This window comes from Liolophura sinensis, chromosome 5 (genome assembly GCF_032854445.1).
Source record: "Liolophura sinensis isolate JHLJ2023 chromosome 5, CUHK_Ljap_v2, whole genome shotgun sequence".
NCBI classification, from domain to species: Eukaryota; Metazoa; Mollusca; class Polyplacophora; order Chitonida; family Chitonidae; genus Liolophura; species Liolophura sinensis.
In genome coordinates this window covers 1,782,025-1,911,521 of record NC_088299.1, presented here as the reverse complement: position 1 = coordinate 1,911,521, position 129,497 = coordinate 1,782,025, and the positions used below count along the sequence as shown (strand labels likewise).

Here is a 129,497-nt window from a genome sequence, read left to right as displayed (position 1 = left end):
AGGGGAAATCTGCCACTGGCCTTAGGTACCCACCCGACAGACAGCATAATTACAACACAATGCCATGTCTGACATTTGATGTTCGCTGAACATCTCCCGTCGTCTGGACAACAAAGGATGATGTAACTGAGCAACAACGAAAATTTTACAGTTATGACAGGGTTATGCCTCTTTTTTGATATATTTTCCGACAATTTTCGCCTATTTGCGAGGTGATTATTCAAGCATATTCACATGCATTAATCTTTGTTGACTGATAAAAATTCACTTTTTCTGAAGCCCTGACACTGGCCAATCCAACCAATGTAGCTTTGTCCCGAAGATCAAAGTAAAAATGTACATAAAATGCAGTTAACATTTCTCTTTCATATGCAAAATGGTTGAGGAATTAGGGTATGTAGATTTTACATGTGCAGAAATCCTGAGGTAGTGCAGAAACGCCCTCAGAAATGTTTTACATTAATAATAAGTTAAGGTGCTTCAATATGCCTGAATCTACCATTGACCCAGAAGCCTTCTGAAATCTTTAGATGATCAGACTTTTAAAACAATGCATTGGCTTATTTGCCTGGAAGGAGTGATGCTTTTTGGGCGAGATGTTGAAGGTTGAAGAAATATAAATGGGCATTGGAGGCTGATGATATTTTTTGGCTACTGTGGTGGAAGTCTTTACTAGAAAATCAGGCAAGTACTTTTTAAGCCATTTCTGTCTTCCACGAATTCCGTTTTACACTATTTAGGCAAGTAAAGACTTTGCCAGACATGTAACTTGTAAGCATCTTTATATTTTTTCTTTTTCATTCTAGCCTATGAAAATTATATTCATCAGTGAATTTCCGTCCAGTCTTCAATTTGTACAGAAGAAAAATTGGATTTATCAGCATCTTATTAATGTTATTTTATATACATGTTTCTTTGAGATGTTTTCAAAACAAGGATGCAAAATAAAAACAGAAAGCTCAGTTTTTGTCTTGTCACATTACATCACTGTCACAGGTTATGTGGTCTGGATAGTTGCATTAAGAAAGATGCACACTTGCCACTCACGCCAGTGGAGGCCAGCACGGCGTAATGACCCACGAGCCTCACACCATTGTGGTCGCTGTGAGTCCAGCTCATACTGGCTTCCTCTCTGACCATACATGGAAAGGTCTGGCAACAACCTGCTAATGGCCGTGGGTTTCCTCCCACCATAATGCTGGCCGTCGTTGTGCAAGTGAAATATTCTTTAATACGGCATAAAACACCAATCAAATCGTTTCACCAGTGAAAATGCTGATTTGTATACAATAAAAAATGGTTTGGTCAAATTAACAACTAGTAGTAGGTACATGCAAGTATATAGGAGAGGAGGGTATAAAGTGGGTTATATAGTGTAGGGGTTAAAGGTGATAGCTTATCAGTCACTCTGACACTCAAAGCGCGTGTTCAAGCCCAGTTTTGGACAGCTAATCAGTCGTTTTCCCGGCTCTCATCTGCCTGTGGGGCTTTGGTGACAGCAATCACCAATGCTTATGTGGCTGTTTTCAGTCTAATGTTCACTTAAGACCACTTAGCCACATGTGGCCGGATAGTTGACCGACATGATTCAACTTAAAAATTCATGAGTATTGCACGTATGTAGGACTACCATTATCTTTTTTGAGCAGAATGCTACACTGGAAAAGTTAGCAAGCTACCTGACAGAGAATTAAATGATGTAAAATGGGAGCATTCCTGAAAGTTGGTGGCAACCTGCTTGATTTTCTACAGAGGTATTCCCATCTTCAGAAATGATGTCATCGATGAACATACTTGGATCGTGGGACCAGGTATGCACTGGCATTCATGCTTTCCCCCCAAGAGTTATGTTTTGACAGCTATGATTGTCAACGTGAACACAGCAGACTGATGTTGTGACCGTAATAGTACTGTAGTTTAAAGGCATTTTTACACTCTACGAAGGAGAAGTTGTTTTTTTTTGTACATGCATATGTTAAGACACATCCTAAACTCTGTATTAAGAAATAAGATCCAAGTGTTTCATGCATCCGTTGAGTTAAAGCTGATAATAGATAAAATATCTCGAACACAGACTCTATGTAGCGCTCAGGATTACTCAACTCAACTGGCTTATATCTGATACAGGCATGAGATTTGTCCTCTTTTGGAGGAATTCCTCTTGATTTATACCAAAAATGCACCAGAAAAATGTTCAGAATTTAATTCAGAAATGCTAAAAAAGATAAAATTATGGTTGTGCTGTATAGTCTCCTCTTTTTCATCCTAGTGTTTGTCTCATCCCCACTGACAGTGTGAACAAATAAATCCCCAAACAGGCTTTATCACATGGTCACATGAACACACACACTGTTCACAACAATACAAGAATTATTGACACTACTGATAAATATTTACCAATATCAATTTATCATTTATTTATCGATATCAATAATTTTTTCCATTTGTAGGCATGTTAACTGTGGGCGGTCCTAAATCTAAACAGTCAAACTATTAAAGTTTTGGGGCCCTTTTCACATAACTGTACCCCATAGTTGCCTTATAGTCTTATGACCGTATGTCATATACAAAAGGGTCATGCAAATCTGAATTGAAAAATTGGCCCAAAAAAGCAGTATCTATCATGGAATGCGATTAGGTTTAACGTGAAAGCAAAAGGCAACAATGGTTGAGCTACGAGTTATTTGGGAGTAAGGCAAGGTTGTTCCTGCGCTGTTTAATAGGACACCATCGACGTCTTGCCTTGTTTGTACTGTCACATCCTCGACTTTGTCTTTAACTGGAGACCAGACAGCTCCCATGGCACTGTAAGCAAGACACTTTGGCTACTGTTGTGGCTAACTTGATTTCTTTTCAGCTGTGTGACGGTAATCAGGTTTATGGGTGGAGGAAATGGAAATTGAAGTATTGGAAATGGAAATTGAAGTATTGGAATTAAACAATCTTCCTTCATCGGGTACGTTGGGGATGCTGGCTGAGGGTAAATACTCATTACTAGCCACAATTTATAGCTAACATGTTTTAGGTTTAGAGATTAACTGTTCCTTGGTAGGTAATCAGTGATGCCAGGTATTGCTGACAGTTTTTATTTCACCGGAAATGATAGAGTCAGTAGTCAATAACCTACCTCTGTGTAAGTTACGTGAACATTAATTAAGACACACATTCACTTTGACAAATAAAATTTGTACTTGCTTGCCAAGGTAGTTTTTAAATACAAACTATTCAATGACTAACACAGATTCCTGGTATATGCAGGAATACAACACAAAAAACTTTATTAAAAAATGGGTCCATGTGACAAGTGAAATTTCTCCAAACAGTTCAACAACAAAGAAGTTATTTTTGCCACAACATTCTCTGACATTCTTTCAGCAGTTCTACTCACAGAGTCTCCATTGCCAATCTTGTTTATAACATGTATGAGTAGAAATCATTTATTCAGAAATTGTCTGAAGGGTAAAAATGAGTCCACCAAATTACCCTCCAGAACCAGCATGGTAAGATGATCACAAAGTGGCCACATGAAAGATCCACTGAAATAGTTACAAACTGACTATCTGAAGTGACTGATATCAGAACAGTGCGTCCAAATATTTACGGTCTTCTCTGACCACGAGACACACGCAGCCAATTTATATACAGGGGAGATAATCTCTATTTGTTGAGACAACTTTCAATAGTTTAATGTTGAAGAATGCCTGTTGTTCTGTACAACATCACAGCATAAGAAAAGAGAAGATGATCAGTTCAATCTGTTGTGCTACTCCGATCTCCTTTAGCTTTTCTGCCAGGTAAAGGAAAACCAGATTTACCTGAAATAAAGACAATACATAAGTGATAACGCAATATTTTGCATTCACTGTTTTATCCTGTATAAAGTTATTTGTCCTAATAACTGTTTGAAAGCCAAAAGCTTTATGACAAAATCTTTTAGTTCTCAGGCAATAAATGGAGATAGGTTTTTGGCACAACAAACTTACAGCAAATGTGACTGAAAACAACCATCAGTGTCCTAGTTGAGTAAAATAGCCAGTCTGATTCAACACACAGGTTCAACACACTACTTACTTGGTGGCTGTGTGATTCTTGATGTCAGCCAAACAAAGGGCTCTACCAGAGACTGACGATTAGACACAGAAGCTTCCCAAAGTCGTACTGAGAATCAAAATTATAATAGCCATCTTGAAATCAAACAATAACTAATTGTACAAGGTATGAACTGTATGTATTTAACCATAGCCTCTTTCACAATGAGCATTAATTTGAGATGGCACACATCTAGGCATTTCAACGATCTGTGGCAGCAACAAACACGATGAGATGAAAGATAACATTTGATATATTTATTTATTTACTTAATTGGTGTTTTATGCCGTACTCAAGAATATTTCACTTATACGATGGCGACCAGCGTTATGGTGGGAGGAAACCGGGCAGAGCCCGAGGAAACCTACAACCATCCGCAGGTTGCTGGAAGACTCCCACAAACTGCTGGAGAGGAAACCAGCATGAGCTGAACTTGGACTCACAGCAACCGCATTGGTGAGAGACTCCTGGGTCGTTACGCTGCGCTAGCGCGCTAACCAACTGAGCCACAGAGGCCCCCAATAACATTTGAAGAAACTGGTATATGGAAATGAACAACAAAGAAAGATATTCTAAGAATGGGTAATTATTCTGGTAAAAACGACAAATTATAGTATGCTGGACAACAAAATAATCTGAATGTATGTAGACTGTGAACGTCAACAGTGCAGTTTTTTAGTCACAGTGAAGCAGTGGAGTTTTATACACGTATGTAGACTGAGAACGTCAACAGTGCAGTTTTTTAGTCACAGTGAAGCAGTGGAGTTTTATACACGTATGTAGACTGTCAACGTCAACAATGCAGTTTTTTAGTCACAGTGAAGCAGTGGATTTTTATGCATGTATTAACCTCAGTGTTAAAAACACACTATTTCCACCTCTATGTTAATGTTTGTGAGTGTAAAGCATGTAAATGTCAGTAAAACTGCAAATGCCTGGATATCTGTGGTCTTCAGTTGTCGACCATACACATTACCTGTATTACATCATCTGTCATCAAAAACAGAATTTAAAGGTTGACAGCAACAGCAACAAATACCGGTAAGACCGAAGCCTTTTATTTTTGAGAAAGGCTAGATACAGTAAGGTTTCATCTGCAACCCATATAAAATGTAACCCATTTCACTGACTGCATCAACCTGGATGTCAAATTTTGACATCACTGTATTTCACTTGAACTTTGGCCTGTAAAAAGCACACAAGTACATAGGGCCTTAAATGTTATTGCCAACCCTAAAGTTTCTCTGATAAGAAATTAATCAAACTTCACAAAAAATCTCTTCAAAAGGTGGATGAATCAATCAGAATCCAGCAAAATGTGTCACTGGAAAGCAGCTAACTTTAAGTGTAATACAGTCATAATTTATAACATGAAAGTTAACATGTATGCATATGGAAAAGTGATCAATATGATTATGGGGTCTCCGTGGCTCAGTTGGTTAGCGCGCTAGCGCAGCTTGATGACCCAGGAGTCTCTCACCAAGGTGGTCGCTGTGAGTTCGAGTCCAGCTCATGCTGGCTTCCTCTCCGGCCGTAAGTGGGAAGGTCTGGCAGCAAGATGCGGATGGTCATGGGTTTCCCCCAGACTCTGTCCGGTTTCCACCCACCATTATGCTGGCCGTCGTCGCTTAAGTGAAATATTCTTGAGTACGGCATAAAACTCCAATCAAATAAATAAATAAATCAATATGATTAAAAGGCAAAACAGGGTAATAGGAATAACTCGCCCCCAACTGGGGACTCGAGAACAAGCTACACAGACGGTCCAAATGACAGCAGAACGCATTGTTTTCTTCTGTGACGTTACTGTGCTCTTCATATAAGTTGTATGAGCACACGTACACCAATAATTGTGACGTAATAAAGGAAAGAAAAACGGAATTCATAGCTCTGGTCCATCTTGATACAAGTGGGCAGGAGTTTTATGAGTTGCACATTGGATAAAACTCACAAAATGGCAGTGCTTTCAACTGAATCAATGTGCTTGATTTTGCTTACTTTGAACTGTGATATCTCAATTGTGCAACATCACAAAAATGAACGGTTTCACTTTTTTAAACTTCCTGTGGGACACTTTATCAATGTATATGTACATTTGATCTGGTGTTGGCTTTTCCTTGAAAATGTTCAGACACAGTAAAGGTTTACCTTTTTCTCTAGATGCCCACATCTGTGCCATGCTAAAATCCACCTGTCTTGTCTCCTGGAGTTCACTCTTGTTCCCTATGACTATCACATGGACCTGGTCAACAGACAAGTAACACACACAGCGACAGTTATACAATTGCTATTCTGAAATGAAGATGTGTCGTTGTACATATGCAGACCAAGAGTGCTCGGATTTGTTCATACTTCATTAAGAATGGCGGTACAATCCAATGTCAAGCAACCTATTCAGAAATACAAATCTTCCTCTGGAGCAAGGCAGTTTGGAGATGACTGTGAGATACACCAGGAAACTCCAACCCAAAATGATGAAGTCCGAACAACGCTGAAGTCCCAATACTTCCAACCCAAGGTAATATCACATAGTCAAGCAGAATCCTAGATTGCCATATATATATGTAGTCTATTTAAAGGAAAAGACCTTTAAAAATCAAAGTAGGCATCACTAAATAGACCACTTAAAACTATACATAAATATAGTTTCATATAGTTTTTTTTTAGATTTTTCTCAAATTAGTTAAAGGCTCTCAAACATTTGAATTCTAAGGTGGGCTTTATGGACCATACCATCAGAGGTTAGGAACTCTGATGTCACAAGAAGCTTTTTCAACTCTAATCACTACAATGAAAGTTCTCTATTTACCCATGAGTGAAAGATTACTGAAATAATGTTCCCAAAAATTCCTTCCTTCTGGTGAACATCAGGAAAAAAAAAGCTAACGTGACATCAGGGTTCCTAGATACTGTCAGTATGGCTCAATAAACCACCACAGTTTTCAAATATCTGAATGCCTTTCAACACACATATAAAAAACCTGAAAAAATAAATGAAAGTATTTTTACGTATAGTTTTCAGTTGTTTGTATAATGAACCTTACTTCATATATTAGTTTTCAATTCCTTTAATGGGGCTGCAATGTTTCAGTGTTTCTCAATATTCCAGTCAAAGTACATGTATCAACTATTCAAAACAGCGAAAACAAGTGATCTTCAACCAAACAGTAGACTGTGCAAACAGGCACAATTTCTCCCTTACCTCTCGTTTGTCTCTACTCTTATCAATATCCCGCTTGACTTTATCCAACTTTTTGAAGGATTCCCAGTTGGTAACATCATAGATAAGAACAAAGCCCTGAAAAAACAATAACAGTGTCGTACAAAACATATACATGTATCATCAGTAGGTATAAACTATACCTGGAGCACACTAAATTTCTTAAGTTTATTATCATATTATCATTCTATACCAGAAGTCATCATATGACTGAAAAATTGTTAAGTACGATGTTAAACCCCATGCACTCGCTCACTCGCTCACTCTATACTAGAACAAGGAAATTAGTTACATTTGTGATGGGTTAATTACATATTCATAAATATATATCGTCACTTAAAGGTATAATTCTTTAAAATTAGCCCCGTGAGAGGCTTCTAACCACTACTTACATCTGGAAAGGTCAGATAATTCCTCTGTAGGTCTGGTCTGTTATTGTCCTAAACAAAAACGGCGTGCACTATAAATACCGATTTGCCGTAGTCTGTGGTTTAAAGGGTAATAAAGACAACACACGAAATGACCTTGAAGAAATAGGTCACTCTTCTACATGACGTAGTAAATGCACATGTGGCAATGGTTTTATGAGATACCGTTCCACAGATATCATGTTTACATTTATTCATTTATATTATTGGTGTTTTACCTCAGACTCAAGAAAGGTTCACTTGTATAACCACAGCCAGCGTTATAGTGTGGAGGAAATTGGGCAGAGCCCTTGTTGAACTCACGACCATCTGCTGGTTGCTGACAGACCCTCCCACAGAGAGGAAGCCAGTATTGGTGAGAAGATCCTGAGTCACTGTACTGACAACACTGAATTTGAGCTTGCAACAAAGTGACTTTGCGGGGAAATGACTATCTTAAGCATGAAAGTTCAACCAACAACTCCCCTCAATCATTCAAGCTTACGAAATATTCAGACATTGTTAACCTGAGATAGCTCTGATTTTAGGTTTTGCTAAATTTGTTTAACCATAGATGGCTCCAAATCAACGCCAGAGCAAACTGCATTTAAAAGTCTAATGTACTTGTCATAGCAGTTTTCCAAGGCATTTGAGAAAAACACTGTCTTTTACATCTCCAAGGAAATCATTTTGCTGTCAAACCTGTTCCTTACATTTTCATTTGTTTACATCATCTAGCACAGCGTCAATCAGTTATTCCCAAAGACAATGCTCAAAGAGACTCACTGTACTGATAGCCTCAACATATTTTACAAGGGCAGGTAACTGCGTCTGTTTTTTAAGTGAGTTTGTTTTGACATTGATTTGGGACCATCCTTGGCTAAATAAAATTTTGCTAAGCCTACAAGAAACATCAGTGCAATGTCCACAAAACCATTACATATATGTAGTCTATCAGGTGCCTCTTTGATACCTGTTCAACAGATTGTTCAAGCTTAAGCCAAGATCATATGTACAATATAAACAACATGATTTCATTTCATGACATTGTTGCATGCATGACCATGTTTAATAAACCAACATCTCCTCTAAACTTCTAATGACATACTTTCTAACTTTTGTCACCAAGATGGGTTACAAACAGAACAAAAGCTGCCCTCACCAGGGTTACAAACATAGCAAAATCTGCACTCACCAGTCCTGCTGTGTCAAATATCCACACTTTCTCCTTCACTCCTCTGTCAGACTCAATCATGGCGGTATAGATATCCTCTATGGTGGATGGCATGGGCTGTAACAATCATACAACTTGGACACTGTCACATGACTATTAACAGGTATGAATTTAACTGAAGTACAGAGAATTTAATTACAAGAACTAAACAATATGACATAAATGTATGCCCAGTGAAAGAAAAATTAACCATCCCTTTTGATATATAGGTTAACTAATGCATCAACACAATCGACATGTACTTCTAATTTACTTTTTAAAAATACATATAATAAAATTACTCTAAATCTTCAACCGCTAAAGTGCTTTTTTCAGTGGAGTTTATGCAAACAAACAGTAGGAAAATGACTTTTAAAATGATTTGTTTGCGTCATTAAAGATGTAAGCGTCATAAAACTGTGCAAATTATTTCTCTACACTTCACAGTTCTCTCAAAATGTTTTAAAATATTAGCTGCAGATGGGGTTGAAAGGTTGAAGAATGTATAGGGTAACATGCAATCATGCTACAAAATGAAGCACAATCCTCACTGAAACAACTTGTTTTATACTGTATGGGGATTGTCTGCCCTTGCTTACCGTCCCACTTATATGGTTTCCATATATCAGCTGTTCAATCGTGGCTGTTTTGCCCACCCCTGTCTGGCCACACACTAGAATCTTGCTAATCTTTCCCATAATAAACCTGCCCTCGGCACTGGGTCTATTGCCAATGATGAAAGTCACAGGAAACCAACATCAACTCACATGACGCTCACTGCAAGAGTTTCCTTCTCCTGAACAGAAATCACATCCTGTAACACAACAAAAACTACAAAAATATGTAGTACCATACTAACATTAATCCTTTGCTTAAGGAAAATTTATTTATTTGATTTACTTAATTATTTTATTGGTGTTTTACGCCATACTCAAGAATATTTCACTTATAAGACGGCGGCCAGCATTATAGTGGGAGGAAACCGGGCAGAGCCCAGGGGAAACCCATGACCATCCGCAGGTTGCTGCAAGACATTCCCACATTTGGCTGGAGAGGAAGCCAGCATGAGCTGGACTTGAACTCACAGCGACCGCATTGGTGAGAGACTCTTGGGTCATTACGCTGTGCTAGCGTGCTAACCAACTGAGCCATGGAGACCCCTATTTATTTGATTGTTGCTTAAAGTCATACTGATGCACGTACAATGGCGGTCAGTTTTATGAGTGGACGAAAGCCGAATACCCAGCATAAACCACCAAGCCTTGGAAAGTTCTGAGTTCTAACTTTTCGCCTGTTTATTCAAGCATATTTTTGATGGCATTATTCTGTGCATTCTAATAAAATTAGACTTTTTATCAAGCCCTAAATCTGTGTTTGTTTCCAACATCACATTAAAAAGGTGCATAAATCACAATGAAAGTTGCTCTTTCCTGTGCAAAAAGGTTCAGGAATCAGGGTTCACACTGTATTTTTGGTGCAAGACAAGTGGGGAGCATTATGCTGTTAAAGGCCCAAAAAGAAATATGAAGATATTAATAGGGGGAATCCACAAATGCCCTGTCCAAGGCCATATTTGAACTCGTGTTTACAATAGGGGAGTGCCTAGTTTGAGTTCTTTTATCGCTGAAGTTTAAAAAAAATCCTATTTTATCATATGACCTATCAAAAATGTAGGCAAGTACTGCTGACTCGGCTATCACTCGCTGACTGATTTGTTTTGTAGATATGCACCTGCATGCAGTATTACATATCCGATATCATCTCCAGGACAAACCAAATATACGTAAAATTGCCTGACCATCGGCATATAGCCTAGACGAAGTTATAGCCCCGGATGATGTAAAGTCACATTCGCATTTCAGCCAGCCTCTAGCTCATCCAATGGATAGTCGGGGCTACCAGCGGTATGCTTTTGATTGGGCCCCAGTCACTGTCTGGGCCTCTCAGCGAGCGTTGTCGTCTAGCAAAACAACGAAGCGTTATTCTCAGCCGCAAGTTCACTTTCGTGAAAATGGCATCGTCCAAAGATGGCTACAAAATGATTACTACATGTATTATATGGTGAGCTTGACGAATTTAAAACCATAATTAGACACAAGAGATCATATTATTTCTTGTTGCAATTGCTAATACATGTGCATTGCACCATGAGAAACCCCATTCTTGCATGATCACCCAAGCAACCCCGTGCCGCATTCATTATGAAAGTACTTTACTGAAGGAATGGGGGTGGGGGGGTGGAACTCATCGAGTTATGAGGGGAAACAGCTCCTAATGTGTTGGATTGTCGGGAAGGAACATTTACTATTGTTCACTCAAGCTATTAAATCTTCCGTAACATAAATCATTGTCAACCGCATGTTCCTACAAATGAACTAAACTGTTCCCTCAGAGCAAAAGTATCAGTAAAGCTTTTGAACAAAGTGGAATCAAGTACAGCCAACAAGCATGGATCAGCCACATATACTGTTAACCATAATTTTTTAGATGTTTTTCAACTATGCACTGAATTTTTTTCTGAAGGCACATTCACGTTATTTTGATCTTTTCATCGCTCTCTGAGCATTTACAAGGCACTCTTTAAATACTTATTCTCCAGCATGAATACTTTATTTATCTATTTTTTTGATTGGTGTTTGACGCCATACTCAAGAATATTTGACTTATATGACAAATATAAGGCCAGCAGTTTGGTGGGAGGAAACCCACAACCATCTGCAGGTTGCCTCTAGACCTTCCCACATACCACCGGAGAAAGCCAGCACGAGTTGGACAAACTCACAGCCACAAAGGGCACAGTGCTGGCGTACTAACCCCCAGAGGCCCCCTCCAAGGTGAATACTACTTGAAAGCCGCAAAAATGCATGCACTTCTAGTTTGATAACTGTCCTTGTGTATCGTGGATACTGTTCAGTAGTCCTGCAAAATTTCACCATATACTGATGTATGTACTTTAAAATTCAAGGTCCTAACTACCCATGTTTGGAAATGACAACAAATATTTGAAAATATCCAGAAGTTTGTATACTGATAACTTGTATGATTCGTCCTTAAACATTTGCTAGCGTATATAGTGCAGATTCAAACCCAGCTTCAGAGAGAGAATTTGTCCATTCCCTCGCTCTCACTGCTTGTGAGGTTTTGATGAGTATAAGCAGTCAATGATGTCTTTAAGACGGTTTTTCTTTTAACAGTCTAACTTTCGTTGAAGACAGTCTATTTTCCACCAATACTGTGTGCATACTTGTGCGCCATATGTGGAAAAGTATCTTCCCAAAGGTTGGTGGTTTTACATTGGTCAACTGGTATCCTCCACCCATAAAAATTGATGTATTCGAAGTATTCCAAGATCAAAACTGCAAATTACCACCCTTGAAATAACTTACCAAGGTCAGGGAAAATGAATAGGGTTCTATCCGGAGATAAGTGCTCATCTGATATAAGTTTGGTAAACCAGATAGCAAGCACACAAGAGATATAATGCTATAACAAAAAGTGCACGACAGCTAGATGAATACATGTCCACTGCTTTGAGTGAGGGTAACATGGATGTGACGAAAGGCTCACCAGATGTTACATGGCCCTGTACTGGGTGGTACAATATTTATCAGGCTCTCCGGACAGAAAATCAGTTGCAGAGACTCTATACCATACATTCAGTCTGGCTCACCTGATAACGCCTAGCACAGAGCCATGTAACATGTCCACAGGCCTATCAGGCCTAACAGTATTGCATGTTTTTAACAAAAACGTTCATATGCCCCAAATTCTAAAAGCAAACTTGCCTTCTGGGCTGTTGCCTGGCATGAAAACTGCCTAGTGTGCCCACACAAGGTGAGGGGGAATATAAGGGTAACCACTGAAAATACAAGCATGAACACCAACTAATGTTTTTGTTACCCCGGTTTTAAGGGAACATTGTTGACTGGAATGACTTCAGAGCCACCCAATGGTCCTAAACACAACATTGTATCTTTGACTGACACATATATGTAATATATCTTATGATCTCAGAACCTTTTTTTGTCTAAACTGGTCATACAAAGAAAGTGAATAACAGACAAATATATATATATAAATATATGTTTTCATGGACAAAATGCATTTATTTGGACAATTACACTTCTTAATATTTACATGACCGAAGGTGAATAATGTAGCAGCTCATTACACCATCTGTTCCAAGACACCCCATTCCATATGTACAGGTTCATCAGCATTTTACACATTACACAAAGACAAATGCTTAAGACGAAAAAAAAAAGAGATAATGATTTACACAAAGCTGTTACATATCTGTTTGGCGCTTGTTAAACTTAAAGGTCTTCATGCTAGAGGCCACTGAGTGACACAGCAGGGTTCATACAGGTTAATTTTAAATTTACAGGCTTTTCACGGGTTGCCAGACCCAGAATTCACATTTTCCAGGCTACTTAAAATAAATATTCTACAGCCATACAAGTTTCAAGCAATGGAAACAATTCTTATTACGGTACTTGAACATTCTCATGAATGAGAAAAACAAGATGCTGGAAAACAAATTTCAGTATATTACATGTATATACATGTTAAAGGATACATGAAAAGGTGCTATAAAACACAGTGTATGGTTCTGAGGAAAACGAAGAAAGGTATGCCCAAAAAAAACAAAAATGAGACCAAATTTTTTATTTTTGAAGCATAATTTTTGTTTCTTAATAATCCCTGTATTTTCTGTCAGTGGAAATGACGTCTTTGATTAGCATACTAGGAACACAGGACCATCTTAGAACCCCAAATTTGAGCTCTTCCCACAAGAAAGCTGTTTTGACAACTACCACCGTCAAGGTCACCACAGCAGACTACTAAATCTTTTCTGGGCTGATCGCTGGGGCCTTCGGAAAAATGACGGCTTAGAGCCCTTTTTTTTTACTACAGGAGGAAAACTGAAACTTTTATATGTTAAGGCACCTCATACACTTTGTATTATGAAATAAAAACCAAGCGTCTCATGTATCCCTTAAGCTCAGGTTGGCTTTGTAGTCTGGTTCCGGTTTCCAGATCTTGAAAAGCTTCTATTTCCAAGGATTTCAAGGTCCCTTGATATGAAGCCTGCACACAGAGTGTTTTCACGACCGTTTCAAGTAGTTTGTTAGAAGGGCATGGAGTCTCTGAATCTTCTCACTTGTGTCCCCCTCACCGTCAGGAATACTCAGCTGATCGAGACTCAGGTCATCAGGGATGTCAGGCAGGACCAGTGTCTGGAAATACACCACAAAGTACCCATGAACAAAAACTTCACAATATACATCTGTATTACACCAACACTACCTAGCAAAAATTGTATCATGCATTTTTACTAGTCTGGCATGAAACAAAATTCTCCCATTTTCATTGGACAGCATCAGTCACGTGAGGGAAAAGTATATTCTCCTGTCCTACAGCTGACACCATAAGTGCCTGCTGACTGGTTTACCCCCACCCTTGGTTCAGGTGTGAAAACAGTGACGTAACTGAGGTCATTCCCTCATATATCACCTTTCCGTGCTGAATTTGATGGGTTTCTTGCAGGATAAATTTGCTACACTGTTACTCATTGACAAGATAGGGATATATATGGTGTCAGTAAGGCCTAGGATATGAAATGTACATATCCTATCAGGCATCCCAACATGAAAAATCTGACATGTGTAGAACTGAACTATCCTGACAGGTAATGATCAATGAACTTGAAAAGGAATTTCAAACAGCAAGTTTCAACGCTTTGCTTTATCCTAAAAACATATACGAAACTGTGTACTTTACATACCCTTTTGCCAACAGCCAAAGTGATAACACTAGACTGGTCTTTGTCAAAGCAAACAGGGGAGCCATCCATTGACACAAGGCGTTCACCAGGGCGTGGTTTTCTCTCTCCCTCAGGAGTAGTGGGCAACCTAGACAAAACAGGAAGTCACACACTTAATTTATATTAACATTTACCTCCACTTTTTCTTCCTCTCAGCTTATTTACATTTCTGTCATCCAGCCAAGACAAGATAAAAAAGGCAGAATACTTCTGTTCTCAGAGATCACTTAACAGCAAGCAGATACACTTAGCTGACACAGTGAACGGACAAAAAACCCATATGGCCATAATTTCAATAAATTTTGTAATTGTGAAAATTGTTAATTCACATTAACGCAAAACCTTCAATTTACTAAACTAAAAGTTTTTTTTTCAAATGATCACGACAGCTGCTAGACCAACAGATGGAAAGGCTGGAGACATATGTTTCAGCCTGTTTCACCATTACAGGAGTGCACAAGTGAAAGAGGCATGCATTTTCCTGTGCTGGTCTTAAAGTGAAAGAAAATTAAAATAAAGTAAGCATCAATGAAAATTTTATAACAAAACTACTGTTATTCATTCTTTCTTTGTGTTTTGAAGTAAAGTTGAGACAAAGTTGAGACATGTAATTCAGCATCAATATCGTCCATAAAACCCATCACAGAACACAATTATTTAACCGCATTTTATTTATTCAAATGAAACAGAATTATCAAAAAAGAAAATAAGTTTCCAGGATTCTCCACTGACATCTACCTTTTTTACATTCTTTTTCCTTTCCTTTAATTAAATTATTTGACCAATTAAAGGCTGATTAAAAAGATTTTGCCTTGCTCCCGAATGAATAATCCATTGCAGTGAGTAATGGAAACTTCAACAGAGGGCAATTTAATGGTGTGGTGCAGGCCTTGCGTTCTACCAACGTAATAATCACAATGTCACAGGAAGTTTGGAAAAGCATTCTGCCTAGTCGCAAAAATAATGCATATTTTCCTCAGCAATACCTGTACTTAAATCTAAGTTCACTTGGACTATCACCAGTGCTGCCATTCCTAAATGACTGCTGACTGCCTCCACATGTGCTTTACTTTTACAAGTTCTCTGACTGTCCTAATTATCACTGATACATACTTGGGGTCAAACTTGGGTGTGATCAAGGGTGTGTCCCACACTGTAGATGTTGGCCCCCGGGCAGGTGTACGGAATCTACAACAGGAGATATTAACACAGGTAACACAATCAAGCACCTTCGTTTTGCTGATCTAGCAAAGGGTTTTAGGAATACAAGCTGGGAGCCTCTTGTTCTTATTTAGAAAATCGTTACTGATCAGGTGATGAAAAAAAAAGAAAGTGTTCTCTGCACCCACTTTTGACTGATTTCCCCTAAAAACTGCTGGTGGGCATTCAAAAACAAAAGCACTGTGCAAACCATAAACGAATGACATTAACTGCTATAAATTATACGGATTCCAACTGTAAACAAATGATATCCCAGCGTGACCAACATTTTCTGCCATACTGTCAGCTGATGAAAACATTTAATAACCTTCTTCCGCTGGAACCACTGCACGCATTAAGCTTTTTATGTGTTGTTACAGCATTCACAGAGCATCAAAGTTTGTCAAACTGTAAAAACATATCAAGGGTTATGTGACACCATGTAATGGGTTATTTCTTAATTTCAAGGCTACAAGTATGCAGTTTTATGCAATCTGACCTGCTAAACTCGAATCTGATTTTATCTTTTTTTTACAATCCAGTGTTTTAATGAAAATAGCACAAACAGTGTGACTTTTCTTATTTTGAAAGTCACATGACCACAATTGGTCAGCAGGTAGATTAACCACTGCTCTTACTCAGTCACAAATTTGCTATGCTGGATAGTTTTGGAATATGTGTTTAAAAACTTGTATTAAGTGAAGCATTTTGTTTGATGATGTTCCAATCAGAGTTCTACAGGATGATGTTATAATACACCGGGGGAGTCCCACAACTATCCCCAGGCTGCTGCCAGACCTTACACATACGACTTGAGAAGAAGCCAGGTCTGCCAGCAACATGCAGATGATAGTGGGTTTCCCGTGGGCTCCGCAGATTTTCCCCCCACCATAATACTGTCCGCCGTCATATAAGTGAAATGTTCTTGAGTGCAGCCTAAAACACCAATTAAACAAATGAAAAAAAAATAATTACAAGCAACAAAGGTGAGGAATATGAAGGGGAAAAGGTCTAGGAGTTTCCAAACAGCACATTTTCCAACCTCTACCACAGCAGAATAAGTACTTACTTGCCTAACTCCCTGTTGGATCTGTGCTCTGATTGTTTCCAGCTAAACCTGTCAAAATATGAAAAGTATAAAAAAAAAAAACCCACCTGGAAGTTCTTACAGACGACGTTGAGGGTGGGAGCATGCTTGTGCTCCCTTCTCCAGCACGCCCTTTCCCTCGTTTGGCTCGACCAGGCTTCTTCACAGTGCTCTGAAAACAAAGAACAGGGACATGTCAAATTTAACAGAGGTTAAACTAGACCTCCAAGAAGTCAGGGCTTTTCCCGCACTCTAGGATTATCACTTCAAAACAGCATTCTTAGACTTGTCAGCTGGAAAAGCTTAAAACATGTCATGAAAAATCACATAGTCTCTTTTCAAACAAGATCTCACCAGAGTTTTATAATCTGACATAATTTCCAACATGTATATGCATAAATGATGTATATACATACACAGTTTACACAGTGAAATATATAGGAAAGCATACAATGGTATGGAAATCGTTTCTCAGTCAGTTCTCCAGTCTTACCGATTTGCTACTGGCTATTGAGAGGTTGGAGACGGCAGGTGTGTCTTCTAAGATGCTGTCTAGTCTCTGACCAGCACGACCCGAAAGTTTGACACTGTCCACAAAAATAAAACAGAATTTACGATTTAAGGTGAAATGAACACACTTCATTACGTGTATAATACTACTTCAAAACATTCTGAAAGCTGTTTTACTTAAAGGATATACATGTGTACATATGAAAGACTACAGCTCAGACAGCAGAACCAGCGCAGCGACTGCATTGTGATACTTGGCAAATTGACCTGTTCTGGAATTTTAAAACTTCATGTATGCAGACACGAATCTGGTACTACTCTTTTTCCTCTTCAATGTAGTTTTCCTGTAAACTGCAACAGGAAGGCAGCACATTTTAAATCCTGTGAGGTGGCCCTAGTGTGAAGCAGGACCTCGATGTAATCACTGTTACATCAAATAGGGATTATTGCGCCTACAATATTGCAATGTATCACTTTCTACTGAAACGTCCTACTCCCTTTAATGTGATAACATTATGATGAGATGATGATGACGAATGATAAGCTGGGAAATTTGACATCACTGATACAACATCAAAGTCCTTCTGCAGGGTGCCTGGCTGGTCCCCATAAACACTCGAAAAAGTGGGTGCATGTGGTTTGCGTTTTCTTTTTTTTTTTTTGGTGGGGGGGGGGGAGGTATTTGTTTGTTTCTGAAGCTCACAAGTGAAATGGAAACTTAGTAGCTCAATCACCCACACTGCTCATGACATGTGACAGGCAGACATGCACACTACATGTACATTGATGGAATGCCATCAACCACTTGCTGAACCCAATAAACAAATTGTGCATGCCCTATCTACTGAGCAGTAAAACTTTTCAAATGTCTTTCATGTTTTGCTTACATTATCCATGCTAATGGTTGCTAACAAAACCTTTGCCCATTGTTGCCCACCAAGTTGTTGTTGCTGGGAGCAATTCTGGTAGGAAAGAAGTCCCTAATGATGGCTGTGTCCGCTCTGTACTTCGTGCACCTCACCATTTGACCTTGATATCTTTTTTGCAGCAACCCATAATTCTTGCCCACACATTTGACAAACTTCTTAGTCACACAAACCAACCAGGTTTTGTACCTACCTAAATCCGACGTGTTTCATGAGTATAACATCTGTGTTTGTAAACTGTGTGACCGATTTACGCCTCAATAGCTCAACTAAGCAACTGCTGCACATGTATGAAAGAATCCAGAAACTGAGCAGGGTTTTTCTCTTTTTGGAAACAATATCATTTGGAAGATTACATTTTCAACGGTTTGTCAATTGACAAGTGTAAATAATGTGCAGAATTATTTCAGACACACCAGTTTGTAAATTCAAAACTTAAATCCCATGCAATTTTAAACATGACTGCATAATTCTGAAATTTCATGACTTTCCATGATCTAGGTCTAACAATACTAAAATTCTGTGAATTAAATTTCCATGACTGCTTTTTTCCCCCTGACATCCCTAAAAAATCTGTAATGAGTGCGAACTCTGTTGGTAATAGTATAAACAATGGTTAACAATTGAAATGAAATGAAATGTAATACACAAATGTTGTTTTTTCCCTGTGTAAAATACATGACAAACCTGTAACCTGAAGAGGAGGAAGTGATGCCAGAGTTGTCTCCCCCTTGTCGCAACCAGCGAAGTGCTGCTTCCACTGTGCCACCACAGCCTGAAAGGTACATACACCAGCAAACATAGGATCAGAACATATCACTTGTAAATGGCCTAAAACTTTGCCCAGTAAAGTGCATTTTTAGAGACAAATAAATGTAAATGTAAAATATTACTTCTAGTGCTTAAACTTAAACCTTTGACATCAGACCTTCCAAACAAACCTCATAACAGGTTTTTTAAGATCGGTAAAACTCTCTGAATAAGAGCAAAATGAGCAATGAGAAATTTTTGGTCCATGTACTGTACATGTCCCAGCAACTACAATAAACATGTATCATGTATCACAACTTCTCAAGAAAAAACTTAATATTTGGCCAAAACTTAAGCTGGAGGGCAGGAGTGGAAGAAAAACAGGTCTCTTACTTATGAAGTCTTCCATACTCATTTTTCTCACAGCCTGGAATGAAAACGAAGAAAGGCAAACATGTATTCATTTAGAGCGTTTAGTTTATTGTTGTTAAAGTGAACACAAAGTCTGCCAGTAGATATACATGTACATAGAAAAAATGATATAAGACACAGTCATCACAGCAAATATGAAAAAATTCTAGAAAGTTTTGAAAGCCGAGAAGATGAAGTTCAGCATTGGAGATGTGGCACTGACGGACAATTCACTCTGAGTAGCCATGTTGTAGAAGCCCTTATGAATTTGGCCAATCACTAGCGCTGAAAGCTTTACGCGATAATTGGCTGTCACGTCAAAAAACCTATTAGCTCTCGACTGTCAGTATGGTTTCATATATTGGATAGACAGATATCGATGCAATAAACTGGAATTTACGGTTAGTTTAAGTGTTGCATTTTGAACCACACACTTATGAGTAAGGAACTGAGAGCGGCTGCCCACGTCACAATGTGCACATGTTGGGCAGAAGGCAGCAGTAATTTGTCAGGGTGAGCTGGCAAGAAAACTGCCTCAGGAGAGTCATTGCTTGAAGAAAAATATTGTGACTCTACAATATTCTTCCTAAACAAAGTTAAATTTATTACAAAAACATCTTCCCAAAATCTGAATGAAAGAGTCTGTTATCAATCAGAAGATCCTGCTATGTTCAGTAAATTCCCTGAAGTCTGTACAGCCAGCTAGGCCAAATGCTTACACTTATGCAGGACGAGGATGAGCAAAACCGCTTACACATGACCCCTTGTGTCTACAAACATCACCCTGCCCTTTGAACAAGGTTGAGTATCAGGCGTTTTTGTTTGTATTTTCTCATACCGATGATACGGGAGAGCTCCTAGGTTTTGTGACATCAATCTAGATATCTATAACATGGCAAAATGACGTCACCAAATGAGTGGCTAGGTATTGATGATTGTTTGCAACTCGCCATATTGAAGATTAGTGTATTCCACCTAGTGGTTGTCCCATGAAAAAGCGCTTTCAGAAGCACGCAAAGATTTTAAAATGATATTTTTTATGCCAACACTGCCAGAGGAAATTAATAAAACTTCACAACAGATGTCTTACATGCTTCTATTATTTGGATAAATCAATCAAAATATTACAGCAAATTATATCACTTGAAAAAAGACAAATTTGTGGGGTATACAGTGTTTTCTACATTTTCAATACAACAGTAACGATTATAGATTATAGACTGAGCAATAAACAATACATTGGGTACAGCATGAATATCTCATTAAGTACAGTATCTGATAAAATTCTATACAGTCAAACCAGCTTTCAAATGAAAGTTTAATTTTACATTCTTTCCTCACTGAAAGCATCACGACAGACATGTGTGCTTAAACAAGGTTAACATCCCTAGTCACTGAAGCATTCTGAACTCCATAGATGAGGTCAAGAGAGTATAACATGTAAATATACAGCACCAAGTAGTTTAAAGTGTGTAAATTAGCGGTTACAGTTTGAGTGAGTGAGTGCTTGGGGTTTAACATCGTGCTTAACAATTTTCAGTCATGCGATGATGAGTTACAGTTCGAGAAAAAGTTACTATGCCCACATTGACAGCCTAATGAACAGTTCACATTTTTCTCTTATCGGTGCTGGTAGCATAAGTATGAATGTTAATTGCTATTTGATGAGCTCAGTGCACAGAACTGCGAGTTCCATAACTTTCTGTTGGTATATATATGCTTTTGGTTTTAACATGTACTTCATATGATGATGAGGTGTCACTACTGATTAGGTGTGTGCACACACACTGTACATTCTTGTGGCAGGGCAAGTTCATGCTGTCAAGGTGCTGCCACCATTAAAGTATCATGCCGAGGACACTAAACATGACACCCCAGCCAGTCACATTATACTGACACTGGGCCATTCCGTCTTGTTTCCTTGCTATAAGGGTAACCTATCATTGCTGAGGGCTAAGCAAGTTCCATTATTAAAGTATTTAGTATGACCTAACCCAGGTTTAATCCCAGGCCTCCCGACCTTGAGGCTGACATTCTAACCATTAGGCCACCTATAGGTAACAAGATAGCGAGATACAATAGATGTTAGTCCATACAATTCTCATATTCTCATTCTGACATATCATGGCCTATGTGAACTTAAATTTGGTTCACTACACAGGTGGATGTGTCAAACCTTGACCAGGTATGACTAGATAAATACCGTCACACTAGCTGCTGCAGGTAGTAAATTTTGTACAAATACAATGTATTCTCTAAAACTGAATGCTCAATACCATTAAATGACGAAGATTCAATGCACTTACCGATGGAATCTGGGAGATCAAAGCATGACACTGAACATCTATATCTACAAGCAGCTGGCGCTTCTCCTCCTCCAAAAGGCGGATTTTCTCAATCACTGACAATGAAGGAAATCATATACAGTTAGGCCATATCCAAAGGGCGGATTTTCTCAATCATTGACAATGAAGGAAATCATATGCAGATAGGCCATAGCCAAAAGGCGGATTTTCTCAATCACTGACAATGAAGGAAATCATATGCAGATAGGCCATAGCCAAAGGGCGGATTTTCTCAATCACTGACAATGAAGGAAATCATATGCATTTAGGCCATAGCCAAAAGGCGAATTTTCTCAATCAATGATAATGAAGGAGATCATATGCATTTAGGCCATAGCCAAAAGGCGAATTTTCTCAATCAATGACAATGAAGGAGATCATATGCATTTAGGCCATAGCCAAAAGGCGAATTTTCTCAATCAATGACAATGAAGGAAATCATATGCATTTAGGCCATAGCCAAAAGGCGGATTTTCTCAATCACTGACAATGAAGGAGATCATATGCATTTAGGCCATAGCCAAAAGGCGGATTTTCTCAATCACTGACAATGAAGGAGATCATATGCATTTAGGCCATAGCCAAAAGGCAGATTTTCTCAATCACTGACAATGAAGGAAATCATATGCAGACAGGCCATAGCCAAAGGGCGGATTTTCTCAATCACTGACAATGAAGGAGATCATATGCATTTAGGCCATAGCCAAAAGGCGAATTTTCTCAATCAATGACAATGAAGGAAATCATATGCATTTAGGCCATAGCCAAAAGGCGGATTTTCTCAATCACTGACAATGAAGGAAATCATATGCAGATAGGCCATAGCCAAAGGGCGGATTTTCTCAATCACTGATAATGAAGGAGATCATATGCATTTAGGCCATAGCCAAAAGGCGGATTTTCTCAATCACTGATAATGAAGGAGATCATATGCATTTAGGCCATAGCCAAAAGGCGAATTTTCTCAATCAATGACAATGAAGGAGATCATATGCATTTAGGCCATAGCCAAAAGGCGAATTTTCTCAATCAATGACAATGAAGGAGATCACATGCATTTAGGCCATAGCCAAAAGGCGGATTTTCTCAATCACTGACAATGATGGAAATCATATGCAGATAGGCCATAGCCAAAAGGCGAATTTTCTCAATCAATGACAATGAAGGAAATCATATGCAGTTAGGCCATAGCCAAAAGGCGGATTTTCTCAATCACTGACAATGAAGGAGATCATGTGCATTTAGGCCATAGCCAAAGGGCGGATTTTCTCAATCATTGATAATGAAGGAGATCATATGCATTTAGGCCATAGCCAAAAGGCGAATTTTCTCAATCAATGACAATGAAGGAAATCATATGCAGTTAGGCCATAGCCAAAAGACGAATTTTCTCAATCAATGATAATGAAGGAAATCATATGCATTTAGGCCATAGCCAAAAGGCGGATTTTCTCAATCACTGACAATGAAGGAGATCATATGCATTTAGGCCATAGCCAAAAGGCGAATTTTCTCAATCAATGACAATGAAGGAAATCATATGCATTTAGGCCATAGCCAAAAGGCGGATTTTCTCAATCACTGACAATGATGGAAATCATATGCATAAAGTTATAAATTACTTTGTTGGGACTATTCCAACCATATATTTAGTCGGGGGAGGTCTAAGTGTCCTTTCGACACCGTATTCCGAAAAAATTAACATGGGAGAGATTTGGCAAGCAGGAGAAACTTGGAAATGAATCGGCCTGATTTCAAATTTTGGCTAAATCTATGAACCCAGTGGTAACCATAACAGAAGCAACCATTCCAAACGTACTGTTTTTGCAACACATGTCCTTTACCAGGGTGAGCCGTCAGAATGATGAATGTGACAAAACTACAGCAGTGACATAGTTTTACACGTAACACATACAGATGCATCATCTGAGATTTTTAGATTAAATCTTCAGATATTTTTAAGCTGGCCAAACATAGTCAATTTAAGGTTATTGTAAAAGTTTCAATTCAAAACAACAAACTTTTCTGAAAAAAGGGCTGGAAAACTGCTGAACTCTAACCAAATTTCGCTTGGTTCCAAAAAAGTAGAGTGAGTGAGTGAGTGAGTGCTTGGGGTTTAACGTCATACATAACAATTTTTCAGTCATATGACGACGAAGGAATCCTTACAATGCACGTAATGTGCCTCTTTGTCGCAGGAAGGATTTCCACCACTCTTTTATCTAAACTAGTGCTCAAAAGAAAGTATACACCAAAACAAATACATAAAAATCGCGCAAAGTAAAAAATTGAGAAATTATCCATGATGAGCCCTATTACCCATGTAAACGCCGATCCATCCAGGGAACAAACTGGCCCAACAAAGCAAGATTTGCCTAAACTTAGCATAAAATCGAAAAATGGCCCTGCCACGTGTAACACAACATGAACGTGCATTTTGGCGGTATAAATGAGTCGACGGGAAACGTTAGGAACACAGTCGTCAGAAAAACACCAGAGGTATGCCACTTTTGAGCCAAGTTGAGCGAGAGAGAGCTGTCGGCATGGCCCAGCAAGGAGCGACCAACGCCGCCATTGCCAGAACCTTTGGTTGCACAAGAGCAATTATCGTCAGACTTATGCAGCGACTCCGGCAGACAGGCGTTACATCCGACAGGCCTAGGAGCGGTCGACCACGCGTCACCACCCCCGCTGAAGATCAACACATCCAGACCATTCACCTTCGCAATCGGAACGTAACGGCAACGTCAACGGCGGCGACGGCACTAGGGCACCCGATTAGTCGACACACAGTCTACCGTCGACTACGTCAACACGGTATTAGGGCACGTTGACCGTATTGTGGAGTTTATCTGACGCCTCCAAATCAACGTCGTCGGCTGATATGGGCCAGGCGCGTTCTACGCTGGCAGAGGCGTGAATGGATACGGGTAATGTTCTCCGACGAGAGCAGGTTTTGCGTGTACAAAAATGACAGTCGGGCTAGGGTATACAGGCGTGTAGGAGAACGTTTGGTGCCAAATTGCGTTCAGCAAGTTTGAGCGTTTGGAGGTGGTAGTGTGATGGTGTGGGGAGGCATCTGCGGCGATCTGAAGACGAGGCTGGTGGTGATTCATGGGAGCCTCAATGCTCGCAGATACACGGATGAAGTTTTACGACCGGTTGTAGTGCCATTCATCCACCAACAGCAAAGAGGAATTTTGTACCAGCATGATAATGCAAGACCTCATACTGCAAGATTGACGAACAACTTTCTACAGAACGCCAACATCGATCTCTTACCATGGCCGGCATGTTCACCCAACCTCAATCCAATTGAGCACTTGTGGGACCACCAGGGCAGACAAATCAGAAGACTGCCAGTGCCACCTGTGACCGTTCAACAGCTGGAAGAGTGTCTCCAACAAGAATGGCAACGAATCACACCTAACGTCATTCGACGCCTGACGTCATCAATGCGGCGACGTGTTGTGGCCTGCATCAGTGCCAATGGAGGCCACACTCGCTACTGAGCATGATTTGAATGACATTTCCAGAGGGAAAAATGCTTCATTTGAATTTTGCAAATGTGTAAATGTTCTGTTGACACCACATCTCTTTGACTTACCATCAAACCAAACCTTCACCATTTAATGAACTGTATGTATGGACGTTTCAGGTGAAATTGAATATTCTTATGGAATTTAAAATAATTTCAAATATATTTCTTTCCGTTTTTATTTGATGTCTGATCAAACAGCTGTATACTTTCTTTTGAGCACTAGTCTAGTACTGCTTCACTGAGATGCCTTACTCTGGTTGTCTTTTAATCATACTATACGTGGGGTTACGCGTGACACAATATCGTGTTTCCAGAGGCTTTAACATGGTGCATCCCATGGCCTCTTAAGAATTCCAGATTAAAAAATGGCTGTGTAATGTTTCCACTTCTTTTCCAAAACGGGGCCTCTGTGGCTCAGTCGGTTAGCGCGCTAGCGCAGCGTAATGACCCAGGAGCCTCTCACCAATGCGGTCGCTGTGAGTTCAAGTCCAGCTCATGCTGGCTTCCTCTCCGGCCGTAAGTGGGAAGGTCTGCCAGCAACCTGCGGATGGTCGTGGGTTTCCCCCGGGCTGTGCCCGGTTTCCACCCACCATAATGCTGGCCGCCGTCGTGTAAGTGAAATATTCTTGAGTATGGCGTAAAACACCAATCAAATAAATAAATAAATAAATAAATCTTTTCCAAAATAGCTTTCGGTATATTATTAGTTGTCTTTCTTTGAATGAAGACAAATAAAGCTAATACACTCACATTCCAAGTCAAAATCCGCCAAGAAAACTCGAAGCTTTTCCTTCCTTTCTTTCTCTGATAGATCCTTTCCTTCATCTCCCTCAGGTAATTTAGGTTGAGCTCGTCTCAAAATTTTTGTGGCTCTGCGGCGTGGCATGACTGTTCTTCTCAAGCAGCACCTAAAATCAGAACATACAATATTTTAAATTTCTAGTGTTCCTAGTGAGCGTGCAAACTATCAGAAAAAGGAGATAACATAAAAATGCGAGCTTGTCGGTGGGATTTCTCATGGCAGTAAGAGATCAAATACATTGAACAACCATGGTTGTGGATGCGGTTATTGTTCCTATGTGAAGAAATCCCACGCAAAATGTGGTTCTTGGCAAATGAAACTCATTAGAGATCGTCTCAGATTGTAACTCTTGTGGCTGCACCAATTAAATCAGAGTCAAATGTTTGCAAACCAGCCGTTTTTGAGAGGTAGAAAGTTTTAGTTCACATACAAAAGACATGGATAAAGGTTAGATCAGTCATATTGTATAGAACTACCTAGTGGGGTGAATGTGAACAAGCCATAACTATGCAAGCACCAGTCCAAACATAAAAAAGCTAACATACACGCATAGCCACCCAAAGCTACCTCACCCACACTCCAACAGAAGCCATATGGCCTCATTTTGCATTCTGGCCGCTTTTGTGCAACCTGCCCCATTTTGTTAGGGATGCGTCCCATAAGTCGATCTCACCACCACTTGTGGAAGATTCAGTGGCCACTCGAAAACTCAGTGTAATGTCCCAATGTTCCAGAAGCCGCATTAAGTCATGTGAACTGATAGGTAGGACTGTTGAAAGATGGGTTACTAATGCCGGCTTTGACATGTTTACGGTTTGTTCACGTCAGGGAATGTCAGGGTGAATAGCAAAAATAAGGTAGAGCCGTTTTTTTCAGTGTGAAGATATATAATACTCACTGATACGCGTAGAACACTGGCCATCCTTACCTACACCTTACCCAATATTAAATTTATAAGTTCACAGGCTAACCTATGGCTAAATCAGTACATGTAGGCCTAAATGGCGAATCTGCCGTATCGTGTTGTTTTTTTTAAAAGGACTATAAAACATATTTATAAAATTACTGTCACCCTGTACACGACCAAGTTCCAATGACAACCGCACTTCGTACAACAACTTGGATTTTTACATTTCAAATTTAAACCACAGCACTGCTCAGAAATCTGTCAAAATACCGTATCATTCACTCACGAATTTATCGAACCTCCCGCTTCGAGTTTTAAAACATATTCTTACAGCGCATGCGCGATGATTTAATGACTTCCTAAGTTAACTCCCTTTGAGGAAAGCTACCCTCTCAGGCCTCTTGGCATATGTTATTGCATATTTTGCTTCATGTAAATTTACTAAAGTTTGCGTGTGGGAATATTCGCCAGTATCTTCTCATCAGAATAGTGCTTGAAGGGTTTTTTTGGCCAAAACCTGATAGTGGCAGAATCCGGAAGTTTGGCCCTCTAGCGGGTTTCTTGACAGTGAACATCACATTGATGAGTATTTTTGGCAGTGAGAAACGTCTACTGTAAATTTTTGTTAGACAAGTATCCAGCATGTTGATCAAAGTGAAGGTTTGGTTTTGTTTATACTTGCTATTTGGGTATTTGTCGTTTGAAAATTGATCTAATTCAGGTTTTTATCTGAAAGATTGTCTTCATTTTTCTTTTCAGACATTGACCGGGAAAGAGGTGAGCACATTGTTTAACCGAACGACGGAAACAACAACAACAACGTTGTTCTAAACGTGAAGACCTGTCTACAGAGCAACCATCTATCCGCAATAAGAACAGATCAGCACCTTCTGTGAACTGACAATTACCTTCGCTTCCATCTTTGATTATTTAGGCTATAGTGATCCTAGTCCGATAGTTCCATTAAATTCAAAGTTGAGGTCTGTTTTCAACAATTTCTCATATTTACCTGCCTGAACTTTTAGTTGTTGAATTATAGAACCTGGTAGGTCCATTCTGCAAGGAAGTTTGCAAAAGGAAGTTAGTCGTTAAATCCACTCCAAAGCGATGGAACAGGCGATTCTTGATGTGCAGTAAAGAAAAAAATGACCTTGTTTACCACTCCAGCAAGTGTAAAATGTTGTTGAAATATTTCCTTCTTGCTGGTCATAATAACTTTGTGATGTCATGGCGAGTCATGTGTACTTAAATCTTGGAAACGTGCACCAAAAAATACCGAAATCAACCTAACAAGACAAGACCACGCACCCATTCTTAAACAGTGTGTGACAACTTTAGCGATGATTTTGTAAGTCATCGTGGATGTAGAAAACAGTTAGTTGAGCGAGAAAAATCAATTCTAAAGGCTCCATTCAAGGCTTGGGGCTATCATGTTCGCATCTTTGTTATATATATTTCTGGCCATAAGGCTCCATCAATGAAATATAAAGAGAAGAGTAGAAATAGCCACTTGGGCCTATCTAAAAGCTAGTCCAATTAAATGAAACATTCAGGTCTATTTTTATCGATTTCTGATAATTTCCTCCATGCCTCTTCAAAAAAACGAATGCAGATCTCTGAAAGCCTATGTAATGTATCCCAAAGCTTAGCTGGACGTTCCTACCATTACACCCAGCTTCGGTTATGCATACTTCCATGCGAACAATTTCACTGAAAAAAAAACGACTTGAACCCTACCTTATTCTTGCTATCCACCGATTCCCTAAAACGTCTGAAAGGCAATACATGTATGTCAAAGCCAGCATTGGTAAACCATCTTTCAACAGTAATCCAGCTGTTCAAGCATTCAAATTGGACTACTCCAATCAGCATCTGCCATAGTTGGAATTATTTTTTTTTTTTTCATGTTCAGGCAGGGTGATGAGTCACAAAAATTGTATCCCACCTAACATTCTGTTTACAAGGCATGTAATTCTTAAAGAGAATGTTAGGTAGGTAGGATAAAATGTTAGCAGCCCATCACCTTACCCGAAGTTGCAAAAACACATTCCAAACATGGCAGATGTTGATTTGAGTTGCCGGATTCGAAGGTTTAATGGGCTGGATTATTGTTGAAAGACGGTTTATCAGTGCTGGCTTTGACATATTACATTTCAGGCATTTTAGGGAATCGGTGGATAGCAAAAATAAGGTAGGGCTTGAGCCGTTGTTTTAGTGAAATTGTCTGCGTGAACGTTACTGTAGAAACGTCCAGCTTAGTTTTGGGCTTGTTTAATGAACTTTTCTCAAGAAGGTCAGCTCTTGTGGCACCAAAACCTTAATTTATTATCTGCCAATGATGTAACTCTTGCAGACAAACAGACAGAAGCTTCTGGATGATTTGGGTGACACAGTGCAGCATCTTACCTACAACACTACATCTGTTCTGATATATGTGGACTGTGGTATATAGCATCAGTGCATGAGTAAAGTTGAGTCTGCTTTCTGTTTTCAGATTGAGATTGATATAGAGCCGACAGATAAGGTAATGTGTGAATATATTTGAGAAACACTTGAGTTTATTTGAATATAATTTTTAGTTGCCACAAGCAGCTGTCTAAGTATGTCAGTTGGTTGCTTGGACAAATTTTTGACATCTTACCTTTAACATTACCTGAATGCAACATGACACAAAACCCTAGGCAGCCAGCATTTGGTAGGATATAATAACTATCGCAGATTTAGGCTTTGTTAAGAAAGCAGGACTTTTTTTTTCTACTTGTCATTTGTGCCTCGAGTTAAAGTCAATGTTAAAAGATGTACGAGGTTATCAGAAATTTGACTGACAAACAGACAGTGACGTTTTATACATCTGCTTGTCACAGCTAATTGTTTTTTTTTTTTTATAACAGTGTTAGACAGTGTTATTAGTCAAATAAATGAAAAGAATTTTGACACACCAGTTATGAAAATAGAAGGTTTGCAATGGCAGCCATCCTTCAGATAAGTTTGTGTATATTGCCCATTGTATGCCCTTACCAGACAAGGGCCTCTGCCCAGCTCTAACAAAAGGCACCCAGTGGGCAATACACAAACTTACCACAAAGATGGCTGCCATTGCAAGCCATCTATTAACATCCATTCTCCTCTAACTAGTTTCAGCACATTTGACATATTCATGCTAGATTCTTACTGAGGCCCATGTTAGGCCTAAGCAAGGTTCACTAGCAGTGGCCCAAATAAAAATAATTGCTATACACTGTGAAAAAAAGTAACAATTTAACTGCCAGTTTATGCATCTGTCTCTTTCTTCAGCCATGGCCAAGTTGATTTTGAGGTTTCAAGATGTTAGCGTCAATAGAATACAAGACTGTAGGTTATAAGGCTTCACTATGATAGGTTACAGATTGAACTTTGAGTTTCGGACCCATCCATTTCGAGCAAAATTATGGAATCACCATTATAATGTGACTGGGTGGGGTGTCCTATCTGGTCTCTCCGGACATGATACTTCAGTGGCGGGAAGCACTTTGGCAACATGAACTCCCTCTGCTTTAGAAAGAAACAACCTAAATACACATGACAAATGATTCCTCCTCGTATGACTGAAAAATTGAAGTTGTCATAGCTTGTCATGATAGTTAAGGGCTTAGCTAAATGCTTTTCATGAAAACAACCCCAGGATATATTAATTAGTGCATGATAATTTTGTTTGTGGGTATTTATGATTGAAATTCGAGAAGGTGACATACAGTAAGTTTATACCAGTTTATGAAATGCTTGTTTTTCAAAGGTGGAGAGGATTAAAGAGCGAGTAGAGGAGAAGGAAGGTATCCCACCTCCTCAACAGCGATTGATTTTCAGTGGCAAACAAATGTAAGTGCTCTTGTTTTTAAGTTGTTCGGATAATTAACTGTTGTATTTGATTGTTTATCTTTATTTTTATCTTGTTTAAAATTAAGGCCCGAGGTTCCCAGTATATTTTCAAATCAATAGTAAGATCCTATGCATTTCTAATTGAAGAGTTTGTATTTTATTTATATATATAGATAGATAGGTATGGTGTGTGTATATGTAGAATCACTTGATCTATATATGTACAATCTTACTGTCAGCTGTTCAATAAAGCAAACAGCTGGTGTTCTCTGAATGCCTTGTTTTTGCGTGCTTCATATAAACTTTTCCAGAAACTAGGTTATCCCCCCATTGTACACAGTATGTTTGTATAAACATGCCAGTTCAAAGAAACTTACGAATATGTAATTAGGCTAGATTTGTTTTAAAAAGTGGGAGTTTAAAATGTCGAAGTCCTATGGCATATTCTGTAATAAGACCCTGGAGTTGGAGATCATGTGATCAGCAATGGGCGAAGACAAAATGGCCTCTCAATGTTGAGGCATGAGGGAAAAAGGCTCACGTTTGCTGCTACGTCACGTAAGTTCTGCAGAAATACTATCTGGAAAGCTGAAAATTACAAAAATCCAAAGAATACACTATTGCGGACAGCAATTCAAAAATAGCCATTTACCTATGCTACAACATATGGTGGACATTTGTTTTTTTTACTCACCTTCAGTTACTAGTTGAGGATCACAGGGTCTCTAGGTTGCAGGTCGTCTTACAGAATATGGTTTTGGGGCAATCCAATATCCAGTCTTAAAAATAATTGAGCACAAATAAAAAGTAGTAAAAAAGACATACAGTAGTGTTCAAATAGTATTATAGTTGGAGCTAGAGTTATATAATATAGCTTTTACATGTGCAACGTGGAGATCAGGGGAAATAACCCCTGTTTGGCTTGGACTGTACTTGAAGTGTATGCAGCTTATGCTATAGGATTTGATATCAAGAAAGATGTCTTATTCACTGTTTTTTTTTTTTTGGGGGGGGGGGGGGGTCACTTTTTCCTTGAAAATCAATATACATAAACATGAAATTGTTGGATTTTATGCAACGCATGATGTGTATGTCATACAATATGAGTCAGATTATGAAATTTATCACTATGGTTCATGTTCACTTACCTGGAATCGGGTTTGTAAAATTGAACAGAATTTCATTGTTGCACGTGTGACCTTGCTCACCGACATACAAGTGAGATACTCTTTATCCTATGTAATAAACGCTCAGCCTTGTAAGTGCACTTGTGACTTAAGTCGGAGTTAATGCTTTCTTCTTTTTCTTTTGTGTTGTTGAGTCCCTTGAGATATGTCCTCTGAATATTCCATGCCACTTTGGGGCCCGCCTCCCCCTGACTGCATTCACCTACCCACCCCACCCCACCCCGCTCCACAACAAACCCCCACCCTCCTCTCTGCTCCATCCCCCTATGTCGAGAAGCTTCCGCCATGCTTGCAGCACTGTTCATTATAATAATGATGTGGAGTTTTTGACCAGCTGTGTTATCTTTTCTGTTGACAGGAATGATGACAAAACGGCCGCAGACTACAAGGTTGCTGGTGGCTCTGTACTTCATTTAGTGCTAGCATTACGAGGAGGAACATGCTGGTAATTGGCCTAAGATATTTTATGAACAGTACGTGTAAATGTGACAATGTGATCTTCTTCTGAGTTGGACCTGTCTGGATAAAATGTGAACCCACAATCCCACTCATCATCGCAGAGGGAGGCCATACAGTGTATGTGGGTCTGGAATGTATGCACACTTGTGCTATGCTGTGGCATTTTTTACAACATGGATTTTTAGACATTTCAGACAGTTTTTGTGAAGCCACAGCTTTGTATGTGATGTCCACAATGAGAAAGTAAATTAAGGTGTGAACTGAATTATGAAATGAACATTTGCTTAATTCATTTAAGACTGTATAGATTAAATATTTTTAATCTTACATGTGATGCAAAAAGTAACAAGGCCTAGTTACTGTAATTTTTCAACCTTTTGGCATGTTTGCAAGATGTTTTTTGTTTCGTTCACACACCCTGAGGGCATTTTTCTGTGTAGATTGGTCAAAATTAAACTTTTTATGAAGCCTTGAAATTGGCCAACCCAGCCATTGTAGCTTTGTCTTCAAAAGATGCATAAATTGCTCTGAAAGTTGCTCTCTCATATGCGAAAAGGTTGAGGAATTAGGGTAGCTTTAATGTGTTTTGCAAATTTTAGGACATCTGTTTTTGTCATATGGTAAAGAATTTCTTTTCCCCTGTGACATGCTGGCCTGTGTCTGATCATACCACCCACTAAGCCAGGCAAAGGCTTGCCTCTTGATGTTGGAATATTTGCTAGTATGTGTTTCAAAAGACAGAATAAGTGGAAAGTGAGAATTTCCAACTTGTGCAGTGCTTTATTTCATGGACAGAAACTGGTTTCATAGATATGATGTTCTTTATGATATATTAAAACAGAACAGAGAGAAACTTGTGTTCATTTCAAAGTACACGAACTTTGCCTTGTTTTGTCTCAGTAGTTCATTTCAGTTTAATTACATTTTTAACTCTTCTGTACAAATTACAGCAGGAGCTTATGTCATACCCCTAGCATTGGAAGCCGATAATGGTTATAACAAATAATATGGATATGGTTACTGTACTGGTCTTAGTCTTTCATTTGAGATAACATTTTCTTACATTTCGAGAAGGAGACACTCAGAGAACAATTGAACAAATGCATGTTATTTTGCTTATTTGATACTTTTTTAAGCCTAATTCAGCATGGAATGTTAAATATCCTGGTCTGTTCCAACAAAGGTGGTCTTCCAGCAACCTGTAGATGGTTGTGGGTTTTCCCAGAGCCCAGTTTCCTTCCACCATAATGCTGGCCGCTGTCATAAGTGATACTATTACATGTGTATTGTTTTGTACAGAGTAAAACATAAATGAATTAAATAAATCAATAATTCAATGAAAGCTAAATGTTAAGGAGGATATTTGGAAAAGGACTGGATACTGTTACATGTATAGTACTACGACACAAGGACGTTACGGATCTTTCTGTGTTGATGCCATGCAAAAATTTATCACTTACCCTAATTCCTCAACCTTTTTGCATATGAAAGAGCAACTTTCAGTGTGATTTATGCGCATTTTTAAGTTGATTTTACAATTACGGTAGTTATCGTAATGTCCGCATTAAAGAAATCAACCAGCTTTGCAGTTGACCGCCTGAAATCATCATTGGACAATGCAAGTTCCCGCCGCTCAGCTCGACATTAATCTGCCGGGATTATGTATTAAAGTGTCCAGCATAACGGTTTCCATGGTACCTGTATGGAGAGAACCCGCCTTTACCAGAAAATGGCTCTGAGAAAGTCTTTTTGGATTCAACTTTCAGTCTTCTTTGGTGGTGTGTACCCGTTTTTTCTAAAATTCTGCAAGGGAGCCTCTGTGGCTTATAGTGGTTATCATGCAAGTACAGCACAGTGGCTGAGGAGCTTCTCATTATGGGTTCAAATCGAGCTCCTATCCGGTCACATGTGAGAAGGTCCGTTGGTTGTGGGTTTACCCAGGGGTCTGATCAGTTTAAGTTCAATCATAATGTTGGCCACAATCGTATAAGTGAAATATTCTTGAGTACCGCATAAAGCTCCAATCATATAAATCATACAGAATAAAGTTCTGGATCATTTTACAATGTTCTTTCATCACAGTTCGTATGCGTGTGGAAACTTTTGACATACCGTGAGATATTTTATTTATTTATTTGGCTGATGTTTTACACCGTACTCAAGAATATTTCACTTGTACCATGGCAGCCAGCATTATGGTGGGAGGAAACCGGGCTGTGGAAGCCCACAACCATCCGCAGGTTGCTGCCAGACCTTCTGGAGAGGAAGCCAGCATGAGCTGGACTAGAACTCACAGCGACCGCATTGGTACCAGGAGATATAACTCTGGCAGTTCTTTATGGTAGAGAATGTACTGATTCCTCACTATTTCAAAATCCTTACTTGTTAGACACGGGACTGAAAAATATTTGACTTCTGTGTTGGATTTACAGTTGAAGGAATCTGGGCAGAGCAAGTTGAAAGCCCCACCAAGCTAGGTATTTAAAAAACCTTCAACCTGTTTTATGAAGAAAATCTAGCCAAGTATCCTGACTGTCCTCTTTTAATACGGGGTTCAGCAAAGTGGTCCCTGCATATCAGCATATATAAGCCATCCTTAGATTGAGGTCTCTGGCTAAAGACAACCCATCTACTATAGTACATCGGAAGGTGTGCCAGAAACCAGAAAATACTTGTACATGTAGTGTATTTGTTTCCCCTGGGGCTCTGCACAGTTTCCTATCACCATAATGCTGGCTGCCATTGTATAAGTGAAACATTCATGAGTACCAGTACGCGTAAAAATTAAAGAGTTCTGACAAAAGCCATTTACTCCTTGGCTGTCCAGTCCGTTATAGTTGTTGAGTTTGTGTATCTGCACATTTTTTAAAAGCAGATTTCAACAGGGCTGGTCAATGGAATAAGTACATTAGTTTCTTCTATGGGTGTATTGATGCGACATCAGTCTCATTTACATTATGTGGCGTGTGACACCAAACACAAAAAGAAAATCATTTACATTGTGTGAAACAATTTACTGCTATTTATTTATTTATTTGACTGTTGTTTAATGCCAAACACAGTAATTTAATTTTACATTAAATACAGAATTCACATATACAATAACACACGGTTTCATAGGTACCCTTTTTAAACACGGACTTTGGGCAAGTTACTGATGAACCTTCCCACCTGCACATCCTGTTGGTGGAAAACCAGTGTTACATGTCGCTGATTAATCTACAAATAGCTTCTCCGAGGCCGCATTTGTAGGTCGGACAAGAGTAAACGGATATACTGTTATTTCCATATCACAAACATTGTCAGCATGTGAAAGAATGATTCATCTGATAATGGCTGCCCTGTTCTTCCAACATAATACTGGTTGCAGTCGTAAAAGTGAACTACTCTTGAGTACGGCAAAAAGGCCAATCAAATAAATAAGTCTTATAATTACTACCTTGAAAAAAAGATTTCTCTACATTAAAAACTTACTCCCTTTTTTGAATCTCAGAAAGAACAGAATGCCTGAATTCTTAGTGATAAATTTTATTGGCCAATTTGATAAGGCAGAGTTATAGCCAATGTCTGAACATTCACAGTAGCACTGAACAGATGCAGTGTACGTACTTTTGGCATTTGAAGATTATGGTTTTTCGAGGAGTGTCTTTTCTCTCTTGCTTTCTAACTGTACCCCTGTACAATTACAGAAATCAATAAGTTGATAACCGGAATCAGAATCACAAAATAAAAGTTATCAAGTTCCTAAGCATTTTACCTCAATGTTGTACATGTATAAATAATGCCAGTAGTTCACCTGATTGAGCAGTTTGTAAAACTGCATAATGTTGAGGTTCGAATACTGACCTCTTAACCACACTAAAGTGAGATGCCTGCATAAAGAGAGATGCGAGGATTACATAATTCTGCTAAATATACTCTCTAAACATCTGTATAAAGTTTTGGTGGCTAGACATTTGTGTAAAGCTATTAATGCAGAATTGTTCTTTTATTACTCACTCATGATTTTACTCATGAAAATTTTATAAAATCATGAAATGACATTTGTGTAAAGCTATTAATGCAGAATTGTTCTTTCATTACTCACTCATGATTTTACTCATGAAAATTTTATAAAATTATGAAATGTCAACAGACACATGTACATGTTGCTACAGGTTACATTTATTGTAGCCTATGTTGACAGAAAAGGGTCAAACTAGTTTCAGGTTGTTACAGACAAAAGAGTTTAAATACAGGGCCAGCTGGACCCCCGTGGTACCGGCCTCGTAACTGCCAGCTTCCCCTCTAGTCTTTCATAACTTCTGGCCACGTCTATGAGCAAACATACCATACAGAACATTCCACCAATGACAAATGCACGCTGCTGGAGCGAGGAAAGTCTATTATGGAGGTAAATATGCACATGTATCCGGCATTTTCAACAGATAATACGCATACCTCCCCCACCCCCACAGACCAATGGTATGGTCCAGGCACCCCAAATTGTTTACCAAACTGTTCATATTGATTTTTTGTTTGTTTGGTAATTCCATGAGCAAGTCAGATATTTTTCTCCATGCAACAAAGATTCCTGTATGGTTCCACTGAGCCCCATCAGTAACCACGGTTACAATCATACTCCATCCAGATCAAGATTTTGGATTATTCTGTTAACTGTCAACATTTAGGTTCTCAATAATTCTTTGGGGATTATACTCCTTGTTGATAACTTCATGATGTCCTAAAAAATGTAACAAACAATTGCATTTCCTCATAACGTATTCTTCGGCAACATTTTGCAACTTCAATAGAACTGCTGGAAGTTTTTTTCCGATTAAAACTGCAAAATTGTTGTGCAAGGTCTGTTAAGTCGTTCTCTGCCTTTCAAATCCAGTAATTCAATGACTGTAATACACTCCAACACTTCTGCCTTCAAGTTTTCAATTAGTTCACATGCAGCTTTCATTGTACCTACCAAATAAAAAATTTTTAAAAAAGACAGTTGTAATAAAACAGGTAAAGGGCCTTGTCCAGTCTTGAGGGAAACAAAATGAATATTCTACAGATATATCACTAACTATCAATAAAAAAAGGTACCAGTTTATAATAACTTTGACATGCTGTTGCTATTTTTGCTCCTAAGTGCTTTACGTTGGGTATTGTCCAGTTTCTCCAGAAGAGCCATGATCTGGGGTGTATAATAATGTTTGTACCAACACTCCTGGTTTTAACGTGTATTTTGTGGACAGCCAATTAGAGTAAAATCACTGTCTACTTTCATATGGGACAGATATGCACGCACAAATGCTGGCCCAAAGGATACTGAAGTCTACATGTGACCCATTATTTTTGTATGCATGCATAGAGTTTTACGTCGTTTTTTCAATTCTTCAGTCATATGACGAGGAGTTGTTTCTTGCTTTAACCCCTCTATGCTGAGTGCCAAGCGAGTTCCATTTTTAAAGTCTTTGGCATGACCCGACCCAGGTTTGATCCCGGAACTCCCAACTTCGAGGTGGATTCTCTAACCATATATGCATTATTAAAGTCACCTAAGCAATCAATCTGACGAATTATGATGAGCTGGGCAAGGAACATTACGTTCTGTGTTTTGTGTTTCATGAGTCCTGCTGCCAGAGGTTTGCAACATTCTGTTTTCTTACTTCGAAGAACATTATGGTCCTTCTCCTAAAGTTTGGTATATAAGAATGTACTTTTCAAATGCTAATGAAGGTCATGAAATGGCACTACTGATGCCAATGCTTAAAGTATTTCTGATAAGAAATTATTCAAACTTCACAACAACAAAAAAGCCATAAGGCAGACGAAACAATCACTATCAAAATGAGCCACTTGAAAGATGCAAAATTTTACATGAAATACAGTAATTATGACTAACTGTGAAGACCACGGTTTTGTTAATGCTGTCTTTATTGTTTTTAGAGGGTTGACAAATCCATGGATTTATTTATTTATTGATTGATTGATTTATTTGATTGGTGTTTTACGCCGTACTCAAGAATATTTCACTTATACGATGGCGGTCAGCATTATGGTGGGTGGAAACCAGGCACAGCTCGGGGGAAAACCCACAACCATCCATAGGTTAACGACAGACCTTCCCATGTACAGTAGGAGATAAAGCCAGTATAAGCTGGACTTGAACTCACAGCGAACCCATTGGTGAGAGACTCTTGGGTCATTATGCTGTGCTAGCATGCTAACCAACTGAGCTACTGGGGCCCTACAAATCCGTGTATCAGCATCATTCTAGAATACATCAGGTTAATGCATGGGGGGGAGGGGGGGGGGTAACGGTATTTTACGCAGTGATGTTAATCAGTAGGAAATGGAAGAAAACTAATCAGCACTCAGTCTGCACAGGCAACATTGTACAAAGAGAATAATCAGTGAATATCTAGATATGATGCAGAATACTCACCTCCAGTGGCCAGGAGGTCATCAACAATAATCACTTTTTGTCCAGGTTTAATTGCATGTTTCTGAACCTCGAAGGTGTCCTAATTCAATAAAGTAATACAAGTATCTCATCAAATCTCTGTTAGTGGGACAACCCATCAGAAAAACAATATTTATCCAAATAAAGATGTACCTGTATGAACACCTAGTGTAGTGACCTACATGCATTGCACAGCTGGGCTTCAAAGGTCAAGCTTGTCTAGTGGGGTCAGTGATGTAAAGGCAAGCATAAAGATTGGCACATGCACTGTAAGGTGTATGATTAGTGAGAGCTAAACAGACCCTACATCCATCTGATCTCCAGAAGGGATTAGTGACAGTACACAAACCCTATATCCATCAGATCCCCAGAAGGGATTAGTGACAAAACACAAACACTACACCCATCAGATCTCTAGAAGCAATCAGTGACAGTACACAAACCCTACATCCATCAGATCCCCAGAAGGGATCGGTGACAGTACACAAACTCTACATCCATCTGATCTCCAGAAGGGATCGGTGACAGTACACAAACCCTACATCCATCAGATCCCCAGAAGGGATCAGTGACAGTACACAAACTCTACATCCATCTGATCTACAGAAGGGATTAGTGACAGTATACAAACCATACATCCATCAGATCCCCAGAAGGGATTAGTGACAGTATACAAATCCTACATCCATCAGATCTCCAGAAGGGATCAGTGACAGTATACAAACACTACATCCATCAGATCCCCAGAAGGGATTAGTGACAGTATACAAACACTACATCCATCTGATCTCCAGAAGGGATCAGTGACAGTATACAAACACTACATCCATCTGACCTACAGAAGAGATCAGTGACTGTATACAAACCCTATATCCATCTGATCCCCAGAAGGGATCAGTGACAGTACACAAATCCTACATCCATCTGATCTCCAGAAGGGATCAGTGACAGAACACAAATCCTACATCCATCAAATCTCCAGAAGGGATCAGTGACAGTATACAAACCCTATATCCATCTGATCTCCAGAAGGGATCAGTGACAGTACACAAATCCTACATCCATCAGATCTACAGAAGGGATCAGTGACAGTACACAAACACTATATCCATCAAATCTCCAAAAGGGATCAGTGACAGTACACAAACCCTACATCCATCAAGTCTCCAGAAGGGATCAGTGACTGTATACAAACACTACATCCATCTGATCTCAAGAAGGGATCAGTGACAGTACACAAACCCTACATCCATCAAATCTCCAGAAGAGATCAGTGACTGTATACAAACCCTATATCCATCTGATCCCCAGAAGGGATCGGTGACAGTACACAAATCCTACATCCATCAGATCTACAGAAGGGATTAGTGACAGTATACAAACCATACATCTATCTGATCTCCATAAGGGATCAGTGACAGTATACAAACCATACATCCATCAGATCCCCAGAAGGGATTAGTGACAGTATACAAACACTACATTCATCAGATCTCTAGAAGGGATCAGTGACAGTATACAAAAACTACATCCAACTGACCTACAGAAGAGGTCAGTGACATTACACAAACCTTACATCCATCAAATCTCCAGAAGGGATCAGTGACAGTACACAAACACTACATCCATCAAATGTCCAGAAGGGATCAGTGACAGTACACAAACCCTGCATCCATCAAATCTCCAGAGGGGATCAGTGACAGTACATAAACCCTACATCCATCTCATCTCCAGAAGGGATCGGTGACAGTACACAAACTCTACACCCATCATATCTACAGAAGGGATTAGTGACAGTATACAAATCCTACATCCATCAGATCTCCAGAAGGAGATCAGTGACAGTATACAAACACTACATCCATCTGACCTACACAAGGGGTCAGTGACAGTACACAAAAACTACATCCATCAAATCTCCAGAGGAGATCAGTGACAGTATACAAACCCTATATCCATCTGATCTCCAGAAGGGATTAGTGACAGAACACAAATCCTACATCCATCAAATCTCCAGAAGAGATCAGTGACTGTAAACAAACCCTATATCCATCTGATCTCCAGAAGGGATCAGTGACAGTACACAAATCCTACATCCATCAGATCTACAGAAGGGATCAGTGGCAGTATACAAACACTACATTCATCAAATCTCCAAAAGGGATCAGTGACAGTATACAAACCCTACATCCATGTGATCTCCAAAAGGGATCAGTGACAGTACACAAACACTATATCCATCAAATCTCCAAAAGCAATCAGTGACAGTACACAAATCCTACATCCATCAAGTCTCCAGAAGAGATCAGTGACTGTATACAAACCCTATATCCATCTGATCTTTAGAAGGGATCAGTGACAGTACACAAACCCTACATCCATCAATCCTCCAGAAGAGATCAGTGACTGTATACAAACCCTACATCCATCTGATCTCCAGAAGGGATCAGTGACTGTACACGAATCCTACATCCATCTGATCTCCAGAAGGGATCAGTGACAGTACACAAACCCTACATCCATCTGATCTCCAGAAGGGATCAGTGACTATACACAAATCTTACATCCACCAAATCTGTCAAACCTGGACCATTTCTAGAGCTAATTCAGTTCTGGAAAACGTTTGGGCTCCCAAACTGTTGGCTGTCTAAACTAAACAAGCTGTATTACAACTAATCAGCAAATTAAACAAAATATGATGTTTTACCAATAAAATTGTTTTCATACAAATTTCTTTCAGTCACAGACTTATAAGGTCTAAGAAAGCATCATTTTGAGTTGCATTTTTGAAATTTCTCTATAGTCACAATGTCACCATTGAAGTTTGGGAACAGAACCTTTCATGTTTTCCTACAGGGATCAGTGACAGTCAATCTGTCCAGACAACTCTTCCTAACGGACACTGCACTACACATGCATCACGATTATCATTATTTCTTACGTTACACACAAATTCGCGCTAAAATGTCTTACCCCATTGCCAGCTATGTGTTCAGTAGATATACAGCAGTAATTCTTACCTCTCCATATTCCAAGCCATACTTTATGGATACAACTTCTCCAGGTAGTTTGCCTTTCTTGCGAACTGGAACGAAGCTCTTGCCCAGGTTATACGCCAAGAGAGGGGCAAACAGAAACCCCCTGGATTCTAACCCAACCAGTACATCCACCTGCAGGTGTTGCTCTTTAATGTGATCTTCCATAACTGATATCAGGTCTTCGTACACATAAGGGTTTTGAAAGATAGGAAAAATGTCCCTGTTAAAAGAAAAGGGTACTGACAACTACATACATGTAACATTAACGTATGCAAATTTTTTTCAAAATATTTGATTTTTGGTCTACCCACATTCAGCTTAATATTTTTTTTTCAGTCTGTTGTAAGATGGAAAGTCATCATTTTGCTATATTTGATTGCAAGCCGATACCCACTGTATCCAATTTGACCCACGAACCACCATGAACCCCAAAACGTCAAAGACCATTTAATGCAATCTCTTTGTAACCGCTAAAACATCATGGGTCATCAATGGCACCTATTTAACTGTGCATGGTGTTAGCATAAACATGATGCATATGTCTGATTAACACAGGCCTCCGTATGAATCCAACAGACCCTGTCATTCTACTCTATGTGTTCTGAATGTGTAAAGAAGGGCAAGGTCGGAAACTAAGTTTTATTTATTTATTTATTTGATTGGTGTTTTACGCCGTACTCAAGAATATTTCACTTATACGACGGCGGCCAGCATTATGGTGGGTGGAAACCGGGCACAGCCCGGGGGAAACCCACGACCATCCGCAGTTTGCTGGCAGACCTTCCCACTTACGGCCGGAGAGGAAGCCAGCATGAGCTGGACTTGAACTCACAGCGACCGCATTGGTGAGAGGCTTCTGGGTCATTACGCTGTGCTAGCGCGCTAACCGACTGAGCCACGGAGGCCCCGGAAACTAAGTTTTAGCAATTTTAGAAAGATAGACTTTCTGTGTTAGTTTTTCTCTCATCCGTACTTTGTGGCGTCCTGCGAGTCTTACACCACCAACGGTCACATTGGAATTATCCACAATGTGGACAGAATCCATCAAAACATAAGTACATAAATTAGTGGTTTATCTGGACACAGCGCCATTATTCTTCTGTCTACTCTGTTTCCTTCATATGACATAGGTGATATTATTGGTTAAAGCAGATAGAAATCTATGCGTTTCTATATACATACAGTACACACAGAATATGACTAGCTTGTATGATGATACGAGGGCCTATGGTTTGATCTTAGCTACACTGGCTGTCTGGTATGTCGGCCAAAACAACCCTGAAAATAAGCAGCCCAACAAAGATTTTGTCAATAGGGCCGAAGGGAATTACCTCCCTTGAGGTCAATCTCCCGTTTAAAAGGTTCATTTGTAGAAGTAGACTGTGGTCAGGTGGGACCTCAAATTATGACCAATGACAGTTTCGGAGTAGCACAAACTAGTTGAAGACTAGCTTTAAGAGAGATTTTAATTTTGTAAACTTTGTTGGAAATTCCATGAACAAAGTTATGTACTTCTTTTTTTAATCAATTCAGAGGCAAACTTAAAGCCCTGTCCATAATTAAATAAAATAGACAGCTTCGCCGAAGTCGCTGTCATGGGCTTAATTTATTCAAGATATTTTCCACTCTCAAAGGCTTATATCATGTTTTTACACTGTGATGCCCAGAAAATATTTGTCTCTGTCATGACATAACTTATACAATCCATGCTTCAAAAGGCGAGGTCCCACTTCTCGTAGATTCACGCCTCACAAACTAATCTTGCGTCACGTCATAGTCGATGTCGTGTAACAAGGGCGGTAATTCAGAGCAGGCTTATTAATGGGATGCGGGCAGAAATCAGAAGTGGGAAGTATTACGTCATTTCAATGAGCAGCAAAAGACTTGTGACGTGCAAGTCCTAACTCACACTTGCGCCACCTGTTGTGGGAAGACAACCCGCTGGTATCCCGTTGGCATGCATCAAATGCCATCCTGTCAGGTCCAAACTCAATGTAGGCCAATAAGTAATGCCATGACAAACGTGTAAACAACATTTGGGAATGTGTTCTGTGTACCAGTACTTCAAGAGTAACGTTGCACAAACTCAGCCTCAGACTAAAAACTGTAAGTCACACATCAAAAAGTTATTTGCAGGCACACCTGCATGGTACGTGCGAGTTTTGAGGAAGAATATTTCATCGTTCCCCACGTCATAGAAAAACAGTACGCTGGTGATTTCCAGCAAAACACCCTCCATTTTGCCAGTATCAATAAATGTGAGAAAGTATTGATGCCCTATATACTGTCAGTATCACCGCAGGCGTAGGTCAATGGCCTGGCTGAACACACAGCCTCTGGCAACTGCATATGTACATGTAGGCCTACAACTAACAGGCACCAATATTATAAAATTTGACATAATTTATACCTGAAGAGAACTCCCGGCTTAGGGAAATCTGGGTAAGATTGAACAGCGGCTCGAATTTTCGCGAGTTTAGCTGCTCTGATTGCTTCGTTACAAGCCATAGCATCCTCCACACAACTCGCCGCTGCACATTCGGCTCGGCCTGCTCAGCTCATAGATAACAACAACAACATGAACTAACAGTCACTTGGAAATGTAGGTCACAAAACCTGTATGTGTCACGTGACGCAAAACCGAGGTTTGGTATGACCAAACCCTTGGTGAAATCAGTTATAATCAAACACGGCTATCTTTGGCTTCGGTACCGACTTAAAAATTATAGCATTTCTCCGCGGTATGGCCTATATCATGTAGTTTGTATGTATGATGTAGGCCTACGTAGGCCTAATGTCTCGATGACACAAAAATAAAAAAATAAAAAATAAAAAAAACAAGAACGTCGAGTCCTCCATACAATGATATTAGAGACATTATGCAAGCCGGTTAAAGGAAAAAACGAAGAAAGTTATGAAAAAAAATAATACTAATGAAAAAAAAAAATGAATGCAACTTTTGAGACATACCGATACCGGTATTGTATACCTCTTAAGAACCGCTCTACTCTATGCATATTTCCGCCAATGGTCGGGAATGATGGTAAATGGCATCATCAATGAACTTGGGCTTACTGGTAAAGCGGGGCCTCCGCCCCCATTGGACTCTTCCGCCCACAACAGTGGTTTTGACTTCTAAATATACCATATCTCCGTTGACGTCATTATGTTGCAGGTTATACCGGCACGGGTAGGCCTACTTAATTTTCGGACTGATTGCGTGGGCCTGTTTTCATTTCTACGCCCCAATTAGAACAAAGCTAAGAAGCTTTTTTTGTTCTTCTATATGTTAGCTAAACACATCATAAACTACATATTTAAAATAAATAACAAACGTTTTCATGTATGTCGTCACTGTACCAGCAAACGTTTCATGTATGTCATCACCGTACCATGTAGACCTTGATGTCTCGGCTTACAGTGGAATGAAGCCATATGGCACTACAGTAGTCCTACACAAAGGGATGACAAGATTGCACGAAGCGATGCATGGAACAAAGCGATGACACGATAGTGCGAAGCGATGACACGATAGTGCGAAGCGATAGAACGATACTGCGAAGCGATGGAACGATAGAATGATGGTACGATATGAAAGCCTTAATTATGACCGGCTTCCATATAACCTATGGCAAAACAATGATAATAAAAAAAAAAATGTTCTATGATATAACTAATTCAAATATTCCTTATATTGTTGATGCAGCTTGAGGGATTATAAAACAGATTCTTATATTTTGAAAGCGAGCATAGTAGGAAGTGAAATAAAATCTATTGTAAGATGTAAGATTTTACGGTTTCAGAGTGGGACTTCACACTAAATGTTCCTTGATTTAGAATACGCTACCATATATGTGTATACATACCTTCTTGATAAAGAAAGATCAAAGATTAGAACTGTCCCATGATGCCCTCATGCACTGTAGATGATGGGTGAAAAACTGTAGGTTTTATTATATGTTGTGTGGACAATGCTCACATTAAGCTATGTATAATTTACATTTAACTTACTGTGCAGGTGTCGATTTCACAAAGGGATTTTAGAACTCCAATACATCGCTTAGTTTGACACTTCATTAATGCTCAAATGTTTACAGGCACAGTGTCTATAGTTCTTCTGATAATTTTGCATAAGCAGAAAATCAACAAGAGTGTGGATGATGTATAAATAATTTTTTTTTTTTTTTTGATTGGTGTTTTTAGAATATTTCACTTATAGGACGTGGTGGTTGCAGTAAGTTGTGAGGAAACCGAGCAGAGCACGGGGGAAAAACGACCATCCGCAGGTTGCTAGAGGCCTTCCCAAGTACGGCCGGAGAAGAAGCCAGCATGAGCAGGATTTGAACTCACGGCGAGTGCATTGGTGAGAGGCGCCTGGGTTATCGCGTGGGGTTAGCGTGTTAACACTCTCAGCCACGGAGACCCCGATGTTAAAGAATGGTGTGATGCAAATTGTATGTACATAAATGTTGACTCAGAATTCAAACGTTTTTCGCTTAAATGCCCTCAACCATAATTCATTCTCTGTGGCAACTGATGAAGAAAAACTAGGGGAAAAAAACGAAAAAAAAAAAAATGGTATACTAAGCTTTTGGGTATGTAGGGCCTACTTTGATGAAAACCTGAAATAGAACGATCAGGTAAAAATGATTGCAAAAATGTATCAAACCTGTTGAAGATTCTCCGATGGAAAAGGAAATTGTAAACCATCCATCAAATCGTACATTTTTTCGCAAAACGCCAACAATGACTTCCTAACAGGAAGAGCGGCATACGTTTTGAGTTCTTAAAAATTCTACTGGTGGAGAATATATGGTTTCTCATTGGTCTAGTCTTGTTTGTATAAAAAATCTATCCCTATCTGTGTTTTAGGATGAATTTTGTTGACACAATTTGTTGACAATTTTCTACACAAAAGAATCGATAGACTATGGCTTCTTTTCGGTTAAGCAAGATACTGGTCAGGACCATGCAATAGATCATCCTGCTGGTCAGGAGTAATGGGTCATCCTGCTGGTCAGGAGTAATGGGTCATCCTGCTGGCAATAACAATGGATCATCCTGCTGGTCAGGAGTAATGGGTCATCCTGCTGGCCAGGAGTAATGGGTCATCCTGCTGGTCAGAAGTAATGGGTCATCCTGCTGGCAATAACAATGGATCATCCTGCTGGTCAGGGGCAATGGGTCACCCTGCTGGTCAGGAGTAATGGGTCATCCTGCTGGTCAGGAGTAATGGGTCATCCTGCTGGTCAGGAGTAGTGGGCCATCCTGCTAGCAATAACAATGGATCATCCTGCTGGTAATGACAATGGATCATCTTGCTGGTCAGGAGTAATGGATCATCCTGCTGGCCAGGAGTAATGGGTCATCCTGCTGGTCAGGAGTAATGGGTCATCCTGCTGGTCAGGAGTAATGGGCCATCCTGCTAGCAATAACAATGGATCATCCTGCTGGTAATGACAATGGATCATCTTGCTGGTCAGGAGTAATGGATCATCCTGCTGGCCAGGAGTAATGGGTCATCCTGCTTGTCAGGAGCTATGGGTCATCCTGCTGGTCAGAAGTAATGGGTCATCCTGCTGGCAATAACAATGGATCATCCTGCTGGTCAGGGGCAATGGGTCACCCTGCTGGTCAGGAGTAATGGGTCATCCTGCTGGTCAGGAGTAATGGGTCATCCTGCTGGTCAGGAGTAATGGGCCATCCTGCTAGCAATAACAATGGATCATCCTGCTGGTAATGACAATGGATCATCTTGCTGGTCAGGAGTAATGGATCATCCTGCTGGTCAGGAGCAATGGATCACCCTGCTGGTCAGGAGTAATGGATCATCCTGCTGGTCAGGAGTAATGGGCCATCCTGCTGGCAATAACAATGGATCATCCTGCTGGTCAGGAGTAATGGGTCATCCTTCTGGTCAGGAGTAATGGGTCATCCTGCTGGTCATGAGTAATGGGTCATCCTGCTGGTCAGCAGTAATGGGTCAACCTGCTGGTCAGGAGCAATGGGCCATCTTGCTGGTCAAGAGTAATGGGCCATCCTGCTGGTCAGGAATAATGGATCATCCTGCTGATCACGAGCAATGGGTCATCCTGCTGACAATAACAATGGGTCATCCTGCTGGTCAGGAGTAATGGGTCATCCTGCTGGTCAGGAGTAATGGGTCATCCTGCTGGTCAGGGGCAATGGATCATCCTGCTGGTCAGAGGCAATGGGTCATCCTGCTGGTCAGGAGTAATGGGTCATCCTGCTGGAGAGGAGCAATGGGTCATCCTGCTGGTCAGGAGCAATGAGTCATCCTGCTGGACAGGAGTAATGGGTCATCCTGCTGGTCAGAAGCAATGAACCATCCTTCTGGTAATAACAATGGGTCGTCCTGCTGGTCAGAAGCAATGGGTCATCCTGCTGGTCAGAAGCAATGGATCATCCTGCTGGTCAGGAGCAATGGGCCATTCTGCGGGTCAGGAGTAATGGATCATCCTGCTGGTCAGGAGTAATGGGTCATCCTGCTGGTAATGACAATGGATCATCCTGCTGGTCAGGAGCAATGGATCATTCTGCTGGTCGGGAGCAATAGATCATCTTGCTGGTCAGGAGTAATGGGTCATCCTGCTGGCAATAACAATGGATCATCCTGCTGGTCAGGAGCTATGGGTCACCCTGCTGGTCAGGAGCAATGGGTCATCCTTCTGGTTAGGAGTAATGGGTCATCCTGCTGGCCAGGAGTAATGGATCATCCTGCTGGTAATGAAAATGGATCATCCTGCTGGTCAGGAGCAATGGGTCATTCTGCTGGTCAGGAGCAATGGGTCATCCTTCTGGTTAGGAGTAATGGGTCATCCTGCTGGTCAGGAGTAATGGGTCATCCTGCTGGTAATGACAATGGATCATCCTGCTGGTCAGGAGCAATGGGTCATCCTGCTGGTCAGGAGTAATGGGTCATCCTGTTGGAAATAACAATGGGTTGTCCTGCTGGTCAGAAGCAACGGGTCATCCTGCTGGTCAGGAGCAATGGGTCATCCTGTTGTCAATAACAACAGGTCATCGTGCTGGTAATAACTATGGGTCATCCTGCTGGTAATGACAACGGGTCATCCTGCTGGGCTGAAGTAATGGGTCATCCTTCTGGTCAGGAGCAATGGATCATCCTGCTGGTCAGGAGTAATGGGTCATCCTGCTGGTCAGGAGTAATGGGTCATCCTGCTGGTCAGGAGTAATGGATCATCCTGCTGGTCAGGAGTAATGGGTCATCCTGCTGGTCAGGAGTAATGGATCATCCTGCTGGTCAGGAGTAATGGATCATCCTGCTGGTCAGGAGCAATGGGTCATCCTGCTGGTCAGGAGCAATGGGTCATCCTGCTGGCAATAACAATGAGTCATCCTGCTGTCAATTAGGAGTAATGCGTTATCCTACTCGTAGGAAAAATGAGTCATCCAGCCTATCCTGTTGATCGGGAAGAATGCGTCATCCCGATGGTCAGAGTCAGTGAGGACCGATCCTGATAGCACAGTTGGCCGAGCGTCCGTCACAGGGGCGGTAGATCCTGGGTCAATCCTGGGTCGGGTGACACCTAAGATCGTAAAAAAGAGGAAGTTGTAACTTCAACGGTTGGCGTTCAGCATTAGGGGCATAGTGTAACGACTGGTTGACCTGTGTCAGTATATTGCCTTCTGAGGGAGGATTACTTGCCTTCGGTAAGTCGCCTCGGTGAAGCAGCACCTGATAAAAGAGCGGTGGAATCCGCCCTGTAACAAGGAGGCACATTGCATACACTCCAAGGACTCCTTCGCCATCATATGACTGAAAAGTTGTTAAATACGACGGTAAACCCAAAGCAATCACTCACTCACTCACTCTTGCTGGTGAGGAACAATGGGTCATCATACTGGTCATTCCTATTATAACCCATTATGGGTTATGGGATGGTGACGGATCATCGTGTTGGCAAATAAATCACTTTTGTTTTTGCCCATGCGATATGCATAATTTAATTGAGCAATTCATGTTTTTTGATAAGACTGAAACATTTCCCAGTTTTTTTCCTTATATTTGTATAGTTTATAATACTACAATACCTTTCTCCAAACTTTGTCAAACGCCTTCGCAGTATCTATTAATGTGCAATATATATTTTTTCTGTAACTAAGAAAATAATTTATTACAATGATTAAAACAAATATATTCTTCAAAGTAGAATATTGTTTCCTGAAACCACTTTGTGGTTCTGATAATACTGAGTAATTATCACAAATATAGAGGGAGTCTGTTATTAATTATTGCAGTAAACATTTTACCATACAACTTATCGTGATAGGGCGATAATTATTTGGATCAGTTTGTTTTTTAAATCGGCCGCACGACCCCAATTAAGCAACTTTCAGGTATAACCCCTTAGAAAATATGTAATTAAATAACTTATCATATATTGGCAAGATAAGGGCTTGACGAGTTTTAATATATTCACTTTTTACCGTATCAATGTCGCACGCTTTATTCATTTTTACATACTTAATTGCATGTTTAATTTCATCAATACTAACTGGCAAGTCTAACCCATTTATTTGATTTTCTACATTGTTTAAAGCTTCAAGCATTGCTCGATTTCAAGAATATAATTGATCTTCTTCAAATATTCATAGAAATTATTTAAATCTATTATGTCTTTCTATCGTTTGTCATCTGCTTTATTTATGATTTTCCAAAATTCTTTTTGATCGTTTGAATGGAGTTTCCTAACTTTAAATATGTAATTTTGTATCTGTGGCCTTTAAGGCCTTGTTATACTCTTTTCTCGCAAACTTTAACTTTACTTTGTTTCATTTATTATTTAATTTTCGGTACCTATTTTTGGCTATCGACAAGACTTGTCTTTTTTTGTCTTGTCTTTCTTAGTTTAAGTTAACCAAGGCTGGTTATCTTGTTGATTTTTCTTCCTCCGGCATCTTTTTTTTTCGCACTTAAACGGAAACAAGATTTCATCGCTTTAATGAGATTATTAATGCATTCCTTTTTGTGATTAATTTTTGAGTCATTTAATTCATTCTTCAGTTCTTCAGGTTTATCGAACATATTTTCTAACAACTATAAGTCTGTACTTTGAAGAAAGTCGTAATGTCTACCAGGATTCCCCTTTATGTTATATCGTGCAATACGGGGTTTTCAGGGGTCATGACGATGTGACCTTTGTGTTTTAACGTTGAGTACAATAGGACAATGAATATAGGATAAAACAGGATTGAAGTTCACCACCTCAAAATCCTTAATGTATTTACAGAGGACAGGGCTCGCAATGGCATAATCGACGATACCATCCTCCTTTGAAATTACGTCCCCTATTCCTCGATTTGCACAAATTCTTGCCTTTATAATAAACATATTTGTATTACGCAGTAAGTCGAGTAATTTAAAACCCCATTTGTTCACTCTACCTATAGGTGTATCTAAAACCTCTGCCTTTCGACGCCCACACTATCTAGAGACTGCGGTCCGAATGCAAAAGATGCAGTATTACTATCTAACTTAATATAATCAGTCAACAATCCATCTGTCTCGATGTAGTCTTTCATCATAGCAATCCGAGATTCAAATCTCCCATCAAGCACCATTGTTTAAAGCTAGATGCGAGGCGAGTGATGTCATCTTGTACTTCTATAAAAACAACCACCATCATCTTAGGCTGAAACTTCAGGGGCCACATAAACATAGCCAAACAAAGCGTCCTCTCCAAACAGAAGCCTTGGAACCTTTTATTCACATTACATATGGGTATTGGACTTAATGACGGTAATTGATTTCACATTGATTTTATAACAACACCAATGGCAGATTGTCCACTTTTTCGGTGTGATGATTTTGACAACCCGACATAATCCGAGACAGATGTTATATCAGCGTGTCTTAATCTTGATTCAGTCAAAAAAAAAAAAAGAAAAAAACAGCACTAAACTGGCGGACGGACAAGTCAAAGTCAAGTAACAGTAACTTAGACTTCAGTCCACACACATGAATTGCACACACTCTGAAGTCTTTCAATTCGCTTATACGTTATCAAAGGATCCGGTACATGTCTCTGCACAAATGGGAGCAATGGGTCACCCTGCTAGTTAGAAGCAAGGGGTTATCCTACATGTCATTCATGTCATCACATGGTATGATCTTATTCGGAGCAACCCTTGCATTTTAGACCAAGGCTTACCCTAGTCAGGTTTATTCACTATTTATCCCATCAGCGCGGACGTCAACGAAATTCAAGCGCCAAAACCGCGCGGTCACCCATTGGTCAGTTTTGGCACGAAATGGAGCTTCTTTAATTTTATAAAAGAAGGCTAAGACCATAGTTAAATCACGGACTTAAGGCCTGAGGGTGTGATTACGTACGCTGTCACAGTTCTGTCTTCTTCCATAAGGTCAGCTGTACCGGGATAGGTGCTACATTACGATTCACGCCTTCAAATCAATTGTCAAAAACTTTAAGGACATCAGCATTCTTAACACAGCAAGAAGTTGCTATCCTAGAGAATACACCAAGAGAGCAAAAGTTCTTAAGAGACGACAGCTAATCTTAATAGAGGTTAGTTTGAATAGTGTGACGGGTCCTACAAACAACAATCACTGATGGCGCGTCACTTTGACATATTCATATATCCCAGTGACTTAGGCTTATATTTAATTGGATCCAAGGTTAATTGAGTGAATAATGTTTATACTTACACACAGGCTTAGATACAAATATACGCGTAGCTCTGTTCAATCAAACCCATCAGTGTGATAGGTGCTACGTTTACAGGTTTTATGACGGCTGAAAACAAGCTTGATACTTTGTCCTCCAAATCTATTTTAAAACAAAAGATGCGTTAGATGTAATCAACCTATTAAAATGAACCTATGCTGGAGCAATTTGGTTTTCTCACGAACCTTTAAACTCGGATAAACATTACTGTCTCAAAAAACTACATACTCTCTTTCCTCTTTCTTGACATCACCAAAGAGTTTTAACTTTTTTAACCACCTAAAACTTTCCTATAAAACACTGTTCCTTTGTGTGGCATATTGCCAGATAATTTTGACAATGATACCATATATTTGGACACAAATCTGACAGTATGATAAATTTTATAAATTGTTGGTTTTACAGATGACTTTGCGCGAACTGAATTAAGTTCAGTTGGCATTGCTGTAGAAAAAAGACAAAGAGAATTATACATAGAGAAATGTATTTAAACGTATCATGCTTTCAATTAAAAAGTCACATTCCTCCTCTCAGTGCGGGTCGGTCAAATGATAATGCAATTAACAGGTCACTGGATGCCAGAGCCTGAGGTTAATTAAGTGTATAATCATAATTACGTAATACAATGCAAACACAGTACAAAATAAAAATGCATGAATGAATGCTTGAGGTTTCACGTCGTTCTTTTTAAAGTCATTGGTTTGACCCGACCCGGGTTTGATCCCGGATCTCTCGATTTCGAAGTGGACGCTTTTATTATTAGATCACCCAAGCGGCCGGCAAAATAAGAAATATGACCAATTGGAACAATTTATGTAAATCTGATCACTTTTTCAGAAAAAACGTTTCCTCATTACTAGGGCATGAGTGATGTACATGTGCCGTAAGTGGGAAGGTCTATCAGCAACCTGCGGATGGTCGTGGGTTTCCCCCGGGCTATGCCCGGTTTCCACCCACCATAATGCTGGCCGCCGTCGTATAAGTGAAATATTCTTGAGTACGGCGTAAAACACCAATCTAATAAATAAATAAATAAATGTACATGTGCCACGTGTCTACGCTGTGCATGAAATGCTGACACATGACTTTCCTTCTTTGCCAATAATGTACATTGCTTAGGATGAAATGCCAGGAGACTACTCCTTACTTGTTGGTCATACACAGTGCCAAGGTTAAAATATTCAGTGACTCTTGCTTCCTTACCTTAATTAAGCTGATATCAATTTTTTATTGTCACTTCTGTATTTTTCATAATCTTTTCCAGAGAGAAAGACTGAAATATCCTAGTGTAATACTTTGTTTTTTAGTGCGCGGGAATGTAACTACGGAAAAATTTGCTGTTGATAATTGCTAAATTTATAACGTATATGTGTTAGTTTGTAACTTCTCCATGATAGATGTTGGGAGAACTTGAAATGTGTGGGCAGGTGATCTAACACGCAATTTAAATGTAAGTCATAAGCTGACCGATAAGTACAAGAATGAGCATGTTCTCACATATACAACCGTAATTATTCCCTGCGGCGTCTCTTCAGGTTAATTGATGGTGTCCTTATGCATTGGAATATATACCACTTAATTAGAACGTGTACATCCTTCCTAACTTCCTAGCACTGCAATTCTATATGACAAATATAATCAAGCGCGATCTCTTAAAATTTTAAAGATTTAACTACTGTAGACACAGACGAAAGATTAGTTGCATAATACAACTCTGAAATCGGTCAACATTTCGTTTTGGTCAATTTCAGAGTTACACTCCGAAACTAACAAAAGTTTCTCCGTCAGTCAGAGTTACACTCCGAAACTGAATAAACTCAGCTGGATATAGGAATATCCTATACCCCGCTAAGTTTATTCAGATTGAAAAGATGTAAGCAAGTTTCAACCTTAACAGTTTTCTAGCATACATAGAACTTTCAAAACCAAAAATTTTTGGTAAAACTATAAATTTAGTAAGCATGCAGTACATTTCGGTAGATTTCAAGACACGGATGTCACAATATGGTGGCAAAAGTAGATCACTCGGTTTACCATATTTAATATTAGCTCAATCGTATCATACCCATTCTCTAGAAAAACACATCCAAAGGTTTTTTGTCGATGGCAATATGGCGGCAAAAGCAGATCCCACTTCTACGCATTGGCATATGGAATGCTGTTCCTCCCACGTCTCTGACATGATCTGCAAAGGACACAGTTCGGTTTCGAAGATGTCATTTTCAGGTTGCACAATCGAAGATACTGAAAGAGTTTGCCCAAGCCAAACGAATCCATTAGACGGCACATTACCCAAACATATGTTACGGATCATAATCAGAATGACGGGAATGGGTTATGCGACGGTAGGCTTGTATAACGCTTCTTTGCGTTGAAACTACGTTTAACTATGCGTAAGTCGTTTCAGCCCGTTTGCGCGCCGACAAAACACCTTCGCCCGAGGTAGAACACGTCAATGGTTCCATGAATGCATGCCAACGGTAGACCTAGGACTTCTTAGTGCCCTTTCTGTCCAAATATTAAACAGATATTGTCTAAGACGAAGCTTACCTGTGCATTTTAGGGTCGTCTCCTGGTTACAGATGATCGATCGATGATTATAGGCCATATTTAATGCGTCAAAAGCCTTTGTTTGAGCCTTAATGTAAGTCAATCGTCGACGGACCGAGTTTTCGTCAGCGCACACGTGTTTTTCAAATGGTCTGACGTAATAAACAGGTGAGAATTACATTTCTAAAATGATATTTAGCTGAAAAATAATCCTTCTATGTATAGGAAAAGCTTTCATTGCATTCAGGGGCATTCCATGAGGCGAGTTATACGCTGTGTCAATACTCCTAACAGCGCACATGTCGCTCCGCTCTCTTCGCTAGCTTTACATCACTGCCATCAGTATAGACGAGCTTAACCTCTGGAGTCCATGCGACGCTCTTATAAGCTTGCTTAGGCTTAGCCGCACCACTGGTGACCTCGCGAGGAACTATACTTAGTCAGCATTCATCAATTAAATTGTTTAAGGTGTTGCTTGGAATCAGTTTGTGGCATCCTGATTTAATCAAACTAGTGATGTCCGACATTACGAAACCGAAGCTAGTATCAACTTTGCTGATAGGAAAATTCGTTGCAGATTCTTCAGATATATGGAGTGAGCGAGTGCTTGGGGTTTAACGTCGTACTTAGCAATTTTTCAGGCATTTGACGTGTATGTAATGTGCCTCCTTGTTGTAGGGTGGATTTCCATCGCTCTTTTATCTAGTGCTGCTTCACTGAGACAACTTACCGAAGGCAAGTGAGACGCCCCGCCCTAGCCATTGTACTGATACGGGTCATACCAGTCGTTGCACTATCCGTTTCATATTGAACGACAAGCGAGGAAGCTACAACTGCCTTTTTTAAGGTCTTAGGTGTGACCCGACCCACGATTGACCCTATTGAAACATGTGTGTGTAGTATTGTTAGAAACAAAGGTTGAAGCAGAGTTTTTTCAGTTTATCATGGAGGTAGAATTCTATTCTACCACCATGGTTTTATGACATGACTTGCTGCATCATGACCATGATCCCAGTGACCTCGACATTGTTCAAGATTTCTGTACCAAAGTTGCCAGTGGTTATACGCCTTACAGCGCATGCGTGGCACTCTACCCTTGGCTGTACATCACTGCCAAGTTGAGGGACCCGTCCAGGCTACTCACCACGTCTCAACTTGTTCACTCAACTTTAAACTGACTCTTGTTGAGTTAACAAAAGTTGAGTGATGTTGGATAGTCTGGACGGGGCTTAACCCTAAAGCCCCCTCCAGACTCTCCAACATCACTCAACTTCAAACGCGGGTTTCTGCACGTAGACTACATAAAACAGAACAGTGTGGACACCTGAGCATCGTTCTGGACGGGGCTTTAGCCTCATCACTTGTGTCCTCCCGCTGAACTATAATTAGCATTCATCAATAAAATTGTTTTTCATGTTGGTTAGAATCATGTTGCACATTTTCTAGATAAAGAGAATACATGTGTATAAAGTATTATTAGAAATTAAGGTTGAGACGGATTGTTTGTGTTTTCTGACATCATTTCCTGCCTCGTCACTGTGACCTCGGTGTTGTTCAAGATTTCTGTACAAAATTTGATATTGGTGGCAGTGATTTAAATTAGCGAAAGGTAAAGAGCGAGTGAGTGTAGGGGAGTGAGTGAGTGAGTGCTTGGGGTTTAACGTCGTTCTTAACAATTTTTCAATCATATGACGACGAAGGAACCCTTAGAATGCATGAAATGCGCCTCCTTGTTGCAGGACGGATTTCCACCGCTCTTTTATATAGTGCTGCTTCACTGAGACGCCTTACCGAAGCCAAGTAAGCCGCCCAGCCGGAGCCATTATACTGATACAGGTCAACCGGTCGTTTACTATCACCTTCATGCTGAACGGCAAGTGATGAAGTTTCCTCTTTTAAGGTCCTAGGTGTGACGCGATCTAAGATTGACCCTGGATCTAACGCTCCCGAAGCGGGCGCTGTAGGGAGTAGTCTTAGCGTTTAGGCTTAGTCTTATCACGTCTCCTCCGGCGGAACTATTTAATCAGCATTCATTCAATATTGTTTCAGGTTTTGGTTAGAATCATTTTGTACATATATAAAAAGAATACATGTGAATAAAGTATTGTAAGAGACAAAGGTTGACACGGATTGCTTCTGTTTTCTGACATCAATTCCTGTCTCATCACCGTGACGCGTTATTCAAGATTTTTGTACAAAATTCGCTGTAGGTAGAGAGCGATGTAAGGAGTATGGCAAGTGGTGGCAGTGATTTAAAGCGAATGTTAAAGAGCGGTGCATGGGCTGTGAGGAGTATGGCCAATATAGCCTACATACTATATGTTTATTTATTTGATTGGTGTTTTACGCCGTACTCAAGAATATTTCACTTATACGACGGCGGCCAGCATTATGGTGGGTGGAAACCGGGCACAGCCGGGGGAAACCCACGACCATCCGCAGGTTGCTGTCAGACCTTCCCACTTACGGCTGGAGAGGAAGCCAGCATGAGCTGGACTTGAACTCACAGCGACCGCATGGGTGAGAGGCTCCTGGGTCATTACGCTGCGCTAGCGCGCTAACCGACTGAGCCACGGAGGCCCCTTATACTATATGTGTCACCATAGTATGTATTAGTTAGTCGAAGTGTACTAGACCCTACATGCCAAGCGTCTGGACTATACAATTTGTCCTTCGTTCTGCCGCGAGAAGAACTGTACGTAGATTCTGATCAGTAATCTACTTGTGACGTCACATGATCCATATCACACTCTGCTGATGGCTTCGGCTACACTCGGCCCGAGTACAAAACACACTTAAAAGGCTTGGAAGCCGCAAAACTGCATGCATTCTTATCCTCAGCAAAAGTGGGTCGTGATTCTAACGAAAACGTGAGAAAAAATTCAGGAAACTTTATCCTCTATGGTAGGACTTAAATTAAAGTAGTGTTCCGTACTTTTATGGCTGCTTCGGCAACGTGAATTTACAGGTATATTGGATTTTAATGAATGAATCTGCTAACATACCAATAGTGCAGGTTTTAATTTTCATTGACGGTTTCCAAAAATTTTCGATTTTTTTATTTTTCAACCCCCAAAAAAAGGATTTCCCATGTGAAAATAAGTTATTTTCTATGTAAACTTACGATTAACTACTTTACTAATAAACAGCTGCCCGCTAGCGCAGCGCAATGACCCAGGAGTCTCTCACCAATGCGGTCGCTGTGAGTTCAAGTTCAGCTCATGCTGGCTTTCTCTCTGGCCGTACGTGGGAAGGTCTGCCAGCAACCTGCGGATGGTCGTGGGTTTCCCCCGGGCTGTGCCCGGTTTCCACCCACTATAATGCTGGCCGCCGTCGTATAAGTGAAATATTCTTGAGTACGGCGTAAAACACCAATCAAAAAAAAAAAAAAAAAAAAAAAAAATAAACAGCTTGATAAGGCGCCTAATTTGCTAGCCAGTATACGAAATTCCAAAACTTCACATGAAACTGCATGGCACCAACAAGCCACCGTAGATCGAATATAGAAAAGACATCATTCCTTGATGACGTGCGGAGAACAGAAGGGGCAGCCCAACCAATACCTGAAGGCACTGCTCTGTGACATTTACCTAGTGTTCCAGCTTACAAGTGCTTCGTTTGCTCATAGAAGGCAAACTTTGCTCACCTGTGGAGACCAATGGCAACGTTCAATACAATTTTGCGTGGCCAATTTTGATCAATCTTATGCTCGTTCTCATTGGTCAGTTCTAACCATGTCCGACCTAGTTCGAGTCAAGCGTGACAGTGAGCCATGCAGCGCACATTTACAAAACACAGTGTCGAGCGAGTGACAGGTTCAAAAATAGCTGAAGTCGTGTGAGTATAGCAGACGTGAGAGGCACAGACTGGTGTTAGGAATAGGAGGCGTCGAAAAACAAGGTAAGGACTCTTGTGCATCCTGCACATCAGCAACATGAACTGATGAAGGTGAACGGAACATGCTTGTTTGCGCACTGCTGCCGTCGTCATGTTGTGGGTGCGACTCGAACCGCTGTCCGTTTACTGTCAGTTTGTCATGAATTGATCACATGAAAAGTAAACAGTACTCTGAAGATGTGAAGTTCATGATGGATATCGGTTGTCAGCTATGGTGGTTACGTTCAGGCAGATTTCTTAATGAGAATATTTACTGGCATTGGCCTTAAGCTTCCGTTTTAACATAACGGATACCGTAACGGCATCATCCATGTCGATGATGATTCGACAGCATGGGATTTACCGTTCCGGCTTCCATCGTGGTCATGTGTCAGGCTGGTGTCACCTGTTTCTACTACTTCTGAATGATGAACGTTGGTTTATGTTGCGCTTTGAACATATTTGTAGTTCTGAATACCGTACCTGGTACCTGTGACGGATATAACAGCCGGTACCCTCAAAAGAGAAAAACAAAAAACAAAAAAACAAAAAAAAATCACAATCTTTTTCAAATTAGAAATGTGAATATCATTAGAAAAGATATCGTTTTATTCAGCTCTGAGAAAGTCTTATTACAAAGAAAAAAAACCAAATAAGGCAAACTGTTCTGTGCCGATGTATAAAATGTCTGAAAATAAGCAACCTTCCCCCTAAACATTTAAAGTTTAGCATTATTCAGATGAAATATTTTGCTTGATCTGGATTGAAAAAAATTGGGAAAAAAGTATTATCATCAAAATGATCATCTTAAGGGTTTTGTACATTTGCTTCTGACAGTGAATTTTTGCATATCAAACATTAGATGAAATATAGTATATAGAAAACTATACGTGTAATTTAACAGGATTAGATTGCCCTTCTGAAGCCTCTGTACCATCTATGTGCACTGAGTTGAGATAGGATATGGAAAATTGTGTGTGGGATCTATTATCGATTAGTGACGGAGAGAAAATAATAGACCTTGAGCAAAAGGTATGCTTGGTCTGAGTTAACCAAGAAGTGTTTCTTGCTGATAGTAAAACTGTACAGTTAACCCACAGAGCCCCAATACTCCACCGAAACAAATCACAGGTACCAAATGCGTGTATTAAAGTGAAAGTGAGGCAGTAGTGCGGCATGATTTGTGACAAATTAAATATAGGGTCCCTAGTATGATGCAAAAACTGTCACAATGTGCATTGTGACATGACCTAGTGTGGCTAGTTAGATGTCACCCTAATTCAAGTAATTCTTCAACCTTTTTCGCACGTGAAAGAGCAACTTTCAGTGTTATTTATACTTACTTTTAATTTGATTTTGGAGACAAAACTACATTGGCTGGATTCGCCAATTTCAGGGCTTCACAAAAAGTATAATTTTGTCAGCCTACACAGAACTATGCCCTCAGAATAGGTTGTGATTTTACTCATGAAGGTTGAAGAATTACAATAAATAAATGTACCGTACATCTAATGTTAAGACATACCAGATGAGTGGATCGTCTTATGCCAGAAAAGCGTGACAGTGCTTTTTTACCTACATGTACACCTGCATTAATTAATGAGGCTGTATTTCACCTAATGTTCAGCGTTTTACACAGGACACATCTGGCTCGATCCTGATTGATTCACCCACCTTATAGAGCCAATTGAAAATTTTTTGTGAAGTTTGATTATTTTCAGAAAGACTTAACTGTTGGCATCAAAAGTATCACTTTAAGGCGTTCTCTGCCTCTGAAAGTGCATTTTTACATACCAGACTTAAGGCGAATAGACTTACGCGTTATACAGGAGAGGCTATAATCATGTATATGTAATGCCTGAAGAATTTTCATGTAAATATTCAATCGTGACTTGCCAATCCATATGATCTGCATAAATTACATGTAAGGATGAAACAGGTTTGCTTTAAGTGGGCCAAATTATCATGCCTGCATATACAGTCAGTGTGTATAAATGTGTCGTTTGAAAAAAAAAAAAAAAAAATAATGAGCATTATATACAGTGTATGTAGTATTGATAATGCTGTCTTATTTGGCTTACTGAATGGGTGCAAGTTTACGTCATGTCAAGTTAATGTTACTTTCACCTTTGCTGAAAATATATGACCTTGCCTCATTGTGGATAATGTGAGGGTACATGTGGAGGTGATCTTAGTGCTGATGCCGAGACACTGTATGGCTATGATGCTAAAAGCAGAAGCTAATATGTCATTTTAAGAATTTTATTCTTTTCTTCTAATTCGCTTGTCTTTAAGCATGTTCTTCATTTATTTTAAGCATAGGTGTACATGTTTACCAGCATCCATACTGGATGCTTTACACAATGTGTATATTGATAGTAATGACCCAGGAGCCTCTCACCAATGCGGTCGCTGTGAGTTCAAGTCCAGCTCATGCTGGCTTCCTCTCCGGCCGTAAGTGGGAAGGTCTGACAGCAACCTGCAGATGGTCAAGGGTTTCCCCCGGGCTGTGCCCGGTTTCCACCCACCATAATGCTGTCCGCCGTCGTATAAGTGAAATATTCTTGAGTACGGCATAAAACACCAATCAAATAAATAAATAAATATAAGCTGAGGTTTAATGATAAGCCAATTTTTAATTTTTTATTACAAGTTTTATTGACATTTTTAATGTTATCTGCGCACAGCCCTCGGTAGCTTATGTGTGTGTTACCCTGGGCGTCGGCGTTCAATATCAGGGAAAGCAATGTTAAGGACAATGAAACTTACGGGTGGTATCTCAGACAGTACTGCATTTATTGAGCTCAGGGTTTGCAGACATGTAGAGCACAATAACATGAGGTGGACATTCCACCGTTGATACGTTGTGTGCATATTAAATATTGTAAATTACCAAATTCCTGACTTAGTGTATTGTGTGTTGGAAACAGGATGTTAGGGGTGATACCTCAAAAAGTACTACGTGTATTGACCTGAGGTTTTACATGCACATATAAAGCACAATGACACAAGGTACGATCACTGATGTTCTTTGTGCGCATTAATTTCCTTAAAATTACCAAACTCATGGTTTCAGTACTTTATGTATTGAGCTGAAGTTTTCCATACATGTGTCTCCTACATGCGGGCTTTTGCTAGCTTTGCTACCAAGTCTAAGTTTCTCTAACAACTCCATGCAGTGGACTATAGAGAGGGCATTGATTGACATTTGCACCTTGAGCTGCTGTGTTTTGGCGACTTAAACTGTCTCCTAGCAACTATGAGCAAACGGTTGGACTGTGAGCATCCATGCGGATATAACCAGATTCGTTGATCAGTTAGCACTGACAGTAGGTGATCACACTTTGTGCACACAGCGTAAGCAGTGTCCGGACATCAATTTGGACTCAGATGTTTACGATCACATGTCTGAAGGCAAACTTAAGCTTTGAGATCCCTACCGGTATTGTCTACCGGCTGCTTTTTTTTTTTCTGAAAATACACACAATTACAGTTCCTGACCTTTTCTCTGCAAAATGCTGTAGGACGCTATACATGTATATATATAGACAGATTTGTTGTATAGTTTTTAAAGTTTGATTTGACTTTAAATATATTTTTAATTCATAAGTTGGCTTTATGTATGTAGGTGCAGTGCATATGGTATTTAAATCATTGCTGTCAGTGTGTTTGACAGCAATGTTCATTCTACTCACCTGTGTCAGGATACCTTATCAGTGGAAACTAGTGCATGAGGAAACATTTTAGAATGTACCAATGGTGTACCCCATGACTCTTAAATTTGGAATTAGTCTCTTGTGATGTCACTCATTCGCCAGGTCACCACTGTAAGTGAGATTGAGTAAACTGCTAATTGGGCATATATGTGCTGTTTGTGACCACAGGGGATAACTCTTCCTGACAAGTAGAGCTAGTGAGAGTAGCACCCCGTCATACTTACTGTGTATTTAAAGGATGATCATTGTTTAAATGTACACAGAAGCTCCTGGTTAAACATATTTCAATCAAAAGTAGCATGTTAAAACTTTCTAAAAAGTGTCCTGTGTGTACTTTTTTTCCCAGATCTTATTTCAGAGAAGAAGGTGTTAATAAAATGACAACGCCAAACAAATGGATGGTTGGTATGAATCGATGCAATCACACCTTGAACATTGTATCCAATTAAATGCCTTCCTATCAGGTGTGACATATGATCTTTACCCATTCACTCCATAAAGGAACATTTGATAATATTAAATCAGCACATATTCACATTTAAAACATCATTTCGAGATCGCTCAGATACATAAATTAGTTACGTGTTGTGAAAGGGGCTATTTCACACAGTGTTGAACAGATCTGTAACATTACTGACGATGTACACAGATCTGAAGCCAGTTGATTTTCGACCTGCAATACGTTCAACCACTGTATGCTATCACAAATCATGCTGGACTGTTGGACATACAGTTACATATAATGTTGCCTCAGCAAAAACTGCATTGCTGTCCCCCGGATAGGTGGATATGTATATGTAGACATGCTGTTCAAAGTACACAAATACATGTGTATAGATACTGTACACCCAGCCCATCAACTGATGTATGATATTACATTGTCCAGCAGGCATATAATTCAAATTTCAGTTTAGGGTTGAATTTTTATTTTTACTTTCTCGTAAAACTGTGGTGACTGAGTGAAGACATTCCCAACTCCAATAAAATGGCACTAGTTTGTTCTGAAGTCCTTCTGATAGCGATACTCTTTCTGAAATTGAGTAGATTTGCCCCATTGCCATGGTAATGTACTTTCTCTCACAGTCATGCTTGAATTATGGTTTTGCATGGGGGAAATCCGTGAGATCACATGAGTATTTTCATCTTTTTCAGTATTTTGGGTACTTACAAGTATTTATTGAAAATAGGACAAGGTGATCCTCGCCAGACTGGATCGAATTGACACAGGTTTGAGCTCCACCTAATGTCGCACTGGGATGTTCATACCACAACTCCGAAGGCAGTCAGACCTGCTTTGATTGCTCAGCTGGTAGAGTGTCTGCTTCTGAAGCAGTAGATCCGTGGTCAATCCTGGATCGAGTCACGCCTAAGACCTTAAAAGAAGAAGTTGTACCTTCTTCGCTTGGCGTTTGCATTAAGGGGATAGTGCAACAACTGGTTGACCCATATGAGTATGATGGCTCAGGTGGGGTGCCTTACTTGCCTTTTTTAAGTCATTTCAATGAAGCATCACTAGATAAAAGAGTGGTGGAAATCTGACTCACTCCAAAAGCAGTCAAATCCAGATGGTAATTCCTATATATGCCATATACCAACCTCCTACATATACAAAAAAAGTAAAGACATGAAACACAGTTTGACGCGCACCACTCAATGTTTCATAAATTCAAGAAACAAAGCCTTCAGTCTCCAACGTTTCCACTTGTTTCCCTATCTGGGGCTATTAATCTGCTCGAATCCACCATAAGTATTTCCAAATCAATTGTGTTTTGTTCCAGCGGTACTTGTATGTGCTATCTGAGCCCACTAGACATCGGTCATGTGCGGAAAGTGATGCCTTATAAAAATGATACATTCTGATAAGGATACAGGATGTGGATGTGATGGCAGGAAGATTGAGTCACCATCCGCATGATGAGGGAAATGTGATCAGCGTAATTCACTAGTTGTTAATTTTTTATACATGTATCATCATTATATCGCATGTACATTTTTTATTATCATCGATTATCTATGACAGTGAAGTCCTAGCTGCTATTGGCCAAGCAAGCACCTGGAGTTGTATTACAACTTTTCCAGACTTCATTCTAGAGAGTAAAATGTACCGTTAACAAACAGAAGTACACATTTCAAGACAAGCCCCCAGACTGTCCTTCTTTCATGTGACCAACAGACTCGAACAGTCCGTGTTTCTGCAGGCCACGATGGTGTAAAGGTGTTTAGGGTTAGGAAACGCCTGTACTGTATGTCATTGTGGATCACACTGTTACAGTTACGTGCATCTCCGTGCAACATGCGCAGGTGTGTGTGTGAGTGTGTGTGTGACAATTGCATGGCCCCTCAATTGTCCTATTGACATGGATAAAACTGTATTGGATGAGTTGTATCGAAACAGTCCTGTAGATCGATCTACATTGTACCATTTATGTTCAGACATAAAGACTAGGCATCCTATCCATTGGTTACAGAACTTCATGTACATGTCAGTACAGTATACACTTGTACATAAATAGGCATGACTTTGTTTTTGGGCTGCAATGGTTGTAGCAATAATATATATACGTGTGCAGTGAAAGGCAGTGATTGTTTGAGGGCTGGGATTAAGGCCTTCAATACCAGTTTGTCCAGTTTGTTTTAGATGTGATCCGAGATGTCTACATTAAGTGGTCTGTTTTTGTTTTTTGTTTTTTTTGACTTCGAGTCCATGTGTACAATTGTTGTTTCTGTATGACTGTGACTTTCTTTATGTTGTAATGTATAAGATTTCGGTCATTTCTAAACTAGCATTCAACATATCAAGTATTTTGTACTTTAGGTCATTCTTAGGTGTGTATATATATATATATATATATATATATATATATATATATATATTTAAAGAAATAAAGAAAGATCCCCTGGTGAGGAGAATTTACATAGGAAAGAAATAATAAAACGCTTTCTCAACTCTCTACGTTCTGTTATGTTCCAACTACAGTTTTAAACATGTTATTTTCAAGGAATATATATATATATATATATATATATATATATATATATATATATATATATTGTGTGTGTGTGTTTGTGTGTGTCTGATCTGTTGAAAGATAGCTTTAATATACAGCATTATCTGTGGTTGACATGGAGTATAAGCATATGCAAATATTGATGATCTGTGGCACACCTTTCAGCATATTACATAATGCATGAGAACAAGGTGTTGTGTTCTATACAAACAAGATATATACCTTGTCATGGACACTGAGTGTACACAGGTATGTACAACATAAAGTGAGCAAAGCTTGAGGGTAATTGCATGTAAATGTCCTTTCTTGTTTTTTATTTGCCGTACATGTAACAAAAGCATGTCACATTATGTAGGGGTGATTGACAGGCAGTGAGTTCTGTGGATTCAAGCTGTAATTGCATTCTATGAGGTATGGCTTAATGTATCTGACGGCATCATCCGTTTATTCACATGCGTATACATGTACATGTATGTATACAGTTTTAATATTTGGTGGATATATGTATATATATAGGGGCCTCCGTGGCTCAGTTGGAGCCTTAGCGCAGCGTAATGACCCAGGAGTCTCTCACCAATGCGGTCGCTGTGAGTTCAAGTCCAGCTCATGCTGGCTTCCTTTCCGGTCGTATGTGGAAAGGTCTGTCAGCAACCTGCAGATGGTCGTGGGGTTTCCCCCGGGCTCTGCCTGGTTCCCACCCACCATAACACTGGCCGCCGTCGTATAAGTGAAATATTCTTGAGTACGATGTAAAACACCAATCAGATAAATAAATAAATCAATTCACACACATCAACATTAGCCCCATCATCCTGGAAAATACATGGAGTTTGTTGAAATGGTTCATTTTGTGATGAATCCTTTTCTTGTCCTTGTTTATTTTTTCAATATTACATGTAAATGTCATATGGCTTTATGTTAGAGAAAAGAACAATAAATGAGCTACTGTAATGGTATCTGTCAATCTCCATGTGAAGGTTTGCACCTACGTTCCTTATATGTGCTGAATGTTCCTTATATGTGCTGAATGTTCCTTATATGTGTTGAATGTTCTTTACATGTGCTGAATGTTCCTTATATGTGCTGAATGTTCCTTATATGTGTTGAATGTTCCTTATATGTGCTGGAAAAAACTCCATGTATTTTGTGGATACATAGATCTATACACAGGTGACAATCTGTGGCAACTCTGCATTTCTGCATTTGCCATGGTAACCAGTTTGCCATGTTCCCAGATATCCACTACATGTACATTTATATTGATGGGTATGAAGTTTGTGTGCAGGCTACTACTTTAATTGTTTTCCACGTACAGTTTTGATTTTTTTGTGATCATGATTCCAGAAAAGATTGATTTGTGTTTTTTTGATTGGGGATTTACGCTGTACTTGAGACTATTTCACTTATACGATGGTGACCAGCATTATGGTGGGAGCTAGAAACCGGGCAGAGCTTGGGAAAATGCCACGACCATCTGCAGGTTGCTGCCAGACCTTCCCATGTATAACCGAAGGGGAAGTTAACATGAGTAGGACTTGAACTCAGAATTTCACTTTTATTTTAGTCCATTTTGGTGTACATTTTGGATATGAAAAGATCGCTAAATTTTGGCTAAAATGATTTGTTTCTGTCACTGTTTAAAAGATGCAAGCTTCCTAACACTGCAAATTATTTATCTACACCCCATAGTTCTTTCAGAATGTTTCAAAATAATGGTTGCAGAGGAGGTTGAAAAGGTTGAAGAATTAGTGTACTAATAGTGTACTTGTTTGTACTTCCTGGTAATAGTGTCTCACATTTGTCATGTTCTTGACAGTCCTGGTAATAGTGTCTCACATTTGTCATGTTCTTGACAGTCCTGGTAATAGTGTCTCACATTTGTCATGTTCTTGACAGTCATGGTAATAGTGTCTCACATTCGTCATGTTCTTGACAGTCTATACCTTTGGCAAGTTATAAAGACGTAGACAAAACTTAAAAATGAAGCATGAATCAGATGAAAAACTGCCCAAGAGAACAGTTGATTGCTTGATTTATTTATTTATTTTTTTTCAGAGTTTTTCCAGTCAAGTAAAATGGTTCTAAAACATCAGATTCTATGGTGGTCTGTGGTGATCAACTCATATGATCATAATATTTTGACATCCATATTTTTTTCTGTTTTGGTGTCCATGAGGTGAATGCATTCATGTGCATGTTTAATGGTGAAATCAGTATTGTCAGAGAAGGCCACCGCAGTACACAAATTTTCAATGCATTATACAAGGTTGGAAAAAAAATCTAAAAAAAAAAAATAAAATCCAACCATTTTAATGGACAATGTTTTATGTTTTTTTCGTATGAGATATGCTTCCTGTTAGTGTTTACTTTGTGTTTAAGCCAAAATGGCCTAACAAGCTCCTACGGTCATCTTTCAACAGCAGCGCTCAGCAGCGCTTGTAATCTGGTTTCAGTTTTAAGTAATATATTATATTGATAAATTCATTGTTGGTGTAAATTAAACCGTCATCTCATCCTCTCTTCTTTCTAAAGCCTTCTGAATTATACCTGCATGAGTATAATGTATAAATTCAGTGCTACATATACATGTTGATGCATGTCTTCTCATTGCTTTCAATCATCTTGCTTGCATCGCCTTATACATGCAGGTTGACATATTGGTGAAACTTGCATGTAGAGAAACTCGATCAGTCCTTTTCAGTTTTTGAATACACTTTACGCCCAGACCTGTAGTTTGATGGTGTGGATACCAGAGGTATATCGGTAAATTGTATGATCAGGGTTGCATGTAGTAAATAATTAAAGGTTTTTATATGCTGTCGGGATGTCCTGACAAGGAAATACCTGGAGCTACAGTGTGCGATGAGTAGTCAGTCAGCGTCAGATGAGACAAACTATTTGCATGTCTTCCTCTGTTCTTAAAGTGGAGTTTGTATTGTTCAGGTGTTGAGAACAAAAGGCTTAATGTGGTCAGGGCGGGTTAGTCCTTCCTGATTAGAATACTGATCAAAGCACCTTCTATTAATTGTCATGCAATTCGCTAGCGTACCTGGTCAGGTGTGTTAGCTGAGGCAAGCATTGACTGGTTCAGATAAGCCAGGTGGGATTCCTTATCAAAGACTGGAGATTACCTGGTAATTATTTGCAGGTAAGAGTGGTCAATTAGAGATTTTTTGCATGTATTTCATGATGAATGTTTATTTTTGTCTGAACTCCCAGGCCTCCTCACATTGTTAAGGGCAGCACTAATTACCTGGGAACGTACCTGTACATGTATTAAGGGTGTCTGTACATGTATATGTAGCATGTGTTCCCGACATTTTGTTTTTTTGTTTTTAATTGTGTGCGATACACATGCTTAGCTCCACGATAAAATCAGAAAATGACTTGTGTTTCATTGTCTTAATTTCCCATGTCATTCAGATGTACCATGCTTTATTAATAAATTTTAATTAAATGTTGAATTAAAACTTCTGAAGATTATCATCTGGCTGTATTAAATTTAATGAAATGACTGCATGCTTCCATGACCATCAGGTATGACTTTATAAATTAGAAGAGTATTGTGGTGTTACATAAATGTGAAATGAATATCTTGATGTTATGATACAGTTTCCAAAGTAACCATCATGTACAAGTACCGGTACATAGATGTAAGCCCTGTGATGTTTTGCTCACCAAGTTTAAATACATGTGCTGATGCACTCAAGTTCCAGCTTCATGTTGCGTGTATGCACTCAAGTTCCAGGTACACATTATGCTGATGCACTAAAATTCCAGCTACATGTTATGCTGATGCACTCAAGTTCCAGCTACATGTTATGCTGATGCACTCAAGTTCCGGCTACATGTTATGCTGATGCACTCAAGTTCCAGCTGCATATTATGCTGATGCACACAAATTCCAGCTACATGTTATGCTGATGCACTCAAGTTCCAGCTACATGTTATGCTGATGCACACAAGTTCCAGCTACATGTTATGCTGATGCACTCAAGTTCCAGGTACATGTTATGCTGATGCACTCAAGTTCCAGGTACATGATATGCAGATGCACTCAAGTTCCAGCTACATGTTATGCTGATGCACTCAAGTTCCAGCTACATGTTATGCTGATGCACTCAAGTTCCAGGTACATGATATGCAGATGCACTCAAGTTCCGGCTACATGTTATGCTGATGCACTCAAGTTCCAGCTGCATGTTATGCTGATGCACTCAAGTTCCGGCTACAAGTACATGTAGCCAACTATACTGACATGACTGAGGTTCCTTGTACGAATCCATCTCAAACTGTTGCTTTGTTTTCGAAAGACATCCCAGAGCTTGATATGTTCCACACTTTAAAGGGATTTTAGTAAGTAGGTTAATGGTAGGATTAAAGCGGGATTCCAAATCATTTTGCGGATTAAAGCAGATTCTCGCATAATAACCTGGGATAGTGATGATATCCCAGATTATGTGACCTCATGAGAATCTCATGAGGTTTGAGTATAACCTATTTTTTGTTTCTTCTATCTGCATGTATTACCTTTGTCTAGGGCGATTTGTAATGTCTTTTAGTCTGTCTGGTGGTTACCACAGAGCACAAGCAACTGTGCCCCACCCATCAGGTTAATTTATTGCCTGGTGAATTACATCTAGTACTGGACGTTTAGTTGTCTAGACCAGGCTCCTTGTAACAACTGACCTACGTGACCTGTTAGGGATACTTGGAAAAGACCAGCACTACAGCACAGTGAAAAAAACTTCAAATTTGCATACAGAACTTGCATGTCCACTACAAGAGCAAGAACTTGTAAATCTGGTTTTCTCTGTATATTTCCCTGTTTTCACATTCCCACAAACACGACAAACATTCAAGTTACCTAGACATTACTTGCAATTGTCACCTGGTGAAAAAAAAAATTGGAAAAATTGAAAAGTGGAAATCTGAATGGCAGTGGAAAAGGTGGCTTCATAGAGCTAATTGTTGTTTCTAATTTTGTAAAATGGTCCCAACACGTGGTGTAGAGTAGAACTCTGACAAACTTTGTGCCAGTAAAAATTGGCTGAATGTGTCTTTAATATTAATAGACCAATAGCCTAATAGCCAACAGACCTAGATGTATTTATTTATTGACTGGAGTTGTACACCGCACACAAAAATTTTCACGGATGCAACGGTGGCTAACATTAAGGTGGGGGGAAAGCGGTCAAAACCCAGGGGATAACAACGACCATCCGCAAATTGCTGGCAGTCGTTCCCAAATTTTGCTGGAGAATCGTCAATAGATGTTTTTTTCAAATGAAAACTCGCTTTAATACGTTTGCGCTGAATTTTTCCTAAAAGTTTCAACAGTGTAATTATTGGGAGTCTTTGCATCGGTGATTCTGTCAGATTGAACGGTTTTACTAAAGACACAGTGAAAGAGGAATCATAATCTTAAAGGTTGTAGACTTCCTGTCAGCATGCAGTTTGATTGAAGCGACAAGGGTGTTCCTTGCTTTGATATCAGTTGGAACTGTGTCAGTGTACGAAAAATAGCGAACAAGTGGTTTGTAAAATTTTTGTTGTACTAGTACTACTACTTACAATGAGTATATAGACATCCTGTAGTGGATGTTGATATGACAGATTATAAAGGAGTAGAGGGGATTCGGCTAGCAATTCGTCTTGCCATGGTTGATGGATGACAGGCTCAGCATAGGGTATACAGGTCATGTGTTGGGTAAGGTAGTTTTAACGTGTAAACACAATTGTGCTTAATTGTGTAAACACAAATCACCCACTCCTGAAATCACCTACCCGGTGACCTCAGAAGATTGGACATCACAGGTGTAGGGTTGCGTGGGAATAACTCCTCGCGAGTGTGCAAATAATTAAAATGTCTGATAAATTAGAAGAATTACGGTACATGTTTATTTGATAAACCTCTGGTTTAATAAGAGAACTCATGTGAAATGTACAATCCTGGCAAGGAACAAACCTGATCCAATTCAATTACATGTATAAAGCCAGCTTTGTCTTAGTCAAAATTTGAAATTTAAAATTAAAAATTTGAATATAAACACTTATTTGCAGGGAATGTGAGTAAGAATTGAAACACCTATCAAGTGTTGTATAATTAATACAGATATACCAAAATTTGAGCTTCTTGGGCCACAGTTTTTTATACTGATCGAAGCTTTGAGCTTTGACCTAAAGTGCTACTTCGGTTCAAAGAGAAACTGGGTACTAATATTAAATTGTTATGAAGAAAATCCTGTAGAACACTGGCGTAATACCGTCAGGTGAAAAAGGATTTGGAATGAATAACACTGTTTATCTCCTATAGCTGAAAGATTTTCAAAAACAAAATCTTCAGTAGTTTTCGTAAAAACTTTTTGCTCTGACGTGATAATATTCTTAGGTGACTTGGAATCAGGTAGACATGACATGGAGTAAGGCAATTTAAATTGGAAATACACAAAGAGTGTTCATTAGTACAGCATCAGTTGTGGCACCTTTATCTTGGTGTTTGTTATGTAGCCCGATACAGCTGAACCGTGTTTTGTACCTCGTCAAAATTTAAATCGCGGTTAATCAGCTGGGTTATTCAACATACCCCCCCCAACCTCCCAACCACCACCACCCCAGCAGTGTTGTACCTTTAGTACTTTACCTTATGTTGTTCAGTGTCTGCTATCGTGTGGTATTCAGGGCAGACAATTGATTGCGGTACATTGTTTCTGTGAAGATAGAGAGTGTCAATAATAGTAACATTTACTGCTTATACAACTAGGCTTTATATTGAACATGCTTTGTTCCAGTTGATTGCCTTTAGATGGACATTGCCTTTAGATGGACGTTGCCTTGGGGCAACGTTGGGCATGAGCTGCATTGTTCCCTGATTGTGTGTGTGTGTTGTGTTGTGTACAGGGTCATGCATCGGTTTCCATTCAGTGGGCATTTCCTGTCATGAAGCACGATTGCACTTTGCTGAAAACTAATGTCCAGAAATAAGCAAATATGTACATGTTTGCATACTAGCTCCCACATTAAAGCATGTTTCCTCATAACAAGTTATTCACGATTCAGTGTAACACAGCTGCAAATGTAACACGTGATCCAAAACTCATTTAATGTGCCTAACCATCCTCTAACCAAAAATCAAAAATGTCAAAATCATGAATGCTTTTCTCTCTAAATTATTAACTACTAAAAGATGGGTTTAGTTTAATTTAATGATTAATATTAGTTTAAAACACATAGAAAGTCCTAGCTTTATATAACTTTATAATATACATATAGAGGCATACATGTACATGTAGGTTGCTGAGGAATTGCATAGCCTGGAGCTGTGAATCAGATATAAATCAGTAAATATATATATATATATAGCGCAGTATATATATATATATATACACTGTATACTGTGTATACTAGAAATCTTAACAGTGTTCTTAGTAGCAATATCCCCCCCCCCCACACACACACACAATTTATTACAAAATTCACCCAAAGCAGAAAAAAAAATGCACAGAAATGACATATTTGTTAAATTACACTTTTTTTCCCCCCATTACCGTGTGAAATAGTACACCTTTAAAAATTCTAAACAAGATGTACTGGTGTATAAATTTCAATTTTAAAATCATTAAAATCTCCAATTTCTGAAAAAAGCAAATATATCCAAACCCTCTCTATACAATATTTTTTTTTTTTTTTTGATTGATGGTCAGCATTATGATGGGTGGAAACCGGGCAGAGCTCGGGGGAAACCCACGACCATCCGCAGGTTCTCTATACAAGAACCAAAATGGATAAATACATGCATGTTTTTGTGGGCATAGATTGTGTTGATGACTATATTCATTCAGAATGGAAAACAGGATAGTAGTCAAAGTTGTAACATTCTTGAGTACCAGTCGACCTGCAAATCCTGCATTTCAAATTATTTATACACAATGTAAAAGTTCTCACACATATTTTGTTTCAGTATTTTTTTTTCATTTGTTTAAAGGTTGATTACATTGACCTTGGCATGGCAAATTCATATATACATGAAACGGTGAGAATATCTATTATAATTGATACCTTCTGTAAATTTATATACGTGTACATGTGTATATTGCATGTGGCTGAGTGGTTTCCCTGTACGTCGAAATACATCCTTCACAAAAACACATACAGCGTAAAAACAAAGTGCATGAAGCAAATAAAAGGAACAAAAACAGAAGAGGAAATACCTCTTTGTGATAAAGTTTGATTGTTTTTCTTTTTTTTTATCTAAACATAAGAAAGCCTATTAGAGCATTAATGACACCCAAGATGGTGTGTGTTATTCTTAGGAGATGGGTGCTTTGTACCTGTAGTTCTCAGTAGCCTGCAGCAAATTGGGTATATCCGGGAAGGGAAAAAAATGAAAGCATAATTCAAAAGTGTGTTTTTGAAATTATATGAGTGGTTGATAGCTATAGTAACCTGGCCATGTTGTATAGCTAATATTGAAATTCTTCTGTCCTCGCAATGGGCTAAAAACTTAGCTAATTAACATCCACCATGGTAAACTGCCCCCCTCCCCCACCTTTTCCCGACAGGTGTGTCAAAGTTATGTATAGTTGCAGCTGTACACAGCCTAATTTTAATACTGAAAGTGCAAAGGAGCAGAAACAGTCCTGGAGTGTTGTGCAGTGAAAGTTTTACAGTGTACAAATTTCTTTCTCATCAAGGGATATTGATATAATGTTGATATTAGACACTGGGGCCATCTCCCATTCTCATACATGAAGGGTATTTAATAGTGCCTTGCATGTTATTTAATTTTGTCCTGAACAGTGTGTCATTTAGCTCTGAAATGTAATAATTGTATCTCTTGAATATCTGCAGATGGTTGTGGGTTTCCCTAGTCCGGTTTCCTCCCCCTAACAATGCTGGCTGTTGTCATATAAGTGAAATAATTTTGAGTATGGCGTAAAACACCAATCAGATAAATACAGCTTGAATAGTCTTATCATAAAGTGCATGCGTTGTCAAGTTTTCACACTTCAGCTGAAAATTTTAACAGTATTTTAAGAAAAAGTGCATTGATATTGGCCTGCCCTTTACGGAAATAACAACTGATCAGTGTGCATCTGTCCTGTAGAACTATTTACCTTGTTCTGTTTGTGTTTTGTGTACATGTTTGTGCACAATCAGCATGCTTAAACCTATTTTGTTTCGTGCTACAAAAGTCATAGAATATAAAGTTTCTTTCTCTTTAATTGATTGTGTACTTTCAAGTGTAATAATACCTGAAATACCGAAATAGAATTCGTACAGATTGATTTCACCCTATCACAGATTGGTTGCAAGGGGAATGAATTTCATCGCATACATGCTTGAGGAGTGATAAGAGCTACATCCAAATTAGAGCAGAGGGGTTTAGATTACCCTAAATGGCCTAAAATGACCCTAAATGACCTAAAACTTTGACACCAAAAGAACACTTTTGGAGGCAAATAAATGTAATGAGATAATACTTCTGGTGCTAAAATTTACATTTTCCCACTAGGACATCACCTTATGTCCCAAACACCTCTGAAAGTACCTTTCTAAACTCAGTAGAACTCCCAGAATCTGGAAATATCAGCAACTTAGTCATGGACGAAATTTTTACATGCACTGTAATTCTTCAACCTTTTGACGTGTTTGCAAGGTGTGTATTCAAGCTTATTCAGGCACTCTAAATCTGTACAGACTGATGAAATTATGTTGTTTTTTTTTTGTTGTGAAACCCTGAACTGGCCAATCCAACCAATGTAGTTTTGTCTCCAAAATCTAATGAAAAATGTGCATGAACTGCACAAAAAGCTGCTCTTTCATATGGAAAAAGGTTGTGGAATGTAAGTGTAGCTTGATGTATAATTATAACTGTGATAAGTATGTAGGTGTAAGTCTCACTAGCTGTCAGTCAGCTGATCAGTAAACTTTCTGTTATTCTTCTATTTTGATCATAATTTACTGGACAGTTAGGGGGCTAGAAAGCAGGGTAGCATTTATTATGCAAGTATGACATGTGTATAATAAAGTTGTATGAATTATCAGAGTGATGGATTAATTGTCACATTTACATGTATTAATCTAGCTGTAAACCATGATACTCAAGTCGGTTATTCCAAACTGTGCCACTGACCTAGAAAGTTCATGTACCGGCTACATCTGGTACCTATACTTATATACCAATACATAATTTACTGTACAGTGCATACGGTGTCTGGCTGGAGGTTGATTGACATTTGACAGGCTGGTATTTGATGAGGTGTGTATTAAGCTCACACATATGCGTAAGCTGCATATATGTGGCTTGACATGCATGAGGAAATCGATGAATAAAGATGTCAGTCAGCTTAGAATCACTGATAGATACAGGTGCTTGATTCTCTACAGCATACCTATGCATTTATGTCTTTCAGGTAATTAATATGTATGTATCTCAGGAAGGCCTTATTTTTATGTCAGAATTTTGGCTTTATTATCCTCTTGTCATGCAGTGTAGATGATGTTGGGCTCTATCACAGAAAAGAGGTGCGCGCTCATTTTAATAGGGCGTTTACTCTGGTCGCACCCAGACATGTATCACCACCTTAACTGCGTCATTTTTGCTGCAGTGCTCTATAATCAGTCCATTGGATGAGTTATAAGAAAGTCATGAGTGCAAATCTTGTGCACATCCAAACTGCATTCAAATTGTGCTCATTGTGCATTGTTTCTAGGATGAAAGCATAAAATTAAGAAATGATGAACTCATTGTTTTCGTTTCAATACAGTAAATGAGCAGCAGTTGAAATTTTTGAATGAGGTGCCTTAGGGGTTGGAAGTTCTTAAACTTTTCTCTATTTCATTATACCTGCTTTAAACTTTTACATGTTTGTTACACAGGAAAAGTGAGCAAATGGAGCGCAGATTAAACTACTTTCTTATTCCCTTCCACTACATTCCCTTGTCTGTTGTCAAACTACCTTCTTATTCCCTTCCACTACATTCACGTGTCTGTTGTCAAACTAGCTTCTTGTTCCCCTCCAGTACATTCCCTTGTCTGTTGTCAAACTACCTTCTTATTCCCCTCCACTACATTCACTTGTCTGTTGTCAAACTACCGTCTTATTCCCTTCCACTACATTCACTTATCTGTTATCAAACTACCTTCTTATTCCCCTCCACTACATTCACATGTCTGTTATCAAACTACCTTCTTATTCCCCTCCACTACATTCACTTGTCTGTTATCAAGCTACCTTCTCATTCCCCTCCACTACATTCACTTGTCTGTTGTCAACAAATGCGCAAGCTTCTGAGAATGACTTTCAACTCATTCAGCAGTGGAGTGAAGCATGTGTTGTACAAATCCCTTTTTGAGTCTAGTAAATATGTGAAAGTTTAAAGTAGGGTTAAAAGAATAGAAATAATGATTGTTCATCTGCTCATTATTGTTCATAGTACAGTAAAGTTGGAGGATTGGAAATTTTAGGACAAGGCCACCTGCATATATGTCATCTTTCCAGTTGTACAGAGTGTCTGACATTGGGATAGGATAACCCATGTCCCCCGATATTCTGTACAGAGCACCCAAGATAGAACGAGAGACATGTGGTAAATTCAGCCGATTTTACTTATATTCCGTTGTAATTACATGCAGTAGATGATGCAGAGACATTCCTATGCATGGATGTATGCATCTTGATTACCTTAAGATTGCTCACTCCTCTCACACTGTGTAGTGACAAACATCCCGTGATTTTTTTTTTTTCATTGATACTTAACTAAACTGTCCAGGCTGTCGTTTGATGTATGCCGGGTACATACATGTAACTGTACTAGGGATGAAAGTATTTCATGTACATTCACAGTTGATCTCATTTAGCTGACAAGTGCGTCATTGTTTCCGCCCACCATTGTCCTTGCCTGACAAAACCTAATGAATGTCCCCAGAGATGTGTCAGGGAGGTCAAATTTACACGCTAAGTATTGAAGTATTTATTATTAAATGCTGCTGTCTTGGGTAAAATTGAAGCCGTTCATACTGTATATCTGACATTACATCGAGCATGGGATTGACTATTAAACTTATTATGTAGGCGTGTCTTAAATTATCATGGTTGCTATTTATTGTTATGATATTTCAGAGGCCACAGCACTGTGGCGGCATGGACCCTGCCACAAGAAGTCGCAATATATGTACACACGCCTGATGACTCGTCATCATATGACTCAAAAAAAGCAAAACGTACGACGCAAAAACCCAAGCGTGCATGGATGTATATACACATGCTAAAATTGAAGTTCATGGTGAATAACATATATACACAGTACATTTTAATCCACTTATCATGTACATATGTGATGGGTTTTTGTGATTATGGGTGAAAAAAATAAATCTTGTGATGTTTATGTGATTTTCAGGCAACATAACATTTGTTAACAACTATTTGATCTGTCGTGATGATTTATGTGTTCAATTTGGCTGGCGGGATTTTCAACTTCAATCAGAAATAAGTCAAAATACAGTGAGTCGGGTATTTTGTTTTATAACAGAATGCCAAAACAAACACCATCTTTTACATGCCAACAGGTTGAAAAAATACAGAAAAATTAGAGAACATGTGTACATACTTTTAGTTTCATTCACAGGTTGCTTTAGGCCAGGTGAAAACTCCCAAGCTGTTCATATAAGCGGACTCATTTGTTGTGTGCCAGTATTCCAATATTCTAAACCAGATACATGTACATGTACTTTCAGTATTGAGCAGTCTGCAAGTTTGTTTATCAATGTGCTGTTCTAAACTGGCCTGTTGTGGAGTTATTATTCATACCTGTTCATGTATACATAGGTGCAAGTGTTGATGAAATGTTTAGAGTTATCCTGAATCTTAATTCACTACAGCACCACCCCACCCCCCCCCCCCCCCCCCGATCACCCCACCCCCCATCAAAATCCTACCATCATATACATATATCATCTTACATGCATGATGTCCTACATATACGTGCATATTTACTTTATCTATGTGTACAAGTGGACTGTTCAGAGACCCCAGGTCTTGATATCGTCCAGCCTGCTTGTCTTTGTTGACAACACTGATCCACTTACATGTACATATGACTCTGGAATACCTGACCTGGCTAGAATTCAGAATACTCAGCCACTGGAAAATCACCCCCGCCCCTGCCCCCATATGAGATTGAAATCTCTCTGCTGCTACAGAAGCCAGTCATGGTTCACGTCAATGTTCACAATTGAATGATTTTGATAAAATGATTTTGGGATGGCTGTGCGACCACATAACAGTGACCTGTAAGTTATCGTCAGGTCATGAAGTGGCATATGGTAGATAGAACATGGTGTTTGCATGCGTACAGATATATACAAAGTATGCATAATCATCAGTTTATTTTATCATCCACAAACAGACAATGTTTTGGGAATAAGATTTGTTTAAAGACAAATCTCTTTGGCTAGTACATGTAATACTATTTTCCAAGTGTGTGTGTAAATAGGGCAGATAATGCTTCCCATATGTGCGTGTATGTACGGATGCCTGAAAGCAAAGACATATGGATAAACGTTGTCTTTTGTACGTGTACATTTATGTATGTGTACCAATTAAGGGGTTAATACATTTAAGTAATTTTTATGAAATTTTTAATTGGTTCCAATTAGTCTGTGTACATGTAAGTATGGACTTCTGTAAGAGTAGGTTTATGTACATCAAACTTTGATGAATATATAATTTGAGGACATTGTTATTACAGAGGATACATTTGCACAGGGGGTACATTTGCACAGAGGATACATTTGCAAAGATATGACTAATTTCTGTTGGATAAGCATAATTTATATACTTATATTTATTTAAAATATAGGTAATATTTAATTTTTGTGCAAATTTAGTGTGTCTTATTTGTTTGTCTTGGTTGTGAAGTAACAAGATTTTATGCTGAAATATTAGGACTGTTTTAACGTGAAAGACAGTACCTGACTAATGACTACCATCCAAAATATTAAATCTTGTGAACTTTCGGCAATGAAGGCGCAAGGGATAAGTATATTTATTTATTATTGGAGATATTGGAAGAATATTTCTTCCACTGCTTGAAGTGTTGATACAGTAGGCCTACTATATCATTTAAAGGAACTCCAGCGACCCTGTTTAAATAGCTTAGCTGCAGATGCAAGGCCAGGGCATGCCTGGTTCGTATATGTTGGTGATTTTGACCTCTATTAAATGTTTACCGAATTACAATAGGATTGTTGTGCAACTAGACTCATGTTCAATTCTGAAACAAATGGAAATCAATCTAAGCACCACTGAGGCTGATATCGTCTGTGGCTGAATTTTATACTTCAGTTTTGCTTCTACAGTAAGTTGTAAGCAGTGCTGACCTAGTTATCACAGACATCAGAGAAAGCACCTTGTCTTGAACATGGACTTTCAATAATTTTACTGTATTTTATAAAGGAAAACAGAAAAAAAACATCCCTTGTATGCGAGAAAGACGAATTCTTCAGTTTTAAGATATTCAGAGAAAAAAATGTCATCACAAGAATAAGCATTGTCTGGTGAGATACCTTTTATTCCCATAAACCTTTGGCACCCCTAATTAATTTTGCACTGACTGATATTTGTTATTTAGAAACTGCTGACTCGGTGCTAAAATGAATAACAAAAAATGTATTTGGGTAGATGAATGCAGTTGGGCCAAGATGGTATACTACTGTCTGGCATCATTTCTAATACCATCGCTGAATATATTACACTGCTTGTAAATCAACTGATTTTATGTCTGTGGTGGTTCTTAAACGATACAGACCTGCCCCACAATACTTTGTGAAATGGCCATTCGGCTACACGTAACCAAATCGCTGTAAACGACCCCAAAATGATTCCTTATGCAGTAGTTCTGTGTTTTCATATGTCACTTCATGGAGTGAATGGGTAAAGGCTATACATCACAGCTTAGGCTGCACAATCTGATAGCAAAGTGTTTGATTGGATAAAATTCTCAACATGACTGCCTGGACTCACACCAGCCATTTGTGCAGTATTGTCATTTTGTTCCACGTGTTATTTGGTGAAATCTCATTATAATAGTAAAGTATGATACTTGAGTAAAGGTTGAGGATCCGACTTTCGATTCAAAATGTGTTTTAACCAAGTGCTGTCTTGTCCTTTAATGCCCAACATGAATTTACGTCCATTGTTTGAGAGGTTAATTTACATACATGTATGTTTCCACAAGAAGTGAGAAATACATATCAATAATAGGAACAAATCAATGGACAAATATGATCTGTTGACATATATTATATTAAATGATGATTTGGTAGTGATACATAGGCCTGACTGCATGAAAGTCTGTGGGTGTTTAGAGAGCGTTGAAAAAAAATTGTGAAGTTTCTTTATCACAAACGATCGATTCATGTGTTACAGAAAATTTCATACACTTTCAAAATTTAATTTTGACTAGACTGCAATTGCTCTCAATTAGATGAAAGACAAGTTTCCAAAGAGACACTCTGTTGCCGGTGAATGATGCAAATAACTTGCCTGAAAACAGCACAACTGTTACCATTACGTAGTTATGTAGCTATAATCTATGTGTACGAACTTGTCATGTTAACTTCTGCTCTGTGTAGAGTTGTCTAACATAATAAAAACCAAACATTTTATCCAAAAGAACACCTGTTTGTCTTCTTGTGTCTTTTCTTTGGAAATACAACTGTTAAATTTTCCATGATATGTCGATAAAACATTTAGTTTTCATGAATATTTTGGTGATTTCGTGTTTTTCAGGTCATGGGTTCAAACTTTTTTTTTTTTATTGTAAAACTAGGACAAAGATGTTTCAGTTAAAAAATTTAGGAGTTATTCTCTACATGTGATGTGGAAGCTGTAAACATGTGTCAATAGCTGTGCATGTACACTCCCATATTGAGGCCCCTGGTATGCTTTCATTGTTTACATGCAGAGATGCTTAATGCCCTTCTCCGTATGCACCTATTCATCCATTTTGGGTGGACATAGATTAATCGCATGTTGTGAATTAATATAATAGTCAGATAGGTATACTTCAGTGAAAAAGCAGACAAAATATGAAAGTAACTGTATGAAAAGCTTCATACATGCTCTGTTTTTATGTGATTGTGTTATATGGTTAGCCTCTTTCAAATTAAATGTCGATCAATGAGGCTTCCTCGGAGAGAAGAATGGGATTGAAAATGTATGACCAGCACTAGATGGTACGACTCTGCGTCTATTTGTGTATCTGTGTGCACGCTTTGTTCACGGTTGAATAAACCTCTCTGTCGGTTCACAAGAGCACACATTCACAGATCACCCACTGGGAACATTCAAAGTTTTACTTGGTTATAAGTCGTAATACCTGGACAACTGTGAACTTTAACAGCGAATTGTTTATAGTGGCTCAGGTCTACCTTCAGCCTGAAGAAGATTTACAGGAGTTGTTTCTGAGCTGATAGTTTGTTTGACCGGAAAGGTAAGGTTATGTTGAAAGATTCTCTGTCAACATGAGTGTTTGTCAAGTTGACGCTATACCTCTGGACAGGGCCAGCTTTACGCATAGGCTGCACAAGCCCTCAATCCTTTACCTCGATCTTCTTACTCTGTTAGCGATGTATCTCTTTTTAAATGTTCTCCAAAATGTCTCTTGTCCAGCAGTAGAACATTTTCACTGAAGATGCATGAGCTGTCATTTTTCAACCTTTTTGCATGTTTGTAAGGTGATTATGACTTTATTTCTGATGGCAATGTGCTGTGTAGAATGATAAAATTACACTTTATGTGAGCAAATTTTCCTTGAATGTTCAACCTTTGTCATATACAGTATGTGAAATGGTTTAAGAATTTGGTTAGTATCTTTTCATTAGATACATGTACATGAAAATCTCATCAAAATGGTTATGTGTAAGGACAGGTACACACAGTCTTGTAACAGGTACATTTATCTTGAAACATGTTCCTGTCAAGAGACTGAAAGGAGATTGGGACACTGGGACAGTTGTTAACTGTATGATAACCTCAGCCAGATATAAACTTGAATCTATTTCCAGTCTGATCCTAAGAATAAACTTTAGGGTGAATCTGTCTCCATTGAACAGCAAATGTTGCTGTTTAATTTGTTTTTGCATTCCTGACAATATATTTCAAGAAAAAGCTAGAGACTAGTGAACAGTATAAACCCATGGCTGTCTAGTCCACCTTATAAACTGTACTGTAGGTGTACCTCAGTTCCTTACTCAAACCTGTGCCAGTACAGCTAACAGTGAGACAGTTGTAGACTCTCTGATCACTTACTCATCCCAAAGCTCTACTCTGAGTTTTTACAGAAAGCTTTTAAAAAAACTATACACAGGAACTAAGATTGCAATTCAGTTATAAAATAAAACAATGAGCAATTCTACCGCTGTATCATTTCAGGCCAGTCTCTTTAAGATATGAGAGATAAAGATTTGCAATTCATTTTGTCTGTCCATTCATTATTTTCTCTGTTATATAACTCAATTTGGGGGCATTTTTTAAAATATATGTGGTGATCTTTATATTATATTTAATCATAGTGTTACATAGCTGCCTTGAACATTTCCAGTGGTGCTTAAAAGAGAGTTCCAGATTAAAAAGTGCAATTGAAAATCTATTTTTTTCACTTGATTAAAGCTGGGATGAATGCTGGCTTAATGATAGCCATCAGAGTACTTGACAAAATGTACGAGTGCTAAATTAAGGTCTACAGTTAGCGTTCACAGTCTTGATTTTAGGAAGTTAACTAAACACAGATCTATTATTGTTCATTCCTTTTAAACAGCGATTTAACCTGCGGATGGTCGTGGGTTTCCCCCGGGCTCTGCCAGGTTTCCACCCACCATAATGCTGGCCGCCGTCGTATAAGTGAAATATTCTTGAGTACGGCGTAACACACCAATCAAATAAATAAATAAATAGTGATTTTACAACATTTTGAAGGTAGTGACAATTGTTATGCATGTATATTGGCTGAATAGATTTGTCTGGTGAATTTTAATATTTTTCTCTTCTGTATAATGGCTTTGTACATGAAATTATGGTTGTAGTGTAAGGAATCACTTTTATAGTACTTTAGTAGCAAGTTAAAGCAGAATTTTTTTTCTTGAGTCCTCTTATTGGAATCTCTACTATCTGCTGCCTAGCATGTACATGTAGATAATACTGGTAAGCCGTGTCATGTCACACTGAAATTCTTCAAATTTTCAGTAAAGATATTATGAGTGCTTAAGGCAAAAAATTGAATTTCTGTCTCAGTTTTTTTTTCAGAAAGGTAATGATACATGGTTTTATATTTTCCCATGGTATAACCATGCTAAAAATGAGAAATTGTTGTATGCCTGTCATTATTACATACATACGGTATATGAGCAAGGAGACCAAGTGTCCCAAAATGTAGAAGAATTGCGTTATTCCCTGCTGTTTTGTTGTATAGATCGCACATGTAGATGTTTTCCATGATGGATGCGCTTGACAGCTGCTGGTATTTTGTGATCATTTGTTAGCCCGTACCAGTACTGGGGGCAACTACACACTACACCTCTTTTGTCACTTCATCAGTTTGTTTAATTGTATGTCCATCCATCACCAGAGTTAGTTGCATGGATTTTTTTTCCAAATGGCTCTTCTTACTGAACTGAATCTTGCCTGCCTGGCTTCACCATGGCAACTTACATATAAAAATCCTAATTTGCATTGTTCAGTTGGTATTTGCCTCACACTTATGCCAACTGTATTGTCATATTTTCGACTTTTTCTTTCTCAAAGTCATATATTGTATTTACTTGAAACTTGGTATGAATCTTCACGATAAGAAGTTACAGATTACAATGAAGCTACCCTTTGGAACGCAGTTTCGATAAATTCATGTATCCTTTTTGTTGTCTTTAGGACTTAGATGTCATTTAGAAAGTGGATTAAGTAACAGTATTATCGTTTTATAGGGATTACACTGACTCTGAGGTCGCTGGCTCGAAACCCGCAGTGGTCTCAGCCAAATTTCAGCAATAGAATCTGTGCTAATATATTCAGAAAGTGTAATCCCTATAAAACGATAATACTGTTACTTAATCCACTTTCTAAATGACATCTATACCTATCTGATATATTCACCTAAGGGAGTGACGTCGTTTGTGATCATCAGAGGGGTAATGCATGTTCGCTGTAAAGTCTACTGGTCAACTACCTTCCATTTTTGTGGAAGGCCTGTTGGTCGAGTGGTCTAGACGGTTGACATGTATTGCTGTCGGTTAGGTGCCTGACTCTGAGGTCGCTGGCTCGAAACCCGCAGTGGTCTCAGCCAAATTTCAGCACTAGAATCTGTGCTATATATTCAGAAAGTGTAATCCCTATAAAACGATAATACTGTCTTTAGGAATTATTTATTTGTTGCTTCATACCTGGTACATTGCATCATGAAGGCAAGTTGCATACCAGTACCATTCGAGTTTTATGTGAACCATTTTGTTCATGTGACAGTTTTGGTTTTGTTGTTCACCTTGATACATATATAGAACCATGTACACATTATTCTGAAGGCTCAAACCTGTTTATAAGGAAACATGCATTACTATCTCAGTCAAGTCAGTGTGTTATGAAGATTCTTTGAAGAAAAGCTTCCGTAGCTGGCACTAAAAGTAGATACGTATCATTTTGTAATCTCTTCAAGAAAAGTTAAATTTATCCAAAATTACTACTCCAAAAAACAAAAAAAAAGTGAAGAACCGAACAAAAAAAGAACTGTTAACATCCATTCAGTAAAAACGGATATTATCATCTCAAAGCATTAAGCTTTTGTCTCTTTATTGCATGTTTATCATTCTCATTGTATATGTAAATCAGTGACTTATCATTTGGAAATGTGTATCATATAAAATGGGCCATGTGAATGTACGTTTGATTTATTTATTTATTTGATTGGTGTTTTACGGCATACTCAAAAATATTTCACTTATACGACAGCGGCCAACATTATGGTAGAAGGAAACCGAGCAGAGCCCGGGGAAAACTCATCCGCATGTTACGGGACCATCCGCTGGGTGCCGGCAGACCTTCCCACGTACGAGGAAGCAAGTATGAGCTGGTCTTGAACAAACAGTGACCGCATTGGTGAGAGGCTCCTGGGTCATTACATTGCGTTAGCACGCTATAACCAACTGAGCCAGTGAGGCCCCCCCGAATGTACATTTATGAGAAATCTTCAACGTTCTGATACTGTATGTTCGACTTGGATAAAAATAACTGTATAAACCAAGGTATTTATGATACATAGTTATCTGTATATACATGTATATGGTAGCTCAAGGCCTTAATTAATAATATATGCGTACATGTACATTGTTATATGTATATTGAAAGGCTCCTGCAAGTATTAAGTGAGAGGTCAGGAATACTTGTAGCCTGATGTACACATGTTGGTGTGCAGAGAAGGTGGTGTTATATAGGTGAACATCATCAAGGCTTCAGCAAGTATTAATTGAGAGGTCAGGAATACTTGTAGCCTGATGTACACATGTGGGTGTGTAGAGAAGGTGGTGTTATATAGGTGAACATCATCAAGGCTTCAGCAAGTATTAATTGAGAGGTCAGGAATACTTGTAGCCTGATGTACACATGTGGGTGTGCAGAGAAGGTGGTGTTATATAGGTGAACATCATCAAGGCTTCAGCAAGTATTAATTGAGAGGTCAGGAATACTTGTAGCCTGATGTACACATGTGGGTGTGCAGAGAAGGTGGTGTTATATAGGTGAACATCATCAAGGCTTCAGCAAGTATTAATTGAGAGGTCAGGAATACTTGTAGCCTGATGTACACATGTTGGTGTGCAGAGAAGGTGGTGTTATATAGGTGAACATCATCAAGGCTTCAGCAAGTATTAATTGAGAGGTCAGGAATACTTGTAGCCTGATGTACACATGTTGGTGTACAGAGAAGGTGGTGTTATATAGGTGAACATCATCAAGGCTTCAGCAAGTATTAATTGAGAGGTCAGGAATACTTGTAGCCTGATGTACACATGTTGGTGTGCAGAGAAGGTGGTGTTATATAGGTGAACATCATCAAGGCTTCAGCAAGTATTAATTGAGAGGTCAGGAATACTTGTAGCCTGATGTACACGTTTGTGTGCAGAGAAGGTTGTGTTATATAGGTGAACATCATCAAGGCTTCAGTTAATTTTGCCTGATGGATGTTTACTCATTCATTTCAAACTAGCATGAGTAAAGTGTAAAAGTGAAGCACTCAGAATATTAATGTAATACACTGTTATTCTTTTCATTTTTGGGATTGATATCAGTTGTGCTGAAAGCAAAAACTTATATTTCTCTCGGTTTTTTTTTTTGGCTGAAAAGTAAAGATATTTATATGTTGTTCATTACATGAACTATAACCTTGTAAAAAGAAAAGAAAAAAATGAATATTGCTGTTACAATCACATGTGTATTGGCTGAAACAAATAGACCAGATATCCCCAAAATTAGAAGAATTACAGTGACTTAATTTATTTGTGCCTCATTTTGATAACAATAGACATAGGTTTCTGCATTATATATATATATATATATGTACATGTGAATAGATCGCTTCGGTGGCCTTATGGTTACAGCATCTGCCTAGAAGTTGGGAGACCTCCGGATCAAAGCCCATTCAGGTCATACCAAAGACTTTAAAAGTGGTACTTGTTGCTGCCTCGCTGGCACTGAGCAGTGAGAGTTTAGAGCAAAGAAACGTGACTGGTTGGCCTGGTGTCAGTATCATGAGCTGTCATGTCTGGTGTCTTCGGCATGCTGCTTTAGTTTTGGCAGCACTTTGGCTGCATGGGCTCACAGTGTACAATATATCAATATATATGCATGTGAACACACCTAATGACTCTTTGTTATCATATGACTGAAGAATTATCAAGTACAATGTTAAACTCCAAGACATGACAGCTCATGATACTGACACTAAATATATAACATATGACTTTGACAGAGATGCTTATAAGTTAATGACATTGACAGACAAAATAACGGTGGGTTGTATGTACATACAGGTACGGTATTTTACCTTAAGTTTGGCCTCTAAAAATGCACTTTCAGATACATAATTTTGAAATGAACACTCATTTTGTTATGATAAGAGATCGAAATCAAATTTCGCCCAAAAAACTCTTAAGTGGCCTTATAAGGTGGATGAATGTTAAACTATTAAAGCAAAATGTTATTATTAGATGAAATACGGTACATTGTTTTATTAACAAACTATGCATCTTCTGGTGAGAATTGTTTCAATTATCACTCAGATATTGCGCCAGTTAATATCATTTTTTTTCCTGTCAAAGGTGGGAACACACACCATATATGACCTTGATACAGAGACCTTAAATGTAAGGAACAGAGGTTCAGATGTCCTCGGGGTAAAGAAAATTCATTATACTGGTGTCTCAGTAACCAGTAATTCAAGTGTGTTGGTCACAAAAGCATTTCTCTCACTACAATCAACTTTAAGGTGTGGTAAAGATTTCATTCTCACACTCATTGGTATCTGATTATAAACCAGGCTCTACTCTCTAGTTACCTTTAATATAAAAATAATTTGTTTTAGAGAACTGCCTTAAAATTGTGACACCATATGCCAGAGAAGCAGTTAGATTATTCCTCGGCTGTAATGCCCTTTGGAGCTTGGTTTATTGACAAAAGAAAACAACAACCAAAACACCCTTGTTAAAATTGAACATCATTGGTTTTATCGGAGTGATGCCACTACGATACGTGCCCTAAATAACTCTAAGTGTCATCCATGACTAAAATTTTTCTTGATTCCGAGACTTCTGTTGATTTTAGAAAGGTATTTTAAGGTTTGCTTGGAACAAGGGATGATATTATATTGGGAAATTGTCATTTTCTCAACACGAAAAATACCATTTTGTGACATTTTTTTGCATTTTTGTGGACAAAATTTTATGTCGTTTAGGGTAGGTGATGTATATCATAGACTTTATAGTAATATCTTCTCTACTTGCAGGTGGAATTTGGAAGTGGTGTTTCAAGTTACAGACTTAAATAAATATTTGGTGTAATACAGAGGTGGAGCGAAGCTAGCTGCTCATGATGGGAAACCCCCAGCATGTTTTACTGGCTCTTCTAGGCCTTATCGTCCTGCATGCCAAGGCACAAAGGTGAGTGCTACTAAAGTTAAGATATCAGTCATGTACATCAGAATAGGAATTGGTGTGTCAGCTCTGTACACATTTACCGGGCTTCGGTTAATTTATTTGTCTGATATACATTTACTCATCCATTTCAATCCAGCATGAATAAAACGTAAAGTCGGTGAGTGAATCAGGTTAGTTAATTTGTTTTTTTCTTTTTACAGTTAATCATATAATTTCAACTGTAAAGTAAATAGTTATTTGCATAACTTTCATTACAAAGTATTTTATTTTCATTTTTTCTTTCGATTTACGACTGAATTGTTGCTCTGATCTACCACAGATATTTGTATAAAGCATTTATATATACTAGTTGTGTTAATGTCTTCGTCACAAAATCTGTTGCAGTCTATTTAATAATGTTTAAGTCGGGGCCTCCGTGGCTCAGCTGGTTAGCGCACTAGTGCAGTGTAATGACCCAGAAGTTCAAGTCCAGCTCATGCTGGCTTCCTCTCCAGCTGTAAGTCGGAAGGTCTGCCAACAATCTGCGGATGGTTGTGGGTTTTCCCCCGGTCTCTGCCCGGTTTCCTCCCACCATAATGCTGGCTGCTGTTGTATAAGTGAAATATTCTTGAGTACAGAGTAAAACACCAATCACATCACAAATAATGTTCAAGTATGTTGTGTACCATGACATCTTGCAGTACACTCCAGCAGTCATTCAGACGATACATGGATGTAGACTATTTAAATTGTGGGTCAAAATACTGATACAGAATTTTTTTAACAAAAGTTTTGTAACTCCGATTGCGTTAGTTTTCAACAGACACAATCAGAGTCTGAGTCCTTTATAGAAATCTTCTGTGTATGGAGGTTAAAATCAAAAGAACAGTTGGCGAAAGACACATTTTGTGCCTACATCTTCTGTCACTGATTCAAGTGTACAGATCACAAAAGCATCTTTATCACAATAAAATACCATGCAAAAGTCTGGCAGAGATTAGATTTTCTTTCGGATGGAGACAAACTTAATTAACAAAGCTCAAAATTTGCTTTGTTGTTGTAGTTCAACTTGCTTACCTGCTCCTGTTAGTTGCAGGGTTGCCAGTATGCATAATTGAAGTTGTTTGCATATCTGATTTTTCTTGTTTCTGATACATCTTACAAGCTTTGCAAAAGCTAATGAGTAGTTTGGGGAAAATATTGGTGTGCATGATAAACAGATGTATTAATTTGATGTAGATGTAGTTTTTAATGTGGCATTAAGTAAAAACCCGACAAATATATAAATTACGTAAACAAGTAAATAAAGGTTGACATTGTAGAGAGGCATAAGTATATCCAAAGAAAGCTGTGTAAATGATATACGGTTATATATATATATATATATATATATATATATATATATATATATAAGCTATTAAATAAGGTCCTCCGTGGCCGTGTTGTTAGAATGCTAGCACAGCACTGCTTTCCACCAATGCAGCCGCTGTGAGCTCAGGTCCACCTCACACTGCCTCTCTTTCCGGTTGTACATTTGAAGCTTAGGTCTGACAGTAACTTGTGAATGTTCATTGGTTTTCCCCAGCCAGGCTCAGCTTGGTTTCCTCATTGTCTTTGAGACGCCCTAATTTGACAAAATTAAGATGGCAAAGTTAGGGAAAATTGGAAGTATTAAAGCATAATGGCAATTGAACTGATTATACAGGTAGATGTGTTACTTCTGCCATAATTGAGGGATGACGAAAGTCATTTCTGGACTTTAATCCTTTGTTCCGTTATTTTGATTTTTATCATGTAGTCTCTGAATGTACATGTAAATGCTGTTTTTAACTAATGCTTAACCAAGGCCTTGTAAATTATAACCTACTGTATTTCACCTGAATTTTACCAGGAAGGAGCTGTAAAATGCATGTAAAGGCCTTAAAATTATTCTTTTGATGCCAACACTTCAGTGTTTCTGATAAGGAATTGATAAAGAAAAGTCCCTCTGTTCTGAACGAATCAGAAGAAAGCAAAATATGTCACTTGAAAAAATTGAGTTTAAAGGGAAATGTATTTCACACTTGGAGATTTTTATTGTGAAATAACTGTCAGTTTCTTAATTTAAAAGTTGAAGCGGACATATTTTTGAAACATGATTATATAATACAAATGTTTGAACTGTTCTTGTTTTTGCTACCCTCAAGCATACTGTTTACCGGCCTGGATTCGTTTCGACCAGGAACAAATTACGAAGCATCAGTTGCCAGTTTGTCAAATTCTCAATTAAGCGTGACGGTTTCAATCGTGAACAACAATACTGGGCAAGTCATAGCAGTACAGGACGCTACCGTTTTGAGTGGTATGTGCAGTTTTGTCATGTATATATACATATGTATGTCTTTTGTATATGTTTTGACGTCGTTTTAGATTGCTTTATGAGTGACTCGTGTATGTTGAAATTCTTTTTTTTTCTAACTTAAATACCTTTGAATTTGCCAATAGTGTTGTGTGTGATATTGGAATAGATTAAAGCATCGCTCATAATTAGCTTTACATGGTCACCAATCATTTTTTTTTTTTTCTTAAATTTGCTGAAACACTTATATGCTACTAGATATAAACTGATTGTATAATTATACCATATACTGGAGCTCAGGTCCCAGTTTCATAAAGGTTTGCTAAATGGGCTTACGCATTCAACTTCCCAAATGACACTAAACTCTAAGCCAATTGACTTCCATCAAAGTTGACATCACGTTATGGAGCAGTACTATACAAGTCCATGTTGTGTTGGAAATTGGTATTGAATGAGACGCCGCAAGTGTCGAGTCTAAGGCAGATTTTTCAACACAACATAGATGAGTAGAACACAACTTCGTACAACCTTGCAAATGACCTGAGGGGCCTCCCTGCCTCAGCCGGTTAGCGCAGCGCAATGACCCAGGAGTCTCTCACCAATGCGGTCGCTGTGATTTCAAATCCAGCTCATGCTGACTTCCTCTTCGGCTGTAAGTGGGAAGGTCTCCCAGCAACCTGCAGATAGTGGTGGGTTTCCGCCTGGTTCTACCCGGTTTCCTCCCACCATAATGCTGGCCGCCGTCGTATAAGTGAAATATTCTTGAGTATGGCGTTAAACACCAATCCAATAAATAAATAAATAAACTGTTTATTATATAGCTCATAATCCAAGGACCTCCCACACAAAGAACGGTTGAGGATACACACATTAAGCTGGCATTGAGAAAATTTTTCAATCTCTGTGTCTTTATTGGCCAATGTATCCAGTGCTGTATTCTTTTCTATTCTTTTCTTTTGATCTTGGCTTTGGATTTTGACAAATTTGTAAATCATCACACCATGAAATTTCATCTTCCGTGAATATTTCATTGTAAATGTTTATAGCAAAGTAAAGAGCTAAAGATAAACACTGCAGCTTTCCTTTGAAATATGAAAAACATATGGCTCTCTGGTATCCAATATCACTCCAAGAACAGAACGGTCACATGGTACGATGCAACAGATTTCATTGGACCATATTCATAGCTGTATATTATAATCAGTATTTTTGAAGAAACCTGAGGCTGTAATGATTTTTGACGATGATGTCATTATTTTGCTGAAGTAATTCAATGTGCTTGTGTCAGAAAGAGTGGTAGGTGAGATGATCTTATCTTTGGCTGAATTGTTTTATTTCTAAAGCCTAGTACAGCAATTCTTTAACAAGTGAAAAGACAAATTTGGGTTGTATGCTGTGTGCTTCTAGGTACATTCTGTCAGCAGCAGGGTTTACAGAATATATCTTAAATGCTGGCACGTCATACGACTCTCTCCGAATATTCCAAAAATAAATCTCTGCAAATTTTTAAAGACGCCAAAGAGTGACAGTCATAATTAAATGAACCTAGTGAAATCATGTACACAGAAACAACACATCATTTCTACCATTTCACAGGACCTGAAAAATACTTTCTGGAAAGTACAGATTTGTATTTACATTACATAGAATGCGCATGTATACTTTTAGTTTACAGTATGCTGATGTGAAAGTTTTTAGAATTTCACTGAAGTATAATTTTTCTGTTAATTTTCTGTGCCCATTTTAGGAACACGCAGTAAGTGAGAAAGTGATGTTGTTGGTGAAATTGGTAAAAATTCATTCAGTGCACCAGTTGAAACTTGATTTGATTTTAAACTGTAAAACAACATTTCTCCCTTGTTATTTGTTGGTTGATTTCAAGTATTTATATACTTTACTTGAAAAGGTAAGCTAAAATATAATCAAAAAGACAGTTATTAAGAAGGTGATTACTTCACCCTTTCACCTGACAAAAATTTGCACTACTTTCCTTACCTGTACCAATATACCACATCAGTGCTGCCTTTCATCCCTTCCCCTTTGTACAGATGGTGTGTTCTAACTAAACTGGAACATGTTATTAACAAAGTTTGTCAGGCACATACATTTGGTGTGTTCAGATAAAACTTGGGACAATTTTAATGTTCGGCACAAAATTACCTTTGTGTACCTGCATGAAATGTGCTGGTAATTGAAATAACGAAGATGAAAAGGGTTCGTAGAAACTTGAAATAGTGTTTGGATTTTATTATACATTGGTACTTTTATGTTTACATGGTACATGTGGTTATTACAAATGAATCCGGTACTTTCAGTTTTATTAAATTTCAAGAGTGTACTGAGATCCAGTCGAGTGTACGATATAGTGAAGATTTTAAAAAAATATCAACACCTTAGCATGCCAGTAGAACGCCAGTGGAATTTTCCTGGTAGCCATCAGTCAGATTGGTAGTAAGCCGCAAAGCTTGTTTCAACTGACAACTGACACAAATAACACCAAATCGTGTGTACTGTAATTCTTCAATGTTTTCAGATGCTTATGATATGTATATTCAGATATATTCTGTTGGCATTATTCTGTTAGCATTCTGTTTGCATCATTGTGTTAACATTATTCTGCTCAGACTGATAAAAATATACTTTGTGCTGAAGCCAATCAATGAACTCAATCAGTGTAGATTTGTCTTTAAAATAAAATTTAAAAGGTGCATAAATTGCACTGAAATGCACTCTTTCATATGCAGAAGTTGATGAATTATTGATTATGAATGAATAATGGGTGGCAAATATAAAAGTAATTGTATGTTGTTTATAAGTCTGTATTTTGCTCTAAATTCCAGGTACCCAGGCCCCATTCAGCCTTCAGGTAATGCATGTTTTCCTGCTCATCTTTACACATTGTAAGCTCTGTTTATTGCTGATAACATTCGAAGATAGGTTGCCAAGACCAGAACATTGATCTTTTGGGTTGTAACTGCGTCTATAAAGATGTTTGTGTGTAAGTCACTAGGATACAGTGTTGTTCAATATGCCAGCTTCGGTATTTCTAAATTCTCTTGCTGTTAACGGTGTGTTTGTATTGGTGACAGTTATTAGTGGACATGCACTTATCTCCCAACAATGTAACACACAATGAGCCCCACTCTATGGGATGAAAATCTGTGACATTTGTGAGAAAGGTTGGTGGTTAACGCAATGTCACTCAGTTTCCTTCACAATTTAAACTGCCTGCAATTTCACGTGTACCAAATTGTCTGCACAAGCTGCTTTCACCTTCTCCTAGTTATTTGATTATATATCAGTAAGTTACAAACGTAGACAAAAAACAAAACCGATGCAGAATCACTGGCCCAAAACACGCCATAGTGTATGTAGATCAGAGTTATATCACCTTTAGAAACGATTCATGACATCATATCAGTGGTAAGAATCAAACATTTTAAGAGATTTTAAAGGTAAGTAAAACACTACGGTGAAGTATATATCAGGTGAAAGACGACTGAATACTGCATGTCCATAAAAATATATGTAGTTCAATTTATTTTTTAGATTTCGAATAGTTGGATTTTTTTTTTTACATTTATTTTCAACCTAGTAAAATGCACTTTAAATGCTCAGAGCATTCCAATTCACTCATTTGGGGAAAAGTCGGATGGCTTCACATTCCTTGTCCATTCCTATCGAAATGTCGAGTCACGTGGAAATCTGGAGAAGCTTGAAGCCTGAAATCATCCCACACTTTTTGGAACAGCTAAAAATGATGCAGTGAACCACTTTTAAATGTAGGGAAATATCTAATCTCTCTGATCAGTTAAATACACACGAGCTTGTCACTATTGCGACCACGGTTCACTGGGTTCGGGGCACTTCAGGGTGTTGGCCTTGATCCAAACAAGATCAACGATGATGTAATTTCTGAAAAATTTGACCATTGATGGAAAAAATGCATGATATAGAGGAGTAATAACCAGATGTAAAAACACACCTCAAATTTCAAAAAAAAAAGAACTTTCTTAGGCATAATTTTCTTCATTTTGCTTTGTTTTAGACGTCCTTTTCATATATTCTTTAATACAAAGTATTTTGGTTTTCTTTTTATAATGTTCAGCCATAATGCACAAAAATCAGTGAGTTTGAAATTAATTGTGTATTTTAAATTCTCTTATCTGTATTTGGGAACCTCGTGGCTCAGTTGGTTAGCGCGCCAGCGCAGCGTAGTGACCTAGGAGTCTCTCACCAATGTGGTCGCTGTGAGTTCAAGTCGAGCTCATGCTGGCTTCCTCTCTGGCGGTACCTGTTAAGGTCTGTCAGCAACCTGCGGACGGTTGTGGGTTTCCCCCAGGCTCTATCCGGTTTCCTCCCTCCATAATGGTGGCCGCCGTCATATAAGTGAAATATTCTTGAGTATGGCATAAAATACCAATCAAATAAATAAATAAATGTTATCTGTATTTTGTTTTGTCTAAGTGAAGGTAAAAATAAGGAAACGTTTTTGGTTGTCGGTTCATAAAAATGCTTGCAGGTACAGATATTTGTGTCCGCTATTTTCAGTGTGGACTACCTCATGGGCATATAGCATACTTTATTAGCTATCATGGAAGCCTAGTTGTTATTGTGCTGCCGAGACAATAATTACTTGAGAATGACATTTCATATGTTGTCATCCACAGATCCCAAATGAGGTTGATGAGAGTGCTAAGTATTACGTACGTGTTCAGGAAGGACTCAGTTATGACAACCAGACTGAAATCCATTTGAAGAGAAAGACGCGTTCTGTGTTCATCACGACAGACAAGAGTATATACAAGCCAGGGGCTACAGGTACTGTACTAACTGTGTTAAGGGTGGCAGAGACTTTTCAATGTTGTCTAGTTATGAAATTTTGTAAAAAAAAAAAAACATCTGGCTGTAAATTTGTGGATTAAGATATCATTATTAACGTTGTCTCCTCATATGTTTACCAGTCATAGACCTCTTCGGGACCTCTCTGACTCAAATGGTTAAAGCGCTGCCTAGCTGTGACTATCAGGCCATTGACCAGTGAGGTCAATTAATCTAGCGTTCGCTGTTTCATCGATGACTTTAAGTTAGGAGATGAGTCAGGCACCAAGTGAAGGTTGGTTGTTTACTTCGAGTACTCTGGTACCTGTGAATACGACTACCCATCATACACATGAATATTCCTGAGTATGGCAAACAATAATCAAAAGACTTAATTCATTTGATGTTTTACTGTTGAAAGTCTGAATTTCTGTTAACCATCTTTTGCAGTGAAATTCCGAACATTTGCTGTTGATGTTTTCCTGGTACCAAAGAATGACCCCATCACTGTGGAGATTTTGGTAAGATCTGAAATATGGAGGATCTCTGTGCAGTAAACAAGCCGTGTCACGCTCACATCTGTGCTTTTTCTAAAGAAAAACTCTTCTCTTAACTAGAATTCAAGCAATATCAAACATTCAAGCTGATAGAACATCAAAATGCAAACTGTGTTTTGTCATCTTAACTTTGTGGCTTAACCTTCATTGGCTCAAGAGTGTGTCGCCAATGCAGTCGATTTGAGTTCAAAACCAGTTCATGCTGGTTTCCTCTCAGATCGTTTGTGGGAAGATTTGACAGCAACCGGCTGATGGTTTAGGTTTCCTGCAGGCTCTGCCAGGTTACTTTTTACCATAAAGCTGGTGTAAACACCAATCAAATAGATAAATCTAGAATTTATTCTGAATCTTTTAGGTGGAACTGTACAAGCTGATTGTAGAAGAAGAATGTACAAGCACAGTATATAAACCAGTTACTGGTAGCAAATAAACACCAGTCAAATAGATAAATCTTGAATTTACTGTGAATCTTTTAGGTGGAACTTTACAAGTTATTTGCAGATTTAGGTAACATAGATGTTCATGTAGGGCTAGTAATGATGCTCATTTTATTTTAATTGTATTTAACCCCCTTTGTGGTTTGGCCTTTGTGGGTTGTGCCTTTGTGGTTGTGCCTTTGCGGTTGTGCCTTTATGGTTTGGCCTTTGTGGTTGTGCCACTGTGGTTTGGCCTTTGTGGGTTGTGCCTTTGTGTTTAGGCCTTTGTGATTGTGCCTCTGTGGTTTGGCCTTTGTGGTTGTGCCTCTGTGGTTGTGCTTTTGCAGTTTTGCCTTTGTGTTTACGCCTTTGTGCCTGTGCCTCTGTGGTTTGGCCTTTGTGGTTATGCCTTGAGGTTCCTCATGATAACTCGGCATGACACTTTGTTATTTTATCTCATGAGTTCAGTCTGGTATATATTCATAACAGTAACTTTCGGCTGGCCTCAAGAAGCAATAGGTCGTTGGCTGATAGTTGTCATTTGTGTGTACCGGTATTCCAAACATGCATTTGCTTTGTGATTTGTGTGTATTGTATCTATAAACATTGTTTTTTAACAGGATTCAATGAGCAGTATTTTGAAGCTTATTTTTGTCTCTTATGTCAGTGTATGTAAGTATTTCTACTTCTATCTTCCTTCACAGGATCCTAAGGGGAATAAGATTAAGCAGTGGAGAGACCAACTTGGACAAAATGGTAAGTCTTTGAGCGTTGTTAGTGAAATTGTTTTTACTTGTACAGGCAACCCTGTTAAAATCTATAGGAATTTCAATATGTTCTCTAATTCACCTCATTTTGCAGATCTATACTACATGTATCTGTGCATTATTTGGTATTTATTGTTCATTATCTTCATCTCCATTTTTCCTGGGTTTCCATGGCAACATAACTTTTGTATACATGTTACATAGTTGAGCATCCGTGTTTGGCCTGCTTGATTGTTACTATTTCTCAAAAATCTTTCCAATGCTCACTGTGGCTTCAGAGAAAACCGAGTAAGCCACACGCAAAGTTTAACTGGGGTAGACTCAGATTGGACACTGTCCATTTCTACAAGCTGTGTAAATAGTATACACCTAAAAGAGACAACTGTGTATATAGATGAATGGTTGTCATAGTGTTGAGGATTGGGTGAATCTATGCATGACAAGGTTAGCTGTGTTTCGGTTTTGTTCGGCATATTATGCTCGCGTTTACCCTCATCAGGAGTCCACGACAAAGATAAGATAGCATATGGTATAATTTGGATTTGTGCAGGATTTCACGTAGGTTGTTGCCTCTACTGTAGCCGATTTAAGGACGAAGAGGAACTTCTTCATTAGAACCTTTATTTCCTTTGATCAGATGCCAGTATTTGTTAAGGATATTTCTCATATTCTTTTGACGATTATGATAAGTGGTTATAAAATGTATTTGTTTGTTTGACACGACTTTAGTAGTCTTGTTTTTCCAGAGGACTCTCATAGGGCGGTCCTCAAATTTCACTTTGTTGAAATTGGAATCAAGCTCAGTTTGATTTGAAGAGTGAGGACTTCTTGAAGAAATCTGGCGTATTGTTGAAGTTACTGCAGTACCTGGTGATTTCACCACTAATAAAATATTTAAAGTAGAATGGGTAATGTGCTGACCCCCCGTGTAGATATTGGTACGTTTCGGTGGGCTTTGAGTAGCATTTCAGATAAAGGATCAAATCCTGCTTGAATCTATCTATCTTAGAGATAAGTAATGTCCAGAAATTTAATTTCTGAATTTGACATCTCATAAATATGATAATAAATCAAAGAGATGTTCAGCCACAAGTCTGTTAGACGTCATGATAATAGGTCCATCTTCTCTGAATCGTTTGTGAAAGATTATGCTATTGCGATGCAGAAATTTGTTCAGGATCTGATTGATGTGCCTGAAAATGGCAACGTCACAAAGTTCAGGGGAGCGGACTGCATCCTGGGGTGCACCCACTATCTGCTTGTAATGTAGTTAAAGTCAAACTCATTGGAGTGTAGAATAAGGTCAGCAATTTTCAAAAGTGACTGATCAGAGGAGCAATTGATATCGTATTCAGTGTCATGGTAAAGGGACAGGTCGGTTTCAAGTGCACTCAATATCTCTTAGAAACTGAGATTGGTACCCATATAGCAGTGTAGATTAGTGGTTTTTGTTTTTTTTTTCTCCTCATTTCTGATGTTTTCCTGTGATTCCCTGGCATCACCCATGTGTCTCTTGATATGAAGGTTACTGACACCATATATTTTCGTATCCTGTCACTGAGTAAGCGTGTATCTAATAGCGTACATCAGTACTTCCTGTCATTGAGTAAGCGTGTATCTAATAGCATCCATCAGTACTTCCTGTCACTGAGTAAGCGTGTATCTAATAGCGTACATCAGTACTTCCTGTCACTGAGTAAGCGTGTATCTAATAGCGTGCATCAGTACTTCCTGTCACTGAGTAAGCGTGTATCTAATGGCGTGCATCAGTACTTCCTGTCACTGAGTAAGCGTGTATCTAATGGCGTCCATCAGTACTTCCTGTGAATGAGTAAGCGTGTATCTAATAGTGTACATCAGTAATTCCTGTGAATGAGTAAGCGTGTATCTAATAGCGTACATCAGTACTTCCTGTCACTGAGTAAGCGTGTATCTAATAGCGTACATCAGTACTTCGTGTCACTGAGTAAGCGTGTATGTAATAGCGTACATCAGTACTTCGTGTCACTGAGTAAGCGTGTATCTAATAGCGTACATCAGTACTTCCTGTCACTGAGTAAGCGTGTATCTAATAGCGTACATCAGTACTTCCTGTCACTGAGTAAGCGTGTATCTAATAGCGTACATCAGTACCTCTCTGTGGGACGTATGTCTGTACTGCGAGAAGAATCCTTCTTCACCACTTTCACCAGGGCTTCATTGTTTAACATGTGAGCACTGTATTAAAGGTTTACTTTCTCCTTTTTCCTGGGTGCAGACTAATTTTACCATATACTGTCCTTAAGAAATATATTTATGAAGTCCACTATTTCTACCCCTTACCTAACATTACAAAAGCATTTTGGAGTACATTTATCAAACCGGTGTGTATTAAATAAGTCTCATTTAGTTCACATTTGAGAACAGCAAACTATGATAGAAGGATGTACGACTTATATTGGGAACAATGTATCTTAATTTTGAAACTTTTATCGTTTTGTGAAGAACCTTGTTAGATCAGTTAAGTCCACATGACATGTAAATTCAGGGTTCTGAAGTAAAGGGAAAATAAGGGGAGATAATTTACTTTGAAGTGAGGATTATCTCCCATACATTTTTCTTGCTGCATGTTGATTACTAACTAATTTCTTATTTCAGAGGTTGTACTTGTTGACATTCGATACATTCTAAATGCTGTTCAATGTAAAGATATTCAGAAATGTTTATCCCTTTTTCAGGTGTTGTATCTGGTGAACTGGAATTGTCAACCTTGACCGCCCTTGGGGCTTGGAAGATAAAAGTGACATCAGTGGTAAGGACTGGCGTATGAACCTCTGGCATCTCATAAAAATCCTTAGCATGCGATTCACGAGCTAAGATGCGTGAATAACATGACTCTATTGCTAGGGTGGACTTAACTGCCTTCTCAAGATTAAGATCATTTTTTTTTCTTCACAATAGGTACTTATATTTCTTCTATTCATTATTGAAACAGAACGTTCAGACTCCCAAACAGGTGCTCAATCGCCCAATCACCCCTTTTAATAATGTACATCTTCTTGGTTTCAATCAAAATGTTCCATGAGTTTATCTTTTTCTGGACGACCCAATTTGAAAATAGCAGTTTGTGAAATTCAGCTTGCTGTTGAAGTGCCAGGTAACGTTTGTGTTAAGCGTAACATTATTGTCTTCATTATTCATGAATAAGTGAATATGAAGTCAGAATTACTGTAGAATTTAGAACCATAGTGTACGTTTTTGTACAACGTTGTGCAACTTTGACATGTGATTCCCACGCCCACCCTGTCCCATTTTGTCCAATACCCCACAAGCATTACGATCATGAGTTGCTCTGGCCTGAGTGAAAAGACTGGGAACTTGCACTAATTTATGTACTGCATATTTAATTTATGCTCTACACAACTTGTTTATGTGCTGCACAACTTGTTTATGTGCTGCACAACTTGTTTACGTGCTACACAACTTGTTTATGTGCTGCACAACTTGTCTGTGTGCTACACAACTTGTTTATATGCTGCACAACTTGTTTATGTGCTGCACAACTTGTTTATGTGCTGCACAACTTGTATAATTATTGTCAGAAGTTTGGTAAAATTGAAATATTAATTTATGGGCCTTATGAAATTGAGTTAACAATACATATTTTTCACATGTTCATTTGTTTTTGTTATTTTCTCTAATTTCAGGGTGAAGAAACCACAGAAACATTTCAAGTGGAGGAATACAGTATGTATACATGCTCCATTGTCTGATTTTTAGCCCTCTGTCATCTGTGTGTCCTGTCTGGGGCAGAAGGATATTGTCACAGTTTTCGTTATGCTCCTTTGTAAAAAATTAGCAGCTCCACTTATTGGACAAAAGTTTTCTGACTGAAGCCCCTTTAGTTGAATGTTCCACTTTATTTTCATCCCAAAACTGTGGGGAGAAATGAGTTGAGACTACGCACTTCGCTCGCATGAGGCAGTTGTGTATTAGACAGTAAAACAGTCTGCACAGCTTCACCTGTGGATGGTACTTGTTTCCCCCGGGCTCTACCCGTTTTCCTCCCACCATAACACTGCCCGCCGTTGTATAATTGAAATATTCTTGAGTATGGCGTAAAACACCAATCCTATAAATAAAGCTGCACATCATGTATTAACCTCGATGTAACATCGAAAAAAATGTTTTTATAACCATGTCTTTGAAAGTAAAGCATGTTGGCACAAGTACCACGAAAAAATGAAAATTCATCTGCGGTGTTGAATAATTAGCTTTTTAAATGAATTCTCTAGGTGTCAATTTCCCTCCATACAGACGATTGCAATTTTGACAGCCTCTGTTAAGCTTTAACCTGCTTTCTCAACTCTGAGTTCATAATTGGTTGTTTAACTCTTGTGAAGACACTAATTTCCCACTGAGCATTAGTGTACACCTCTCCTACCATCAGTGCAACACTGTTGTTAAAAATCTGCATGCTTACAGTTTTATAAGCGAAGTGTGTTGTATGAAATCAATGCCTGTAACATATACTGAAACTCTTGAAAAAACACAACACTGAAAGGTGTTAAAGGCAACTGGTTTATCAGTCAGCAAACCACAGAAGAATATTGCCCTGACCAGAAAATATGTCTTTATGACTCACAAAAGTTGTGTTACATGATAACCTATCTTCTGAGTGCCAGAAATTTACAAAGTCTGATGACTTTGTTCACCGAAACTTATGACAGTGTGTACAGATAGATGTTGTCATTGTAATGAATAATGTTCCAATGAGGGAGAGGTGAATCAACATAACCTTGTTTGCTCGGTAAATAATTTAGGAGCCATTTTATGATGAGCACATTGCTCAGTCGGTTAGCGTGCTAGTGCAGCATAGTCACCCAGAAGTCTCTCACCAATATGGTTGCTGTGAGTTTAAGTCCAGCTCAGGCTGGCTTCCTCTCCAGCCTGAGCTCCAGTCGGAAAGTCTGTCAGCAAGTTGCGCATTGTCGTGAGTTTCCCCCGGGCTCTGCCCGGTTTCCACCCACCATAATGCTGGCCGCCGTCGTATAAGTGAAATATTCTTGAGTACGGCGTAAAACACCCATCAAATAATAAATAAATAAATAAATGATGAGAACATTTAAAACTTAAATTAAACAATAACTGCCTACAGTTTCACGGCTTCATGAATGGTTTTTGGCTTCTGCTTTAGTATATAGCATCATGCGACATGACAGTGTTATAACTGTCGATTGGTAAGACATTGATGCTGATATATAATTATATTGCACACCGCTCACTTTGGGAAATCATGGATTGTTAGCTAGATACTTAGAGAGTATGTAAGTGTCCAGTTACCCTCCAAGTCTAGGTTAAATGAATGGGCTTAAATTTTTATTTCTGAAATAAGGGATGTCATTGAAGCACTGAATTGGAGCGAGAAAACTGTACTGATGGTTAAAAATGGCTTAACCCATGAAATGGGCATAGGTAGCCTACAGTTTGGTGCAAATGGAAAATTTTTAGCTCTCATAGTATTCCATGTACAAGCCATTGAAGTTATGTAACTTCAAAACCATGAAATTAACTTTTTGATTATCTCAAAAGATATAAACATTGAAAAAATAAACAAAAATAGATTTGGTATCACAAGCCCGAAATACACTGAAACACTCCAAGGTTCTATTGAAAGTCAAAACTTTTTATGACATTATCTATTCAACCAACGACAAGCTTCTAGCAGATGTTATTAGCAGATGTCAGCAGATGTCGGACTTTGTGCCATTAGCATTGCTCTGCCTGTTTAAATAAGTGTTAGAAGGATCTGTCCTTTGGCTGCGATTTGCAGTTTTCTATCAAATCAACAAAAACACTGTCTGAAAAGAATTTTTTTAATTCTCCAAATAGAAACGATAGGCTTGCACCTTTCAGGCTGGATTGTACTAAATAAAACTATTAGCAATCTACACATTAATACCATCTATAAGTGAAATATTCTCAAGTATGACATAAAGCACCAATTAAATATTTCAGTAGTTTATTTTTGAGTGAGAATATGAGATTGTGTTGACTCTTTGTATTGCTGATATAAATGTGTGAAATTTTAATCGTTGTATTATTGCAGCTCTCCCTAAGTTTGAGGTCAGCGTTACCATGAATCCCACCTTTGTTGTGTCCTCTAAAGATCCAATGCAAATTACAGCCAGGGTTACGGCCAAGTAAGTATTTGGTTTTATCGAAGGTCATAAAGAAAAAAGAAAAAATGAGCTCTCAAGTGTGTGTTGTAGAATGATTTAAAGGCAAAGGAAACACTAAAATGTATATATTTGGTGAAAAATCTTTAAACACTGTCCAGGTAAATTTATTTATTTATTTATTTGATTGGTGTTTTATGCCGTACTCAAGAATATTTCACTTATACGCCGCCGGCCGGCATTATGTTGGGTGGACCTTCCCACATACGGCAGGAGAGCAAGCCAGCATGAGCTGGACTTGAACTCAAAGCGACCATTGGTGAGAGGCTCCCTCCAGGAAAATAGTTCAATTTCATAGTTTAGAATTCTTTAAATGAAGTAAAATGTCTTTAAAACATTAGATTCTACTGTGGTCTGTAGTGACCCAGAGGGTATCAAGGATTTCGCATCCAGTTTTTTCTTGAAATGTTTTGTGTCCAGGTACATTTAGCGAATACTTTCATTCATCTATATTCGTCGTCATATGACTGAAGAAATGTTAAGTACGACGTTAAACCCCAAGCACTCACTCTCTCTCTCTCTCACTTACTCACTCACTCACTCACTCCTTCATACATCTATACATAGTTTGAATGAAGAAAAATAGCAGTCTGATGGTGTTAAGTGGCAAAAACCTGAAGTGACCTCGCTGGTCTCCATTTTGTCAGAAAAGGTCATCGTAGAATCTAAAGCTCCAGATACATTTTACTTGGCTGAAAAAATTTTTATAGGCAGTTTTTAATAGTCTTTTGTCTGACATATGCTTCACAGTAGTCTTTTCTTTGCCTTTAATGGCCAAAGTCACTAATATGAAGTAAAGTCAACATGTTCATATGTATTATGGGAAGATCTTGAAAGTTAGAACAAACAGCCGTCTGTTTCAGAGCCATCAGTGTTCCATGCGTGGACATGCCCTGAACTACGGGGTATTCCTGCTTCGATCTATTCATGAATGCTCCGACTGTCTGTTCCTAGTTGTGCCTCCTCTGCTGAACTAAGGCTGGCTGTTCAACAGCTGGTAGCTCTGCTGAGGCGACGGACTTTGTTAGTCCGATTAAATAACTGGATACTGTACTCTATGAACTCTATTCATCAAGTTGATGTATTAATTGTTTCGGTCATTTCAAAAAAAAAAATGCGAAAGAAAAGAAAAGAGCAATCAAACATGCAGAGACTTTTGGGGCATGAATGATATTTTGCGGCTTCTAGCACCAAGTCTTTATATCACTTAGATAGATAGCACTTTTGCAAACCATGCTTTTAAAAATCAGTAAACTTGTCACAAAGACTGTACTTGTAACTCAGATCGTGAGTATATATGATTCTGTTCATTTATCAGTTGGAAATTTGTAACCAACACAATGCGGTTCGTGTAAAATTACCAAATGACTGTGTCTAAAAAATAAAGGAAATCCATTTGTCATTTGCAAAGTTTATACATTGTGATGTCTGGCTTCCTCGCCGGCCGTGAGTGGGAAGGTCTGGCAGCAACCTGCGGATGGTCGTGGGTGTTCCCCGGGCTGTGCCCGATTTCCTCCCACCATAATGCTGGCTGCTGTCGTATAAGTGAAATATTCTTGAGTACGGCGTAAAACACCAATCAAATAAATAAATAAACATTATCTATCTCCCAAGTACATTCAGGACTATGGCTTCCTGTATCGAAGATCTGAAGCTCTCCATAGTTATGTGAAGCTTCAGCCCTACAGGTTTGCTTTTGGCGAAAGTAGAAAGAAAATCTATTCTTTACACAGTTCATTGTACACATCCTTTACACACCTTATTTAAGCTATAATGATCTAACTATAGTATTCATTGTTTGGAAATCGGTTCAGGGGTATCAAACTATAACTGGCTGAGGATTCAAATGTAAACAAGTCGTCGTATGCCAATGACAATTTAGGGACATTGTCACTGACATTGTCGTCATCATTCACAACGAACCTCTCAACCTGAACTGTTCATACCTGTGTTTCACGGTGCCTGCAAGTGCTGTGAAATCTCTTAAATACAGACAATTTACCTGTCTTGCGGTGGTTTAGCTCATTAAACTGTTTGATTATCTCCCTTTGTTCGGTTGTGAAAACTGGTCACATTGCTGAAGCGATTTCGCTATACATCAGCCTTCTGCGCTGAACTGATGAGTCTTTTGCAGGATAAATTTGTTATATGGTTACTCACCTTCTGTCTCTCTTGGCTTAGCAAGACAGTCAAAGACATCAGACTTAACTCCTGTGTGACTACTTCTTTGAGATTGTCCTCCTTCAGACATGTGTTTGTCTTAATGTCCGATGAAGTTGATTAATAAGTAACCATGTCTCTTCCCTTCATCAAGCGGATCCTCCTTACCTTTGTTATTTATTAAGGGCAAACATTTTCCCTCCAAGTTCTATAATACGGTGTACCTTGTAGAAGTTGTTGTTGTTGTAAGTCAAGGTCTTCACCCCATGATTGTATATCTGTTGGACAGGTACAATATTGGAACACCTGTGGACGGAGAGCTGGTACTTACAGTGAGACAGGAAAGGGACTGGTACAACATTCAGAAACAGACCATTTCACGCCAGGTGATTCACAAATATATCTCCAGGAAAATCAAGCGCAAGTGCTATGAACAACAGTACTAAACATACTATGAACAACACACCTATGGGGACAACCAAAACTGATAGCCAGTGCCATTGTCAAGTGGTACAGGCTGTTACCTTGTAATCTTAATTTTGCACATATCAACAAAACTTTAAATCCAGAAATTAAGTTCAGCGTTAAACCCTAAGCATTCACTCATTCAGACCCAGACTAGAGCTTGGAGTCTATGATTGCTCAAGACACGACCCAACTCTGCTAAACTGGTCATATAGAGTTGATCAAAATTACTGTTGGTTATACCACTGTCATTTGATTTGCCTAGAACATTCCCTGCTTCTGTCGTATTTTATATACTTACTTAATTCTTTGATGGTTGTGTTAAATGTTAAATTCCCTTGCAATTATCGACTCAAAACATCCATTTTGATGGAAGGCTGGTTTATAGTATCTGTTTTGATGCATTGATTTAGTTACTGCACAGATGTAACGACCGAAGACAGTTGAGAACAACTCTTTCTTTCACGCTCCTTAATGACTACCAAATCTTTCACTCCTGCCATATTGATGACTTGTCACATGACTGAAAATTGAATAGTGATTGGCTACGGCTGTTCCAACTCCCCATTCAGGAATAAGGCAGTTGAGAGCCAACTAAAATTATCTAGTCTTAGATTCCTAACGCTGTCAGAAAACTATGACTGAGTGCAACTGATACTGATTCTGGTTAAGTGCTATTTACAGAATTTTTCTTTTTTATGTGCATATAAATAATTGCTGTTTTAGAGCAAAAATGGAAAGTTTGCCTCACTGCTCTTTACCAATAATTCCAGACTGGGTTTAAATCCTATTTCCAATCGTGGCCAGGTGCCTAACCCACCCCCACCTCAACTACCCACCCCTATCTTCCTACCATGCACCCCCACCTCCCTATCACCCCCACCCCATCTACCCACCCCTATCTTCCTACCATGCACCCCCACCTCCCGACCCCCACCCCCCACCCCATCTAAACACCACCCACCCCATCTACCCACCACCACCTCCCTACCATCCGCCCCCACCCCGTCTACCCACCCCCATCTTCCTACAACCCACCTCCACCCCAACTACCCACCCCCATCTTCCTACCACGCACCCCCACCTCCCTACCCCCACCCCATCTACCCACCCCCACCTCCCTACCACCCACCCCCGCCCCATCTACCCACCCTCATCTTCCTGCCACCCACCTCCACCTCAACTACCCACCCCTATCTTCCTACCACGCACCCCCACCTCCCTACCCCCCCACCCCATCTTCCTACCACCCACCCCCATCTTCCTACCACCCACCTCCACCCCAACTACCCACCCCCATCTTCCTACCACGCACCCCCCTCCCCCCCCATCTTCCTACCACCCACCCCCACCCCAACTACCCACCTCCCAAACTGTGAACTCTTTCCTTCATCAGTAAGCCTGGCCTTCATGAAAATAGACAACCGGTGAAGTGCAAAAAGATAATTACTTACACATGATATGAATTGATGAAGTCTAACCACATTTAGTTCATTTTTTTTTTCTCAGATTTCGGGAGTTGTGAATGTTGATGTGAGATTTCCAGGTGGTACATTTGTCTCATGCGGGATCTGTGCTATGGTACGTTGTTCAGGTGATGAGTAAAGTCTGAATGTCTTTTTATTGAATTAAAGGTGCAGAAAACAAAGAATGATGCAACTTTAGATGAAAGAGTGTGAAGTTATTTAAAAGACGTGCCTCAGTATTTTTTTCCAAGTTCTATTTAAAAAGGATATTTGAATGTAACTTGTGTATGATAGGTATCGGGGACCAGTTGCTGGGTATATTTCATTCTGGCATAAAAATGTTTGATGCATGTTGTAATGAATTTATCTGTGTTTGCTTTTACCCCGCACCATAATGCTGGCCGCTGTTGTATAAGTGAAATATTCTTGAGTATGGCAGAAAAACATCAATTGAATAAATAAATAAATAAATAAATAAATAAATCTAACAAATATCTTTTTAACTAGATTAGGAAAATAAGAGTGGCCTTATTGGAAAAGTGGTTCACTATAGCATGTAGATTTTCATTTACATGTATCTTTACTTTAAATATTTTTTATGTAACAAATATCAAAACTTGTGCGCTTGTTTCTCTTACAGATTGTTGAGGCCGAAGTTACTGACTCCTTGTCAGGGGAAAAGAGAAAAAGCTCTTCCAAATTTCAGACATGGAGAGATTTAGAGAAGTTAGAGTTCATCAACAGGCCAGAGTTCATCAAATCTGGTTTGGCTACTCGGTTTCAGGTATATATTTGTTCTTATGTTTCTTAAGTTTACTACCAAGAATATTTCATTTCATTAAATTTAACCAGTGCATGCAGTAAGGCAAAAGCAGTAAGTTATAACCTATTCTTAATTATGAGAATTGTCAAAGATCAATTATAGAGGCGTCAAAAATGTGAAGAAATTGCCAGAAGTAGTTTCACCCAAGTATGCCGTGTCATTGGGCTTAACAAAATAGATCATTTGTTAAATATTAACTTCCTTTGTTATGGTTTGTAATGATTATGTATTGAATAAAAATTGTAATTATGTTTGGAGCCGTGCTTTAATTTATTATCCTTATAATTTTATGTAGTGAAACGTTATTGAGGGTTTTTTGATTGTCACAAGGGTAAATGTCACTTACTGGTCAGTACCTTGATTGTTTGTGGTAGTGTACATAGCAACAAGGTTTACACCTTCTAAAGTAATCTACATGCATGTATTTAACAGTTCCTAATTGTATTTGGGGTTACCTTGCAGCTATGGAGGGCATAGGTAGTCATCATAATGGTGGAAAAAGCTAGAAAAAGAATATCGGTAATGTGGAAGTTATCAGACGGCGTATATGCCATTTGATCTTGACCCCTTGGGTCACTGACCAATAGTTGATCTTCCCAACCGGGTGAATGCCAACAAACTTATTATGCAAATTTTTTCATGGAATTTTGTGGAATGGGCTCTGAATTACATTTGCTGTGGGATGAACGTTTGGATATAATTCTAAAAAAAGACACCCCCCCCCCCACCCCCCCAAAAAAATTCACATATTGGCTAGTTGTGAGTGTGTGAATTTTTAAACTCGTTTTTCCATTGCTCAAGCCTTTAGTACCTGCAGCGTTGACCATTCACTTGATTGTTGGACCTCACAGGTACTCGGTCCAGTAGGCGATCTGCAGGTGACCATTCACTTGATTGTTGGACCTCGCAGGTACTCGGTCCAGTAGGCGATCTGCAGGTGACCATTCACGTGATTGTTGGACCTCGCAGGTACTCGGTCCAGTAGGCGATCTGCAGGTCACAATGCAGTGGTGTATATTTTGGGAAGATTTAATTATTAAGGTTTAATTGAACATTTGTACATAAATTAATTGTTATCATTAACTAACATTGTGTGCATTAGGAGTACTGATACTACGAAAACCTTTAGTTTTCGAACCATGTGCATGCAGAGTTATGAGGAACACACAGTTCGAAAGTGAAACAGATTTGTTCAAGATGGCAGATATCGGTCGAACTCGAGGTGATATGTACTTCACCGTTTTCCTGTAACTTTAAGTTGGATACACTTAAATGAATTACCACGCTGGCAGATGAATATTTGTTTTAAAAACTGAGAAAAACTCTACTTTCTTCCTTCCTTTACGGGCCAGAGCGATACATGTTTCAGAATCAAGTTTCAAGAGGGTAGACTCGGATGGTCTTTCATTTCAGTTTGAAGCCAGGTTATCCTGTGGAGGACCAGTATCTATAATGTGATGGTTCAAATGCCTGTTCACAACTATAGGTTTAGTTCTCTGATGATCAACATTGTCATAATATTAAAATGATGGTTAAATTTAATCTCATTTTTTTTCTTTTTTGGTTTCTTTTCCTAATCTTCTCTAGGGGGGTTGTCTCCCTTGATGGGGGTGTTGCACTAGGTGAACCAGAGGTACATGTAGAAAGCAGTGAGCTGTTGCTAAGAGAGAAAAAATGGTGGATGAAGACTAATTGATGACTAATTATATGTTATTATTCATAGAGTTTCTTTAAGTAGTTAGCACTTGTATTTAAGCCTATGCTAAAATGTTTTAGCATCTGGTCTTCCGCTGTTCCGTTGTTTATTTATAATCAGCCTATGTTTTTTTTTTTGTATTCTTGCTTACACAAATTTTTTTCTTGCTGTTAGAAGTTAGAATTATAGCAACCGACCCATTTCACAACCCATGGGGTCTAGTTATGGTACTTGTATATTTATTAGGTTATTGGTCATTTTTTAATGCTCTACTCTATTTTTCACTGATACAATGGATGTCAGTTTCATTGGTAACAGAAACAGGGGTGCTGGGGCTGGCAAGTCAGTGATGTACTCTCCCACGTGTAACATACAGATGGTCTGTAGGGATTTAGTCTTGGATAGAAATTAAAAGTGTTCAAGCGTCGTCGAACGCTTATTGTTTTAAAACACCAGACCATCCCCCATGTAATTAGTTAGAACAGTAGTTCTAGATAGACTGATGTAAGTATTGTTTAAATCAATCAGTCGGTAAAGAAGACAGGGTCAGCATTTCTTCAGTTGACTTGTATACCAGACATTCAGTCTATTGTATCAATGCCGTCTCTTTCAGCTGAAGCTAACTCAGCAGGATGGGAGTCCATTATTGGATACCGGAAAGAAAGTCACTGTCAAGGTCACGGAAAATTATCAACAATTTCCTAATGAAGGAAACAATGCGAAGGTTTCTGATTATAGCTTTAGTCTACCTGCGTCTGGCCTCCTCATGATAGATCATCAGACTGCTCCCAATGCTACCAATTTGAGAATTGAGGTAAGACAGAAAAATACGCTTAATTATGTCCAGTAATTATATATATATACTTCTCTAGTATGTGCTGATCATGAAGGTGTTTTGCTTTTTCATAGTATCGTGTACTGTCTGGACCATAGTCCTGTTTAAGCTTATAAGGAAATTAAAGAGTTCAGGTGCAAAAACAGATAAACACTGTTTTTGCCAAGACATTAAAAAATCCAATTGATGAATTTTTTTAACTTTTTTGATAAATTTCTATGGGCTCTCCCACTTTGTGATACTGTATAGTTAACCTTTTTACACCTACTTTTATGTGTCTGCATTTTTGAAAACATTAGGTAGATGCGAAATGTAATTTGATTCAAAATGAAAAATTGAAATGGATTTGTCTGCTTTGGCGCCTGAACTCTTCATTTGCATTTTGAATGTTTTTTGAAGGCCACTTGGCAGAAATCCAAAATAGCTGTAATGTTGAAAATTGTGGAGATTGAAGACAGAATAACGCATGTACTGTGTATATTATAGGAGACTTGTTAAGGAAGGTTGCATATTCAAATCCAACATCTTGCTGCGTTGGCTGCAGCTTTAAGTCAGGAGGTTTACTCTACAGTGTCTTCAACACAGTAACCTGAAGCAGACAAATCATGTGACTTGGAATTTCTCTTTACCAGCTATGTACTAATATTTCAGATCTTGTGTGATACTGCAGTAAAACCCAATCCTGCACCTAGCTTTAATTTTGGGTGTATAATTGTTTTGCCATGTTGAATTGATAGACTCTTGTTGATGCTGTTGTTTGTTTAATGCTTTTTCTCCTAATGTTCACAACATTATCATGGCTGAGTCATTACTTGTCTGTTGTCATTATTATTTATTATTATTTATTATTATTACATCATATACAGTCACATGTTACACGGATGTGTGAGATTCTCCAGCTTGTAGGCTGTAATCTGCTGCCTGGAATAGGAATTAAAGCTAAGAATTTAAACCTCTTTTCTTGAATCTTGATTGAATCTCGCTGTCAGTATGTGGGAATAACTGAGAATGGTTGTTAACGGTGAAGAAATAAGTAAATCCATCCTTCACTGGCATCCCATATACATGTACAGCACTCAGCTGTTACGAAACATTTGCCAAAACGGCTTAGTGCTCAAGAAGAAGCTGAAATGCATGTGTGAAAATGTCTGGGAAGCAGTGAAACTGAGTATTTGTTTGATGATGGCCTAGAGGCCTCCTGTCCTCTCATAAAATTGTCTCCTGTGCAATTACGAGTCAGCTGGTATTCAGGGCAAGTCGTCCTGTTGGCTAATGTATTCATTTCAGAAGCATTACAGTATAATTTAGTCGTGCTGTCAGGATGATCTGATGTTTTATTGGTTGTATTAACACCTACATGTAGATCTACTTAACAGATTACATCCTCTCTCCTAATGTATGTAAATACAGCAAAAAGGCATTACAAAGTGTCCATTATTTGTTGTCGTATCTTGTCGAACATAGTCTGGTATCTGATTCAACCTCAGCTTCTGCTCTGATTCACTCTTAATTCCTGAACGTGTTTTCATATATGAATATAAGAAAAACTTTCAGCAGGATTTATTCAACCATTTTAATTTGATTGTGGAGACAAAACTACACTGGTTGGATTTTCCCATTTTAGGGCTTCACGGAAAATATTTTGGCACCTACACAGAATAATGCTGCCGAATAAACACCTTTAAATTATGCGAAAATGTTGAAGAATTAAGAGAAGAGTTGAAGAATTGAAATGTACATAACGATGATGATCACATATACCATCATACATGTAATTACAATGATATACCAAAGGCCTCCATCATTCTCTCCTTTATGATGATTAGAATTTTCTCACATTCCAAACTATATAAACTAATTCATTTAATATGGGTTAGTCCGGTAATAACTGTAACATTAGTCCGGTAATAACTGTAACATTAGTGAATCTGTCACTAATGTAATATGTCACATTAACACCAGTCTGTTACATGTAGGTTTTGTGTGAGAGTCGTCAGTCAGTTATGTTTTATTTTAAAGTCATCAGTCAGATATCAGGTATGTTGTCAGTCAGTTAGGTTCTGCGTAAGCCAACAGTCAGATACCAAGTAAGTTGTCAAGTCATTTAGGCTCTGTGTTAAAGTCATCAGTCAGTCCGTTACTTCTGACCAATCTGAAACCAACTATGTCATTAGTCAGATATAAAATAAGAGTCATTTGTCATTTGTCAGGTGGTCAGCATTTTTTCATTACTTCTTGTCTTTATTATAATCATTCTCAGTGAATGAACATTTCTAATAATTTGAACAGTTTTTGTTCATTTTGTACATTTTTTTTTAATAAAGGCAGAGTACAATGGAGTGAAGGCCACAGACTATGTGTCCCAGCAGTTTAAATCACTAAGTGGAAACAGTATTGAGATCGAACAGGGTCAGAATGGTAATCAGGTAAGTGATTTGTCATACTAACTACCGTACAGAGTTCAGCAGGTTCGAAACATTTGGTTTTTCAGATCATTTGATGAAGGAATGTGTTTGTACATGAAGTGAATATATATCATAATGGCTGCCTCACATCTCATCTCGCTTTTGACAGTCCTGCACCTACATGTGGCTTGCTTCGAAGGAGTTGTTTTCATATGAAACGTGTATGCTGATAAAGTTTAAAATTTGTTGCAGGGAATGCATAGTTTTGCATTGAGGTGCACTGTTGGCTTTCTCGGCCAGACAAATCGAAATTGTCTTGGAATTTCTCATTACCGTCTATGTACCAATGTTTCAGATCTTTTGTGATACTGCGGTGAAACCCAATCCTGCACCCAGCTTTAATTTTGGGTGTATAATTGTTTTGCCATGTTGCATTGATAGCCTCTTGTTGATGCTGTTGTTTGTTTAATGCGTTTTCTCCTAATGTTCACAACATTATCATGGCTGAGTCATTACTTGTCTGTTGTCATTATTATTTATTATTATTTATTATTATTACATCATATACAGTCACATGTTACACGGATGTGTGAGATTCTCCAGCTTGTAGGCTGTAATCTGCTGCCTGGAATAGGAATTAAAGCTAAGAATTTAAACCTCTTTTCGCGTTTTTCTTGAATCTCAAATAAATCGTGTATGCAGAAAATATAACCACTCTTAATCTTGGTCTTTTTTTATTACTACATACCTGTGTTGCAGTTTTCTGTAAATGTACTTATATAGCTATGAGGCAAGTTTTCTATGCAACTATATGCCTATAGAGACAATTTGTTGGTAAATGTTCCCGTTTACCTACAAGACAATTTGTCTGTTCATGCATGTTCCTACTAAACATACCTAAAAGAAGGTTTGTCTGTACATTTACCTCTATACATGTAGCCATATATGACTTAATTAAAATTGTCAGTAAATGTCTCTAAGACAGCTTGTCTATGCACATTCCTACATAACCACAAGACAGTTTGTCTGTACATGTACCTGCATGCCTAAGTGGTAATTTGTCTGTTAGTCCTTGTATATGCATCGATATGCCTAAGACAAAGTTTGGCTGTAAATGCACCTATACACACTTTTGAGGAAACTACTAGGTATACCATTCTTATGGACTATACAAAACAGTTAACCTGTGCATATCACTGCACCTTCTGGACACTTTGTCTGCAAATGTACCTGCATGCCTACAAGAAAACTAGATGCATGGTACTCTTAAGGCAATTTGCCTGTGCATTGTCACTACACATTTCCTACATCTGCACACAGTTTGTGTGCAGATGTATCTACGTACCTACAAGAAAACTTGTCTACTAGATCTGATAGACAATTTACCTGTGCATGTCATTACACCTACTGGACAGTTTGTCTGTAATTGTACCTACATGTACACACCTACGGGACAACTTGTCTACTAGATCTGATAGACAGTTTACCTGTGCATGCCATTACACCTACTGGACAGTTTGTCTGTATTTGTACCTACATGTACACACCTACGGGAAAACTTGTCTACTAGATCTGATAGACAGTTTACCTGTGCATGTCATTACACCTACTGGACAGTTTGTCTGTGATTGTACCTACATGTGCACACTTACGGGAAAACTTGTCTACTAGATCTACTAGACAATTTAACTGTGCATGTCACTACGTAGACAATTTGTCTGTAAATGTACTTGTCGATATACATACCATGTATAGATAAAGTGTTCCTTCACATGTCAGAACAGTCTTTTGCCTGGTTCAGATAATGAGATTTGGCTGGCTTAGATGTGGATAGCCAGTCTGTTGATCCTGACACCTAGTGGTGACTATGTGGGGACATGCACTGGATATATTCTTGGCTACCATTGCTTGGGAAATGACCAGGTCTTCCCACAGGGTTTCCCCAACATAAGGTGTGGGTAATGAACCTCAGAACAAAGGCACAAGAGTCTTACTTAAGACACCTTTAGGGACTGGGATATTTTTAGGCCATGGATTAAGCTGTGTTCGGTTATTTTAATTCTTTACTCTCTGCTGTTTGAAGAACACCCCACAAAGCATCTTTGCCCAGCAGCATTAGACAGATTTAGCTCAAGTTTAAGACTTCTTATTAAAATAATCCTTAGCAACCCCCGAGGTTTCTATACCCCTTAAGGTTTGGATCTACATGCTACTCGATCTCTTTTGTGTGTCGTAGCTGGAGGTTCAGGGAAAGGGAGGGGATACATACATGTATGTAGCATGTAATCCTTATCATATAACTGAAAAGTCCATCATGAAAGAAAAGCTAAAAATAATTCCAGCTCTCATTACAGATGTCTGTTTTGAGAATGTTGTAACCTGTGGTGCCGTGTGATGAAATGCAGTAAATCGGTGAAAACAATTTCTTACATACATGCATGACCACTCGGTGAATAGTTGAGCTATTTACAGATTTTAAAAAATTTCAATTTTGAACCTGTATTCTGTTTGATTATTTATTTTATTTATTTATTTGATTGGTGTTTTATGCCGTACTCCAGAATATTTCACTTATACGACGGTGGCCAGCATCATGGTGGGAGGAAACCGGGCAGAGGCTGGGGGAAACCCACGACCATCCGCAGGTTGCTGGCAGACCTTACCACTTACGGCCGGAGAGGAAGCCAGCATGAGCTGGACTTGAACTCACAGCGACCGCATTGGTGAGAGGCTCCTGGGTTGTTATGCTGCGCTAGCGCGCTAACCAACTGAGCCACGGAGGCCCCCTGTTTGATTATTAAATCTTTATATCTTTCCTCAATTGATTCATGGATTACAGAAAAGTTTTAATAGAGCATTCACTGAAAATATGAGTTTAAATATGTTAAATTGAAGGCAAGTGGGCAAGACTAGGAGTTGAAAAACAGAAGTGGGTGACAAAAGAAGGCAATATATTTAGCCAGGCCACCCAGATGTGCAAATACAGAAGAAGGGGCAAAAGTTACAAAACAGCATTGATCCCACTGAATGTAACATGATAAAGAGAAAGCATTTTGTGGACAATTGGGTCGTTTTTATTCCACAGGGTTCTATAAGAATCTTTTAACTGTCAAGTTTTGTTATATGTTCTTTACATGTGCAAGAAATAAGATGTGCCTTGTGGACAGCACTGAGAGAATTTCTCTTTTTTTGTATATGGATATATGATTTTGTTGTTTTCTTCCTCAGCTGCTAGAAGTACATATTTGAATATTATGTGAGAAGTTATGGATGGTTTTGCTAAATAAAATTTCTAAAGTTAAACATCACTGACTCTTTCAACATATTAGGAGTTAAAATTAATAGAACAATACTTGTGAAATAATTGTCTAACCTGTGTCTAACATACATTGGTGACAGACAGATGGCTTAAGGTATCTGGGAATACACTTCTCTGTCTGACGGATGTTGACATATTTCCATCAGAATTTCAGACAGCAGTAGTATGCACTTCACCTCGCTGCGTGTTGAGATTGACAGCTAGGGGTACTGGGGTTGCACCACTTGGCGGCTTTTTCTTGAAGATGAAGAATTCTAGTCAGTTTGGGTCTGTCCAATATACCACTGTGGTGAAAGTGACGCTCTCTACATGTACTCATTAACTGTTCATTTATTGGCCAGTTTCTGTCCCTGTTTTTATTGCTGAGTGGCTAAGCACTGAGAGTGTGTAATTTCTTATAACAGTAATAAGAGAGATGTTTTTCTTCTACCCAGTTTGACCTTGTGGTAAATCATATTATTGTAATCAGAGATTTCAGTCTATGTTTCAGCTGTGCTATAATTGTTCTGGTCTGAGCGGTCAGCCCAGTAACTGTCCAGACACAACTTGCCTGCTGATGTATATGGGGCTAGGGCTTCTCATCACATGTAATTGATCTCTTCACAAATATGTCCATGGGAGTTAGTTTTCAATTAGAGTGACAACAGCTTTCTTTCTCATTTCCTCCTTTGGTGGCGAATGAACATCTGTTAATTCCTCTCCACTTGACATTTTAAACGCTGAATCTACTGCCTTTGATTCCTTGCAATAGTGTCTCTCCAAGACAGTAGTAATAACAGAGTTCGTATTAATTTGCAGTTCCCTAGCTATTGGCGTATCCTTCTTCCCAAAGACAGTGCTGAACATGAATAAACCTCAAAGCTGTCTATTGTTTTGTTTTAAATACTGTGATTTTTAACCTTTTTTGTGTAATGTGATGTTTGTTGCTATTTAGGTCATTTTTCTGTGAAGACTGATTTCAGTATAGTTTCTGGGAAGTCCAAAGTACACAAAGGCTATTCACTGGGCATGTCTGATTTTGATCATGAGGCAATTCACTGGGCATGTCTGGTTTTTATCATGAGGCTATTCACTGGGCATGTCTGGTTTTTATCATGAGGCTATTCACTGGGCATGTCTGATTTTGATCATGAGGCTGTTCACTGGGCATGTCTGGTTTTGGTCATGAGGCTATTTATTGGGCATGTCTGATTTTGATCATGAGGCTATTTACTGGGCATGTTTGGTTTTGATCATGAGGCTATTCACTGGGCACGTCTGATTTTGATCATGAGGCTGTTTACTAGGCATGTCTGGTTGTGGTCATGTGGCTGTTTACTGGGCATGTTTGGTTTTGATCATGAGGCTATTCACTGGGCATGTCTGATTTTGATCAAGAGGCTATTCGCTGGGCATGTCTGGTTTTGGCCACGGGACTATATTTAGTGGGCATGTCTGGTTTTGATCATGACGCTGTTAACTTGGCATATGTCTGGTTGTGATCATGAGGTTGTTCACTGCTTTCTTGTGTGATGCATCTACATATATACATGCACCTTTGTCTGAATTAGACTAGCTTAGATATAATACTTATATAGGTTGTACATGTATCTATGGTCACATGTCTATACCGCGTGGTCATTAGGGACGCACACACTCTGGTAGACACCTAGATGCTGTTGAACCCAGACAGAAATCCTGACACTTCGGTTATTTGGTAATACATACAGCTTGAATATGAGCCCAGACATTTACACTGGAACAATGCTTGAGTCTCTAGCACAGCATGTGGGATGCAAATTGCGCATGTTTGTATAACTTCATGATATTTGATTACGAGAAAAACCTTCAAGGCGATGTTTAATTTCATTTAGCACACCACATGTTAGTGTTTGTGGGTCCCAGTGTTTAATGGATGCAGACATGACATACAGCTGAAGCCTTTCACTAGGCCTATACAGCACTCTTTGTTCGCTAAATGTAGAATTCTAGTTCCCGTATGCAGGGATACATTAAAGCAGATGGACTTTTTTTGTATTTATATTGCTGTAAATCATGGAATTTAATGTTGGTGCCATGAGACCTGTATTTGCCAATAGGCAGGGCTAGCTGAAAATCACAAAGGTTGCTGAACCCACTGTATGTCTCAACTTTCATATTAACAGCTATTCATATTTTTTTTTTTTTTTTTTGAGGTTTGTCTTTAACATAAGTAATCAAGTGATTTAGTTCAGGTGCTTTCTTTTGGTCATAGATCCCAAGAATGGGTTCAATCCCATGCTCGGAATTTTATAGATCTTCAAGTTCCTGTTTTCATTGAAACTTGCCTTACAGGTGGTAAAGTTCACCAGTAATTTGCCTGAGGTCAGTCGTTCACTCCAGTTTCATTCTCCTGTATTAGCCTCTCACCCTGGCAAATTGTGAATTCTGGCTTCTCTTGTTGAACGTGGAAAGGTCTGCCAGCAACCTGCAGATGGTCATGCTTTCCCTGGGCAATGCCCCCATTTTCTTCCCACCGTAATGCTGGTCATCATCATATACATGCATTATTGTGGCTTAAAACTCAAATAAATGTATTCACTCATAAAATACGATACCGTTGTATAAGATCTCAATTCCTTATTATGGTGCTAAACAACAATATTAATCAAAATCAGATAATTTATTGGGTTGCACAGGTATAGGAAGAAAAAAAAAACAAATGTTACACTTAATCTGGATTTATGTACATGCATGCGTGTACCAGAACATAATGTTATTTTTTTCTTATTGTGACAGGGTGTGTGAGTTTTTTTTTGTTTTTGTAGAATGCTTCAAGCTTGCGTTTTAGAAATTTTACATGTAGGTGTATGAGTGTAATAATAACAAATAATGTATGGGTTTATTTGAGGATATATTATCCTTTTTATATATCTATAATCATTTGCTATGTACATGTACAGTTTAGAATTTCTGTGATGAGTAGGAAGATTGAAACAAATGATAATGTCCTAATGCCACTTGCGCAAGATTGCCACCCTGTCGTGAGGAGAGGAAGATTGGAGAGCAAGACAAACTTCCAGAGATTAATTCTGTCTTTTATTAATCTATGTTTGCCCATATGTAAACCAAGCCGCAGTTTTCGGAAGTTCAAATTAAGTGTGTGAGCTCCAGGACCTATAAACATCGGAGAAGTCTGTCGTGCTGATGAATGTGCTTAAATTTATTGCACAGCAAGACAAGTGCGCTGTTCCTGAGGATCACATTTATGTGAAATCCAGGTGGACTCAATATCCTAATAGCTTGGAAAGAGATTTGGAAAGGGAATACATCTTTCTGTCATCCAGAGCTAAGACTGGACTGCAATTGTTTGATATCAGATCATTTCCACATTGATGTATTAGGGTAGTAGTAATTTGACTCCCTATTTGCACGATCATGTATAATAGTTTTACGTCTCTGTATGAAGTTAACTGATGGAATATTGTGTTCGGAGCCGGAACCTGTCGAGAACGCCTGTGTTTATACTTTGGACAGTGTATAGACTAGAAAATGCTACTTTAGCTTAACACTTCATCATATAAAGTTGTGCTGAGTTTGTAAATCTTTGTGAAACATGGTACAGTTCTTACGTAATTGTAGGAAAAAGTGGACAAATGGACATTTATTAGCTGAGCAGGACAGATGTCACATTTCTATAAAGGGACTTGTAAAACAAGTAAGAAAGTACAATAATACAAAAACAAGTTTGCATGCATGTTCTTATTTGCAAACATTATTGCCAAAACAAGTGTTATATTGATCTGCATCGCACCCCAGATTGTGGAGGCATAGCGGACTAAAGCAGCTTTTTTGTAAGATTTATTTATTTATTTGATTGGTGTTTTTATGCTGTACTCAAGAATATTTCACTTATACGACGGCGGCCAGCATTATGCAGGGAGGAAACCGGGCAGAGCCCGGGGGAAAGCCACGACCATCCGCAGGCTGCTGACAGACCTTCCCACTTCCAGCCTTTTTTGTAAGAAGCATACATGTTTTCTTGTATGCATGAATACATTGCAGCTGATTTTGGGAAAACATGACCCGGTATGACTTGGTCTTAAGAGTATATTTCAAATACTCTAGTTCTTGATACCATTTCGGCCTGTCCAAAAGTACTAAAAGTCAGCCCCCTAAATGATTTTTTAAAGTTGGGTTGCAGATGAGTGATGTATCTGATTATTGGTTATAGTAGGATCCTCCTGATTATTAAATGACAATTAAGGGCAGTGTTGGGTAATACAGCAGTTTTTTTCTGAAGCTGCAAGGCCTAGGTGTGTAGCCAAATCCTTGCTTTAATAATTCTCCACAAAAAGCTTTTTATTTGTTTTCACAGTTTGAAGGTTTTGCTCACATGCACATAGAAACAAGTCAACACAACTAAGAAGAAAACTGGTACAATTAATATATGAAGACCCATTTACATGGCTATGTCTAAAAAGGCAGTTCAGTGATAAGAACACCAATGTTATAAGCCAAAAATGCTGTGGGAAGTGGAAAGTGCCCATATGAGAGCCATTTAATTTAATAACTGTGGAATTGCTTACAAGACTTGTGAGCTACATGTATTTGGTGATTTCTCAGTAAACAGGAACAGAGGCTGGCTGAGTGACCTTCTGACACAAGACATTCAAGTGAAGTCTCTGTTCTGTGAGAGAAGTTCGATGTTTCATTATTAGAGACGGTGACTTAAATTAAATCAGCCCTACGCATGCAACCAGAGTCCACTAAAATTGACCTGTGAGACTTGACCTACATTGCTGAGCTAGACTGGCACTTTTTGTGTGATCCTGTACAGCTTAATATATAGATACAAGTAGGATTGTCAAATTCAAAAAGGTTGGTGTATTAATTACCATTGAAAAGGGTTAGGAAAAGGAATATATTATGTCAAGAATTAAATTGTAAAAGTGGACAGGTTGAAATAACCCATTAATTTCCAGACAGCTTCTTGGAGGTAAACTTTGTGAAAAAGTTTGATAAAATAAGCAGACTATGTATATGATATATATTTATATGACAACAAACAGATTACAAGTGACGTCACAAACTGGGTAGTCATTTCTTCCTGGTCATGTCTTGATTGACCTTTGTTACTGACCTGACCAAAGTTGTATTTGTCTGATGTCACTTAGATTGGTCGATGTGGATCAGCAGAGTGTCTTTTCGGGTTATTTGTCAGACTGCGGTTACGTGGTCATTTGGTAGATGAAGAATGGAGATTTATACCGGATGCTCTCCATGCCTTCATTGACAGATTTTGTCCACGGACACTTTGCCACATCTGTGTGACGTACGTCAGCTGTAGTGAGCCATGAACGGTCTGATGGGCAATTTAGTGGTCGTTGTAAGAGGATTGACAAACAATCACTGTCTAGGCAGTGCTTTCCCTGAAGACGCTCGGCTTGGCTTATGGTTCTGTCGCATTTGTCTTGGCATGAAGGCCACACCAGAGAGGGAGGAAATGAAGCCACAACAGAATATTAATAACAGTATTAACTTTTTGACTTTGTAGCGGCTGTCGTGGTTTATTGAGTGGTGTGCCCAGACAGACTAACTTCCTGTAAAACCCAAGGGTATATAGTTGCAAAACATTGTTTGTGTGTTCCTCTAAGGGGCCTGTTTCTCAAGTTCAAAACTTAAATCTTCTTTAGAAAAGCAAATTATTAGAAGCTGAATGTCAAACTTGTCTGAAATTTACTACCACAACATAGAATCAGAGATCAAAATTATTTAAGTGTTTAATTCTGATTGCAAATTTTATAGGCTAAGGTGTGAATCATGTTGCGAAACTGGCCTCTGGTGTGTATATAAATGTTCAGACTTACTCCTTATATGACAGCTGTGCTATTCTTTATTCCTCTCTAACTGAACTATGCAACATCTGCACACAGATTTCCAGGAAAACCAATGATAATTGATCTTGTTGGCTGTTTGTTTTTGTCTTGGGTTTCTAATTTATGTTGTTATGAACTGTTCAAAGAACTAAATAGAATATATACCACAGACCATGAATAAGATCTTATTGTCTCTCGATCATGCTGTTCGTTTATAACTCAAATGCGTGTAAACTAAAGTGTTCTAATTCCATAAAAAAATTCTAGTATGCTTAGACATAGTAGATACTTCAGTAGGCCTGTTGCCTGGCCGTTATGTTCAAATATTGCATGTAAGGGCAGGATGCATATGTAATGTTTGTTTTTTTGTATCTGTATGCATATATGCACACAGGGGCCTCCGTGGCTCAGTCGGTTAAAGCGCTAGCGCAGCGTAATGACCCAGGACCAATGCGGTCGCTGTGAATTCAAGTCCAGCTCATGCTGGCGGCCGTATGTGAGAAGGTCTGCCAGCAACCTGCGGTTGGTTGTGGGTCTAGTGCTGCTGTACATTCAGGTTCTATGGATGAGTCAGTCATCCATAATGATATTCCAGCTTCCATTTCTAACAATATCGTTTCTTTTCCTTTCAACGATCAGGGATCAACAGTCTGCAGGATCAAGACACAAGCCCAACAAATGGCAAAGAAACTTACTGAAATAAGGCCAATAATGAAAGATTTCATCAGTAAATTGTGAGCATGCAAATTGCAGGTGCAATATAAAAGCAGTACATAATTTGAAAATCTTTATATTTTAACGCGTGAAAATGATAGCATTGGTATTTAAATAAATGCAGTTTTTTATTTGATGCAGCGAGAATGGATTTCGTTACATTTTACATGCCTGTGGGAATAGTTGAATGACTCCTGTGATATGTTTAAGTGTGCGATAGTAAGTAAGCATTTTACAGGAGAGTGTGTTGACAGTCTACCTCTCCTGACAGTATGAGTAAATGGCAATCTGGATGTTCCTGGAGGGGATGGCATATAAACCTGGGGAGCCTTGTTGAGTGCGTGGATCAACAGTCCCATGGCTCAGTACTTGCCTGTATATCTTGCTCCACATGATAAATTCTTGACATTTTGATGAATTAAAATGCTGTAGAACTCTAAATACATCTCCATAAAACTTCCTACTTAGTGTTTATGGTCCCATTTCCCTCACAGCTACAGATTTAATTGGTGTGTTACAGGTGGGGTTGTGTAAGAAGTGGATAAGCATGTAGGTTAATTGTGTCATTTTGTTTGTGTAGAAGAACTCCACAATGATTTGGTGAAACCGTTTTCCTGAGGCTGCGTTGACATCCCGTGCGATTGTTGAGTTGCTGGTTCAAAATTTAACACGCTAGATGAAAATTGAACGTGCACTTGATAAATCATAAAAGGGTGACCAATGAAATATAGATTTGTCCTATTTTCATTCCAATGGTTACTAGGACAAATCGCATTGTGTGTGTACATAGGTTTATAGGAGTGTTAGGCGAAAATGTTCTTGCTTCAAACATCAATAATAGATACGCTGGAAGATCATGAAAGGGAAAAGCTTTGGCATGACGGGGTTTGAACCAGTGAACTCTTTTATCGTGTGAAAGCAGTTGTTACTGCATGGAATAGAACTGACGCAGTCAATTATCAGATCATGACAGAGGTCAAGGTCGCCTGTTGGCGCAGAACATGCCATGACTGCGGGGTAAATGCCCTGTTATGGACTGTTGAACATGTTCCATTTGTAAATTTAAGAATTATTGGGTTTCCAAGAAATACATGCGCTACAAGAAGATATTTGATAGATATGTGTACTTATGTAGTACAGTAAATGACCTTAAGGTTTGCCCAAAGACTTGAAAAGCGTATCCCATAATGCATTGCATTGATTGTGGCGTTTATGGTCTAGGTGCCGCATCGGGGGTGGTCAGGGGATTATATGGACAGCTCCTAAATGTAATAAACAAGCTCGCGCTTCACTGGGCAGTCAGTTTATGCTCCAGCGACCAACAGTTCATGTTTTCTTTAGTTTTAATCATGATGAATTTAGTACATATATGCTTACTTCACAGCAAGTGCACCTTGATTGTTTTATGATTGCTATTTTTTATGATAAGTGGGAATTTGGGAGAAAAATCCCTGGAGATTGAGCGTGAGCACGTAGTACCTTTACACATGCGAAGTGGCATGTTGAACATCTGTTAAAATACAGAGCTCTTCATATACAAAGCTATAACAAAACGTAGCACCCCGTGAATCCTTACATGCAAATTACCAGCAGATGATGTCAGTCTGCGTTTACAGCGACAACTTACAGTCAGCAGGGCTCGAAATGTCCATGTGTCTATTATACCCGTCGATGGTGGGATTTTTTTCGGACGAAGACCAAGAAAATAATCTTGCCTGTCCCTGGCAATGCATGAATCACACCTGGGCAAATTTGCATACCGAAAATCATAAAACATGGACTTTATTTCGATATATAGTGAGTCAGTGTTGTGCAAACTTTTAATGTCAACAACTCGCACAAATCCTGACTCCCAATATGCCGGACTTGCACGCAATGCTACCAAAAGGAGTCAAAGGCAGTGGTTGTAGTACCGAAAGGTAACTTCTGCAGTAGAAGGATAGTCCCAATTGTAACAAAACGAAATGTGCACGTTGAGTAATATACTTCATTCAAAGTATACGGGAGGTTGTTGACATATATTTCTCAGTGAAATCCATTTGTAACTTAAATACATGTATACAAGTATTTGTTGCATAACGAGGCCTCTGAATAGACAACCCTTCACCAGATAATGCTGCTAAGTGACTTCCATGTTACCCAAACAACCGTAGGTTCGCCATTTCAAGGTCTGCAGTCTATTTCAAAACAAAGCAGTGTATAGTGTTGAAAGGAAAAAAAAAGGCCCAAAAAAAAAATAAAAAATAATGAAATTAAATAAATTAATTTGTACATAGCTTGTTTGCCATGGCCATGGATCGAGACAGTGTAATGTTTGCAATTGATAGATTTATATTAGTCATCGCCTATTTCAACACTATCATGACTGTATTTGTCTTCTCTTTTTCAGAGATAATGCTGAAATGAATTCTGTCTTTATAAAATTGAAACAAGGTGTGTTTTCAACGTGTCCAGTTACAAATCAAGTTTTCTGTTCATCTATTTACATGTATGTAATAATGTCCATTTTATCCTGTGATATGTACTCTGTCCTTGATTTTCTAAACCATTGGGTATGCTGAATTGGAACTTGATACATGGTTCCAATGGGATGAAATAGTGATTGGCTTTGTGTTTTGATCTGGGGCTCATTTTGTAAAATTATGACAATTTTTGTTGTGCACTGTGACATACATATAACAGTTAATCTAAACTCTTAAACTGGTTGGGGACATGACATATCTCCATAATTACCAAGCAATATTATTCAGTGAAACTATGGGGTCTCTTGTTTGTCCCAAGCTTAGGCAGTATCAGATCGGAGTTGACATTGTCCGTCTGCCATCTACTTCACAGGTCAGAGTTTATATTTTGCTATACCGCTCTTCTGAAGACAGTATATCTCTGAACTGCGTGCCGGGCAATAATGTCTCCAGTCTTCGTGATTGGGGTACCCTGTTGTGATAACCTAGCTTCAGAGGCACAAGGTGTGGGTTAAAACAGCTTCTTGTCAGTCACATGTGCAAGTATTGACTTTTCCTACATCATTACGGACACGCCAGAAATTCTGTCCCACTTCACCATTGTCTGCACAAGTTGGGTCTTTCAAGGTTAACACAGTTCTGTTTATAAATCATGTAAGTGGCCATGCACCATCAGATTGTGAATTGCCAAGCTGCTAAAATTGTGCACGAAAGTGAGCAAATTTGATCCCAGAGTCTGGGCAAATTTATCAAAGGGTGCTTATATACCCAAAGGTGAGGAAGAATTCACCTCCCTGTGGTGACATACTGGCTTAAGATTTATAGTGGATGGTAAGCAAGATTAGGTCTTCTCATAAAATGTTAATAACATTATCTAAAACATTTCCCCAGGCATGTAATGTACCAGCACCTACTTTCTCGAGTCCAAAAATCCGCTCTCATATCAACAGTGACCTCTGGTACAGCTGTCAGGTCGGAATGTATTAAATTGGTTGGATTTGTAAAGCCTTGTACAGGTATCCCAATCAGCTAATGAGATGCCTGGAGATAGATGACTGATTAAATGACATGGAAATGGGAATTTTGTGTTTCAGATCAGTTGAATTTATGTAAGCCGTGATGTACAGATCTCCATCGGGCACGAATTTGTGAAAATGAGACAGCTGTTTAAATTTAATTCGCAAATGTTTATGGATAAGAATTGTTTTGCAGGTGCGTCAGAAGCAATTTTAAAGGGATACGGCCATAAGTTGACTATGCCAGCACAAAAGTTTAGGGTCCAGGGGCCACCGAGGCCCCTGGGGCCACAGAGGCCCCTGAAGCTTTTGGATGCAAGATTGTGAGCTGGAGAGTTATATTCTCCAAGGGGGTTTTATTCTTCAAATAGATCCATTGTAGTTTTATGTGCTTAACAGTCTACAGTGCACATGTGCGTGCATTGGTCTTCATTTCGTTGGTCGCTATTAAATTGGTTTGACTTTACTTTAAATTCATTTTATTTTTTTTATTTTTTTTGCCTTTTTTTTTTCTTCTGATGCTATACACTGCTTTGTTTTGAAATTTTTCTGTGCCTTCATCAGTGTAATTGGTATATAGCATGTATTCAGTCTGTCCAGTAGGTCTGTACAATTTCACTCCTATCTACTGGCTTAATCATTGGTAAATTTTTTTGTGAAGTCGATTAACACAAACCATCATAGGACAAGCATTTTTCAAAGGACAAGCAGATTTTCAAAGGACAAGCAGATTTCGTAGATATTTGTTACCTGAATGAGGAATGTAATTAAGAAGATTAAAAATCCACGCAATGTAAATTCTCTAGCAGATGTGACGCATGTTAATTGCCTTGAGAAGATAATCTAGACAATTCTAATGCTCTTTCACTCTATCTACCCCATTCTAACACATCTGCCAAATACTACACAGAGAATAGAGACGTCCACTGCATATATTGGACTGTATATGCAGTCAGTTTTTGCACACGACCCAACACCGTAACGTCATAGCTTTCAGCAGGGTCGTTCCAACTACATGGGAATATAGGTTGGTACGGCGCAGAGTTTAAACGTATGAAAACAAACTATATGACATCATCAACATGAAGCCGTGCAATCTATATGTAGGTCAGCGTGTTTAACTTGAGGGCGGAGTACTTCCTCTACGCTCACTGAGAGATTTATGTAGACTTAGCAATTACGAAGTATAAACAGTGATAAGCAACAACAATTCCATGTACACGTTAATTTATTTATTTTAATTTTCCAGTGAAATTTTGACAATCAATGTCCAGTCAAAATCATCTAGTTTTTATCATTTTATGTGGCAATTAAAAAAGTCTGTTTCAGCGCCCCCACAAAAAATCCCTAGCCATTTTTCTGTTTGTACGGCACAATGGGCGCACAAATATCTGGTGATGGAGCAAGTAAATGTTGGAAACATCCGAAGTCTGCACGCGTTCGTCTGGCTACATGATGTCAGCTGACGGCACAAATCAGTTGAGTTAGCTGAGAGTCCTTAGCTAAATGGTGGTAACATGCTCTGTACATGTAGACAGTTTGCTGAGTACATTCACTGCTGCTGACTGCTGTATCTTCATGTGTAGCTAAATATCTCGTTCATGATTGCCGTCTGTTATTCTCTTCTTAGTGTCATTTCCACATCTCAACCAACCCCAAAAACACCCCCCCCCCCCACACACACACACACACTCCCCCCTCCCCCCTCCCCCCTCCCCCTTACCCCCACCCCGCACTGAAATCTTCACGCGAAGACTTACTTTTGGAAATGTCTGAAACTCATCCAGCAACCAACGTGGACATATCACGAGCGAAAGGCGGTATTCTCATTGGTTTTGACATGTGGACCCAGTAGTCGTTTAAAGTGGACTCTTCCATGGAGCAATCAACACTAGAAGTGTAATCAAAAT

General features: G+C 38.8%; 5 protein-coding genes across 9 annotated transcripts; 2 read left to right on the top strand and 3 right to left on the bottom strand.

Annotated features, from left to right (window-relative positions):
- Positions 1–3,292: 3,292 nt before the first annotated feature.
- On the bottom strand, positions 3,293–10,824 carry LOC135465779 (NF-kappa-B inhibitor-interacting Ras-like protein 1). 3 transcript variants are annotated; one of them, XM_064743117.1, is made up of 8 exons: positions 10,728–10,824; positions 9,529–9,743; positions 8,912–9,007; positions 7,702–7,749; positions 7,292–7,387; positions 6,238–6,331; positions 4,072–4,158; positions 3,293–3,815 (listed from the first exon to the last, which is right to left on the bottom strand). In XM_064743117.1, exons 2-8 carry the CDS (start codon positions 9,625–9,627, stop codon positions 3,751–3,753), a joined length of 585 nt encoding a protein of 194 aa, XP_064599187.1. In that variant the 5' UTR covers positions 9,628–9,743; positions 10,728–10,824; the 3' UTR covers positions 3,293–3,750. The 3 variants fall into 3 exon arrangements, with proteins under 3 accessions (XP_064599187.1, XP_064599189.1, XP_064599188.1); XM_064743119.1 differs by having other exon boundaries at positions 9,529–9,725; positions 10,728–10,813; XM_064743118.1 differs by having other exon boundaries at positions 10,661–10,791.
- Positions 10,825–12,736: 1,912 nt separating this feature from the next.
- Positions 12,737–31,997, bottom strand: LOC135465730 (borealin-like). 3 transcript variants are annotated; one of them, XR_010444058.1, is made up of 11 exons: positions 27,506–27,538; positions 26,277–26,434; positions 21,947–22,041; positions 19,623–19,656; positions 19,167–19,254; positions 17,537–17,630; positions 17,112–17,215; positions 15,870–15,944; positions 14,718–14,844; positions 13,067–14,169; positions 12,737–12,788 (listed from the first exon to the last, which is right to left on the bottom strand). XR_010444058.1 is itself a non-coding variant. In XM_064743050.1 (10 exons), exons 2-10 carry the CDS (start codon positions 26,410–26,412, stop codon positions 14,038–14,040), a joined length of 885 nt encoding a protein of 294 aa, XP_064599120.1. In that variant the 5' UTR covers positions 26,413–26,434; positions 31,785–31,997; the 3' UTR covers positions 13,001–14,037. The 3 variants fall into 3 exon arrangements, 2 of the variants coding, with proteins under 2 accessions (XP_064599120.1, XP_064599119.1); XM_064743050.1 differs by lacking the exons at positions 12,737–12,788; positions 27,506–27,538 and adding an exon at positions 31,785–31,997 and having other exon boundaries at positions 13,001–14,169; XM_064743049.1 differs by lacking the exon at positions 12,737–12,788 and having other exon boundaries at positions 13,001–14,169.
- On the top strand, positions 27,654–33,609 carry LOC135465731 (NEDD8). The gene is made up of 5 exons (XM_064743052.1): positions 27,654–27,895; positions 27,995–28,012; positions 29,730–29,759; positions 31,008–31,090; positions 32,636–33,609. The coding sequence occupies exons 1-5, from the start codon at positions 27,878–27,880 to the stop codon at positions 32,724–32,726; spliced, it is 240 nt and encodes a 79-aa protein (XP_064599122.1). The 5' UTR covers positions 27,654–27,877; the 3' UTR covers positions 32,727–33,609.
- Positions 33,610–36,026: 2,417 nt separating this feature from the next.
- LOC135465734 (adenine phosphoribosyltransferase-like) lies at positions 36,027–44,757 on the bottom strand. Its single transcript, XM_064743055.1, has 4 exons — positions 44,627–44,757; positions 42,199–42,436; positions 39,161–39,239; positions 36,027–37,689 (listed from the first exon to the last, which is right to left on the bottom strand). The coding sequence occupies exons 1-4, from the start codon at positions 44,722–44,724 to the stop codon at positions 37,553–37,555; spliced, it is 552 nt and encodes a 183-aa protein (XP_064599125.1). The 5' UTR covers positions 44,725–44,757; the 3' UTR covers positions 36,027–37,552.
- Positions 44,758–59,259: 14,502 nt separating this feature from the next.
- LOC135466034 (CD109 antigen-like) lies at positions 59,260–114,486 on the top strand. The gene is made up of 15 exons (XM_064743423.1): positions 59,260–59,396; positions 89,143–89,296; positions 91,459–91,613; positions 94,451–94,476; positions 96,281–96,431; positions 96,882–96,952; positions 98,109–98,160; positions 100,889–100,962; positions 101,858–101,897; positions 104,260–104,353; positions 106,839–106,935; positions 108,524–108,595; positions 109,121–109,264; positions 111,613–111,813; positions 114,159–114,486. The coding sequence occupies exons 2-15, from the start codon at positions 89,226–89,228 to the stop codon at positions 114,279–114,281; spliced, it is 1,371 nt and encodes a 456-aa protein (XP_064599493.1). The 5' UTR covers positions 59,260–59,396; positions 89,143–89,225; the 3' UTR covers positions 114,282–114,486.
- Positions 114,487–129,497: the final 15,011 nt, after the last annotated feature.

What these genes read in the sequence shown, in the direction of transcription:
- LOC135465779 (XM_064743117.1), bottom strand. Translation starts at nt 9,627, where the DNA reads ATGGGAAAGATTAGCAAGATTCTAGTGTGTGGCCAGACAGGGGTGGGC. An exon ending in GAAACCATATAAGTGGGACG is followed by an intron (nt 9,008 to 9,528) that starts GTAAGCAAGGGC and finishes TGATTGTTACAG; the next exon opens with CCCATGCCATCCACCATAGA. An exon ending in GTGGGCATCTAGAGAAAAAG is followed by an intron (nt 4,159 to 6,237) that starts GTAAACCTTTAC and finishes TTTGATTCTCAG; the next exon opens with TACGACTTTGGGAAGCTTCT.
- LOC135465730 (XM_064743049.1), bottom strand. An exon ending in TCGTCTGTAAGAACTTCCAG is followed by an intron (nt 15,945 to 17,111) that starts GTGGGTTTTTTT and finishes CTCCTGTTGTAG; the next exon opens with ATTCCGTACACCTGCCCGGG. An exon ending in ACACCCAAGTTTGACCCCAA is followed by an intron (nt 14,845 to 15,869) that starts GTATGTATCAGT and finishes TGTTTTGTCTAG; the next exon opens with GTTGCCCACTACTCCTGAGG.
- LOC135465731 (XM_064743052.1), top strand. An exon ending in ATATAGAGCCGACAGATAAG is followed by an intron (nt 29,760 to 31,007) that starts GTAATGTGTGAA and finishes TGTTTTTCAAAG; the next exon opens with GTGGAGAGGATTAAAGAGCG. An exon ending in ATTTTCAGTGGCAAACAAAT is followed by an intron (nt 31,091 to 32,635) that starts GTAAGTGCTCTT and finishes TTCTGTTGACAG; the next exon opens with GAATGATGACAAAACGGCCG.
- LOC135465734 (XM_064743055.1), bottom strand. Translation starts at nt 44,724, where the DNA reads ATGGCTTGTAACGAAGCAATCAGAGCAGCTAAACTCGCGAAAATTCGA. An exon ending in ATGGCTTGGAATATGGAGAG is followed by an intron (nt 39,240 to 42,198) that starts GTAAGAATTACT and finishes TTATTGAATTAG; the next exon opens with GACACCTTCGAGGTTCAGAA. An exon ending in TGACCTCCTGGCCACTGGAG is followed by an intron (nt 37,690 to 39,160) that starts GTGAGTATTCTG and finishes TTTATTTGGTAG; the next exon opens with GTACAATGAAAGCTGCATGT.
- LOC135466034 (XM_064743423.1), top strand. Translation starts at nt 89,226, where the DNA reads ATGATGGGAAACCCCCAGCATGTTTTACTGGCTCTTCTAGGCCTTATC. An exon ending in AGGCCCCATTCAGCCTTCAG is followed by an intron (nt 94,477 to 96,280) that starts GTAATGCATGTT and finishes TGTCATCCACAG; the next exon opens with ATCCCAAATGAGGTTGATGA. An exon ending in CCATCACTGTGGAGATTTTG is followed by an intron (nt 96,953 to 98,108) that starts GTAAGATCTGAA and finishes CTTCCTTCACAG; the next exon opens with GATCCTAAGGGGAATAAGAT.